The following is a 144179-nucleotide window of genomic DNA, read 5'->3' on the forward strand; positions in this document are numbered from 1 at the left end:
TCCATGCTGTTCCCTTGGGTCCTGTCGCTGTCCCCAGAGAGCAGAGCTCAGCACCTGCCCCTCCGTTCCCCTCGTGAGGGAGCTGCAGGCCACCATGAGGCCTCCCCTTGGCCTTCTCTGCTCTGGGCTGAACAAACCAATGGACCTCAGCCACTCCTCATACGTCTTGCCTTCTAGGCCCTTCACCACCTCCATAGCACTTCTTCAGGTGCTCTATAATAGTTTTATGTCCTTATACTGTGGTGCCAAAACCTGCACACAGTTCTCAAGGTAAGGCTGCACCAGTGCAGAGCACAGCAGGACAATCCCTTCCCTCAGCCAGCTAGCCATGCCCTGCCTGGTGCCCCAGGGTACGGTTGGCCCTCCTGGCTGCCAGGTCACCTTGTCTGCCATCAACCAAAACCCCCAAAACCCTTTCTGTGTGGCTGCTCTCCAGCCTCTTGTCCCCAGGTCTGCACATAAGGCTAGGGTAACCCCTTCCCAGGTGCAGAATCAGTCACCTGCTCTTGTTAAACTTCATGTTCTTGGTGACTGCCCAGCTCTATGATTTGTCAAGTTCTCTCTGCAAGGCCTCTCTACCCTCGATGGAGTCAACAGCTCCTCCCAATTTAGTGTCACCTGCAAACTTTCTCACAACACCTTCAAGTCCTACCTCCAAGTCATTTTTGCAAACATTAAAAAGAACTGGCCCTAAAATGGAGCCCTTAGGAACCCCACTAGTGATTGGAGGTCAGCCTGATGTAACCCCATTTACTATAAGCCTTTGAGCCTGACCCATCAGCCAATTGTTCAGCCATCATAGAATGCAATTGTCTAGCTTTATGCTGGAAATTTTGTCCAGAAGGATGCTGTGAGAAACCGTATTGAAAGCCTTACTGAAATGCAAAAAAAGATTACATTAACTGTCCTTCTTTGATCAACTAGATGGGTGACCTTGTTATAAAAGGAAATTAAGTTTGTTAAGCAGGACCTTCCCCTCATGAACCCATTTGGGGTATGACTAATGACCACATTGTCCTTCAGGCGTTTCTTTATAACTCCCAAAATATTTTTCTCCATATTTTTACCAGGAACTGAAGTGAGACTGACAGGCCTGTAATTATCAGGGTCCTCTTTCATGCCCTTCTTGAAAGTTGGAACAACATTTGCCAGCTTCCATTCAGCTGGGACCTCTCCGGATTCTCAAGACCGTTGAAAAATAATTTAAATTATTCAAGCTGACCTCTTGGGGCAGCGGGGGTCCCAGAGTCCATCCTTGGTGTTGAAGACAGAGGCATTAAACATGTCTGCTGTGTCTATGTCTCTATTTGTGAGGTGGACACAAATAAGTAACAGACCAGTGTTTTCTCTGGTCCTCCTTTTTCTGTTAACATAATTTAAAATAAAACAAAACAAAACAAAACAAAAAAACACTTTTTATTGTCCCCAACTGTACTAGCCACCTTCAACTCTAATTGAACTTTGGCCACATGAATTTTCTCCCTACAAAGGTGAACAGTGTCTCTGTATACTTCACCTTGTTGCCTAACTTTGTTTCCAATGGCCATGCACTTTATTTTCCATCAAAGCTCCAGAGGAAGATCCGTGCATAGCCAAGCCAACCTTCTGCCCCACCTACTTGACCTCCAACATTTTGGAATTGACTGTTCCTGTGCTCTTAAGAGGGGGTACTTAAAAACTGACTAGCACTGATGGACCCCACTTCCCAAAGTATTTTCCCAGGGGACCTTATTAACTAGTTTCCTGAGCAGCCTGAATTCTGCTTTTGCCATATCCAGGATTGAAGATTTGGTGGCAGTTTTCCTCCTATCATCAAAGATTTTGAACTTGACTACTGTCACTGTGGCCAAGACAGCTGCCAATTGCCACTTCACCCATTAGACCCTCTCTGTTCATTAGCAACAGATCTAGGAAGTCACCTTTACTAGTCGGAGCCCCTAATACCTGTACCAAGAAGCTATCATCAAGTTGTTTTATGAATCTTCTTATTGTGCTATAATTATTTTCCTACCACATTTATATACAGAAATATATATATGTATAGAAATTCAGAAATAGTGTAAAGGATATACATTTTGTTTTGTGAGTGACCTGATTTTTAAATGTAATTATGATATTCTCTATCATTTTGAAATTGTCAGGAAAGCATATTTATTGTTTCATTGGTTTTGTCATTCATACTTTGTCTTGTATGTTATCGTACATGATAAAAAATTACATGAGAAGTTTAACTTTTAAAAAGCAAAAATCATATGAAATATTTTTCCCTCCCCTCTCCAACCCAAAAATGTCAGGAAAATTAACACTTTTTTTGTGATCATTTCCATTTTGATGGAATTGCAGTTTCAAAAAGCAAATGGTTCTGTCAACGAATTTCACACCAGCTTTATTGCTAAATCAATCATTCAAAATAAAAAACTACATTATGAAGCAGCCTTCCAATATGATCACACACTAATTCTGTTTGGGTTTCTGGTTGTTGGTTGTTTTACTTTTTAACTTTTTCCCTAAGAATCCCTGCCTCTTTGAAGGTGCAAAGTGGAAACTGGCTATTTCAGATGCGTCTTCTTTCTTCATTGTTCAGGTGTATTTCTGTGCCTCATTATCTTCTTGCCTGGCTTCCAAGGCAGAACCGTTAATTACTTGCTAGCCTTTTTTTTTTTTTTTTCTTATCCATCTCCCATCTATGTTTCTCAAACATGAAAGAAGGTGCCTTATTGAAGTGTACAATGAGCTATTTTCCCATCACAGAGAAAAAGAACTAAGAGACAAAGAGGTGAAAGTAATGCTATCTACTGATTTGAAATGCCTAATTTAAGAATCAGAGTTTAAAAATTATTAATTGTTTTGGGATTTAAAGCAGAGCTTTTATTTTGTCTCAAATCATGACTTGCACAACTCTTCTGAAAATCAGATGCTGATTTACCAAATCAGGCAGCAGAAAATTAAGCTCAGAGTACTGTGAAATTTCAGTTTAAGTATTTTGATAAGCTGCAGATATTATTTCAGGAGAGGGCTCAGCAGCAAATAAAATTCCCTGCCCAAACCTCTGCTCTCTGACTCTCAGTGTAGGTGATCAGACCTCAGGACAGTCAGAGAACAGCGGAGTAAAATCATGTTCCTTGCACCACTGCTGTGGTAGTGGTTAAGAGCATTATATGAATGGCCTCAGTCATTTTTTTTGTGGTAGGCTTTCCTCACACCAAAGTACTCTGAAGTGAACACAAACATCTTGTCATTTCTTTCCTCCATATTTGATGAAAAAGTCTACACTTAATAACAATATTCAAGCTAATAGTTTCAGTATATACTTGTGTCACATCTTGTTTCCAAACTTGCTTGAATACATTTGTGGCTAAACTAAACTGGATTTTTGAAATGTCATTATGCAGTTAGTCTCATAATCCCAGAAAGTATGAAATTTTATTCTATGAGATTATTAGAATGTTAAAATACTTTTGACTCTGGATGATGGCTCTACTCTAATTATCAGATTCAAGATTTCAATTTCCATGCATTTACAAAACTCTTGTACTGATGGAATTTAATTTATATCCAGATTTACTAGGCAGCTTCAAAAATAGTTCTAACAAAAAGGCTGAGTATACTGAATAGATTATTCCCTTCAGTCAATATTCATATTTGTTATGTCACAGCTGACAGAGCAAATAAGAAATCCCGAAACTTTTAGCAACCAACATAAAAGCTATTTTAGTGCATGAATTTTAGTGGCATGAAAAAGAGAAAAAGCCCAAGCTCCTAATCAAATCATCAAAGATTAATAAGGACTAAAATAATTTCAGTACTTTTCAATAATAATTTATTTTTGTAGATCAAAAACATAAATCCAGATGGCAAATCAGTAGATGTTCTTGATGACAAAGCTGTGAAAGGATCACTCAAATAAGGTTATAGCAGAGCAGCTCAAAGAATTATTTTATTTATTTATTTATTTATTTATTTGTTGTGCTGAAGAGGATGCTGGGGAGACCACCAAACCAGATAGGTTCAAGGTCTGTTAGATCCGTTTAAATTAAAGAGAAACAAAGCAATGACCAAATCCATAAGTTCAATTTTAAGACCACTTGGACCAAACCTTAACTGAAGTGTTCAGAAGGAACATAAGTGTGCAATTGCAGAACTTTTACCAAGGTGTGCAACCTTGTCTACACAAGATATCACACCAAGAGATTTTAAGCAAATTAGCTTCCTACTAGACTGAAAGAACAATGCTTCTATAGGCTGGAAATTAGTAGAAGGTTAGGAAGCAAAGGAACATGGATGTGTAGAGGTCAGTGCTGGAGTTACCCAGAGAATGCAGTTGATACCATTTTACCCAGCATAAGTGATGTAGGGAAGTAATTGCACAGGGATATCCTCAGGTTTGCAGGTGACACTGAGCTTTTTGGGGTAGTCAGATTGTTGTTATTCAGCAAATCATACAGTGTGAAGACAAAGTGCCTTTCAATGAAACCAGTATGATATAATTGCACAAACAGGTCTATAAACAGAAGCTGAAAGTAGATGTACTTTCTAACATCCCTAATCACTTGGAAGAGGAAGTAACTGGACCATACTCTGGTTAAACATCTATTTAAATGTTTAGCATATTGCATGGCCCTGGACCAGATGGACCATTGGTCTGATACAGAAACATACTTTTAACGCTTTTTTAAGATAAGCTGTTATACTGATCTTCTGGGTTATCTGATCAACTGTATCTGTATGGACTTTTCAGTGTGGACACAAAAGCCAAGTCCCATGATTTAGCACAGCTATCTTTCATTACAGTGTCAGCTAAATTATATTGCCTCACCTATTTGGAGGGCTTAGGAGAGCAGACAGATAATTACTGCCACTCAGAGGACAACAATACCTTATTGTACTGAGACAAATTGATTGCAAGTGAATTTTAACAGAAGAGATACCATCGCTGTCTCCAGGTACATTCTGAGTGGTGAATAATAGCTCTTTCATGTTCTGGGACACCATGTTGCTGTGCATTTTGTGCATCTCAGCAGTGACAAATTCTTACTGGAGCACAGCATTGAGGTATCCTTAGATTTTTTCAAGATTAAGTGATGAGCAGTAGCTCTTTCCCAGTGCACCTTTTCAGTTCACTGAAATTTGTCCACTCATGAAAGAGATGGAACTTAGGAAGACATTTAAGGACTCCAAAAAAAAGGGAATTTTTATCCTAGCCTTAGTCATCTATCCTAGTTAGTCATTTTTAGTCTAGCTAAAATGCTGTAAATTCTTTATTTTATAGCCAATCTTTTTGTAATGACTCAGTAATTTTCTGTGTCTTTTCTGTTACAAGCAAAATACTCCAAATTTATCTGAATTAACCTCATTCTGTTTTGATTGGATTCATCCAGTTCTCTCATTTATTTATATCCTGTTGCAACTCAGTCTTGTTTTCTGTAGTTGTTAGTCATCACATTAGTTCAAGAAGTCAGCCAAAATACTTTGTTATTCTTTCTTGTAGATGACATATAAATAAAGACATGTAGTTATATACCCAGTCAATCTCAATTCTCATGCCAAATGTTCGTATGGAGAACTGAAATGTGTCTGTGAAATAATAGATTTTTCCCAGTGGAGTTTATAATGTATGAAAGATAGTAATCAAAATTTTTACAATAAGGAAATAGAATTCTTTCTTCCTCTAAATAATTTCCATGGACAATATTTGAAAAAGTTTCCTTATTTATTTTTTATTTTTTAATTCCTCCTCCAGCTCACCAGAAGTAGATTTTGAAGTGAAATAATAATTTAATAATGCATTTTTGCTGTTCTATTAATTTATTTAACAACTGAGAGACAATCCATGGCAAATCCTGATTTCCAGGTACCTAATTACAGATCAGACCTCTGATCAGATAGCACTGGAAAGATCATCCTTTTCAGAGTTAGAGTGTCTGGTACAAAGAAGTAATTCTTCCTTTCAAAACTTAAGATTTTGCCTTCTTTTCATTCAACAGGAATGGCTTTTATTCCTTTTTTAATCCAGCTTTTGTTACTAGGCATTTGATTACAGTAAACAGGTTATTCTAAGCAGAGAACATCAGATGAGAAGGATGATATAATTTTGTTTCTCTCTCCACTGAAAACTCAATGATTGTAATGAAAAGAGCTGAATTGCTTTCAGTGATGTAGGGGTTCTCTTCCATGCAAACAAGGTAAGCTTCAGTCTGACTCATGCAAGTGCACAGCAGATAGACTACAGGGAAGGAATTTCTTACTGCGTGCAAGTGAGAAGGAGTGCATGACTGTTGTAGAGCAGTCAGAATGGGAGAGGGAAGAGACAGAAATCATAAATGAGTCTAAAACCACATGATCCCTGTCTCTGAGTGAGCTGTGAGATATGTGAAAAGATTTCATCTGTCACCCAGGCAAGCATGTCATCACCTGGTTGCTCCAGTGCTGGGATGCCAGGGCCAATGGTCAGGAACTGGAGGGCAAGTAAGACAAGGACCTGGGATCCCTTCCAAAGGAAAAGGCCATTGAAAAAGTGGTTGGAAATGGGGTACAAGTCCTCAGAGTCTGAAGGGTATTCCTGTTGAGTGTTAAGGAAAAGTTGAAGATATTTTCAGTTCCTGAAGCAAGTGGACCACCATGGAAGGAGGTATCCACTACCTGAGGGATTTACCTATGCTGAAGGTGATTTATAGCAACCTGGACAACCAGAAAGTACCCAAAGATCCAGATGGAGTCCAGTGCATGCAGTCCATGTGGCAGAAATGTTTATGGAGCACAAGCTAACTTTACAGATGTTTACTAGAATTTCTCCCATGCTACAATGATGGGATGGGAAACAGGATGTTAGTAGAGGTCCTCTATTGATTGAAAAATGTCCTTCTGGCCTTCAGAATTTTTTTCCTAGAGCTCAAGAAGTACAGGAGGTAAAATGTACATCATGTATCCAGAGATTCAAGCACTGCCCAGGGTGGATTAAAGTATTTTTTAATTTCACTCCATTCACAACAGCCTTAACTGGATGTAAGAGGTAGAGGACCAGCCATAAGCTTTGCCATGGCTCTGTCCATACTAATTTACTTACTCTCTCTTCTTGTTGTATCTTATCCAACACATTCCTGGAGTGTAAGAGGGATTCTAGCAGAGATCTATAATATTAGCTCTTGTAAAGAAGTATGGGCACCCTGCATGGAAACTGTTCTCTGATGTATCTTCTTATTCCTTGATTTGAGTGGAATCCTGGGACCCTGATGAAAGGAACCTGGCAAGTGCAATATGATAAAGCCTCCCCCTTTGTACGCCTTTCATTTCAATTTTAGAGGAACAAAAGTGAAGAATTATAAAGACATAACACAAATCCCTTTCTGCTTTAGCCTGGATAAATTCACATGACAACCTGACTGCATTTGATCACCAGCCTTCTATGGAAGTAGTTGCGCTTTGAAACGACACTGTGACTTCAATCTTGATTTTCTTCATGTATAAGCAACTGTCACCAAATCCACCACTGAAAGCAAATTACCTTAGTTGCACTTCTTATGGCCTTGAGCAAGTGAATTCTCTGGAAAATTTTCAGGCATGTCCTCATGAAGGCATCAATGAGTGACCATACCTGCAAAACACTTGAACAGTCTCACTGGGAACATCAGTTATGTATTGCAAATTGTAAAATAAAATCAGGTTAAAGCAAATAAGCTAAAATAACGTAAAGAATTACCTACACCAATCTCATCAAATGTAAACTGTTGATGCTTTTGTAATCTCATTCCCCATCTTTGGTTGAGTACAGACAATGTGTTCCTGCACAGATGTTGTCTTAAAAGCAAAATCTGACTTTTATTTTAATAGAGATTTAGCTATCCTATATCCTCTTTTAATTCAGTTTTAGGCCACAACTCAAGAAAGGTGAGGCTAGACTTCTGGCTTCGGTCATGCTGTGTTGATTTGTGGCCATCGAAGATGCAGTCTTGAGTTTCTCGCATCAGAAGAGTCAAGATACTTCAGGAATTTTTGGAAAATGAGTTCTCTGTGTTAGTGTCAGATCTTCAGCTGAGTTGCACAGTACACAGTTTAGACTCCATGTTCATCCTGGGAATAGACACTGAATTTTCTGATGCAAAGAGGGCATGAAGACAGTTTGAATAACTTAAAATTTACCACAATTTGAGTAAGAAAAAAGAATATAGAAAGAGCAGTTACAAAATTAATCTTGTAATTGTCTGTTTTTTTTTTTTTTTTAAGAATTTTAGAAGTTCAAATGCCTGAATTTAAACTGTTTAAATTGCATCTCAATAAAAATTGTAACTGCCACATGTGAAAGGAGTATGTTTTCAACACCAGAATTTCCACTTTTTTTTTTTTTTTTTTTTCCCATGCAAAATGCTTAAAGGTCTGATAAAGATATCACGAAAACTCATATTTACCTTCTTTTTTCCATTTCCTTCTGTCTTCTTACTAGACCCCTTCTTGCTTCAGGGTCTAATTCTTTTGTAGTAAAATCTGCAATGATCACCTTCCTATACAGCTAGTATATGAACTGCTAAACACATCTGTCAGGACATTGTAATATGAAAGGAAATAGATTTTGTGCTGTTATAAATCATCCTAGCTCTATCAAAACAGTTAGAGCTACCTGAAAAATATTAAGTATCTGACAATCCACCCCTTCCATTTTGATATTCAGCTTTTCATCATCTGAAATAAAAGGATGAAACAATCTGTTTGTAGAAATATTAAAGAATGCTCTACAAGTGACCTATAAAATAATAATTGACCTAAATTAGCACTTGTGCGGATTAAAGTTCTCTGTGTTGGGCCTACCCAACACCGAAGGAATTTGAACAGCTGAATATATTCAACCTTCACTGGCTCAGGGCTCAGGAAGCAAGAGGTTCCTAGCAGAGCTGGCTCAAACAGCCTGCATTGCAGCACAGCTTGCTATTGCTGCACCACTGAGGTGGTTGCAACTTTATTCTCCCCCCTCCTTTCTCTGCCTCCTTCCTTCCCTCCCCCTCACTTTATTTTCAAGGTATTAATAGGAAGAAGAGAATTCATGTAAAACTTTTGCCCAAGAGAAATGAAGGAAGAAAATGCCCAAATTCCTTTTTCCAAACTGTTTTAAGATCTAATCTGAGATCATAGTTTACTGTCTGAGACAGTTTTATCTGTCTAGTATCCAGTCAGCACTTCACATCTTTGTACTTGATTTACACAGCTATGCAAGTCAATTAAATGAAGTAGGTAAACTTCCCCACCTCTCCCATTTCTCCAGAACAGATCTTTAAAAGCAGGATTTTGATTTTGTTTTGTTTCAGTTATCTTCTTCTGACACATGCAGGGTACTGTGGGATAACGGTTTTGTAGGTGGTCAAACAGCAGCAAAGAAGGAAAGAGAAGGGAAAAGGAAATAAGAAAAAAAATAGTCACTGAGGAATAGATTGCATTAATGTATGTACTTCAGTCGTTCTGGGCACATGAAACCTTACAGTGAGAAAATGCTCACTGTAATGCATCTTTTCATGTAGTAAGCAGTAAGTGAAGGATGAAGCCAGTTATAAATCTTGTAAATAAATAGCTTTCAAATGCTGCTGTCCCTAAAGCTGCTGCATTGACTAATACACTGACAAAGTGTATTAGTTAGGACAATTGTTAAGTGAAGGAACTCACATTTATTTTGCAAAGTTCATCCCCTCACAAGAGCCTTGTTGGATATAAAGATTATGAGGGTGTTTTAGAAAAGTCAAAAAGAAAAGAATTAAGTGCAGGATATGTAATGAAGGCATTTAGAATAAATGTAAGAGGACAGCTAAAAATGAAGGTGACAATTTGTGAGTTTTAAGACAAGCTGTAGTAGGGTCAACACAAGACAAGGATGTATAGTATCTGGAAAATCTGAGCACATGAGATTTGAGTTCTCCTGGATTTGCCACTGAGTATAGTGTTACACAAATCACTCCCTTTCCATAAATATTTTTCCCTACCAGTCTAGACTATAAATGGCAATTGCTCCTTTGTGTGTTCATACAACACCTTGCTCAGTGTGGCCTGTGTGAGTCTAGTACCAGTATCCTACTTGTAGCATAGGTTTGGCCCACTCAATTACAGTCGCAAAAGAAATCTTTGTTAGTTCAAGTGATTTCAATGTTTAATTCATTTCTTTGGTATCTCTGACTTTTTATTTATTTTTTTGTTGCGTTCAAAATTTGGGATTTTTTTTAAATTATTTTTATTATTAGGGTGACAGACTGCCTCTGTGGCTGGAGCTGAATGTTATAGCTTTAATTAGCTAATTAAAGGCTAATGTAGCAATGTGAAAAAATGTGAAATATATTTTGAAATTATATACCTATTTTTTTCCATTTGTTTTTAAATTTTGTGATAAAAGCCTCAACTGAAAAAGCTCTCAGTTGTTCCCTTACTTTAATTTTCATTTATTATTATTAATGCTCAGAAGTTTTCCCCACAATTCCTTTAGCCCTCTCTTTTCGCAACGATCACAGTCTGTGCCAAGGCTATTGCACTGGGAGTCTGTATATCAGAAACATAATAATCCCACCATTTGCTCTAATTAAATATCCGTCTTCTGTGGATTTGCTTCCACTCCATTCACAGATGCGACGGCCATCTGTACTGAGCTCCTCATTTTGTCTTTGACATAGCTGCCACAGTGTAAACATGACCAAAAAAGAAGTATTTAGTACAAATTGTTTAAAACCTCTCAGGTCTCTAAGTAAATCTCTGAGAAGACAGCCTTTAAAACCATGACTTCAACTCGCTTGTGTTCGCGGTCTAGAAGCCAGTTGGGTATGTCCTACTTGTACCAAATCCACAGCCTGATTTCAGTGTAGTCAGGTAAGACTAGAATTATTTTTCTATGATTATGATTAGAAGATCCAGTATCATAAAACAAAACAACTAAGGCCTGGGCTTTGGCATACAATAGCATGCAGATTCACCAGTGAGATGGTTACAGAGCTCTTACTGATGTTTTGGCACCAGACAGAGCCCCCAGAGACCCCTGAGCCATCCAGGAGAGGAGCAGTGGGGTCTCTGGTGCCAACTGCACTCATGTCAGCCACCCGTGCAGATCCTGAGCACTGCCAAGCAGCCCTGCATTGATGGGCCATGGGAAGTGAGTTAAGGACATTAGTGCTGATAGACTGGGTGTTTTGACTGACTGATTTTTCTTTTTTCCCTCAAAAAATTATATATATTTTTTTCCTTTGGATATTTCTCTCCTAAAGGAAATGGGAAGGGGATGGGATCAGAGAACCAGAGATTGTGGTTACAGTTAAACTACTTACTGCCAGTGTGGTCTTTATTTAGGTTCATGGTCAAGCTGAGTGCAGGGGATGCAATTGATCCCCTACTTGATCTTGGTATATGGGAACTCACTGGTACAACCAGCAGATAACTAGAAATCAGTCTGTTGTAATAATATTTTATGAGGTGCACAGAATATTTCATTAAAAATCTCTTCAGGGAGTTATAGTAAAACAACTATCAAATCTGTAATCGAAAACATGCTGAATGTCTCCATATGCCTGTTGAGCTCAATGCATTCACAGAAAGCTCTGTGCCTTTTGAAGTCAGCCTTCAAGTGAAGTGTCCCTTCGTGCTATTGAAACATCCCATTTTAAACCCAAATCAAACACAGAAATGCTCCTTTTTCTGATTATTAAAAGTCTTAAAAAGAAATAGGACAGTTTGAGAAGGCTTAGAGTATAGCAGAAGGCTGAGGAAAAGCTTCCTTCTCCTGCCTTTGGTTACAAAGCACTGAAAAGTGTTTGACATTGTACCTCAGAGTCAGACCCTGCCATGTTCATAAAAGGAGGAGGATGGGGAGGAGACAAGGATGAAGAAATTTAAGACATGAAAGTGCTTTGTCTCTTAGGAAGTCACTGTAGATGAGAGCTGTAGATGAGAGTTTTAAAAAAAAAAAAACAAACTCAAAATTTTCTTTTTCCTACACTTACTAGCTTCAGTCCTTTCAGTTGCTTTCTTTACACCCTCTGTAGAGCTGCAGACGACTCAGATAGTTTTGTGAGGGAGGTTAGGACACTCCATATGCAGCCACCCTCAGAAACTCTCTGACTTCACCTTGAACAAGGATCCCATATTTTAGGCAGCCTTGGCTGCTTAGATTATTCTCTACTGCACTACCCTTGAAATGGGGAAAGGATAATTTGCTGCATGCGGGTAAGATTATTGCTCCACTGAAGTCATAAGAGCTCCATCAGTTTATGCCTGCAGAAGATTTGGATCTATATCACTGGAGTACTAACTTTACAAATAATTTAGCTGTGGCTTTTTGTTTTCAATTTCATGCCTTGTATGTCATAATTCTTGTGTGTCTGAAAATTTTTTAGACTATAAGGCACAGCAGAGAGCTGGAGCACTCAGCGTAAATCGTGCTCTTTCCTTCCCCACGAGGTTATTAAACACATACACAGAGTAGTTGGAAAAGACTCATATGAGATGTTAGAACATATGAGTACTTCAGATACATATATTGCATTTTCTACACACATGAATTAAGACAGATAAGGACATTCTCTAATTATAATAAATTCTAAACATAAAATGAAGCCAAAAATGGAAGATTTTTATATGAAGTAAAAAGATGTGGAGATGGAGATGGACCTTTAGTAGAATTGCAGCTTCTGTTGTATCCTTTGGTAAAAAGTATTAAGACTCAGACACTAATTTAGGAATCCTAAATTCTCTTGGAATCAGCCTCATAGATGAAGATTACTTGAGAGAGAGAAGTATGAACAATCCCTCTTCAAATAACCATTATCTTCAGACACTTCATATTATAATATTGCTTAGACAGTTGTCTTTTCCAAACACGTACATTTGATCAACTCAGCCTGTGCAACACCTACATGTTTTGTCTTTATTGCTGGGATTTGACTGCCAACACATCTTAATTGTACATACAAACACAGTTATTTAATTCTTCACTCTGTAGAATAGTTCATATGCCCTCTCAGCCCTAGATTGACCATGAATTTCATTAGGGCCACTCCATCTTCTCAAAGACTGATGACAATATCTCACGCTACTGGATCTTGTATTAGAAATCTCCTGAAAGGTCTTGGTTTGACATTTGCTTCTGAGCTCAGCCTTGATTGGTTAGCAATTACTGTCCATGTTCCCAGTTTTAATTAGATTGCATATCTTTTCTGAGGTATTTTTATCTGATCTATAAAAAAGAAAATCACTAGAAAATTAATCCAATGGTAGAATTAAGACCAAACTCTTCTAATAAGCCCCTAAAAACTTGCAAAGGGTTTTATCAGAGATCTGTTGTGGCAAGATAGTGATTCCTGTAGAATGAGAGGAGGTATATTTCTTTTTGTTAAGGATCTTAGGTACTTTCATGTCTATCACTACTGTAAGATCTCCACATCTCACAATTCATTAATTTTGAATTTAAAGCAAGAAAATGGACTTGAGATTGAGATACCTTCTAGCCCTGTTGCACTGGGTCTGACTGGGCTGGAGTTAACTTTCCCTGCAGCAGCCCATACAGTGCTGTGCTCTGCACTTGTAGCTAGAACAGGGTTGGTATCACACCAGTGTTTTGTCTATTGCTGAGCAGTGCTGGCACAGCACCAAGACTCCCCCCAAACTCCCCCAAGAGCCCCCCACCAAGTAGGCTGGGAGTGAGCAAGAGGTGGGGAGGGAACATCACCACGGCAGCTCTAAACCAATTATTCCATACCATATGATGTCACACTCAGCGATGAAAGGAGGGAAAGGGGAAGGGGGCTGGGAGGTTCTTGTTACGGAAACATCAGTCCTCCCAAACAACTACTACATGTATTGTGGCCCTGCTTCCTGGGATGTGGCCAAACATTGCTTGTTGATGGGAAGTAGAAATATTTTTATTTTTTTTTCTCTCTCTCTGTGCTTCCATATAGCCTTTGCCAGTGATTTTTTTTTCTTTTTTCTTTTTTTTTTTCTTCCATACTTTCTTCTCCCCCTCTTCTGAGGAGAAGGGGAAGTGAAAGGACGGTTGTGGTGGAGTTCAGCTGCCCAGCAGGGTAAAACCACCACACCTATAATGTTTGATTATTCTCCCTATAGAGTAGTAAAGCAGGAAAACACTGTTTTATAGAAACAGACATCAAACACGATGTGACTATCTGTGCCTATCATATGATTTCTTTGACATCTTTGAACAAGATGTCAATGGATAGTTGAGACCAGCTGTAATCAACTAATCTACTGTAATACTGTAATCTAAGTTGTAATCTACTAAATCCTAGATTTCAATAAACTCACAGAGGAGAAGTAATCATGATGCCTATATTATCAAACTACTTTTTGTGGTATGAAGAGGGATGGAGCACAATATCACATATGCAAATGGTTGAGGAGAGCATTAAAAGCAGGTCTAAGTCAATAAATACACTTCTAAAATAACATGATGTAAAACCTGGTTAATACTGCCCAGGCTATAACCTTGAAAGTAAACCCTGCTTAGGGAAAGAGTTACAGAAAATACAGATTAGCAATATTTTCTAAATATGAGTTTGGTGGAGTGTTTGCCAAAAATATCCATCAAAGAGAAGTACATTTTTTAGAGCTACCTGCAACGTTGGTCATAGAATATTGAAAGGATGTCTTGATGAGAATATATCTCCAGACAGGGTAAGGCTTAACAATTTATTTGCTCAAAAGTACAGGTCTTGCCTGCAGACACCATAAATCCTGCTTTCCCTATGTCCCCATAACTGGTTCCAAGTATACACAAAGCAGTGAAGGGATATAAACATGGTTCATGGTTTGTATCTTCTTTGAAGTGTATTCATTTTATTAGTCTTACCTGCAAATATTCTTTGTGATTCCCTATTTTATCTTTGAATTGTTATTCAAATATGGTAAAGGTATGGTGATATTCCTTTGGAAAAACCCAGACAGAGGTCTATCTCTGTGGATAACACGCAGTGGTGTGGTCAGGATGGGCCCAAGGCAGAGATTAAACCTACTAATCTGAAAACAGCCTTCAGAGATACTATTTGGAACATGGAGCTGCTTTAATTAGTGACTCTGTCTTTGTTTTCCTCTAGAAAGTCACTGCTTTGGATGGAAGTTACCTATCCACTGATGGATGGCAAGACAGGTGATGAGAAGGGGCCCCTAGCTTATGCCAAGTCATGCAAGTTATTATAGCGGGCCCACTTTTTCCCCAACCCTTCACATTACTCATGTAATTTCATTCAGGTAACACATCCTCTGCTTTTGATCTCTCTTCTTTTATTATGTGGTAGCCACACTGGGCAGAAATTTCAAGGTTTCTAACCTTGATTTGAAACTTGAAAGCAGTCTGTGGTCTCTATCATTTCCTGTTAGAGACAGTTTCTGAGCAATCATTTCCCTTTATAGAGTGAAAGTCTCCTACCTGCTCACGCCAGTCTATCAATTAAGCCCTTCCATCAATCTAAATAGTCTCACCACTGATATTCAGTATCACAGGACTTTGGCAAACACCTGGCAATTGAGATTCCCTGTGCCAGGAGGCTAATATCATGTCTGGCATTGAAAATGGCGAAAGAGAAGTGCTGCACAGCAAGTAATAAATTATTATGCTTCAGAATAAAAGGGCAATAGGAAGATAAGTCTGCCACTAAGAAAACTAGCAGTGTGGTGGCAATGCAGTGTTTTATATGTGATCCTCGTGCAAGACCATAATCAAAATCTCTATTGAGCCTCATGCCTCCAGCTTAGTAGAGTGCAGCAATAGTGTAATAAAGAGGTGGTAAATCATGGTTCTGGAAAGAAATTCACCCTCCTGACCTGACCCCCACCTCTTGGCCTCAGTCAGGGTTAATCTGTCATAGGAGGCAGATACTCCATTAGGATCTTGTTAGAAGAGTTTGAAAGGGTCTGAGAATCAGATTCAGTTCAGATAAACACCTCTTCTAAAAACATAAAAAAGAGGCAGGACTCCAATTGCTTCCATGACTTAAATCTAAGATCTTATGAGTGCAAAATCCCCGTTATGGGATTTCTGCTCCTTCTATTTTAGACTGCTGTAAAGAGAAACGTTGAGCAGAGAAGACAGATGCATTACAGTGTTAAGGTGGCACAACTCCTGGTGAATGTACTCCACCACCATGTCATTTCTGAGGCAGAGCTGGCTCTGTCTGCATGCCTCAAAGCATAGGCAGGACAAATGCACAGCCATTTTCTTGCCATTGTCCTCACTGTCACCTGGAAGTCCAGAAGTAGCTGTCTCAGCAGTGCTGTAAACACCATTTTAATGGGATGCTGAAAGCCTGGTATTTTCCTAGGCCAGCAGCTTGCCACTCTGGATGTGTTGGTCTGCTGAGAGCTGCCTGAAGGTCTCCAGCCCACACTCCACGGCTCTGCACTTCGTTTTCCCTCTGGTGTTTTTATAAACAACCACTTCTTTTTGCTGCCTTCTGTCGGTTGTTGAAATGGGGCCAGACAGAAGCCTCCAGCTCAATTGTTATTTATGGTCTGGTGTTTAAACATGACTTCTTGTGAGTTTCTCCTTAGACTTTTAACAATCACTGTGCTCTTTTAACTGAAATAAGAGTCACTAGGGAGCTGCCTTCAAAACCAGCCCATGATGGCTCATACTGCTTCATTGCTTGCATGCTACCTGGCATGATTTGGCTTTTGTCAGTATGCTTTCTCCCAGACGGTGCCCAAACATGCTTTGCAGGATAGCATGGGCTGGAGATGTTTATTAGTAAACAATAGTACATATGAAGCAACTCTGTTTTCAAAGGAAGGATGACGAATTAGCCCTAGAAGGACATCATCATATGCCACTGGGTTTCAAGGAGAGTGAATAGGCTGGTTTATCTGAAAGCATAGACAGAGCTTCAGCCAAGTACTGCAGAGGTCTGGGAATGCTGCACTGTCATGCTTACAGCCTACTGAGTTGACTATTTCTTTCATAATCTGCTTTGAACAGCAGTGTGGTAACATGCTGTGTAGGTAATATGAGGTGAATATGCCAGAGTCACCACATCTGCAGCCATCTCAGGAGTAAGAGGGGCCTCTGGAAGAAATTTCCCCTTGCATGACAGGCTACTCATCTTTTCTGGCAGATAGGATCTTGGTTTTTCATTCTCTGTCTCTTCATCGCTAGCCTTTCCTTACCCTTGCTAGCCTGCATCATCACTCTTCTATCAGCCTGAACTCTTATTTTAGTATATATAAACAGTATATTTCAATAACCCATCGGTAATATGAATAGCTGTTTTCAAGATCAGCAATTTTACATGAATAGGGATAGAAAAAGTGATATATTCAAACTAATATAAAAAGGACATTTGAAGACAATTACTGTAATGTTATTAAAATTTGCCTGGTAATTCTTTTATTTTATTTATATATATATATATATATATATATTTTTTTTTTTCCCCAAGGACAGTTGGGAGGGAATGCAGACTAGCAGGGTACTAGCCTGAGAAGTCAGGTCTTAAAATTTAATCTCTGGTTCTAATCTATATTCTAACACTGAAGTAGTCTTTCACCACTTTCTCTGCTTTTTCTACATCTTTGGGAAGGGTCATTGCTCACTAGCTGTATATTCATTGTTCAGCACAACAAGATCCTGATTTAAATGAAACAAAAATTTAATTAATCAACCAATCAATAAATAAACAAGAACAGTTCAGATTAGACAAATTAGTCCACAGCTAAATTTTCCTATGCAGAGTCAACTATCTCAATCAGATGATCTAAAAAGATCTAACTGGAAAATAGAGAAAAGAATAACATAAAGAAATGAGTGTCTCATTAATCAGGGAGAAAGTTGACTTAACAGAGAGTGGTGGGAAAACTTTCCTCTTCCCTAGGAGGTCTGAGAACTTCACACGGTGTTATTCTGCGTTGCACTTAGCAGAAGACTGTCAAGCACTTAAATAATGTGGGGAATAACTGTGAAGCCTTGTGAGCGCAAGACAGTACCCATTTTGTGTCATGACACAATGCAGTGTAGTTATCTACATGGTATAGTGATGAAAAGTTACTGTTTTATTTATAAAATCAGTAATGAGCTCAAAAATAATGGTGTCATAATTGATGTAAAATTGCTCTATTAGAATGATTTATGCTCATTGTACTAGCTGAAATTGTTTTTAAATGAGGCATTTGGGGTTCATATTCATTGTCTTTTGTCTAATTTTAAAAGGCATTTAAAATACCTGAAAGCAGAAAATTAATTGAGTAGGTCCAAGAATACAAAAGGAGTCTTGAAATGGCAGTAAACTTTGTTTTAGCAATTTAATATATACTTCAAAAGAGATACGTGAGGAAAAAAAAAAGAACAAAATGATATTATTTATCTGCAATTGATAGTTTTAGATGCTGAAGGAAAATGGGAAAAATCTGCTTTCTTTGAAATGAAAATAGTATTTCACTGTGAATGAAAAAAAAAAAGAAGAAGAGTAATTTCTCAAGTAAAGGTGGCATTTTTGTCAAAAGAGCATGTTACATTTCAAAATAGCACAGTAGCTGCGGCACTGGTCTGAGATATGTCTGGATTGGTTGTGTGGGACTTCAGCGAGATGCTCTGAGGCACCCTGGCTGTTGGCTATTCTGAGGAAGCCCTTGTCCAAACGTCTCCTTTCTGTTTCCTGGCATGGGATTTTACAACTGCTGAACTGTTCATGAAATTAAATTATTTTTCTTATCATTTCTGAAGCAATACCATAAGAGGATTTGAAAAAGTAAATCCATCCTTCATTGCATCCTGTTCTTTACTAGAAAATCCGGGCATAATTCTGCTCTTGATTTCACCAGTGGAAATGAAATTACTCTGAATGAGAATTGGTTTAGTGGAGGTTAAAATTCAGACTGAAGCCTTTTCTACTGCTAGAAAAGATGCTAGTCTCCAAATTTCCTTTGAATGGGAGTCATGCTGCAGCTGTCTGTCAGCAAGAGATTGAACTGCCTAGAGAAAACAGAAGAACACAGTGAATACCAATGTACTCCACTGTGCTCTGTGGGATGTTTTTCTTTAGGAGGTCCAAACTGAGGTCAGCAGAAATCCATACAACAGCAGATAGCAAGAATTTTAAGACAGTCATAAGCATGTACAATTTTGAGAACCAATGAATTATCACACTAGAGATTCAATCCAAACTCGTAATTTGTGTCTATGAAAATCCACCTGTAATATAAAACACAATCAATGTTTAGGCATGGTAATGACTGTATATGAAAGTTGCACGCAAGTATTGTGAAAAACAGGGAGGCTTAAGAGCCAAACACTGCCCTGCTGTGAAGAAGATACTACTAACAATGTAATAGAACAAAACCAAAGGATGGAGTGGCTCATTGAATTACATTTTATAGCATATGTTTTAAGAGATGCTACTTCAGAAAAGAGTATATAGTTGTTCTATGTGAAGAATATACTGTAGTTAAGTATGCAAAACATGGCAAAAGGAAAAGAAAGTAAAATTTCAATAATTCCTCCCTTCCTTGAGATTTGTGGGATAATTTACTTTCAAGGAAAGCATATGCTGCAACACTTTCCAGATGTTCACTGTGAGGAAAATATCCTTGGACAGATTAAAATAAGTTCAGTGAGAATTTCTGTCAATTTTCCAAACAAGTTTCCAGCAGTAGATATTTTTAGCTGCCAAACCAACTAACAGAGGGGAAAAAAAAGAATCAAATCCAAAACAAACCTAAAATTTATGCTGACTTTGTTGCATGCTAGATCAGACTGATGATGAGCTCTGGGACCCCAGCTGCCCTGAGTGGCAGGACGGTGACTGCAGTAATGATAAACTCATAGCTAACCCTAAAATTGTGTGGAATTTGCTGCTACACCTGGGTACATTTAAGTCCATGGGGCCCAATGGGATTCATGGGAGGGTACTCGAGAGCTAGCTGATGTCATTGTGAGACCTCTCTCAAGTATTTTTCAATGGTCTTGGGAATCTGCAGAGGTCCCAGCTGAATGGAAGCTGGCAAATGTTGTTCCAAATTTCAAGAAGGGCAAGAAAGAAGACCCTCATAATTACAGGCCTGTCAGTCTCACTTCATTGCCCGGGAAAAAATATGCAGAAAATTATTCTGGGAGTTATTAAAAAATGCCTGAAGGGCAATGCGGTCACTGGTCATAGGCAACACAGGTTCATGAGGGGAAGGTCCTGCTTAACAAACTTAATTTCCTTTTATGACAAGGTTACCCGTTCAGTTGACCAAAGGAAGAGAGTCAATGCAATCTTTTTTTGGATTTCAGTAAGGCTTTCAATACGGTTTCTCACAGCATCCTTCTGGACAAAATTTCCAGCATAAAGCTAGATAAATGCATACTACGATGGGTGATTGGCATATGGGTCAGGCTCAAAGGCTTATAGTAAATGGGGTTACATCAGGCTGACCTCCAATCACTAGTGGGGTTCCTAAGGGCTCCATTTTAGGGCCAGTTCTTTTTAATGTTTGCAAAAATGACTTGGAGGTAGGACTTGAAGGTGTTGTGAGAAAGTTTGCAGGTGACACTAAATTGGGAGGAACTGTTGACTCCATCGAGGGTAGAGAGGCCTTGCAGAGAGATCTTGACAAACCATAGAGCTGGGCAGTCACCAAGAACATGAAGTTTAACAAGAGCAGGTGACTGATTCTGCACCTGGGAAGGGGTTACCCTAGCCTTATGTGCAGACCTGGGGACAAGAGGCTGGAGAGCAGCCACACAGAAGGGGTTTTGGGGGTTTTGGTTGATGGCAGATAAGGTGACCTGGCAGCCAGGAGGGCCAACCGTACCCTGGGGCACCAGGCAGGGCATGGCTAGCTGGCTGAGGGAAGGGATTGTCCTGCTGTGCTCTGCACTGGTGCAGCCTTACCTTGAGAACTGCGTGCAGATTTTGGCACCACAGTATAAGGACATAAAGCTGTTAGCGAGTGCTCAAAAGAGGGCTGTGAAGGTGGTGGAGCGGCTGAGGTCCATTGGTTTGTTCAGCCCAGAGCAGAGCAGGCCAAGGGGAGCCCTCATGGTGGCCTGCAGCTCCCTCACGAGGGGAACGGAGGGGCAGGCGCTGAGCTCTGCTCTCTGGGAACAGGGGACAGGGACAGGACCCGAGGGAACGGCATGGAGCTGGGACAGGGGAGGGTCAGGCTGGGTGTTAGGGAAAGGTTCTTCACTGAGAGGGTGGTCGGGCACTGGGACAGGCTCCCCGGGACAATGGTCATGGCACTGAGCCTGCTGGAGTTCAAGAAGTGTTTGCACAATGCTCTTAGACACATGGGCTGATTGTTGGGTGGTCCTGTGTGGAGCCAGAAGTTGGACTCATTGATCTTTGTGGGTCCCTTCCAACGCAGGATATTCTTTGATTCTGTGACCTCAATGAGACACAAGGAAGAGGTAATGACCAGTTATTTCTATTAGAGCTTTTAATTGCAAGGTAGACCCTAACCTTTCAGGGAGAGAAAAAAAAAAAAAAAAAAAAAAAGCCCCCCCTTTTTTTTCTTTAACATTTAATTAAATCTGTACTCTTTATTTATTTATTTATTTATTTTTCTATTACTGTGCCAAATAATCACAGTTTTTATGTACATGGCTTAATCATAAGGTCAGAAACTCTCAAAAATACATTTTAGAAATACCAGCAAATTGTCAAATGTAATTACCTGCATTGTATAAAATAAAACCTAGTAAGAAAACATCTTTTCTTGTCTTTTAGTTGTAAAGGAATGTGAGAAAAAGGGGATAAGATATATTATAGGTCACAGGTAATAATGACCCAATAATTGAAGATTTTTGAAGGTATAGATTCTTTATTAATAATCAGTGTGTACATGGAAAAAAAATTATCAAAACTAAGCTAGATAGCTAACCTCTATCTAATACTCAAACACAATCTGACACTCAAATACAATCTCTGGGGTCATCTCACATCGTCTCTGTCGCATGTTTTCCAGAACACAGGCTTTCCCTTTGTTCAGAGAATTCTTTTTTTGTGGAAGTTTTTCCCAGAAAAGACAGAAAATGAGGTGAGTTCATTGCTGTTCCTGGGTGCTGCAGTGCCTTTTCTTGCAAAGGAAATACAGGCTGAACCCATTGCTATCTTTTCTCTCTGTACATGCCATCATCCCTGTAGCTGTCAGAGAATTTTGTTCAAATTCCAGTTTCAAATACTATGCATCAAAGGTATTTAGCAGCAAACTGCTAGCATGTCAGAAAGTAACCCAAAGTGGGTAGCACTTTTCAGTGCTTTATAAATTTTTCTTTCATAAAGAGTATGTTACTGTTACCAAGTGGAAGATTGGTTTATTTTCATGTAGATGCTTACTGCCATCTGGACCAAAGGCACGGATACCATTGTTTTATTGAAATAACCATGTCTTCATAATTCAGGATTCAGGAGCCAATCACATCTTATTTAACTGGCATTCCCCCTTAATATATTTATTTCAACTTGAGTGTTACGTAAACTAACACACCAAAATAGCTTGTTCTTGCAAATGTAGTCCAATATCTTGGGCTATAAATATTATATATAAATAAAGTACTATAGATAACATTTAATTTGTTCTGTTCTGTCATTTCATTAGGGAAAAAATAATATAAACATAATAGCTATGAAAGATAAAATAGGACTCCTTTCAAAACTGAATCTATTCTTTGAGGCATTACCACAGCTTTGCAAATGTTTCACCAACTTCTTTTAATAGCATAAGGCTTTCTTTTTTTGGCTGATGGTTTATGATAATGAGCTACAATCTTTTGCATGACCTTTTAAAATATTGAGGTAAATACAGACTTGTAAAGTTCAGAATTTTGACTGTGAGATTTGTGGTTCAGAATATAGATTTTTTCCCTCTTTTTCTCCCTGACGTGTAACTCAGTAGAACCTTGCTTAGCGTGGTTGTTTTTTTTTTTTTTTTTTTTTTTTTGGTAAGCAGGAGACAGCCCGGTGGCTCCAGGAACAAGACTGAAGTAATTTGACTATAAAGAGAGACATTGATATGGCTGACCTTTAGTCAGAAGGAATAAAGACTATTGGGAATAACTTATTTTGAAGTTGGCAAATGTTCATGCAGTCTACATCCTATCTTCCAAATCCTTCAAGTTCTATCACGTAATAAAATCACATTTTCAGCATAATATCTATAAGTGATGGGCTTATTCCAGCACAGAACACAGAACCCTTAAAATATCGGAGTGCTTTTTATTTTTTTCTTCTTCTTTTTTTTTTTTTTTAATCTCATGCTAGGTAAGGTATCACAAAGGGTATATCAGATCCTGCAGTTCTAGTAATTCTAGCTCATTATGCACATTGTTTTTAATCTCATTTCACAATACTAATCCCAAAATGGGATTTGTGTGACTGAAGCTACAAGGATGCCTGAAGTCCTCCATGGTACCACTGGGGGATCCCAAAGGAGAAATGCGGTGGCATGGAGGGTGGCTGTCAATGATTCTAACCAGCAGTACTTTGTACTCTATAGCATAAGATTTGTGTTTTCTGGCACTGAGAGGACCAGAGTCTTCTGAGCTGGAAAAGGGACATGGCATCCCAGAGTGCCAGGTGAGGAAGCTGCATAATAGCATATGAGCATTAACTCAAGAGCTCTCAAACTTGAGTATGCTGCTATTTCATGAACATCCTTCCATATAGTCAAGTCTGATGCTTTTTAAATTGTGCTGAAAAGAGTCCTGCAGCCTAATAAGAAGGATCTGGCAGCTCTAATAAGCACAGAACTAAATACTCTCACATATCAGAAGCAATTTGGAGGATTTGGTTACACTTCTAACTTTTGGAGGTCTGAATTTAATCCGAGAAACCGCTGACGTTTGCCCATCATTCCTACGGCTACAACCCCTGGAAGAGAAAACGTCAATTGCTACACCTACTTTGCTGCTGTCGTAAACTCTGAACCAAAAATAACATGTACTTTTCTGTTCTCTAAAAGTATTCTATTTTCTGGACTCTTTAGTGCTTTATATCACTCACTCAGGGTCACATTTCTGTTCCTTGTGTGACGTTGAACAGAGCCATATTCTTCAGCCCTGAGAACTCAGGGTTGCTAAGTGTGAGTAGATGTGTCAGATCTTTCCAGGTACAGACTTGACTGACTTCTTTTGAGTCTAATTTTACAATTCTGGCATTGAAAATAGATGTGGACTTTTACCATTGCTATTAATTTCCATGGGCCTCCTTGCAAAATAGCATAGTACAGGAGTAGAAGTACAAGACCTTTGAATTTTCCATGGCACTAAATGTGGCTTTGAAACATTTAAATAAATCATGATAAAGTTAAACATCCCCTGTCATGCATAAAAGATTTTTTCTTCCATCCCTCATATTGCAGGATTATTTAATAGCTGGCTAATACATTATCATTGGATACAAAGGACAAAAATCCATCTCACCTGAGGTATCATTTGTAGGTGAGGAATGGACAGGGCTTTCACCTCATCTGGGTAGAGCAACATGCTATCTCCTTTTCTGAGCATAAATGTCATTGAAAAACTTCTCAAGATTTGTGCTTGAAATGTTGGTTAAATAAAAATAACTTTGAAATCTCTGCCTCCTTATGTAGTATAGCTTGAGGGAATGCAGTGGGAATCTCACTGGCTCATTAGGGTTGATTATAAAGCAAGAGCTATTCACAAGAGAACTACCAGCTGTTTGAAAATGTTAAGAAATTAGAGCAAAAATGCAGGTAAAACACGGGCATTTTGGAAACAACACTTAGGAGCTAAGTAGTATGTATGTTTTAGACCTTTTTCATTAACATGGACTGGAAGAAGGAATAATAGGAAGAAGTTCTGTTTTTTCTTCAGAAGTTTCCAGTTATTAGCACTGAAAACTGGGGAGGCAGATGACTCTGTGAATGATCACTACATGCCCTTGAAAAACAGATGTTTTTTAAAAAATAGAGTTAGGGGGAAAAGTACATTTAATTTTTTTTTTTTATACATAATCATTCAGGAGCAAGGTATGAATTTGTGTCAACTATGTAAGTACCTACATTCCTGGGCTACATCAAAAGAGGTGTATCCAGCAGGTTGAGGGAAGTGATTGTGCCCCTTTACTCTGTATTAATACTTAATACTTTCAATACTTAAAGGGGACTTATAAAAAGGATGGAGGTGGACTTTTTACTCTGGTAGATAATGATAGGACAAGAAGGAATGATCTTAAAACTAAATGAGGATAGATTTAGATTAGACATTAGGAGGAAATTCTTCACTGTGAGGGTAGCGAGGCACTGGAACAGGTTGCCCAGAGAAGCTGTGGATGCCCCATCCCTGGAGGTGTTCAAGGCCAGGCTGGATGGGGCCTTGGCCAACCTGATGTAGTGGGTGGCATCCCTGCCTAATAGCAGGGGGGCTGGAGTTAGATGATCTTTAAGGTCCCTTCCAACCCAAGCCATTCTGTAATTCTGTGATTGCTACTTAAGGATAATAAAAACAAGATTTTCATCATTACCAATTTTTATCAGGAGTTATACAAATTTTTTTAGTACTTTGAGTAACTTAGGACAACTGTTAAGTCAGTTATGTGCAAAGTTATATACAACATCTAAAAATCCTACCCTAGGAAGATATTCTATTCTCAACACTCCTGAATGATTGTGTTAATAGGATTACATTAGATTCTCATTAATCAAAAACTATTCAGTCTTTAAAACCATATGTCAAAATATGCTTGGAAATTTTGTGCCTCAAATCTTTCCATTCTTGCTTTGCAAATTCTGATGCTCTCTGGTCACAAAATTCACTATCTCCGTCTGCTTCCCAGCTTCACCTCTGTTTTGCAGTGTGAGGTTTGAACAGAAAGCCCACTGATGATGAATGCACTAAATCAGTTAACAGAGATCCCCACATTTCTTGCTCCTTTCTTTCAGCCTTTCAGAATTTCATTTGCCAGAAGGAAAAAGCAAATTCATAGTCTGATTCCTAGAAGGTCTCTTTGTGCATGACAAAAAGGAGCATGGCAGGCATTAAATTTATAGTGAAATAATAAAGGGTTTTGGTATAGATTCTAAACGAGTTGCGTAGGAAAGGATATACTGGGCCAACCTTCAAGTGATCCTCAAGTATTAGAGCACACATTGGGAATATAGACCTCATTGCACTCAGAAATTATTCAGAAACATGCTGAATATTGCGAGTCTTTATGTAGAATAACAGAAAGAGGATCTTCTTGTCTACTTCTCCCCAGGGCACTGGCATCTCCCCTGTGACTCTCTTTCCCTTCCTTCTTTAGCTCCATCACTCACAGAAAACAGATGTTTGACACTGGTAAATCCTTAGAGGATGAAGGTGTTCCTAAGTAGGTTTGCTGCTCATGGGACATTTCAACCAGTAGAAAAATGTTGTCATTGTTGTCAAAAACATTTTTCAAAACCTGAAAAGTAAGAGAGAGAAAAACAGGTCAATATTATTTTTCTCTCTCTCTTCTGCTCAGCTCAAATGAAAAAGAATTCAGTTGCTACAATAGTGAAACACAAAATCCATGTAGGATATTGGTTGTTATTATTTTGGGGGAAGAAGAAGTGGAAAAATATCTTTTTTTTTTGTTTTGTTTAAATAAAACTTAAATCTTGTGTTAAAAAACACAATCCAGGATGGATATTTGTGTAGAAATTTGCATCTGACAAAAAGGCCTTTTTTTTCTGTAAAAATAATAAAAAGAAAGCATTTTTAGCATTTTCTTATGCCAGATGGAAATCTTTGGTAAGCCTCATGCACAGAGGTAGGTTTACAGGAAATATGGAAAGAGATCAGCTCTACTGTGTTAAACAGAGTGCCATGAGCCACGGCAGGGAGTCAGCACAGGAGTGTGTCAAGGCAATCTACCAGTAATGGCTGAGCAAACTCAGGCAGCTGAAAGCTCAATATGATGGAAAAAAACAGCAGCTTAGGGCCAAATTCACTGAAAGTGAACCTCCATCTTTTTTGTTGTTGTTGTTGTTAGCTTTTTGGTTGGTTGGTTTTGTTGCTTTGAGGGGAAGGTGGAGCAGGAGAAAACAGAGAGAATGGAAATTAGCAGTGGGCTTTTTGAAATATCCATTATAAGATCATAAAGCTACTCTGTATTGCTGCTGATTAAATTATACCAATAAGTCTGCATTTTCTATAAAAAGGATCAGGAAAATATTTTTAAAGACTCCAGTCTAGAAAAGCAAAAGTAATTCCTAAATATTTTGTATGTGATGATAGACTTTATTACAAAAGATTCATACTCTGTGAATGTTACCAACTGTAGGATTATTGTGTTGCTCCCTATAAATATAAACAGTTTGATATTTCGCTCTGTAATTGCATGACTTGTTTTATGGCAGATTTCCTTTGGAACTATGGCTTTCTCTGCTATGTATTGGGGTTCAGTAGTGAAGTTAATTCACATTTCAGCAAATGTGACCAGGTCTGAACTGGGGACACGCTGTGACATTCTGCGAGACAGCTTGGCACAGCCTGGGGACCTCTGGGAAGGATGCTCTTCCCATGCCCCCCCTCCATCATGCTGCCTGTGGAACAGAGCCCGCCATGCACAAGCCTGCAGGCTCTTGCTGGCTGCTTCATGTGGTCTGGAAGGATCATTCCCATTCCGAAGCACTTGTCTGTGTAGCCCCAGGGGCCTCCTGATGTTACTTGTCCCAAAGGCCAAACACAGACTAATGCCCTAGGTGACTTGTCCTGCTCTTGGGGTGATGCACTAACCAGCAGTGACCCAAAAACAGTCTGCTGAGTGGCCTCACTAAAAATTGGTTCATGCGTTAGAGATGTGTGGAGGGCTGCACTGTAGTTTAACACACTGCTTTGCTCTTCTTGGGCCTTATTCCAGAACACTGAATTCATCATGATTCTTTCTATACAATTCAAAAGACCTTGGATCAGGCCTTAGAGTTATATTTTTAACATAGAGATCTTTGCTATTGTAAAGAGAAACTTTACATTTCACATTTTATTCCTTGCTATTGGTGGTGGTATTTCTGGTGAGACCTGTCAGAAATGTATTCGATTCCCCAGTTAATACATCTTCAGATCAAGGCTGCCTGGTTTAACAGAAGGGCAGATATAAACTGTGAGGGTGGAAAAGCCAGTGGCAAATTCATCTTTTGGAAAAAAAAATACAGTCTGATAAAGGAGTTCTTTCTATTCAAAAGCTTTAGGACTGAGTAGCTGAGATTAACTTGAGATTATTTTGAGATTCAGTACAAATGGGACGTAGAACTTCTATAGAGGATCCAGTGAAGAGCCACAAAGATGATTAAGGGATTGGAGCACCTGTTTTACGAGGAAAGACTAAGTGAGATGGGCCTGTTTAGCCTAGAGAAGAGGAGACTGAGAAGGGATCTTATCAACCTCTATAAATACCTGAGGGGACAATGTAAAGGGAATGGGGCTGAACTCTTCTCAGTGGTGAACAGTGATAGGACAAGGGGTAATGTGTATACATTGAACCACAGGAGGTTTCATCACCGTATGAGGAAGAACAGAGAACTACAGATCTGTGTTCAGCTCTGGGGCCATCAACATAAGAAGGACATATTTGGGCCTGCTGGAGCAAGCCCAGGGAAGGGCCACAAGGATGATCAGAAGTCTGAAATACCTATGAAGAAAGGCTGAGGGAGTTGGGATTGTTCAGCCTGGAGAAGAGAAGGCCCCAGGGAGACCTTACAGCGGCCTTCCAGTACATAAAGGGGGTTGCAGGAAAGCTGGGGAGGGACTCTTTGTCAGGGGGTGAGGGGATAAGACAAGGAGTGGTGGCTTTAAATTAAAAGAGAGGAGGTTTAGGTTAGATATGAAGAAGAAATTCTTTACAATGGGGATGCTGAGGCACTAAAACACGTTGCCAGGAGAGGCTGTGGATGCCCCATCTCTGGAAGTGTTTAAGGCCAGGCTGGATGAGGCTTTCGGCAGCTTGATCTTATGGAAGGTGTCCCTGCCCATGGCAGAGGTTTAGAACTAGGTGACCTTTAATGTCTTTTCCAACTCAAACTGTGCTATGATGATGATATAACCAGAGGCCAAACATCAAATCTGCTTTCACCACCAAATTTCTTCCTTGTGTTGTAACTTTTCTTGTTGGTCTGAGGTTTAAAAAGTGATTAACAGCAACATCTACAATTCAGTCCAACCATCCTGCCCAAAGGTTTGTTTACTGGTAGTAGGAAAGAAGGAAGAAACATATTAGATGACTGCAGCTTAGCCCCACACTGCATTTAGCCCCACAATGACTATACTAATAAATCTAAGCTACAACATACAATTGGACTTGGCTATTCCCTGGACCTGAAGACAAATGAAACACGAATCCTCAGACTTATATGGCTTAAAGTCTTTTTGAACTGGCCTCCAAAATACCTGATATAAGAGAAAAACATGCAAGGGGAGACACCTACTTTTAGAAAGTCTGGCCGAAGCCATTGTTAATGTCTATGATTTGTTCCATTTTCATTTACTGGTATAGCTACAGCTATAGTGTTGTAGGTGATATATTACTTCTCTGATTCTTTGTTGGTATTGAGGACCAAATATTCAATAGTATTTATGTATCTGCAGCCAAATATGAATAGTTTTGAAAATATTTAAGGAAAAAAGTGCCATCCACGTCAGTGGGAGTTGGACTTATAGAAAATACCACCTGACTCTTAGTTACACAGGTTGGATTTTTTAAATGGCCCAAAGCAGTAAGTACCACTTGACTTATTGAGTACCATAAGCCATCAAGGTCATGCTATTAAAAAAATCACGCAACAAGTGAAAGCAGTCTTCGGTAACTGCGTTTTCCGTTCTGCAGGTTCTCCCTCTGAGCTTAGCACAGGGAGCTCTGTAGCAAAGGGCAAGCTTTGCTGGTTTGTTTCCTGTCGATTTGTGGTGAACCTGCCATTGAAGAAAGTACATGCTTTGAAAGCTCAAACATCTCAGCACCCAAGCAATAATTCAGGTTTAATACAGTGCCACTTTTCTCATTTAAAAATGGAAAATTATATAAAATGTGAAAGCAATCTGCTCCCATCAGGATGCTAAATACAGTTTTGTAGCTGGATTAAATAAATCTTAATTAAGACAGAGTGTATATTTTCATTTATTCCCTTCCTCTCTTTCCCTCCCCTCCCTACCCACAAGGATCTGACTAGAATATAGTGAAAAATTATAAAAATTAAAAACCTGGAGAAAACACACACACAAACTAAGTGTATGCATCTTTCCAGTAAATGAAAGAGCATGTCTTTTCCTTGTAATTGTAGCACATTCCTCTATGTGTATGTGTATGCATATATATCTACGAATATATGGATATAAACACATAAAGAAGGGATGAACACATTCAAACCTATTCTTAGCTGCTTATGTGGCAGATAAATCTATAGAAAATCAAATGGCAGTCTCTTGCAATTCAATTTTTTTTGGGTAATGAAATCTAAAACCAAACAAGTATGCACATTGTTCAATTTAATATAGTCAATGAAAATGTATCTCTCTCACCTTATTTTATTCTGAATTATTTTATTACAAATGATCAGAGTACATGTGATTCAAAGGGGGAAAGGCCAGATTTCATTTTCATATAGGCTTTGGGTTGTGAATGAGGAAACTTAAGAATGAAGTTTCTCTAGCAAAGCAGTATTTTGTACAGAAGATTTCTGGAGACCTGAATCACTTAAAATAACTCTAGTGCAGTGTTGAGGGCTAATTTCCAAGTCAGAAGTATCACTCAGTATTTACACTCATATAAGAAGTGCTGTTGCTCCCAATAGTAAATGTGACATTTCAGCTACAGCAGCCAAAACCATAAGGAGACGATTGAGTTTTTAATTCAAAAGATCCAAAAATTAGCTTTTAAATATGTTGAAACTAAAAAGTGGCAATCTTCCACAAATCCTCCACACACAAGCAAAACAAAACATAAACACTGCAACCCATAGAACCAGAAGGACACCTGGAGTCCTGCATCCAGGTTTGGGGAAACCAGCGCACAAAAGTTGTGGACCTGTTAGAGCGAGTCCAGAGGAGGGTCACAAGAATGGTCAGAGGGCTGGGGCACCTCTCCTATGAAGAAAGGCTGAGAGAGCTGGGGCTGTTTAGCCTGAAGAAGAGAAGGCTCCAGGGATACCTCCTTGTGGCCTTTCAATACTTAAAGGGGACTTAAAAAAAGGATGGAGAAAGACTCTTTACTCTGGTACATAATGATAGGACAAGGGGGAATGATCTTAAACTAAAAGAAGATACATTTAGACTAGATATTAGGAGGAAATTCTTCACTGTAAGGGTGGTGAGGCACTGGAACAGCTTGCCCAGAGAGGTTGTGGATGCCCCATCCCTGGAGGTGTTCAAGGCCAGTTTGGATTGGGCCTTGGTCAACCTGATGTAGTGGGTGGCATCCCTGTCTATGGCAGGGAGGTTGGAGTTAAATATCTTTAAGGTCCCTTCCAACCTGAGCCATTCTATGATTCTGTGATTGTATGGCACTGAGGTGCATCGAGCTGACCCCAGGCAGTGCCAGGGCTGGGAATAATCATGGGCAAATCATCTTTCCCTTTTTCACCTCCAATATTTTTTGCTACTGAAGAGGGGTGATGAAATTGAACTTCCTAATGGAGAGCAGATTTGAGAACGAAGGAGGAAAAAAGCACAATTGCTTTTGTAGTAGTTTTATATCCAGTCTTTTGTGTCAGAAGAAATATCATTAATGACTGTCATTGGTAGAGGTGTTTCTCACCCTGCATACAATTGTCTGTGCTCATGTACACTTATATGCCTGCAGAGGGCAAAATTTGTATCCAAACTGCTGTTGGAAGTGAGATAAGATTACCTGTCATTGCCTGTAACAGCTATAACTCCAAAGCTGAAAAATTTGTCAGAGTAATGCACTGTTTGGCATCTCCTACAGATCCTGTGTCAAATGTGCAGCAAATGTGCAGGTCTTTTGTGGATGCGTTGGATACCCTGGGGAATGTCAAATGTGATTAGACATCCATGCATAAGAAGCTGAATCCCAACAAAATCTTCTCTGCATTTTACAGCTTAGTGAGGGACATTACAGGTGATTATGTCTACACAGCTAAATTTATATGTCATAACCTGTGAGCTAAATCCAACCAAACTGACAAAAAAAAGTGCAATATAGGATCTTCTTCCAGGTATGCTTATCTGTAACCAGAATGCATGAATTAAGTATTGACTACCTCAAATAAATATTCTTAAGGGAAAACTTGCTAAAAATGACAAAAGAGTCAAAATGAAGCAGGTATCAGAATTCATTCTGCTTTATTCTCTGTTTTGGATATGCCTAAACTTACAAATTTCAACAATCTATCATTTACCTGTTTAGCAAGCTACTTTTCTGATGTTTGTAGCATTTTACCATCTCTTTGTCTTTGTCTTCCAAAAGTGGGTGCAGACAGACCCAGACTCATGTTAACTTGGAAACAGACATGATATATTTGGGTTAATAAGCCCAAAGCAAGATGTTTAATTTTGTGACTCTCTCAGTCTAACTGTCATTAAATTCAAGCATGTCTGTATCATGATCCACCACATAATGTAAACAAACACAATATGTTTTCTTTAAGTGCTTTGAAGTAATTGATGAAAAAAGCTATCTGAAAGAACACGTTGGTTCTCTGCTGAAAAAATGGGCTACTTCATGTAAGTATAGAGTTTTCAAGGGTGTTAAAAGTGTTAACTGATGTTGCAGTGAGGATTTTTCTAAGCATACCAAGGATACAAAAATTTATTTTCTCAATTAATGGTGTCTGATGACAGCTTTTGTACCCCAGAACATTCCACATAGCCCTCCCGTACTCTCCAGAAAAATGGGCTTCTCCTATATGCTCTGTATTATGTCTGCAGCCTTGAGAAAGCATTTCACATACTCTCGTCAATGTAGCTAATTGAGAAAATAGTTATTCAGCTCCCCCTGAAGAAGAAAACTTCATTTCATTACTTGATCAGCCTCTCTACATGCCTGTATTTATTAAATTTCCACTGAGCTGCTTAGGGCACATTCAGCTGCCCACAGATAACTGCCTAGTGCCATTTTTCTTATTCTCTGGGCATCTTTTTGAATTTCAGCAGCTGTCCCAAAAAGGCAGCCTTTTTAGAGCAGCAGGTAATTAGAGGGCAACTCATGAAGCATTAGACATCCAACTTCACCAACTGAATCCCACTATGGATGAGTAACTGAGCTATGAACACTTTCACCATGGATGTAAAGCTCAATAGAAGACAGAGCTCTGCTAGACCCCCAGTGTTCAGAAGACAGGCAAACATGCAGTTTATTTTACCCTCAAAAGGAATCTTTTTAGCTAAGAAACTACCAATCTCAAAACAAAATCCTTACAGTGCTTCAGAGGATCCAGCAGAGAAGAATAGCTGAGGAGGAAATTAAATGTAACATAAAAGCTTCTAAAACTTGATAACATGTTTCAGGCTCATCAGAAATTAGTAAATAAATAAATAATTGGAGAGGGAAAAACAGATTAGAGACGTGTTTATTTTCCCCAGGGAGAACTTGAACATCCACTGGAGACCAGGGAAGATTGTTAATGAAGTAAGCAGCATCGGGGGAGCTACTTGACTTAATACAGTCTTTTATTTTATTTATGGGGAACTGATTTTTCAATCAAAGTGTCTGATGTGAGCTTTCAAAAAGCATCCATGAGGGAAAGAGCAGAAGCCTGCAGGGACTTTCACCTTATTACAGGCTTTTAACTGATCAGTTAGTGATTTTATTAGAAATGTGCATGGGAAGCTCTGTCAGGATTCAGCTCAGACTCAAGTTACAGCTTTGAATGTGAGGCTGAAAATTACACAGACCAGACTGCCTGCACTGTTTATAACATCACGGGTAGTGGTGAGTTTCTGCCTAGGACATTAGCTACTGAAATGAAAACTGAAAGGGGAAGAGAAATCCATGCCTGCAGAATCAGAGACTACATCTGTATTGGTAAGTAAAATAGTGCAAGACTTATTCTCCTTTCCTAAAGCCGAGTGTCATGGCACATCTCCTGCTCGCTGCCCTCTCCCGGGACGATGTAGCCTTGCTCTTACTGCTAGAGATAACCTCTGGCCCCTTTCGTACCTGGTCTTATCAGGCATTTCCTATAGGAATTAAGGGGTTGGAATTAAAATCCTGCCTTTGGCCCTGTGCCGCTGAAAGCTTTTGATGTAACCACACAGACTCAGGGCTCCAGAAGAGAAATTATCAAAATAGCTTAATGGTCTGTGGAGTCCTGGTGTGTGCTGTGGTCTTTCCTTCCTTGGAGCTCCTGTGGCACAAGAACAGAGCAGAGCAGAGCACTTTGGAAACTGAACAAATGAAAGCATTTTTTTTCTAAGGAAAAGAACAGATGGTCTGGAGCAAGTGGTTAGCTGGAGAGAATAGACATAGCTCTCCTCCTAATAGATAATAAAACTCTATTTTACCTTTGGGGAATAAATTCTTGAAGGAAAATACCTGTTCTGAGCTCCTAATAGAAAAGAAAATAATTCCTTTATCTATCTAGATGGTGCCACTTGGTTGTGTCAGTGAAAATAAGCTATAGCATCCCCACTGGCCTCATGTGTACTTCAAACTTGAAAAGGGCCATTTCCCAATGCTCAAAACAATTGCCAGCCTGGCAGGTTAGAAGGGAAAGTGTTATGAGCCAGCAAACACTTCAGCCAGGTGGATTCCCAATGGAAATCTCCCACGAAATCCAGCCAAAACCCCACCTTGGCTAATAAGAGATAAGAAGGAAAGAAGAGAAATATGTGAGCACGTGTGTGTGAACATCTGGATTTTATTGCATGTTTATATGTGGAGTTTAATGAAAAAGGAAAAGACAAAGTTAGCAAAAGTGAATATAAATTACAACCTTACCCATATCGGTAATGAATGAGGAAAGTTAAAAGAATTGTTTGAACATATACGACTGTAGAAAAAGCCTGTGTTACAGACCCGAACACCCTGCTTTATTAGAGGGCAAAAATAGAATGAATGGAAAAGGAAAGGCAAAACACTGAAGGCACATTTCTGTTCAGTACTTAGAGCAAAGTCAAAAGATGGTTTAAATGTGTGATAAATTGAATAGACATTTTTCTGTTGGAACTACAGAAGAGGCAAGTCGGCATAGAATAAAGCTTTATGTTTCCTGAATCAATCGTTTGAGGTAACATGTGCCCACAAGTGCTGTAAAAATAGCTGATTCAATTTAACCACTCATTTCAGAAATACATAATCCTGAAAATCCAGTGGGGGTGGAATGAGGGAGGTCAGGGAACTAGGAAGGTCAGCTCAGAGCAAAGAGAAAGGATTTCACAGTCAGAAAACAGGATATATGTAATGCTTGTCAGCATGCTGCCATGAAAAATAGGTATTGTCAAATAGTTTTTCACTGTTTGTTTAATAATGTATACTTCTAACCAGCCAACTAAGAAACACACACACACAAAACCCTGTTCTTTCCTATTCTGGGCTATAATTTATTTTCTTCAGAAAAAGAACAACATCAAAACAAAACAGAAAAAAAAAACAACACCATATTACTCAAGCACTGATGGAAAATATGGCTAGGCTGGTAGCAAAAATAAATAAATAAATCATTTTCCCTCTACTCGTATTTATTATTAAACGCTACATTGCAAATTAGACTTCTTGCCTTCCCTTCCTGAATCCATACACTTCCAGCATCTTAGTGAACATATCAGGAACTGTATGAGAAATTGCGCTTAGGTGACATTTCTTTTTAAGAATAAGCATGCTAGGTCTTCGTTGTTTCATCTCACCTGGCTGGAAATGACATTTACTCAGGCTGCTCTGCAAGTGAACCTAGGCATCCTTCCAAGTTTAAAGCTCACACACGTGATTTCTTTTCTGATATTTGAACCCATAATGAGTGTTCAGAAGACATTTCCATTCCCTTGCTGTATTTGTTTTCAAACTGAGCACAGGTTATGCAAGTGCTGATATGTGACTTTATTTTAGTCAAATATGTGGGTACTGATAGCAAAAATATTAAACAGACTTTTCTCACTCTTTATTTTTATTCATTTGTACCATATTCTAATTTAAATAAACAAGTTGGTTGCTGAAGTGAGTAAGTTCAGTGTGGGTTTGCATAGAGAAGCAGCTCTTCAAGAACTGCTCCCACAGGGCTCCGTACCACGGGGTCCATCCCCCAGGAGCAAACTGCTCCAGCACGGGTCCCCCACGGGCGGCAGCTCCCCCCATCCCCCCTGCTCCTGCGTGGGCTCCTCTCCACGGGCTGCAGCTCCGGCCCGGGGCCTGCTCCTGCGGGGGCTCTCCATGGGCCGCAGCCTCCTCCAGGCCACATCCACCTGCTCCACCGGGGGCTCCTCCACGGGCTGCAGCGTGGAGATCTGCTCCGTGTGGGACCCGTGGGCTGCAGGGGGACAGCCTGCTCCACCAGGGGCCTCTCCACAGCCCGCAGGGGAACTGCTGCTGCGTGCCTGGAGCCCCTCCTGCCCTCCTGCTGCACTGATCTTGGGGGCTGCAGGGCTGCTTCTCTCACATTTTCTCACCCCTCTCTCCCAGCCGTTGTAGCACAGCAGTTTTTTCCCCCTCTTTCTTCAATCTGCTGTCCCAGAGGCCCAACCAGCGTCATTCATAGCTTGACTCTGGCCAGCAGTGGGTCTCTTTTGGAGCTGGCTCTGCTCTGACATGGGGCAGCCACTGGGCTCTTCTCATGGAGGCCACCCTTGCAGCCTCCCTGCTACCAAACCCTTGACACATAAACCCAATGCAACCACTACTCACCTCTGTTCTAGAGGCTGCTGAGCAGGATGTAAGTGACATCCACAAGGGTTTCTTTGTACCTGCTTCCTTTCTGACCATTTTCTTCCTCAGAATGGGAAATTCTTGTCTCAGTCTCTCTAACTGACACGTTGTATGACCATGTGCTGCTTAGAAAGCGTGGTCAGGTTGAGCTGTGACTGTAATTTCCATACAGGTATTGATAAAGCTATCTGCTAAAATAGACTAAACTAAACTAAAGAAACTGAATAGACTAAAAGCCAGCAAAAAGATTATACATAAAAAATAATATGGCTGAGCATTTCAGAATGTGTCTGAGGTATCTGCATGTCCATATTCTACTAATTTCAGTTCCGTCGTGGATTTTGGATCCCAAACTAGAGATGAAGAGATGGGAAAGTGAAAGTGAGAATAGCTAACTTGAATTCCTGAAAATGGCAGAACGTGAAGTTACTAAACTTCACCCCTACCAACCCCCCCCCCCCCCCCCCCCTCCCCCGGTGGCCTAGTTTTCTGCCTGGCTAGGGAAATGCTGAAAATGCTCATTGAAGGTCAGATGGGAGCCAAAGCTGCTACAAAGGAAGTTGTAGGAGAATCAATCAAAAGGAGGGAGTGGGAAAAGGGCAGGGAAATGGGACCACAGCAGGGATCTCTTAGATCAGCTCAGCCAACTCACTGAACATGACCAGCAGTCGTTTGGCCAGGGGTACATATCACGACTTCAAATTTGCAGCAATACAAAGTATATTAAATCACAGGAAATTATTTTAACCTCAGACTTTTGCCTTTTATGAAACATTTTATTTATTACTTCTGTACAAGTTATTTAGGAAAGCAATTTTAGTGATGGCCATAAAAACAATATCTCTTTGGAGTTGCGTCAGTGTATTTTCTTCATTTTTTTCTCAACATTAACTATTACCAATTTTTCTTGTGCTTTTGCATTGCATCTCCATCTCCATTCCTAATCTCCAGTAAAATCAATCAAGGTGTGCAATAGAAGTGTGCACTAGAAGTGTGCACTGAAATAAATTGATCATCTTTCATCTGGATCACAGTCTTAAACAGATTACATCAAATACCTTTTGGAAAGTTTTATGTAAGCAAAAGTAGTTTTAACCTAACAGTTCTTTAAAAAGACTTGTTTTCCATTAAATTTAAACCAGGAATGTGAACGGTTGTAAAGAGATGTCATATCTTTTCATAAAGCTGAAAAAAAAAAAAAAAAGCTGTTGATTATGCAAGCATTTTTTTTTTTTTTTCCTGCCTGGGGACAGAAGCAAATGTCAAGCTAACTACAAGTTGGGAACAATTGTTCTTGTTTAACTTAATTAACATGCTTAGACAATTTGAGACAATTTCCCTGCTGTGGAGCAGGGAAGATATTAACAATGTGAGAGAAGCTTGTGTTGTTAGGTCCCATGGGACAGGGATTATTTAACACCTGTGCAACAGAAGGGGAATAAAATTTAGCATATAGAAATATCTACTTAGATGGCAGTGTGAGAAAAAAATAAAATCAGAGTTTGAAGTTATTCTATGGAAATTATTTTGCCATCATCAATATCTCTTTTAGTGAAAACTGGAGAAAAATAACCTCTGCCATTTATGGACCAGACCTAGATTATGTCCTTCTCTTAACTCTACCATCAAGATGAATGTTTATGTTTACATGTACATTTGGAGACCCAGTAGAAAACCTTGTTGGAAAATTCTCAAAATGGCTAGGTCTCTGATCATGAAGTCAGTTTAAGACATCTTAGGAAATGATTTAAATAAATAAATAAATAAAATGATTTGTGTAATTTGATTCTTAGAGTTTGACGCCAGTATTGTCAAATAACATGTAAAGTTGATACTGAAACTGGGTGTTGGTTTTACTTGATTCAGTTGATACTGAAACTGGGTGTTGATTTTACTACCATTGATAGGGTAGTAAACTCATGCCTAATGAGCTTCATAACTATTCCTACGCTTTTCCAGAAAAGGCAGAATCTGCAAATAGTTGCAGTAGGAGTGCTTCTTCTTTGTTTTTTAGAAAACTTGAATGAAATATTACTGACGCGCAAAAGTCTGCTTCTTATGCTTGTCCCGCCATAACATCTCATATGTAAGCAAATATGAAATGTTCATAGGTGTGATGTAATGTCCAACTAAGTCTTGTTGTGGGCTTAATTGGAGCTTGCATAACATTCTGTTTTATTAACTATATCCACTGCTCATCTATACAAAACATTTTTACCATTAATGTCTGTTCACACAGACAGAATAATTAATGCAGGACTGATGAAGATCCAAATCTAATATAGTACAACCGAGCATGGCTTAATTGAGTAATTACTTTGTAATTCTACTAAATGGCAACTTCAGTGTCTTTGGCAATATGGAAATAAGAGGTAGAAATGTAAGCTGATTTGACATAGTGAAAGTGTCGCAGTAAACTGAAATCCAGCATGGGATTTCCTTGCATACCACGAGTTTCCTATTTATCTTCTGCTAATCTGTGTGGCCAACATGCAGTTTTGTTTGTAGTGGTTTTCTTTACTTAATGGCATCATTTTAGTAACAAAAGGGTAAATTACAGAGTAAATCACCCACTTAGCTTTGATCCAGCTTTTCTTTTTCTTCCCTGAGAAAGAAAAAAAAAAAGATTAGAACCTTACTGGGAACAAAAGCGGAGTGATACAAGGGTTTTTGAAAAAAATAATATATCCTTAGAAAAACTCTGTCCACTGCGTTCTCCTTTCTCTCAACTCATTTACAAAACAAAAGTTCTCCCCAGGCACTCTGTTGATGTAGCATACAAATTTGAAACTAACAAACATACAGACATCACTAACATTGATAAGGCCTATTAAACTCCCAGAAGCTGTATTGATTAGCTGGTGGGATACTTAATCATGTTGTCAGAATTAAGTGTTGTTTTAATAGTCCCCTTTACCCATTTAATTGTTTCGCTTCTTCATTAATAGTGTATGAGACCTAATGCTAAAAATGTGCCATTTGTTTCAAAAGGGTTAGCAGTTTCTGCAGAGATTTGTCTAGTTTGTACACTCTACCACTGAGGCATTTTATCATGGTAATCAGTATTAAAATCTGCTCTTGATTTGTGCTTTCATCGAGTTCCAGTCCTTGAAAATTGGCAGGATTCATAACAGTTCTCAAGTGTAAAGTGTGATCTCATTCATTCTCAGGCTGGTTTCCACAAATGCTCAACTTCTGCTCAAATATGTTGGAGATGGCTGCCACAGTAGGCCTGCAACTCAAAATTATGTTTTCTGAGATCTTTGTTTTAGATTGGCTGTGAAATGTACTCATTTCTATTGATTCCTTTTTGTTGTTGTTATTCAAAAATATTTTTTGTGTGTGAAAAAATGAAATATTTTCTATTCAAGGAAAGGTCTAGTAAATATTTTATTAACTATCCTATTTTAGCAGGAGGGATGTTTATCAATTTCAGTGAAAATAGAAGCATCTTTATCAAATATTCAAAGGGAGCAACAGCTAAAACATACTTTACTCCCTTGGAGGTTTTAATAGGTTGTATTCTAACACATTGCTCACATTTCCTACTGGTTTTACAGCATCTATTAGCATTTTTACACAATCATTCTTCTAGATATATAGAACCAAAATCTCTTCCCTAACACCCACTTTTCAGTCTAAAGGAAAGTTATTGATACATATATCTTATTCAGAGGACAACAAGAATATCTTTGACCTCTTTCTGCCACAGGGGATGATGACGCTGAAAGGCTACTACTTTTCCCTTTTGATATTTTCATGCAGGATCTAGTCTAGGTAAATTAAATCACTTGAAGATACACTTTTTACTGCAAAGTGTCATATAGTGGCTTTTCTCTTTTAGTAACCCTATGTGAAATCTAAGTGACTGCAAATCATTAAATCTGAATATCAGAACACTTTTCATGAAGACAAAATCAAAAAAAAATAAATGACTACATTAAGTATATGAATACTTTGATATTTCTAGAGCAGATAAGTCCTTAAGTATCAGAGAAGCACACAAATTTGTTAATCCAGCTCTTACTTGGCAGAATCATTTAACAAAGACCATTCAGTGACAACAGAATGATAAAGAAAAGTGATTGAATGGATGCAGCATTATTAAAGCTTAGTCACTAGGATTAGTCAGGATCCTTGGAAGCAGCTTTGGAAGCTCTGAACAGAGAGGAGTCCATCAGTTCTCACACCTTGGATTTGGTCTCCCTTGGAGATCTAGGCATCAGCAGAGTTTGGAGGACTCCAATATGAAGACTGAGAATGAAGCAAGGAATGTTTCAAAGTAAAACTGCAAGGTGGAAACATTTTCCTTTCAAAAGCCTCTTGATTAGAATGTATAGCTGGATAGTGATCCTTGAACCATCTTCTGTGTTTTCTGCCTTATGGGTGGGAAAGAGAGGTAGTCCTTCCACATTTGGTTATGTCATAGAATCATCATAGAATGGCTTGGGTTGGAAGGGACCTTAAAGATCATTTAGTTCCAATCACCTGCCATGGGCAGGGATGCCACCCACTGTATCATATTACCCAAGGCCTCATCCAGTCTGGTCTTGAACACCTTCAGGGATGGGGCATCCACAGCTTCACCGAGCAACCTGTTCCAGTGCCTCACCACCCTCTGAGTGAAGAATTTCCTCCTCACATCTAATCCAAATCTCTCCTCTTTCATTTTAAAACCATTCTCCTTTGTCATATCATTATCTGTCCAAGTAAAAAGTGCCTCTTCTTTTTTATAAGCCCCCTTTAAGTATTGAGGTCTCCCCAGAGCCTTCTCTTACTCAGGCTGAACATCCACAGGTTTCTCAGCGTTTCTTCATAGGAGAGGTGCTCCAGCCCACTTAGAATCTGCCTATCTATGTATAAAACTTACGAGTCACACGGTATTAATTTAACATCACATCACACTCCTAAATATGCTCCAAAGTCAGTCTACGCAGGCCTAGCAACATCTTGTCGAGGGTCCTTGGACATCTACAGCCAGTCAAACTTGGTGAAAATCTTGAAATTCCACATATGTCAGACATCTGTAAAGAAAAAGGAAGTCCAAACCCCACCCTGAGCATTTTGCTCAGGGCCATGTCCAGTTGAGTTTTGAATATCTCAAATATGGGATGGAGATTCCACAGCCTCTGTGGGTATCTGTGCCACTGTTTGACCATCCTTATAGTGAAAGAATTTTCCTAGTATCTGTTTTCCTAATATCCCGTGTTCCAGCTGGCATCCATTGCCTCTCATTGTTCCACTGTGCACCACTGGCTCTGTCTTCTCTACAACGTCCCATTAGGTAGCTGTAGATGGCATTGAGATCACCTTTGAAACTTCTCTCCTCCATGCTGAACAAACATTGGTCTCAGCCTCTTAGAAGAGGAGCTCATCTGTCCTGACCTCCAGACAGCAGACTAGGCTGGTAGCTTTTTGCTGCACTCAGGCTGGTATGTCAATGTCTTCCTTGTACTGTGAGCCCCAAAAGACACATTGCCAGCCCCAAACTCCAGATGTGGTCTCATAACTGCCAGACAGAAGGAAGAGATCACTTCCCTGGAGAGCTAGCTGCAGTCTTGCTAACACAGTCCAGCATTCAGTCGGCCTTTGCTGCAAGGGAAAACTGCAGACTCTTGTTCCTCTCACTTGGGCTCCATCGGGAGCCCAAGGTCTTTTCCAATCCCCAGCCTGGATCATTGCAAGGAATTATTCTGTCCCAGATACAGGTCTTTGTATTTGTCTTTTTCAACCTCATGCGATTCCTTGTCAGCTCATTTTTCAAGCTTTTTGAAGTCATTCTGAAAATCAACCCCATCCTCCAGGATGTTGACTGCTCTCCCAGTTGTATGAGCAACACAGCAGGAACATGTTAAGTAAATAACAGTATGTCATGAACTGCAAAGGGCAATGTGCTGGACTCGGTAGGGTGCATTTGCTCTCCCTACTCTTCAGGCCTGTTGCTATATTTGGTGTGCAGCAATATCCAGATTTGGTTTAGTAGTTACCAAACTGACCCTGAGGGCAAAAGTCCTATGTGTGCTTAGAAGACAGTTGTATTCTTTGTGTACTACCACTTTTGACACATTCCGTGCTGTGTCTGTTGCTTGCACCTCCAAGCAGCGCAATTAAAGCCTTCAAACAGTTTAATTTGGGAAGTTCTGGGAAGCAAATTATTGCAGGTCTGAGAGAATATTCTGTGCAATCATCATCAGATGCTAGCCCTTCTCTAAAATTATTCTGCAGGCATCTGCTGTTGGCTGCTGCTAGAAGGAGCACATTGGATTAGGCTGATCCTTTTTCTGATGCACCACTGCTGTTCTTGTTGCCTTTTCAAGGGCTTCTTTGTTTCCAACGATGGGAAAGAGACTTCAAGACACAAAACAGTTGTTCCAAGAGGACTCAGTGTTTGCATAGATAATGTACAGCTGATGCCACTTTGACTTGACTTGGAGCAGAATTTGTCCAGCGTAGAGAGTTTCTAAAAGCCTTGTCCTGGCCTCTGACAGCTTGAGAGGCTCTCCTGCTTTCTAGAGGAACACTACTTTTACTCTACAGTGGTCTTTAGAAAAAAGAAATCTTTAAAATCAAAGAGTCTAAAAAAAGCACAGATCTGTCTGTGCAGCAAGAAAGGCTTCTGAAGCTGTGAATTTAAAATGGGGAAAAAAGAAGCAGAGAAGTTTAGTTTACCTACACACATATGTCTCTGCTATCGGCGCTGTGCATATATTAACGCATTCACAGTTAATAATTGAGATATATGCAATCCATTTAGCAAGATGAAGTGGATATCCATTATTAATTGTTAAATTAACAAACTGCAATCAGGCTCAGACCCTGGGGCACATACCACTTTGTCTGTGAAAGCCGCTTAACAGAGCTTCCAGTAGAAATCCAGCAGCATTTGTGCTCTGTTTAGCACGTATTTCTGAACTACTTCGCTGTTACGTTTGGGGAATACACTATATTACCAAAGTAATCCATAACTTTCAGTCGATTTCTTCTCTACCTACACTGCTGACACAGATATGAACCTGGACTTCTGTCACAGTTTAAATAATTTGAAAAGTTTTAACAGGTGTAGAAGAAGAAGAAGAAAAAAAAAGAATTAAAATGAATTAATGCTAAGAAATGGATCTTAAACTAGAAGACTTAGTTTTCAATTTGTTTAGCTTATAAAGGATCATCAAGGGGTGAATTGATTATAACGTATAATTAAATATCTGTATAAAAGGGAAATACTCTGAAAGGGCTTTCCCTTACATTTTTTTTTTTTCCAGATACGGCGGAGAAAGAAATTGCAATTAAAGCTTGTACACTGAAATTATAAATACAGCATAAGCTTACAAAAAAAAATCATAGAATCATAGAATATCCCGAGTTGGAAGGGACCCATAAGGATCATCAGGTCCAACTCCTGGCACCGCACAGGTCTGCCCAAAAGTTCAGACCATGTGACTAAGTGCACAGTCCTATCACTTCTTAAATTCAGTCAGGCTTCGTGCAGTGACTACTTCACTGGGGATCCTGTTCCAGTGTGCAGCCACCCTCTCGGTGAAGAACCTCTTCCTGATGTCCAGCCTAAACTTCCACCGCCTCAGCTTAACAAGATTCCCACAGGTCCTATCACTGGTGATAATGGAGAATAGGTCACCTGCCTCTCCACTCCCCCTCGCGAGGAAGTTGTAGACTGCAATGAGGTCCCCCTCAGCCTCCTCTTCTCCAGGCTGAACAGGCCCAGTGACCTCAGCTGCCCCTCATATGTCTTCCCCTCTAAGCCCGTCACCATCTTCATCGCCCTCCTCTGGACACTCTCCAACAGTTTAATGTCCTTTTTGTACTGTGGTGCCCAGAACTGCACACAGTACTCGAGGTGAGGCCGCACCAGCGCAGAGTAGAGTGGGACACTCACTCCCCTCGACCGACTAGCAATGCCGTGCTTGATGCATCCCAGGATACGGTTGGCCCTCCTGGCTGCCAGGGCACACTGCTGGCTCATATTCAACTTGCTGTCAACCACAAAAGGAACAATTTTGTAGAAGTGAGGATAATTAAAAATGCAATTTAACAACCTAACTTTCAATTTACATTTCTTAATTATTTCGAATGAAGATGGAGTGTACTTCTGACTTGTTCAGACAAATGTACAGCATTGTAAAAAAAAAAAAAAAAAAAGAAAGAAAAACACAACTATGTATGATCTGTGCGATATATGAAGTATGAGAAAAAGACAGATTAAGTGCAACAGAAATTTTCTCATAGTTTGAATTCATCAGTCTTAAAATGATTATATTAAAGCTAGCTTTTGAAGAGGTCATTTGTTAACACTCAATCATAATTTGGTCAAAAGATAAAGTATTTTTTAAAAATGTCTTTGCTTTGTAACTGAGAAAAAAAAAAGGAGATTTGATTTTGGGTAAAAAAATAGGAAATTAAAAAAAATCAGAAGATTTTATATTTTTTTCCTTTGAAGGGCAATTCCTTCATTTTTAGAATTGATAATATTATTAAAATATAGTAGAATTAAAGAAAACTTAAGCAAACAAACAAAAAACACAACCCTCTTCTTTCCTTAATGCCAAGCAAATAAACTCTCATCTGTCCCCCCAAACTATATTTTCTTCAGGGAATAAAAAATCACACCAAAATAAATAATAATTAAAAAAACAAAAAAGGAAAAAAAGGAACAACAAGATTAAATGAATGCTTCAGACTACCTGGCACTAACCCCATGTAGCCAATTAAAATGAAAAGGTTCTTCATAAAAATTAAATTTACATAAGATCATTTCCAGAAAATCCTGATGAAGAAAATGGCTTTTTCTATAACCTTTCATCACAGCCAAAGAAAGGATTTTCTAACTGAGGTGCTGGTCTGATCCACAGGACATCAAAATGCTGCTGGAGACTCTGCATGAAAAGTGTAGGCACTAAATTTCTTTTTCCTAGACCCCCATCTAAAATGGAGGTAATGATATTTCTTTTCTCCCCCTCATTACCTTCATTACCTTTCTTGGCTGATTAAATACTGATTCAAGAGCTCTTAACCAGATGCCTTTTTGTAATACAGCCCTGTGCTGATATTTAAGCCAAAGTATTGTTCTATAATATACCACTGTTTTACTCAGCAGAATGGGGGAGTAATGAGAAAGACCCTTATTGTTTCCAGGGCTTTTCAGACAACAAGAACATAAAACAAAGGATTACAAGAACAGGTAAGGCAGTGGCTTACCTATGTATTTTTCAGTGTTTGAGAACAGTTGTAATGGTTGTCAGAAATTATTGGGAAACTTGTACAATTATTTTTCAAACCTCATATGAATATGCTTTCTTTGTCATTCCCCAGAACAAAGCAATTTACTAATGCTTAGCTGTATTTCAAACACTATTTTGTGAACATTTGTGTGTGTGTATGTGTGAAATACGACATAAAAATTAAGTACAGAAGGAGAAAATTGAAGTTCTTTATGGGACTGATGATAAAAGAAAGACACCCTGCACTTGAGGTACTTGCCTGCTCAGTCACCTGTTACGTTGGCTTGCCAAAACACACAGCACACACTTTGAATGTGGGTATGTAGAATATGATAAAAAGTGAAAACAGAAGGAGATACAATATGAAAAATGTGTGAGACAGGAAAGCATTGCAGATGAGTTGCTTTATGTGACATCCTTATGCACAAGGTAGGGATGAGTAATAAGTTTTCTATTCCACTTTGAATTTTCTTTGGGCTGGACACTGAAATCCTTAATTTTGACAGAAGCACGAGAAAGGTGTTGAATTCGTTTCCAGTTAAGTGGTTGTAGAAGATGTTACCACATTTGAAAACTTTTAGATGTAGATACTCCCACATCAAAAGATGCAAAAGATGCTTACAATGAAATATCACCTTTTTTTTTTTTTTTTTCCTAAGCAGAAACGCTTTGAGACATATCTTTTCATTCTACATGAATGGTTGACAGTTGTCAAACTGTAATAGTATCTTCACGATAGCCTTTTGGTTCTAGAATGGAACATACAAATTTGTAGTTTTGTAGTGATAGTTTTATTCTTATTCTTATTCTTATTCTTATTCTTATTCTTTATTATTATTATTATTTTATTTTAAAAGCTTGAAATAAAAATTAAAAGTTGTTATAATGAAGATACATGTGTGCAGTTTAATGCAGAGCAAGAAGTCTGTTTTCCACAAACCTGAGCACATCTACTCAGGTTGTACAAAGCAGGAAAGAAAAAAAATAGAGAAGTTAATGAAGAATCTCAGATATCTGCCTCTGGCTTTGTAGATGTAACCAAAGTATGGATAACTTATTATCTTGTACTTCATTCCACTGTATTTATTTGGACATACAATGGGCAAAATTGGGCATAAAATGCTTACTGCAACCAGTTGAAATACTAACAAACAAGATTTTTTATCCATGTTATGCTCTTTGAAAGGGCACTGATGAAGAGTTCTTAACACACTGAGTAAATCGTGTGTAGCAGGACAAACAGCATGGGAATGAGTGGGCATTATGGTGGGATGCCCACACCATAACAACAACTCCTCAGATTATGTATCTTGAGGCCAGGTGGGCCAGTCCTCCCACAATCCTCAACATTGCAGCTACATCTGAGGATCCAAATTCCCCCATAAATGTGCAAATTTGCTTTGGTATTGCTGCATCAAACTGAGCTATGATTGAAAAAATTTGCACGAGTGCAGAAAATAGTGGCACTTTCTTCCTCTCAGTAACTGAATTTGACTGCTTGTCTATCTCACATATACATGTTTTACAGCCATTTTAAAGAAAATGGAATCAATTTCTTGCCCCTTTCCTATATCATTTTTCAGAAAGTCAAGAACATGGTTTCAAAGTAACCATTAGCACAGGTTGTTAAGTTTGGTAGATGGTAGTTTTGAACCTGAGTCTCTTGTAAGAGACTGAGAGCTGCTATAACAATTTATGGAAAAATAAAATAATATGCACTCTGGAAATTTTTAAAGGAAGCTTGGACTATTTCCATCAGAAGCAGTGATAGTTATGGCAATAGAAATAAAACGCAAACTTAATGGATTAAGTTTTAGAACAGCTTCTAAAACCTGTCAGATATTTGAATTTTTCTTCACCTTGTTACACATTTTTACATTATAACACTTGTAAGAAATGTCTTTCCCTCTTAATTGTTAAAAATAGCTTGAATAGATCATTAGGGACATAAAGCATTAAGGCCACAAAGCCAAACACAAAAATCAGGTTATGCCATGATTGAAATTGAAGAGACTTGGTCACACTACTTTACTGAATATTTTAATTACTGCCCTGCCCTCCATCTGTACTTAAGGAGTTTTATGAAGGCAGGAACTATCTGATAAAAACTTGGATAAAATTATACCAGATTTGCTATAACAGACATATTTTGCAGACTGATGGTATGTAGTATAAACAAGCAGATTTGCAGGATGTAGCAATATCATGTGTTAGATGCACTGATATATTTGCATAACGAAACAGGCAGACTTCCCTACACACATATGAAGAAGGGCTGGCCTGTCTGAACACTTGTCTGTTTTTCCCAGACATGAACATATATAATAAGAGAAATTAATTATGTCCCTTTGCAAACTCTGAATGGCTGATATGGGATTAACCTCTGCTCTCCCTGCTCCTCTTGCAGCTTGTCGTCTCCAGCTGCCACTAGGACATAAAAAAAGGACACACGATTGTCTAAAATGTGTTGTCTAAAATGTGGTTATCAAAGAGTTAAATGTTCCCTTAGGGTACTCTTCCTGAGTCCCCTTATCTCAAAGAGGGGTACATTCATATATTGATTCAATTAATTTAAAACAAATCAGATGATTTAGCCTTGAGAGCCTCTCTCACTGCTCCTGTGTCTCCACCAGCTATGGATGGAGGCCAGATAACTTGTCTTCCAGAGGCACCAGCTGGATAAATAAATCCCATTCCTAGAAGGACATAGATGATTTAAGTAAATTACCTAGGTGAAAATGATCTTCTAGAGAGAGGAAAGAGGATCTAACAGCATAAGAAAACACATTTGTAAGCAGTCATGCACTCTCTGCAGACATTTTCATCATTAGGGGCTTGGGGGTCAGTTTTCTGCTAATGGAACAACTCTGATTCATAGTATCAACACCCACCCTAGTTAGATATAAAGAAATTAAAATGTCTTGCACTGATGCATATAATCCTTAGCTGACTGGCTAAAGTAATGCAAACGCAATACATAGCAAAATTGAAATATAGGCAGGTTAGACAGATGGGAAAATTAAAAATGGTCTTTACTATCTTGTTTTCATGAGTGTATGGAGGTAAGCTGTGGCTGTGATGTTTACCGTGTCAAATCTTGAGCAAATGTTCAGCAAAATTTTAAAGCTATAGAACTTTTCCTGATAGGATGGGCTAAAAAATCTGCCCTGCAAAACAAGAGCAACGGAAAGACATTCTTGGAAGACTTGCATGTGGATGTTGCTTTATAGTTCGGGACTTGTAAACTGTGCATGATATCAATGACATAGTTTCCACTATCGTGCATTAAATGGGGAAATTGGTGGAAATTGTGCATTTGAGGACAAATCTACAAGATTTTCTATGGTTTAGCTGGTTGTTGGAGATTCTTACAGAATCCAGGCTCCCTGACCCATTTAATGGAAATTTGTATAAAATATATAATTTTGTTCCTCTTAGTCACATTGTGTAAACACATACCTTATTTTTCTGTACATGCTGCTATTTTTTTTTTATTTTTAAAAAAACATTAATTTCGAAGAGAGTCTAGGAAAGAAAAAAATCCAGAGTGATTATGTTGCTTCACCTACTTTTTAGGTCAAAATGATATTGTGGAAAATAAAAACTACATGATAGTTGTACAGTGTGAAACCTCTTAAGTTTGTATATTAGAAGCACATCAGTAGAAGCCTCTGTTATCAGCTCCTTGAGGTTTAATGAATTTTACCTTCAGTGTACATATTGATTTAAAAGAACTGCCCCCCCCCCCCGAAAAACAAAACAAAACAAACAAAAAAAAAAAAACAGGCTCTGGCTTTAACAAAACTAGAGCTCTGGGATTTTGTAATTACTTTATGTGTAATGAAAAGTGCTGGATCCATGCTGATCCACTCTGTGCATCTCCAAAGCAATTTATCATTTTTCAGTCACTTAATAAACTACCGTGGAATTTGAGCGGTCAGAACTCACGTACTTCTGCTGTTGTCAAGGGCTACATTTCATGAGATTTCACTCCTTTCCTCACATTTCTTGCTGCCACTGCTTTAACAGCAGTTCCCCCAGTAGTAGCCAGCATGACCAGATGGTCATCAGTCTCATCACTGCTGGCTGAGGGCAAGTCTAGAAGACATCCTGAGCACAGCAGCAGCTTGTTCCGGTTGAAAAGACATTTTGCTCTGAGATTTTATTTTGTGTCTTAGGGAATTCAGTCATAAAATGGTTTGGGTTGGAAGGGACCTTAAAGATCACCTAATTCCAACCCCTCTGCCATGGACAGAGACAGCTTCCACTGGACCAGGTTGCTCAAAGGTTCTTAGTCTACCTCTTTGGTCTCTTGGTCTGATCATCAGGTTTTAGCCTTTGCAAAGGCTAAATTTTGCAGGACAAATAAGATATCTCAAGAGCCAGACTGTCAGAAGAGCCTAATTTGTGATTTTGAAAGGTACAGAAGATCTTACCAGAAAAAAAAAAAATAATAATGTAGGCATTTCTCTAATACAAGACTCTTTAAAGACCAAGATGACCCTCAAAATACTGATATTAAAAATAGAGAAATTGTGGGATCTCCATCATTGGAGAAAACAACTCTTTTCCTTATACATTGAAATAAAAGCTTTCGGAGTTAGGTCTTCACTTATTAAAACAGTGAGACAGTGGCAGAGGTAGATCACCAGGGAGACATGGAATACATTCAGGCAAACTTACTACACACTCTGCTAGATAAAAACTTGTCATTCAGTGAGGTATAGCAATTTTGAGCATGCACAAGATGTTAATATGAGCTCTGCAATTATTAGTAAGAATAAAAGGACTTCATCAGCAGATCTCAATGAGTGTGCTACAAAGAACTGGAATAATTTGTAAAAAAGGAAACTGGGATATATAGCTGTGGCGTGACTGACAGCATCCACAAGGCTAGTGTCAGCCCTGGGAACAGAACCAAGGACATTTTAATCCCTGAACAGAAATACTCCAAGTTATCACTTTTTTCTTCCCAAACGTGGTTCTGTCAACGAGTCATTATCTTGATCTAGGAACATTGTTTTTCAGGTCTTTGTGCCTATTCATTTCTTGGTGTCCCTGTGAAACAGATGATTTTTATCCCCCTGTGATTTCTGTCATGAGAACATCTGTGCAGGGGGACAGACAAAAAAGTCCCAAGTGTACTGATCCTATTATCTAGCTACCAGAACGTGTAATGTTCTGCTCTCAGCAAAACACAATGGATTTGATTCAACAACATAAATATAGAAACCATCAATTCCCCAAATAGCTAATTATTTTTGAAAGGGATACATTATTACTGCTACTTTTTAGAAGGGCAAATACTCATGAAACATCTGTTTTGAACCCATGAAACTTCAGAAATGTTCAGGGTCTAGATGTCCTTTACTCGTTTAAGACACATAGCTACTCTTCTACACCAAGACCAGAGCAATAAAGAATGGTTTTAGAAATACTTCAAATTCTAACAGGTCATAGAAACTGTTTGGGAGACAGTTTGTATTCAAAGGGTAAGGGCACTTCAGCTAATCTGGGCCACCTCCGATACCAAAATCCCAGAAGGCATGAATGAGTAGTGAATTATACAGGAACCATTCTTCTTTTCAGCTGTGTAGTTCCTTGACTAAAACTTATTTCCTTTGCTCTTTGCAACCTTCTTTGCTGAACTAAAAGTGTAAAACACAATGAGATGGTGATGTCTAGCCAAAATCCATTTATTTTTCTAAGAGGTTGATCTTTAACCTGTGAACTGGTGAAATCTTGTTTCCTAGGGAACTATTTCACAATTCTTAAGACCACCTGTTTGAAACAAACAAACAAATAAATAAATAAATAAATTCTTTATTTCCTAATTCACACCTTGAGAAATCCCCTATAAACAAAACACAGAGAATCAAAGAATCATTCAGGTCAAGAGGGACTTCAGCACATTTTCTAGCCATATCCCCGTAGCATCAGCTAGGACAGCATCACATCCAGTTGCATTTTGAATACCTCTGAGACTGGAAATTCCACAACCTCTCTAGACAAACTTAGACTTTAAATCACCTTCACCGAAAAAAAATTGTTTTATATGTTTCAACATCACTGCTTCTATTTAGATTTGTGTGCATTCCTACTTGTCCTTTCACTGAGCTCCACTGAGAAAAGACTGGGTCTCTGGTCTTTACCCCACCATCAGGACTTTGTGCATATTGATAAAACCCACCCTTGTCTTCTCCAGGCTGAATAGCTTTGGTGCTCTGAGCAGCAAGGATTCAAATGACATATGACACATACACTGAGCCCTTCATCTTTGTGGCTATTCACTGGATTTGATTCAGTAAGTCCCTGCCCAGAACAGGACCCAGCACTCCTGTTGTGTCCCACCCCTGCTGAACACCCTGCTGTCAGCACTCCCCTTAATGCAGCCCAGGAGGCTGTTAGCAACTGCTGGTGGTCATGTTGTTGTTCACCTGGAACGCAAGGGCATTTTATGCTCTCTAGCTTCTTTGTTTTCAATTTTCTTTCATAACCCTACCATAGTACTTCATCTCCCTTCCATGCTTCTTAGTACCAGCTAGGCAGAAGACAGCAGCACTGCCAGTACTTCCAAGCTCTTCTGGTACACGTTGTACAGCCACCATGAGCAAGCTGACTACATCCTCTAGCTTTTACTTCAATATATATTCCTCCCTTCCACCCAGCCACTGATTTTTACAGCTTTGTTCTAAATTCATCTTCTTTATAACATCTTGGCTTTGATCTACTTTGGTAGAAAGTGATAGGCAAGTAGGCAAACCACTTAAACCTTGTTTCTTTAAGAAAGTTTGCTGATTTATTTATTTTCTTTAAGAAAAACAAAAAATCTACAAACAAACAAACAAAAAACTGCCAATAGAATTATAGGCTTGAGTCTAATAAAAATGCTGGATAATTACCATTGCACACTTACAGCTTTGTCAGATTTCAGAATCATGCTGCCTTCTCTTCTTCCTGTTTTTTTCCTCACTTTTCCTTTCAGATAAATTAATTTTCAGTTTTAAAGGTGCTTGTGAATTTTAGAAGCCATCAGCTTCAGATATTAAATAAAAAATAGGAAAAGAATAGCTGCTCTGATAGTTGAAGGTGCAGATTGATGTGTTTACAGGGCTTTAATTATTTACTTTTCTGTTAGAGGGAAACTGCAGCAAAACATGCATCAAAGCTCTGTCTGCAGAACTCAAGCAGCCTGCCACTGTATGAGCCAGAAACTAAAAAAAAAAAACATTGCCAAAGGCACAAACCAACACAGCAGTTTGCCCACAGACATCACTTGGGATGTATCTTATTAGTAAGAAAAAGAGCAAGGAGTATTCACCCTGCAGAGCACATCCAGAAGTAAGGATGTTAATCAACCTTTACACAAAGTTGATTAAGGGGTACCACCTCTGCACAGACTTTCACAAAAGCTCTTCTGTGGGAGGATGGAGGGAGTTGGATAGTTTACAAGAACAAACTTGAAAAGTGTGAACCATATCTCCATTGAATTCAGCAATACATTTATTTCTGGAATTAGGAGAATGCTCACCAGGTCCAACCCACAACATAACACAGGTTTCCTCAGCATGGCATCAACTAGGACTTAACAGTAACAGGTCAATATTACCTACCTTGTCAATGTATGAATTCTCCTTCCTTTGTGAAGACTACCAGGAACTGGAAACAAACTGGAAACAGGGACTTTTTTATTTAGAAACTAGTGACTGAATCTTCATGTGGAGTAGGAAGTTATATAATTGAAATTACACCATTCAGTGAAAGAATGCTGTTCGTGATGGGGGATGCCATTTGTCCTTAGAGAACCCATGCAATTCTCAAGCCTGAAAATGAGGGGAAGTAAGTGGAATTGTTAATTAATTGTAATTCCATATCAAAGCAGCTCATAAAATAGAGTCAAGACATAAGGTTATCATCAGCTATCATTATTTAGAGGAGCAACAAGAGAAGGTTTCATGCATTACATCAGTATATATTTTTTTTTGTGCATATCATGGAAAACCACCAAAAATTAACCAAAGAGATTCCAACTTCAAACAGAGAGATAATATATAAAAAACTTAGCTCCCACAATAACCTCTGTCAAAAATAAAATTAAAGTAAAAGTGATAACTCATAGAAAATACATTCATGTTTTATTGTGCAAAGAATAGTTTATCAGTGTATCTAAAACTGGTATTTCTAAAATCGAGTTTTCAGAATGCTAGAATTAAAATCTGAAGTTTGTTTATCTGAATATTAAGAGAACATTCAATTTCAGGGAAATAGCCCTGAATTCATCAGAAAACGATGAACAATGTTACTGTCTAGCAAATTATTCACTGTTAATTGAATAAAAGTTATTCTTTTGCACTTGAAATAATCTGAAAGTCAAGCATTACTAATTCTATTCAGAAAGCACGCTTAAAGTAGCACAACATAGCAAAATATAACGATTCACTGTGTCACAAAACACCATTATTTGCCTTAGTTTTCAGATATTTCTTGCTTAAAAGAAAAAGTGCAATAATGAAAAATAATTTTCTGTTAGATAAAACTGTATATGAAATAAATAAATAAATGGATAAAGTTTGCCCAGAAATGTTAGTAAACTGTTGATATAAACAGAAGGAAAAAATAATAATATCTGAGGCCACATGGCAAGAACTGAAAATAAGCAAGTGTTCTGGGTACAGTTCTAAGAAAGCACTCAAAACCACAGAATGAAAAACAATCAGAGAGGGGAACATGGTTTAGAAAAGCTGAGCTGAATGCAAAGGTGAAGTTATGCTGTGAATGTGCACAGAACAAATCAATCATTGGCACTAAAGAGACAGATCAATACACTGTAAACCCTGGCAAAGCTGAAATAGAGGATCAAGATATATTAGCCAGAATCACTGCAACGTAGGTAATGTCTCCTCTTCCACCTAAATTAGCTTCTTTGGAGCTCCTGTGTATATGTTTGTACAGTATTGTGCTGTGTCCTCTGAACAAACCCTGCCTGGTCTGTACCAACGCTTTGTGTAACACCATCATGGGTATATAACTACTGGCAAAGACTTGGCCCATACAGCAAAACTGATATAAAATCTGAGTAAATATGCTGCTAAACCCCAAGTTTTTTCAGAGACTATGGTGGAGAGTACTTTTATTGGGATCATCTTCGAAGTAACAGTCATGACAGCACCTAGCTTGGCTGAGTTTGTTGGCCTGAAGAGGGCTGTATTCAGCTAATATTCAGTGCTGGCGGGCAGAGAAAGAGAAAAGGGAGTGAAAGAAATGAAGATGCTCCCACGTTTTTATTCATCCTCATAAATCTATACCTGTTTGGAATTATTCGTTAAGTTTCTTAGGCTTACAAACAAAGATCTAGGCTTGGACAACTTGACTAATGATTCATCTTTCACTTTCTCTGCCTGATTCGTGACTTCCATACATTCTGTTTGCTAATGATACAGTTATTTAATAGAAGACTCTTGAAAACTACCACTGAAAGTTCTCTGAATGGCCTAAGTGATAGAGCAACATGTCTAAATCATACGCTTTACATGGCAAAGATCACCTCATAAAGAAATTATTCCATTTGCAGGCCATCTTCCAAATAGGATGGTAAAGTCTTTTTTTTTTTTTTTTAAGGATAATATTTTTTTCTTCTGGCTCCTGCATATGAACAATAATGTTCATAAGCACATATCATCAGTTTGTTTGAGATTACTTCTGTAAGAGAGTAAACACCACAGAGTGAAATGCTTATGCAACCATTCTCTAGGAACATTTTTGGTAGTTCAAAAAATGTTATGTCATTTATGTAGATTGCAGCTTTTAATTTCTTTTGGAGAGGATAAGAATAAGAAACATCAGTATTATATGCTATATACAGTTTACTTTTTCACCAGTGAAACATACTTTCATTTTTAACTCTTGAAACACAGATGATAGAACATCTGTTCTTGGAATATGACATATAGACTGAGTGAAACACAAATATATGCAAAACCTGAGCAATATGAATCTATAGCAATATGAACCAGGATCATATTGGTGGTGAATGTTTCTTATTGATTAACAACACGATAAAATGTTTTGCATTGTTTATCAACATGATAAAATGTGTTGTCTGCTAACAGAAGGCTTGTTTAGGGAAGAAAATCAATGAGACATTCTATTCCTTACTGTTATTTATTGTAGGACTGATCCAGTTTAAACAGAAGTTGAGATGGCTTCCCTGGATCTGACTCTTTAGTACTGTTTCATACATAAATAATCTTTTTCTTCTTATAGTTTGCTTTCAGATAAAACTCTTGAGACAGCATATTTAGCTATGGCTTGTAGAAGCATCTGGATGATCTATCAGTCTCTTCTTCACCTTGATTTATGTGAATCTAACACAGATCAGGGACATTACACATCCTACAGTTAGCAGGTTTTAAAAGGTCAAAAAAGAGCTCCCGTACCAGTCAATATCATAAACACAAAGCAGCTTGTAGAAACAAATCTTGGCTGTTCTGGTTAGTTAGGAAGGAAATGAGAAAGGGCAGCTAAACAGGAAGAAATACCCAGAGATGAAAGTTTTCCTTAAGGCCTTCCAGAAGGTCTATGAAATAAATATTTTCTATGAGCAGAATTTTTATTGTTAGCTGTGGCTTAGGTTGGTCCCAGGAGACAATGGATCAATATTTCTGGAATAGTATGGCAAACAGGTTGAACAGCTACTGCTTTTCCAAAATGGGATAAAAACCAGTGGGTTCTGCATTTCTTCCAAATTATGAACATTGATGTGTATTTTGGCATAGAGAGGGTATAGGATGGGCTGGAGAACATTGTCTTATGAAGGTTTCACTTAGCAATCAGCAATTCGACTAACTGGTCCAAGAAACTGAGAAGATATAGTATGCTTCCCTCCTGGTTGCTGGTGTCCAGCCATGGGCAAGGAAATGAACCAAAGCAATCCCTTTCAAGCTGAAAATGCTCTATGTTCTTTCCATTTCCAGAATTTCTCAACTTTGCAACCCATCGTAGGATGTAAAAGTGCAGTCATACACCACACAGCTGATGCATGGTATGACTGCACATCAGACAATCAATTTGAAGCTTCAAAGGCTTTAGAATAACACTTAGCGTTTAATAAAATTTGCTGTTACTGTTTCCCAGACCAACATATGGAGACTTACATTTGACAACACTAAAGCAACTTGGTTAAATAAATGTCATCGTAATGGTCTTGATCCTTTTTGGCACTGAAAATACTTGTTATTTCAATCATGAGTTTTTATTTTTTTAATTCTCTGATAAGTACATAAATGTGATAGGAGCATAAGTACTGGAGGAGAACACCATAACACAGCTTTGTCTCCTGTTATTTCTGTGATATTCTGATTAGAGGAAATTCAAGACATATGTTAATCACTTTGAATAATTTCAAAGAAAAAGGAACAGCTTGAATTGTTTATTTTTTTCTCCAACACCTTGTGTTTGTTCTTTTTTTTTTCAAGAAATAGTTTCCTTTTTTTTCTTTTAGAATTATCTAATTACATTACTTTATTTAAATGTATATGTAGAAAACAAGAAACAAACCATAAAAACCTGTTTTTAACTAAGAACACCATCTTAAAATTCAATTGTAATTTTATAAAACCGTAGAAATTTCCAAGGCATTTTCAGTGCTGTTAAGAAGTCATTTCGTTCATAAGTAAAGCAGAAAGTAAACCATAATACATTTTCTTTGACTTTTGTCAGCAATTTTTCTACCTATATTTCATGTGTTTACTGTTAGACCAAATACTGACATAGATTTTAAGACTCTAGTTTATAGAGTACAAGTGGAGAAAGCAATCTGTTATCTATCAAGTCCTGCCCTATGGTTCTGAATGTTCTTAAATAAGGGAGCTTTTAGAGATAAAGTTTCCGTCTGTTAAACAGAAAGGGTGCCTGATCCCAATGGTCTGTGCAAATGTCATTGCTTGAATACTTGCAGAATGTTTCCAAGTACTTATTGAGTGCTGGGGAGGAGTTGTACAGAGTACAACTCTGAACTCTGTACTTTTCCATCACCTAGGGTGAAGGCTATGATAATTTCTGACAATTTGTCAGTTCGGTTGAGTTTTTTTTTTTTTTTTTTTCTTTTTTTCTGGTATATTTAACTTAACACGAGAGTCAGTGGAAAACTTTGCTTCCAGCTTGTGAATTTCACTTGTAGTAACATGGTGATACTATCTTTAGGGGAACATCTGAGAAAGTTTCTCATTCCCTGTTCCAGTCACAAACCAAGATTAGGAAAGCCAATTCTCCATCCTTGGAGTTGAAAATGGAGATAACTTCTGTGTAACCAAAGATGGGATTCTCTAAGGGGACGGAGGGGTTTATCCTCCTGAGATGTTAGATATTGCTAGCAGTAGCAATGAGTGGGTAAAAAACATATTTCAGTATAGCTGGGAAAATATAAGATCAAACTTTGTGCTGGATCCTGGTTACCCAGCTGGCCAACAGGTTATTCCGTGAACTGGCTGGAAAATAAAAAGCTAGTAGATACAATGTAAGTCATGTCAATTCTTCACAGAGAATTTCTTACACATACTTCTGTGTTAATTTAGTGCACAGAATTGGTTTGGGATCAACCCCAAATTGGCCTCCTTCTTCCCCATAGACTATAATATGGGGAACAGGTTACTCAAGAATGCCTGTATAATTTTAAAGAACATTCTGGATCTGGAAGCAATATCAAATCAGATGAAAAAAAGTGTTATACACCCCTTTCTGTTAAATTCTTTTCTTAGATAGGCAGGATTGCAGTACATTTTCATATATCTTCATATTTCATATATGTGATTTCTCCCTGTTCTTTCTCCCCATCCTGATCAGCCTTACCACACTATAAATGAAAGCTCAGCTGTTATATATGGACCAAAATGTGAATATGCAGATCCAAATGGGAATTCTGATGCCCACATCCTTAATCACTTTTTCATTTAAAATCAAAAAAGACTTTGTTGGGAATTTGGTTTGTCCAACACTTAGGCTGTCAGATCTTTTTTTTTTTTTTTTTTTTTTCCTCTTGATACACCAATGATCACAGTGTAATCATAGGCTATGAATGAGAAAGTCTTCCTTTAGCTGAATGGAAATGACATAGAGCCATATTCTGTGATAGTAAAAATAAGAAACATAATGTTGAATAGAAATTGTCAAATCTGAAAAATTATGAGTGTTTTAAATTTGGTTAATAATGTTATAGTAAAGCGTTATTATTATTACTATCAATACAAGACCACATTACCAAATAAATGTAGTGAATATATATTCTAATCATGATAAATCTCTTTTCCCTGAATGACAAATTATTTGTTTGGAAAATTTTGGGTTTTCACCAGTGTTTTTTAAAAGCCTTTAGGAGAAGAAATAAGAAAGGAATAAAAAGGGGAAATGGATTTTTCCGGGTTAAATGTGGTACATTAAAAAGATATCCATTTACTTTTTCCAGTTGTAAAAAATGAGAGTATGTTTGTGCCTGGAAAGAAAATGCAAGGCAAACCCCACTGTGTTCACAAATAGCAATCAAAAGACAAAGATCCATATGATGATTGTTGCACCAACAAACAGGGGCCCCATTTTTGGTTCTGCTTGCACAGTCTTTGGGACATGCCCTTGAGCATGTTCTGCTGGTTGCTCACTGTCCTGCCTCAACAAATCTCCACAGATGGCTTGGAGACTGAGCTGCCATGTGTGGGGTTGGCTGTACCCAGCAATATATCGTCTACCTCTAGCTGTGATTTTAGAGGACTAAGTGTCGAGATGTATACAAGCCAATGGCATTTCATGTGCTCATGAGGTTGGCACCTAACAGATTTAATGGCTGCACAGCCATCCAGCATAATCTAGAGTGAAAAGAAAGTCTAGGCATATTTAAAGTTGCTGTAGCTTTCCTTTTACTGAAGTGAACAGTATAACTCCTGTTGGCTCCAAGAAAATAGCGTTACTCTGAGGTTACAAATTTTAGAAGACTTCCCTGAGAAAGTCTTTTCGTTTCGTATGAAGGAGGCTTGGTTTTCTGCCTTTAATATATGGACTCAAACGTTAAGTTAAGAATATGGCCAGAGTAATATGTGCAGTCACGTGGCAGGGAGAAAATGTACCCTAAATGTGTAAGAATTGTAGCTAAAGACATTTTCATGTGCCATATTTCATTAAAAAAGCAATCTGATCTTGTGTGTCAGAGAAAATTGAATGCATTAGAAAATTCTAAAATCATTTGTTTAAGTGGTTTACTGCTGTAATACAGCGGTAATTTTCTTTAATTCAATCAGAAAGCCATTTCCTTATTCTTGCTAACCTCAGTGATATAGCACTTGTGCAGCAGAAAGGTCAGAAAAGCTCCATTTTAAGGTGTTTGAGCTAATCAGTTTATTAATAATGACTTGTTTTCTTTCTTTCCTCTGGAAAATAAACATTTTTTTTTCACTCCCTTTACTGGATTCTTCTATTTTTCATCTGTTTTTCAAAAACAGCAAACCAATCTACTTACCAAGCCACCATCCTGCAATTTCATATCTAAAAGGTTTTTTAATTATCACGAGGCCAGTCATGTTAGATATTTTCAGCATTTCCTTTTCTTGCAAGTAATAAATAACTGATAAAAAATACAGATTGTTACCGCAGGTGTGATTTAAACAAACAAACAAACAACAACAACAACAAAAAACTTTCAAGTATTACAACATACCATATTTAACTTTTAAAATATTAACACGTTTACATATATTTCCCAAAGGTACTATATCAAAAGTTACCGTCTAAAATGGATATAATTTAAATCCTTTTGATATTCTCGCTCAAGGGGATTACATCTGAATTTTAATGTCTGTTTTTGCTTTCAAAGTGAGTTTTCAGGTGGTCTGTTTATAATGTACTCCACGAGAAGATTGACAGCTACAATTAGGAGGCTGGATGAGATGATCATTTCAGTACCTTCTGGCTTTGTGAGCGGATTGGCTAGCTTCTCTATATAACCAGCTGATACCACTGTGACTTTGCTGATTTAATACAAATAAAACACAGAGACAGTTTTTATACTAGTATATGTGAAGAGTGAATATATGAAGATAGTAGCTGTCAGTGGTGAAAGAAGAAATCTTTCCTCTGTACATACACGTGGATGGCAGGCTGGGATCCCATGTTGCAAGGGCGGAGAAATAAGCCTTCTGACAGCACAAGCTCCATGGATATTGTACAACAGTTTTGTAAAGTTCTGTTGTGAAAAGGAACACCTGTGTTTAGACTTCCAGAGATTTAAGTCCAGATGGATTTTCTAGTTCACATTTCTAATTTTAAATGTGCTTTTAAACCAATGTAATATCTCCTTCTTGATTTTCTTCCACTGGCTGTACATTACAGCTGTATTTGTTTCTGTCTTAAATATAATCCTTCAATTACCAGCACTGTCATGCCCCTGTGACTCACAGAGAATTTTGCAAAAAACATTGCTGAATATCTTGTAAACCTGGGACACGTGAATGTGTCTAGAAAAGATTGCAGAGAGGAAAAAATAAACAGTTCCAGCCTAAGACACCAGAGAAGCAAAGGATCAGGGAGCGGTACATCATGGCCTTTACTGATAAAGAAACCCTTTAAAATTATTGCTGTAGCTCCACTATTATAGTTTTCCCCTTATGAGCTGTAATGCTGGTGCCACAAGAGGGAGCAGGGACATGAATGATTTTGCACTTTGCTTTATGACTGTCCCAAAAACAAAGCGAGAGCTCTGCAGATCTGAATCCAGAGGCTACAAAAATGCCTGATGGGACAAAGCCACTTCATATCCACAAATAGACTTGGCTGATGCAAAAGTCATGAAATTGATAGAGCACCAGTTGCTGAGCTTTAAGAGTTAACTTTTTTTTTTTTTTTAATTGTGAAGAAGGTCTTAATATCCTAAAACTCTTGTACCATCCTCTTCCATTCAGAGAAAGACTTCATCTTTCATAGTTACACCAACAATTAGAGAGATCTTGGAGATGATTAAAAAGCACAACAAATTTGTATCTTTAGACATATTCAAAATTTGGGCAGCTATTGAGTGGGTTTAGCTACAACAGTTTCATGTAAGTTTCTTGTCCTCTATACTCATTTATAGAGGATGTGGATACGTGTGTAAACTGGCATCATATATTAAATTTTTATTTAACTTTACAAGAAACAGATAACCTAAATCCATTACATTTCAATTTAGCTTGCTTATTCATCTGTTTAAGATGCACAGAGAGGACATACAGAGATTGTTAAGATTAATGGGTGGCTGACTAGTAGTTGAATTCACATATGGAAACAAAGCACCTGAAATAATTGCAGTAGGAAACTCCTAAAATTTATTTTAATTTGTATGTGGCATTTGTGTTTGCTTGTGTAAGGGCCAGATTGCTCACAAATCCATTTCCCTTGTACCACTCAAATAATACATGGAAATGACCTTAATCTAACAGACCATGGTAGACACAGAAGTCAATAGTAATTCTGATAACTTTTTCACTTGCTATTAGAAATGCAAAGCCTTTTTTTGGGGAAAGCATATAAGCATGAGCTCAGTTTTAAGTATATACTTATCTTTGCTACCCTGAATTTTGGCCAGAAAGAGATGTAAACACATCAGCAGTTAAGTGGCATAGATATTTTGCATTTTATGTGAATAAATATCATGTTATAAATAAAAGCAAAGTACAACTTATTTAAATTAATGGATATCATTGAAATTTCACAAAATGGATACAAACTCACCAGAGAATTGCATTAAGCTGGAGAACAGAAGAGAGTTTCCAAATGTCAGATGAAATGAGACTGTTACAAAGCCTGCTAGTGGAAATAATGAACTGAAAAATATAATCCTTATCTGAAGACGGGACATGAGAAACTGATGAATGGCTCTGTATGACACAGTTACTTGCGACACCAGCAAACTGGGCTCACTGTCCTAAAAGATATTTTCCAGCCTGTTGTTTCCCGAGGGCCTTGAAAAGTGGGCCAGTGCCTTAAACACTCTGACACCATCCATGTTTGACCTGGCTGGTTTCCAGGGTAGATTATTTTGGGGTACACCACTTACCAATTTTCTCCCACGTACCATTTGCATCTTAATCTGTCAATGCTCCTGTTGATTCGTGTGGCTCTGTTCAACAAGAAGATCTAGGATTGACATAAATTCTGCAGTTATGGTGATTTATGTGTGTAAAAGAGAATGTCAGAGAGAAAGCAACCTTTTATCCTGATAATTTTTTAAAAATATTCCTAAAAGCATTGCTGGCAGACACAGCCTGCCAGTGCCGGGCCAATTCTGAATCCACTCAGCTTGTGGATTATTTCTCACCTGTAGCACGTTGTTGTTTGGGAACTGTGTTAACAGAGGTGCCCGGACTGCACAGTGCAAAAAGTAGCAAATAGCTTGCTGAAAACCTGGGATAAGGGTTGTGTGTTTGTGTATTCTTCCTTTTAATTCTTCTTGGCCCTCACAGTGAAATTTGATTCATCAGCCCATGGTAGTTTGTTGAGGCCCCAGGATAGACTTAATCACTTTGCACTATAGCGAATCACACTTTTAGGTGGAACACAGCAAACTGTTTACCAAAGTAGTTTGACTTAATCTAACCGTAATAAAAACTTGTGTTCTCCTCTCCTCTCCTCTCCTCTCCTCTCCTCTCCTCTCCTCTCCTCTCCTCTCCTCTCCTCTCCTCTCCTCTCCTCTCCTCTCCTCTCCTCTCCTCTCCTCTCCTCTCCTCTCCTCTCCTCTCCTCTCCTCTCCTCTCCTCTCCTCTCCTCTCCTCTCCTCTCCTCTCCTCTCCTCTCCTCTCCTCTCCTCTCCTCTCCTCTCCTCTCCTCTCCTCTCCTCTCTTTTTTTCTTCTTGTTCACTTCATTTCTCTGTTCAAATACTTCTACTTTGTCTTTTGCTAGCACAGTGACAATTTTCTTAGGTAGTTTGATGGACACGCAATTTATTAAAACAGAATTCTCCAAAAATTTTCCCTCATTTCTGCACTAAGCCAACAACCACATCTTGTTTTGCTTCATAGAGGTGTTACCTCCATAATTGTTATTCCAGCCTAATTGGCATGTATCCCCCTTGTCCTTGGGTTAGTTTGACGACATTCCAATGGAGTAAGTGGCCTGTTCTGGGAGAAATTTTATTTGTACTCATAGCCAGGCAGGGTTTCTAGCCTTTACAGAGTGATGTCTTATCATTATTAATGCTGACTTACTGTCTTGAAAGAAAAGGGAGTAATTTAATATTTAAAAAATCACATGGACTGGTGAATAAAGAAGACATTGATGAGCAAAGAAATAAAGCTATTTTCTCCCTTATTTCTTTTAATGGACTTTGTTAAGTCAGCTGGTGAATGTTTCAAATGTGGACGATATTACCCACTTATAAAGAACTGTCACTGTTAAGATACTGCAATTTCTGTAATATTAAATCTTAACCCTACATGCTGCATAAGTTGTGTCCATTAGCTGGTGCCTTGCCAGACTTTAGCCATAATTTTTTCTTTGCAAATTTTTCTGACAATTCAGAGCCATAAGGAGCACTTATCAGAAGAAGTGAAGGAAGCCATATTTATACAGTTAGAGGGCACTGTATAAACACACCCCAAACACCTTAATTATCACTAGCAATTTATCCAGACTGCTATTTATCCAGGATGTTTTGATATCAACATGTACTCTGATGGCCTTTGTAATTTCTTGATCACTATGCAAATCAAATTAGCAACAATAAAGGATGTGAGAGGACATGTCTCATTTTGAAAGAATCAGCTATCTTCAGGCTAATCCTTTAAGTGGTAAAAGTCAATATTGATAAAGACCCTAAATAAGGAGAAGGTCATTTTCTGTGTGTAGGTGACAGCATGGCAAAAAGTTAATCATAGGTAAATGAAGTCAAGCTTAGTCTGCTGAGCCAGAAACACAGAAAGAAACAATAAGAGATGATGACTAATAACGGAAAAAAGAAAGTGCAACCTTAAGTTCTTTCAGAATTGTTACAGGAAAGCGTAGGACAAAAATTTATCTCTTTCTCTCACTCTCATATATGCTTGGTTAATATATTATTTATGACTCTTCGTGGAGCAAAGGTTATTCAGTGTATTGGTTTTCTGGATATTTGTTATACCCTAGCTGGGAATAGGAGTGCTGTAAAATACAGGGTATCAGTTTCATTTTACATAAAGTCATGGAGAACTGGGAATTTTATGTCATCACAAGGTACTTAAGACAGAAATAGCTCCAAGTGAAAGCATGTAAATAGGGCAAAGAGAAGCTGTGTCTTCAGTGGAAGATGCTGTACTTGGGAGTGAGGGCAGAGCTGAATTTACACTACCAGTCTCCCTTTTTTCACGGTACCTATACTTACAAGTCATGAAACCCATGATGAGCACTGTTTTTTTTTTTTTTTTCAGAAGCAAAAGAAAAAAATGCCCATTGGGATGATAAATGTGGTGTGTGTGTGTGTGTGTGAGGAAGTCATCAGAGAAAGAAAAGCTAAATTTGATTAGTTTGCGATACCCTTTTCAATGTACTGACCAGAAATGTTGTAAGTGCTTCATGGCTGGATTATATAGAGGGAAAATTGGACTGTGAGGCTGTTTGGAAAGCTACGCGGTCTGTGCCAAGGATGAAAGCTGATTTGTAGGCTATATCTGAAATAGGATTGATACAAACTGTATGGATTTATAGTTAGAATGGGAAGCTGGTTCTTTGAGAGCACTAAAAAACACTGAAGGTTTGTCTAGGGGGAGATGAACCTGATGCCACGAGTAAGAATTTTGAGACAACACAGAGTGTTAGGAGGCCATAGATATACAGCTGGAACAAAAAAATGGGGTCCAGTTTTTAATAGATTTTTTTCATCAGCAGTGTCTATTGCTCTTTTTATTTTTATTTTTATTTTTTTTCCTGAAGAATTATGATAATAGTAGATTTAGGATTTTCTGCCTTTTATAGGGCAATCGAAGGCACTTACTCTTAATGGAGGCATAATTGTATTATATATTGCTGTAAGTACTGTAGCACTCCTGGGTGAACCTTACTGGAACACAACTATTTTGTTTATCAAAGACTAAAGGATTTAGAATGATTTCCATCCTACTTGTAACTATATTGGAAAGATTGGTTTCCAGATGAAATCTAATCTTCTGTTGTTGTTGTTGTTGTTATTGTTGTTTTTTCTTTCTAAAACTTTTTTTATAGAATTATAGAATCATACATTGTTTTAGGTTGAAAAAGATATTAAAGATCATCTGGTTCCAACATATATTGGACCAAGATGCCCAAACCCCAGCCAATTTAGCCTTGAACACTTCCAGGGATGCGTCATCCACAATATCTCTTGGCAATTTCTTCCAGTGCCTCACCACCCTCTAAGTACAGAATTTCCTCCTCATATCTAACCTAAACCTCTTTTAGCTTAAGTCCATTACCCCTTGACATATCTCTACAACCCCAGACAAAGTGTCCCTCCCCAGCCTTTCTGTAGGCCCCCTTTAGGTAATGGAAGGCCACTGTGAGGTCTCCTGGAGCCTTCTCTTCTCCAGGCTGGCCAACCCCAGGTCTCTCAGCCTATCTTCACAGGACAGGTGCTCCAGTTTTTTCCATAGAAGCATAGATTGCAATTTGATGTTGGATCTGGTAGTGGAAATGATGCGTGAAAATCATTAGTCACATTTACTGATATTTACTGATAACTTTGTATCTAGCACAATATCCATTGCCATGAAAAGGTTGTGACACATTGGAAGCTTCCTTTATATCTCTTCCCCTGAAAATTTCATGAAAGCTAACGGAGGCCAGTGAAACGTTATTTTTGACAGACCAACATGGTTTGCTGAAAATGTTATGGACAATTCTACTCCCAGGCTGGTGAAAAGAAATATCAAAAAAAGGCAATTATCATAATACTTTTCAATGTATTGTTTTTTGAAACTGCTATAGCTCTTCCATGGAGGGCTCTCTGAATTGTGGTGATCATTTTAGCTCTCTGAAATAATGAACAGCATAATGGAAACTAAGCTGTTCACAGTTTAACTGAAAGGGATTGGGTGATTGTTTCCTAGGAAACAGGAAAGAAAGGGTTTGAGTGTCTCTTAAAATATAAAATATACACATACAGAGTGGGTTGTAGTCACGTGGTAAAAAGACGTACCATAGATAGCATAATTACAATCAGAAATGCCAAACAATGTCATGCAGATTTTCTGGAAAATCTCAAAATCCTTCTCATTTCAGAACAAGTTGGCTACAATTTCTTCAGAAAATTAAAATTCACACTAGACTGGAATTAAAGTCTCAGGGAAGGAAAATATTGGCCTTCCAATATTTAGTCCAATATTGGACATTTCAGCCAGGTTAGTGTAGCTGTACCCACACTGAATTTATTTTTCAGTGAGCTGAAGTATAACAGAAGAGAAAATCATCCTTTCCTTCAAAGCCAGCTGAAGGCTACCGTGCGGTTTTGTGGCAGGAAGAGAAAAGTGGGAGAAAACATCAAAAGAGGAGAGAAGCAAAAGAAGGAAAAGCTTTGAGGAATCAGGCTTGTGCCTGGTTGTTGGAAGAGTTTTGAAAACAGAGATTTCTTGATGGAGCATCTCTGCATCAAAGGACTTCTCAACCTATTATAACTTCTGTCTCAGGTTCAGGGACATCAACAACAGCTGTCAGGAAGAAACTCCAGGGCACTGGCTTAAGAAAAGTAACTTGCAGAGTCTTAGCTCTTTCACTGCCCACAGCAGTGGTCTGCTTTGAATGTACTTCAAGCTAGATTTAGGCTTTATCATTTCCCTTCAAGTACCTTGTGAGATTCCACTCCAGATGGGTTTTGGCTTTTCTAACCCTATCCCTACACATTCAGTGTCTCTATATTCTTCCCAAGTCACCTGGTCTAGCTTCTACCTCTTGTACATCTCCCTTTTTATGTCTGAGTTTTGTCAGGAGCTCCTTATTCATCTGTACAGGCCTCCTGCCACCTTCACTTGATTTCCTGCTCATCAGAATGGACAGTTCTTGAGCTTGAAGGTGATCCTTGAAAATCATCCAGATCTCCTCTACCCTTCTTTGTCTCCAGTAGTCTTATTCCATGGGATTATTCTAAGAAGATCTCTGAAGAGGCCAGTGTCTGGTCTTCTGGAGATCATGGTTATGATCCTGCTTTTTGCCTTGCTCCTCATGTTAACTCCACCATCACACACACACTACAACAAATGCTGCCCCTGACATTCACATCCCCAGTCGGTTCTCCCTTGTTTGTAAGTGTCAGGTCCTGCAAAGCTTCTCCCTCTTTGTTTCCTTGGTCATCTATGTCAAGAAGTGTTCCTCTATGCACTCAAGAAACCTCCTGGCCTGCCTGTGCTCTGGTCTGTTCTCCCTCCAGCAGATATCAGGGTGATTGAGTGCCCCATGAAGACCAGGGTCTGCAAATGTGAGGCTTTTCCACTTGTGTGATCAGGTGGTCTGTAGAAGACACCCTGTCTAATCCTGACTATGCGTCATCATCTCCCTCTGTGGTCATTCATAGTTCAAGGGTCTCCACAAGAGGTTGGCCATCCTGTTGGCAAAGACTTTTTTGCACCACTTATGTTGGTGCTGTCTCTTTCCAGAAATTTTTTCCCTGGGCAGGGGGAGCTTCTCCACCCACCCCAGCCTGCCCTGTTCCCTGTCCCTGTCCCATCAGCCTCCATGGGTAGCCCCCATCACTCCCAGCCCCCAGGGAGCCACTGGCCCTGCTTTGTCCTGATGCCAGTCCAGGCGTGAATCTAGTTCTGTCACGCAGTAGGAAATGAAAACAGTTTGTAAATAAGCATTATAGGTACATTTGAGTGTTTCTGAATACTACTTGATTAATCTTGGATAATCATTTTGTAAGTGAGAAAATGGAAGAAACTGATGAATAAAGGCTTGGTCTTCCTGTCACAGCAGTGCATTATCAGAGGGGCAACGATAACCTCTCACTCCACACTTTCAGCTACTGCAAATGTGAGATAACTGGACTTAGCTTACCCCCAAACTGAAATCAGTCCCACCACCTTATGTATGAAGGGCTGAGAATGGACAGGGTATAGGTAGCTCCTGCAGCTCTCATTGTCTGCTATAACCTGATAAAGCACTGTTGCTTATGAAATTGAGCTCTAAGTACTATGAAAACCTAGGCAACATTTACTTAAACGGATTTGTCTTGAAAAAAGAAAATCAATGAATAGGAGGAATTAGAAATCTAATTTAAATCTCAGTATACCTCACCATTTACTTTGGTATTCTCATGAGGAATTCTTGTTCTCACTAATACCATATTTAATAGGAGGAGCTCTTAATGTCTCCAGTTATAAAAGGATTTTAATATCCTAGAGAAAACAATAAAAACAATAATTTAATCCTTTTTTTTTTTATTTTTGTGCTTTATAACATCCTCTCTGTTGAGATTGCACTGAGCTGGTCTCAGTGGTGCTGTCATATTGAGTGCTGAATGAACACTGAACTAACAGCCATTTCTTATTAATATTGTTTCGAGCATCTTTTGGCCTTTGCTCCTCTTCTTTGCTATCTGCCAGTTGCTTGCTGGAGTGAAGAGGATGAACTATGCTGAGGGCTATGAAGCTGAAGAACCGTGGAAAGCAGGAGGTGCTATAAGCCCTTTCCCTGGAGAGGGAAACAACACAATTCTTGCATATTCAGGTGAGTCTGAGATCAGCAGGTTTTGTCGTTATGTTAGTTCAATACATTCATGGCATGCAGCTCCTGAGAAAATGCAGGCTCACACTGAGAAAGGCCCTGCTTCTTTTTGGTTCTAGATACTCTCCTCCTGCATAATTGTATTTTATTTTATTTTAATTATTTTATTTTATTTTTATTTATTTTATTTTAATTATTTTATTTCATTTTATTTTATTTTTATTTATTTTATTTTATTTTATTATTTTATTTTATTTTATTTTATTTTATTTTATTTTATTTGTTCTATGTTTCTTTATTTGCTTTGTGCCACTTGTCCCCTGCAGGATGAGCAGAAGAAATAAAAATTCTTTTCCTCAATGTTAAGACTTTTTTTTTTTTTTTGTCTAAAATATGCTGTGCTTTTGCACCAGCATTGATGAAAATTTGAGAATTTCTCCTCCCTAGGCTCGTACTTATCCTGTCTTTCTTTGACTTTGTGATAAGTCATTCTGGAGACATTTTAGAGTTGGATATCTAGCTTCTCTGTTAAGCCAGGTTAATTTTGAGATAGATGTTTATTTTTTTGTTGTTGTGAGTTTAATAGAAGCTGACATTCAAGTTCAAATAAGTTCAAATACTCTAACCTTTTATTTAATACATATTTCAGTATTTTAAAATGAGCCTCTTTAAACTTAAGCAGCCATTCAAGAAGTCATTTTCTTACCCTCCCCCCTTGTTAAAAAAAAAAATAATCAGCATTTGCAGAAGTAGTTTTTGATTTTGACTTTAGCAAGGATGTTTCTGGATAATTTTATTAACTGTTTCATGTCCAACTGATTTCTTATACTAGCAATCAAGCTGTCAAAATTTTGGGGTGTTTTCTATGTGCATGAATCATTGCACAGTTTATATATCACGTTTTATGGTACACATATAAAAGTATGGTGTATATATATAAATACACATTTAAATATGTATTTAAATGTATGCATATAAATGTCATAATATATGTATGAGCACATTTATGTATGCATGTGTATGTTCATGTGTATGTGCATAAAACTCAAGCGCTTATGAACAGACATAAAGAAAATGAATGGGTAGCTTCTATTTGGAAATATATAAAATTTTGAGTTACTTAATTTCTTGCACCTTATTAATGTAAAATTATTTGTAGCCATCTCTTACAAAATTGGTGACAATGAAAGAAATTTTCTCATGACATAACAACATAAGGTGTTGCAATAGTCTTGGTTTTGGCTATATGCAGAGCACCTTGTACTGTCTGCAGTCTCATATAGGACTCAGCATCAGCAATACCACACAAATCACTCAAAGATAAATCAAGGGTCCAGTCTTTATAATGTTGTATATTAATACTGGATTGGGTCATCTCCAACAATCATATGCAATATCAGTGATTCACTGATGGCTGCTTTATGTCTGTAGTCTCAGTTAGCTGATAAAAGTCTTCCTCCCCAGGTGAAGCCATGGCTTATAAGAGAAACCAGCTGTGTATGAATGTGGAGGTGCAAGAAGAAACGAATAATGACTATTCTTGTCTTAAGATTAGTTGCACAGCAGAACCAGTGTGTGAACCAGATAGAAAGGCAAGAAAGACACCAGGAGGACTATTCATGTTTGCTACACATGAAATTTACTCTCTCTGACATGGAGCTGCCAGCTATAACTGTCAACCTGGCCACGTCATTTCATGCAAACCAGTCCCATGTCAGAAAGAGATTTCACACTCAGCAATATCTGGCCCATGACTGATACACGGTTTTGCTGGCATAAAACTGGCTGCTTTCTTTTCTGGCAACAGCACAGGTTCCACAGGTGGCTGGGTGTCTGCCCATGGACATGGTTCTTTCAGATGTCACTTTTTTTCTCTTCACCTCACGATACCACAAATTGGATCCAGTTATATGTAAATAAGATTTCACATAGATGCCATATTAGTTTCTTCTACTCTTCGCAGATCTGATATGCCCCTCTTTTTCACACATGAAAAAAAGCATTTTGATAAAGAAAGGGCAGACTAACTTCTAAAGAATTCAAGTGAAAACTGATCTACTTCTCCAGACTCTGCTTTAAATCTTAAAGTCTGTATACAATATTATGCCAACCAACTTGGGACTGAGTTGAGCTAGACACAGTCCCTTAAGAAAAGATAAATTCCAAGAAGAGATGTAGATTTCCTACTGCTATTATAAATCTGTGGTGTTCTTTTCATACATTTCTATGAATATATTAATATATTTTAATTATTAAATAATACTCGTGTTTATTTCTTACTACTTGTTTTGCAATGAATTTCATGCTGCCTCTAGTGAGCTGTACACTCTTCTTTGCTGTAGACAGAAATGGTATGGTGTGGAAGTGAACCCATTTTTGTGAAATGACAATGACTATCAAAAGCCAGAGATCCAAGAATTAAATTTAGGAACTACAATCCCTATAAAGTCACCATGTTAGCCTGCCTCACCCAGTAACAGAAAATATCAAGAAAAGCTGACCAGGCATTTTCTGTCATTTTTTGTTGAAACTTTCAGATGAAACATTAACAAATAGATCATTAAAACTGGATACACTTTTTTTTTTTTTTTTTTGTCAGATCCAATACAAGCTACATACAAAATAAGATAGCACGAGTCAAAGATCTGCAATGTAAACGTCTGCAATAGGTCTACCAAAACAGGAGGACAGCACTGAATATCAGCACAGTAAATTTGCATACAAGTATCAGAGTAAATCTCTGCAATTAACTAGCATGTACTTACTGAGTTATAAGGATGTTCAGAAATCAAAATAACACTGAAACTTTGCTATAACAATAACAGTATTTCAAGCTAATTTTAGTTCTGTGAAAGAATGCTGATAGATATTAATAGTAGTAACTTTTAGAGTCATCAGCTTGAAATTTGAATGACAGCATCAAGTCTCAGTGTCTTTTACATAAAGAAATATGGCCTTGTTGTTTAACTCTTTTATATATGAAATAAATAGAGATTGGTATGATTGTCTTAATGGTTGAAGTGACTTTATTCTACAAAACGATTGTAATCAAATATTTCCAGACAACAGGCATATTTTGTGTTCCTTCTTCTTTTTTGCCATTGCCAGACACTTTCTCAGTCAAACAAATCAATATTCACCATTCTACCATCCACCTTTAAGAGTTATAAAGCTAATGAAAATGATACTAACTGAAACGAAGTCTATGCATCCCTTCTTTCTTTTCTGTTCTTCAGGAATGTATTTTAAAAACCATCTGCAGTTGCTAATGTGGGGTGGGACATCCTTTAATGAGCTCTGCAGAAGATTAATGACTTCCTGAGAATCTTTGATTTCAAGCCAAACAAAACCTCTTATACCTCCCCTTCAGTCAGAAATATTTTGTCTTATCTTTTAGTGGATAGGTCTCCTTCTCAGCTGCCTTCTTTTGAAATTAATTCATCCCCGTAGTTTAAATCTCAGAAGAAGGGAGCTGAATTCCCTGTCTTGTCACAGTCCTCCAAAATAAACTTAGATTTTTCTGTGACTCATATCCTTGTCTATAAACTGGGAACTTTACAGTTAAAGTGGAGGATAGGAGTCTAAGGAAAAATGAAAGAGAATTCATCTTGTTGTGGTTTAACCCAGCAGGCAGCTAAAACCACACAGCAGTTCACTCACTCTCCTCACCCCCACAGGAGGATGGGGGAGAGAATTGAAAAGAAAAATGCGAGAACTTTTGGGTTGAGATAAGGACAGTTTAACAAGACAGAAAAAAAAAAAAAAAAAAAAAAGAACAATAACAACTAAAAGAAGAAACAAAGCAAGTGATGCACAATGCAATTGCTCACCACCCACTGGCTGATGCCCAGCCTGTCCCTGAGCGGTGGCAGCTCCACCCTGGCCAACTCCCCACAGATTTATTGTTCTGCATGACACCACATGGTATGGGACATCCCTTTGGCCAGTTTGGGTCAGCTGTCCTGGTTCTGTCCCCTTCCAGTTCCTTGGGCACCCCCAGCCTCTTTGCTGGCAGGGCAGTGTGAGAAGCTGAAAAGTGCTTGGCTCTGTGTAAGCACTGCCCTGCAACAACTAAAACATGGGATGTTTTATTCTCAGCATTATTCTCATCCTAAATCCAAAACACAGCACCATATCAGCTAGTAGGAAGTAAATTAACTCTATCCCAGCTGAATCCAGGACAATCTAAACCAACATATTAACTAAGAACCACTGTGAAGTCGGACAGTATTTTTCAGACATGGTACAACAGGAAGCGGTGAGGTACATAAGAACCTGCTTTAAGATCTTCAGAAAAAAATCTGTTTTACCCAGAACAATTAATAATGGCTTTAAATATTACCTAGATGATCCAAAGAGTTGTTTGTTTATTTATTTATTTATTTATTTTTAACTGTTACAGTATTGACTTCTAGGATATACTAAAATTCATAAAGAAACTGTAAAGACATAGAATGAGTCTGTATTTCAACAGTTACTTTAAAAGTTTTTCTATTGTTTTGGAAACAGCTTATAGTCAGAGTGAAAGCAGCCAGAGTTAAATTAGTATGTTGTAGACTGAAATTGCCTCCACTATCCAGTGATAAATGGTCATTTATTAGAAATGGCCTTTCAGATAAGCTGAGGGCAGTGTCAGTAGGGTGAGCAGTGGATTATCTGCTAGGCAAGAGCACAGTCCTGCTGAAGGTCGTGTGTCAAATTTTGTACTTTATAAACTGAAATATTCATATGCTTATCAGTATCAAAGTAGGTCACATGGTATGTTTCTGGATGATGTGAGACAGAATTACTTTAAAAAAATACCTAACTGAGGGGAAAAAATTCTACTAGTAGCAATGGAACCTCCTGGGTTACTCAGGTTCAGTGCCCAAAATTATTTCGACAACTAACATCATTGAAATCAAAGGGACGTAGAATCATAGAACAGTTTGGGTTGGAAGTGACTTTAACGATCATCTAGTTTCAACCCTCTTGCCATGGGCAGAGACACCTCCCAACAAACCACATTGTTCAAAGCCCTGTCCAACCTGGTCTTGGACACCTCCTGGGATGGGGCATGCACAGTTTCTCTGAGTAACCTGTTCTAGTGCCTCACTACTCTCTGAGTGAAGAATTTCCTCCTAACATCTAATCTAAATCTCCCCTCTTTTAGTTTAAAACCATTCCCGTTTGTCCTATAATTATCTACCCATAGAAAAAGTTGCCTTCTATCTTTTTTATAAACCTCCTTTAAGTATTGAAAGGTTTCAGACATGACATCTCTATATCTTTGAGGACTTTTCTTTTTTGGCTGTGAAATTCTGCATGTGAGCTAAAATTTAATTATTACTATTTTGTAGTGGCATTGGTTTTAATCACACCATTATCATACTAAGACTGATCTGTAAAGTTACACTGTGGCCAGTCTTGCAAAGTGAAAATGTAGTTTTTGTTGCTTTTATTGCTATTTCTTTAAATAAATACAAATGGTGGAAAAAATATGTAAAATGATATTTTAGAGAAAAGAACTAATCAATATCTTTATTAGCCCCACTATTCCCACTGAGATAGTAATCCTTTTCACAACATACATCTCTTTGAGACATGGCAACCTTCTGAGTGATTTCCTGCGCTGTTGCAATGGGAATGGTTCAGTAATTCCAAAAGAGTTCCTTTATTTAAAATCACTTGGAATTAAGGAATCTGTGGAGTGCTGGATTCATCAAAACCCTCCTGTCTGATGTAGTTGTGTACACAGGGAATCTTGCAAAGAGTAAAGGGTGTAAGTGATACTTGTTCCTGAGGGTTTGGTGTTGACAGAAGATAACAACATCTCACCACACCTTGAATATTATGTTCTGTTTTGGGCCCCTCTCTACAAAAAGTATGTTGAGTTGCTGGAACCTGTGCAGAGAAGAGCAATTAAGCTGGTGAAGGGACTAGGAAACAAGACATGAGGACCAGCTGAGGGAATTGGGGTTGTTTAGGCTGGAGAAGAGGAGGCTCAGGGGAGATGTTATTTCTCTCTATAACTACCTGAACGGAGGTTGATACAAGGAGGATGTTGGTCTCTTTTCTCACGTAAAAAGTAATAGGATGTAAGGAAACGGTCTCCAGTTATGTCAGGAGTATGTTAGACTAGATGTCAGGAAGAATTTCTTCAGAGAAATGGTGGCTAGGCATTGCCCAGGAAAGTGGTGAAGTTGCCATCCCTGGAGATGTTAAGAGAGGTGTGGATGTGGCTTAGGAACAGGGTACAGTGGTAGACTTAGTAGTGTTCGGTGATGACTGGCCTAGATGATCTTATAGGTCTTTTCAAACCTAAATGATTCTATGATTCTACGATACTATACTCTTTAACTATTTCTATTTTGCTTTCCATAAGCACAATTTTTGTAGCACTGGAAGGTTCAAACAATATTTGTGAAGGAATCCGCTGAAAGTGCAAAACATTTTATGAAACCTTGTTTATTTTCAAAACTGTTGGATTCAAGGTGGGGATGAGCTGATGTTCCAGAAGGAAACTATGCATATATAGAATGTATGAATTTCTTCTTATTTGATGCAGTAGCATCACTGACATCTCTTGTCTCTGAGGTAGCTGTTTGCAAAAATTTAGTCTTGAATCTGATTGAAAACCTGCTAAATCAAGGAAAATGCATTGGCTTGTGGTTATGTTACGCCTTTAGTTGAAGAAATGTTTAGGGAATGAGAGGCTCCCCATAGAGTTTATGAAATTGAAAGTGGAAGCAGTCAAATTCAGATTAGACAGGCACCTGTTAGCATGGTGAAAAAGACAGTGACATCAATTCCAATTTAATGCATAGGATGGAGCAGATGACATGCAAACCTGACTCCAGCTGAAATGGGTCTATATTTCTACACTTTGTTGTGAGCAAATGTACAAGTGTTTTATTGTATGTTTTCCTTTAACATTATGTGTGACAAATTTGCATTTCTTTAACATTTTTTTTTTTCTTTTTCATTTATGTTTCTTTTGCTTTTACTGTCTCTTTTCTTCTTCATGAAGAAAGAATTTTTTTCTTACTTGGGAGAATTCTGAAGGCAACACACTGCTTAGACTATTATTAGCACAAATCCTTAACCCTACATTTTGGATGATCATGGAACACAACAGGAAACAGCATAGTAGGAATCATAGCATAATGGGAATCATAGAATCACAGAATCATAGAATCACAGAATCACAGAGTCATAGAATAGCTTGGGTTGGAAGGGGTCTAAAAAGAAACTTAACACAATGTTAGATAGTTGTTTTTAAAGCATGAATGCAGAAGAGGAAACATACTTTGTCCCACTGAAAGCAATAACAGATATTTTCATGACTAGGAAGAGCAGCTGCAGTAACACTAACTGCACTGAAAAAATTACAAGGGTTGTCAATTCTCATATTTAAGAAAATTACCTGAACACCAGATGAGGTCAGTTAGTAACTTCCCCCCATGCCCCTATGGTGTGTTATTGTCCAATTAGATGTATGACTTTTTTTTTTTTTTTTAATGCCCTCTTGAAGCATTCAGTGTTGGTTAGTATTGGGATTATGAGGATGCATTGGATGGACCATTGGTCTGTTCTGAAACAGCAATTCTATGTTATTATGTTTAAAAGAGGGAAATCATGGGTAATGTTCAATGAGCCAGAAGGAAAGAATTTGTGCCCTTGAAAATTACTTGTTCAGGGTCATGCTTTTCTACTTTCTGTTCACCTCTATCCTGCCTGAAATTCTCAATTATTGGCTTCTGGTAAAGCAAAGTAAGGTCTTGTTACATTCAGGAAAGACGGAGGGAAGAGCCACTGTATGTTAAAGTCAGGCCACAACAAAAAAGCCCATCTGTTTCAGAGGGGACAATCTCCATTCTAGTAAGAGAGACATCAGAAGAGTGACAAGACCACTTATCATAAAAGGATAATACTAAACCTTTTTCTGTCTTTCATTACTAGATATAGGAAAAGCTGGTGAGGGGTCTGGAGAACAAGTCTTACAAGGAGCGGCTGAGGGAGCTGGGATTGTTCAGCCTGGAGAAGAGGAGGCTCAGGGGCGACCTTATTGCTCTCTACAGGTACATTAAAGGAGGCTGTAGCGAGGTAGGGGTTGGTCTATATCTCCCACGTGCCTGGTGACAGGACGAGGGGGAATGGGCTAAAGTTGCACCAGGGGAGGTTTAGGTTGGATATTAGGAAGAACTTCTTTACTGAAAGGGTTGTTAAGCATTGGAATAGGCTGCCCAGGGAAGTGGTTGAGTCACCATCCCTGGAGGTCTTTAAGAGACGTTTAGATGTTGAACTTAGTGATATGGTTTAGTGGAGGACTTGTTAGTGTTAGGGCTGAGGTTGGACTAGGTGATCTTGGAGGTCTCTTCCAACCTAGACTATTCTGCGATTCTGTGATTCTGTGATTCTGTGAAAGGGATGATTAGATAGCTGAAACACAAAATGTGGGAACATGTCAGTGTAGCAAGTGCCCTTCCATTCTCTTGGCTGAATGACTAATGAAGTGAATAGTCTGACTGATCTGGAAGAGCAAAACATGAGACTCATGATGCTGGTCAAGTCTGCATTCCCTTAAACTGCTCCCTGGTGTTTACAAACCTTTCTTTGACATAGCGATATCAAAGTTTGCAGATATAGCAGGCCATATCTGTTCCAGTGAATTCAAAGAACATACATATATGCTAATTTATGGTGGTTTCACACCGAAGGTCAACTAAATTCTATCTCACCACTTTCTTACTCCCCCTACTGAAAGGAAGAGGGGGAGAAAATAAAAAGGCTCATGGGTTGTTTCTCTCTGTATTTTCTCACTCTTCTCTCCCCACTACTGTCGTGAAGAAGTTTTTTCTCTTTTTTCTCTCCCAGAGACCCAACCAGCATCACTCATGGCTCAGTGCTGGCCAGTGGTGGGACACTTCTGGAGCAGCTGGAGCTGGTTCTGCTCTGACATGGGGGAGCTGCTGGGCTCTCCTCAGAGAGGCCACCCCTGCAGCCCTGCCACTACCAAACTTCCTAATCTCCAACCTAAACCTCCCCTGGTGCAACTTTAGCCCATTCCCCCTCGTCCTGTCACCAGGCACGTGGGAGATATAGACCAACCCCTACCTCGCTACAGCCTCCTTTAAGGTACCTATAGAGAGCGATAGGGTCGCCCCTGAGCCTCCTCTTCTCCAGGCTGAACAATCCCAGCTCCCTCAGCCACTCCTCGTAAGACGTGTTCTCCAGACCCTTCACCAGCTTCTCTGCCCTTCTCTGGACTCTCTCGAGCACCTCCATGTCCTTCTTGTAGTGAGGGGCCCAAAACTGAACACAGTACTCAAGGAGTACTCAAGTCATGATGGCATTGCTGTTGTTTCTTTGTTGCATCTGGGAAGGTGGTGACCACCTCTCAGAAAAGAAGGGGTCTCCTCAGATAATCCTGTATTCAGTATTCAATTTTCTGCATTTTCACAGTTGTCTAGAGCTTCCTTGACTTATCATCCAAACCACCTAGATGTGAGCCAGCTCTGAAACAGCTCAATAGTTAGCGCAGTGCAGAGCCGAAGCCTACAGGACATGGAGAGAGGCATTCATGTTCGACACTGCATGCGCAGTGCATTTTGCCTTAATTTTCACTATTCCTGCTTTCCTGCACCCCCACCAATCTAGAACCTGTGGAGATCTCATAGTATCAGATTCTGCAGTGTGGAATTGGGCTATGCTCCCTTCCTTTCTCTGTAACCAAGAGTGCTGCTCACCACCCTCAACTACATTCTGAGATACATCAAATTTGCTGTATATGTGAGATAATGTATCCTGGGAGATGAAATCAGTGAATAAAATGTGCTGCTGAAGGGGACTGAAGAGTAAAAAAGTTGACCAGTAACCTCAATGCCACCTTCTTATACAGCTTGTATTGTAGGAGTGAAGCTTAAAGTTAAAACAAACAAACAAACAAACAAAAACCCTTAAAATTAGTTGGAGAGCAGAAATTAGTGAGAGCAGAGAACACTTCTCATAAACCAAAAGCTCTCTGAAATTTCACTGATCCTTTTTCAGGAAAGTTCAGCAGAATTAAATTACTTATCAGTATCATGAAACTACTTTTGATTTGAAAAAATCTAGTAACATCTCTCTGAAGTGTTTATCCCATGGCAACCAGTGTTTTGTAGGTGCAACCTAGAGCTGATCATCTCAGTTTGCATTAAACTCCTCATCTGCTTGGTGAAACTAAGCAGGACATACATTAGTTAAAAAAGGTTACTTAGAAATCGAGAGTTGCTCTGAGACTTTTGATTTCTGAAGACCATTGTTCAATCATTGGAAGGATTTTGATGAGTGTCTAAACAAAGAAACAAACCAAGAAGAGATGGTATGTTTTTTCCTCAGTAAACTTGAGTCCTTACTGAGGGTACAAACAAGAGATTGTGCCATGATCATCTCTGGAATTGAGATATAGTTTGAAGACAGTTCTCGTATACAAAAAATGTCAACACTGTGCAGAAAGACTGCAACATTTTGAGAAAAAAGAAACTTTGCAATTCAAATTGGTTTGGGGGTGAGGTCATTTTCTTGGTTTTATCAGGGAGCAGAAGAACCTCAAACAGTGACAACTAGCTTGCTAAATTAGTTCTGAAAATTAGCAGTAGATTTGTTTGGTTCTTTCCAGAAGTACTAATTTCACTGCATTATAGCACAACCCCAAATATCTGCATCAGGTGGTTCAGAAAAAGACAAACCTCTTCAAAAATGTTTGTAATCCATATTTGCATAAAAACTAGGGGAAGCAGGAGCATTTCCCAGCAACTTTGTCTGAGTGTCTTCAGATGGAAAATCTCCTTACACGCCTGTATCTTAGCCTCTACAAGAAGAAATCACAGAAAAGAAATAAAAGGCTGTATTACAAGGGGGCTACATCATGACTCTCAATTCTGAGCCCATCATCAGCCAGATCGCCTGGGGGATCTCCAAATTTTAGGCACTTGGAACTAAAGTAATTTCACCTAAAAAGAAACATATGATCTTACACCTTGTTTGGTGTTAGTATGGGCTACTGGACTACACCAAAAATAATAGTTTTATTTATTTATTACCTATGGCTGGACTATTTCACAGCTGTATGGTTGCTTTGCTTCTATGGGACCTTGTGATGGAGCAGTCTGTCCATTTGCTTGTATGGGACTTTGTGATGGAGCAAACCTAGCTGTCACAGTGCTGCAGACTGCATTACATTGAGTACTTCAGTAAGTCCATATGATCAAGGGGAAATAACTATATTTTAGAGGGAGTCTTAGTTTTCTAGCGAACCAATTTGCTGAACTGAGGCTGTATGACCCTTAGGGTCACTGCAAGGGAGACAACTGAGACAGCTAGGAGAGAGACTCAAGGACTCCTTTTTAACTGCAACCTGAAATTGTACCATATTAGGAATTTAGGCAACATGGTCAGCTACAGATATCTATACTGTACACCTCTGTAATAAATTAAGATTAACCTCCCCTGCTTCTCTGGATTAGGTGCCTTGGATCACAGGCACTAAGCATCCATTTCGTGGACTAAGCACCTTAAATTCAGTTATGTCTAAAGGCTATTTCAAATCTGCAGCAAGCCTTGTTATCTTGTGATTACATACTAGTCTAATTGTTGCAAAATTGGAAAATCATCCTGGTTTTATTGTTAATTTCATTGTATGGTTTTTGCATGTTTCGTTCATGAGGAGAAAAAATTTCCTTTATCAGTACAGGTTTGGGGGTTATATAGTTTTGTGCCCAGTTACTGGGCATTATAGTATTTTATTTGTACCTTTTAGATAAAAAAGATATGGAAACTGACCATTGGAAAAAAATATATAGATTAATAAACAGTGTTTTAATCTTATGTAAATTCATACAGATCACTGTACTGCTATGCAAAGGCATTGGCTCCTTTTCTTGTTGATGTTTGTTTCAGTCAGAATTGTTGGGTATTGCAGTAACTTAAAGTTCAAGGTAATTTAATAAGGCCTAGGTAGTTTTCTGTCTGTTAGCAAATACTAACTTGAATTTACTGATGTGTGCACTTCCTTTATTCCAGCAATTTGTCTGTAATTGCTTAAGAATATTCAACTGGCACAGATCTTGAAGGTATCTTCTTAAAGAAGAAACAAACAAACAAACAAAAACAGAAAAAAAAAACATAGAAGAGATATAGAAAAAGAGCCTCATAGAAATTTTTGTTTAATAAAAACAAGTGTTCTCACTCTGGTTTATTTAATTCAGATACATTCTCTGTTTCATAGTCATAAGAGTATATTACAAAGATGAATGGATGTACTGGTAGTTCTTTATAATAGAAGAATAAAAAGTCTAGGATGCAAATGGGACATCTTAGTTTTTATAATAACTTAGGCAGTCTTGTATCATCTGGCATTAGTCAGTTCAGCTTGTCTGGCCAGAGGAATTTGTGGATTGATTGTACAAGTCCTCTGGCTTGAAAAACAACAACAACAACAAAAACACACACACACACACAAAAAAAAACGAACAAAAAAACAAACAGCTGCAATATCCAGAGGTTCCTCACTGATTACTGTATTAATGTTTGAAATAGTACCCCACAGAGGTTTTCTAAACACTGGTGTTTGATAGACAAGTCTGGAAGAAGCACAAGGAAAATCATTAAAGGTCCATTTCTGTAACCACTACTTTATCATGGTTTCAGTGATGATAGGGAAAAATTAAAAAGCTTCCAGAGTATATGTTGTATACTCTTTATTTATTTATTTATTTATTTTAGGCTTTCCTCTTATACCTTTAGATTCTGTAGGATCAAGTCATTAGTTCTCCACTGTCTCATCAAAAGGATCAGGCTGCCGAGAGAAGCTGTGGATGCCCCATCCCTGGAAGCATTCAAGGCCAGGCTGGATGGGGCTTTGGACAGCCTGGGCTGGTGAGAGGTATCTGTGCTCATGGAAGGGGTGTGGAATTAGATGATTTTTAAGGTCCCTTACAACCCAAAGAATTCTATGATTCTATGAGTATCTCCTGTTCTTTATGCCATCAATTCTAACAACAAAAACGCATCCCCACTGCTCCAAGCTGAAGAGATATGAAGAGAAATAGCCAAATGGCAATGTAACCTTGTCTCACACTTTTTAACTTTCCTTTTCTTGCTATGAAATGAATTATTTGATTGTAATATTTTACTTACCGTCAGTAAATTAAACTATACCTGCAAATTCTATTTATTTTCCCTGTTAAATTGCATGCATTTTATGTGGCTCTTCACTCAACTGTTTATAAGGTAAATATTAGCAATAACTGTTATATTCCCCAAAGGAGAGTGCTGCATATTATTTGTTTGCAGAAGTGTCTACATCCCATGTAAGGCAATTTCCAAAGAACTGAGAGAGGCAGATCCGTCTAGTGGTTCTCAGGAATCTTCTGAATCTGAAGACAGAAAAAGTATCATTTTTCACTTTATATTTCCACTAAAGTGAAGTGTGATAAAGAGACATTTGAACTGGTCTTTCACAATCCTCTGCTTTCATGCATAGTACACCAAAATACCATGCAGAAGTAGCAGCTCCATACTAAACGCACTGTACATGCATGCCAACATAACTGACCCAGCTAAGACATCATGGATTATTTATTTATTTATTTATTTTTGTCTTTGTAACTACTTTTCTAAGTAGTTCAGTCTGATATAAGAACACCCCTTCAGTGTCTCTTCACCAGACTACATGAGCCCAGCTCTCCCAGCCTCTCTAGGTAGGTGAAATGCCCAAGACCCCTCACCATCTGTTTGAATTTCTCCCTTCACACATCTCTTGAATTTAGGAACCCCAAATACCTGTTATATCAAGTACAGCTTCACCAGCACCAGTAGAGATAAACACTACCCCTGATCTGAAGGCCTTACTCATAATGTAGAACAGGGCACAGTTTACCTTATTCACAATGAGAGTGCACTGCAAAACTGAATGATGAGAGCTCTGTAACATGGAAATTTAAATTTAAAATTCTGTGTACACCAGCATACTTTTTTCCTGCAAATCTTTGTGGCACTTCACCTGGGCAACCTTGCCAAGGTAAGGTTTATGGTGCACTTACAAAAGTGATTTGCAGACTTGCTGCCTGTCTGGTATATGTAATATTTATTTATTATTGCTTTGATTTATAATACTTATATAAGAAAGTACATCTCCTGAGCTCTATAAGATTTTGCTGTAAATTAAAAATAGAGTCACATAGAAATAGGCAAGTTTTTGCTCCTCCCAGAAAAAAAAAAAAAAAAAAAAGGCACCCAAAATTAAAAGAAAGTTTGATCACTGTGTCTCACTATGTAAAACAATTAGGATGGTCAGTATCTCCCACAGTTATGCAGAAATAGATGAGATATTCTGCAAGATGCTCTGAATACTACAAAACTGAGGTTGCACTGGATCATGAGAATAGATCAAATTTTGATGTCTTTTCTATGCAGGGGCAAAGGTTTACCTGGTGTTGCTGAATAAAACTATGGCACTGAGGTACAGGGGCAGTGAGCAGGTCCAAAGACATCTTTGAATTTCCGACTTACACCACCAGTTCCTGGCACGGATGCAGGCCTCATCAATCAAGTGTTTGGTTGGGTTGCTGCTAAAGCTACAATCCTGGCTTCTTGACAGAAAGACATAAACTACAACTGCTGTGGCTTGAAAGTCACAGGTTGTTAACACAGGTTTCTGCAGTCAATTTGTAAGCCACTATGTGTGCGGTGCTCCATGTGGGCAGAAAGTTAGGAACATGGGCTGAATGTCAAAGGGAAGAGGAATATAAGCAAAGGCCCTTGGAAGTGTAGAGAAGCTGACTGATTCTTCATGTGGTGTAAATAAGCTGTAGAAATCTCTGTCTCAAAAGTCTATCATTGTATCTAGAAATGATTGGACAATGTAATGGAAGAAAATTACTGAAAGGATTTTTTTATAATTAGTTTTATAATTAAATAAAGAACATCAGTTGCCTAGGATGTCCCTAAAAGGAATGCTACCGAAGGTTAAGAGCGTGTTTTGCAGAAATAGTCTTATACAAGCATTTTGTTAATTTTTGCCTAGGCATTTGCTATGGATCACTGCTGTACATTGTGATGGACAGACCTTGTTCTGATCCAGCTTGCATTTTCCTGTTTCCCATCTCTTCCCATGCTTCCTCTGGAGATGAGGCAGAGAGGGGAGCCCTTCTGGCATGGGATCTAGTGCAAGTCTGTGAATTACCCTTTAGAGGAGTTTTTGGAGACTCGGCACCAAAAGCCAAGGGGGTGTAAGACTCCATAAAGAAATGTTTGTGAAGCTTGCCTTATATATTGAATGCTGATGGTACTGTTACAACCACCAGATCTCACCACAAAACCAAGTAGATCACACAGTCTTGATTTCTAAATTCTGGCTTTTTAATGCACTCAGGTACTCAAGATGACAGCTGACTTTTAAAAGTCAGCAGCTCAAGTACTTCAATGGTGCTTTTCTATGCAATTTATTAGTTTGGTTTTTACAGGAACTTCAGATTGATGTAAAAGTGCTCACAGACAGAAATGAATCAAAAGAAGGGAAAAAGTCAAAAAAGGTAACCCAAAAGTTTCACTTCAGCTTTATAAGTTCTAGGATAAGAAACAACATCGAGCCTATTCTGGAAGAAGGAAGCTTTAAAAATTTCTCTATGCAAATGTTTTTTTTTTTTTTTTTAATCCCCATCAATTTTGCAGATACAGGTCTTCAAAACAAATTCTAATGACATTTTTTAGGCAGGAAAGAATTCTCTTTCAGTAGCTTTTGATCAAGGAGAGAGAAATAATTTTGTTTGCTCAAAAATTATATGGAGAAAAACAAAGATTAAACAGCAGAGATTAAACGTGGAAAAAAATGGAAAGTTTCAGAAAGATCCTGGTGACATTAACCTAGAGATTATTATAGAGAACTTTATCATTTTTTAATGACTGCACATCACAAGCCATAATCTCAGTGGGTTGAACACATTCTCTAGAGCTCAGGGAACAGGTTCAAGTAATGCCTTGTTTAAAATGCCTTAGGAAACTATAAGCAAATAAAGATGTGCCAGATACATACGGAAGTGTCATTCTTGGTAAATTCTATCAGTAAGATAACACAAAAGAGAGGCTAAAAAATGGAAAAGGTTCAAGAAAGAAGGGCAGAATTTGAAATATCACCAAGAATTGAGAGTCTATATGGTTGTCTTTTTTTTTTTTCTTCTTTTAGTTTATTAAACTCAACTTATATACCATTTAAGAGAAGATAAAGAAATAATAAAGTCACAGTCTACCCGTGACTTCAACAGAAAGAGGGATTTTTAATCTAACAAAAGCAACCAGCACACAGAATAATCCAGTCAGAGCATTCAGTAGTTGGAAGCAAAAGCTAAACAGATTTATCTTAGAAATAAGGGGCAAAAGTTAAATGGAGAAAATAATTAACCATGGAAATAGTTTGCCTTGACACATGGTAAAATTTTTAAATGAGAACAGGATGATTTTCTAAAGAAGTGTGATTATTATTTTATTAATTATATTATATTATATTATATTACATTATATTATAACATTACATTATATTATATTATATTTATTATATTTTATATTATATATATTTTTTTTCTAGGTGAGGCAAACAAGAGTCTAGAAAACAGGTTACAGTGGGCATTCACTGATGCCTCCTGGGGATTTACTCACCCTTGGCTCATCAGGCAGCTCAGTGGTTATAAACCAAGGCTAACCTGAGGTGAGACAGTAATATGACTGCTGGTTATTACCAAAGATTTGAGAAGGCTTGACAGGAAAACAAAAATGAAAATAAATTCCCGAGAATGTGATGGCTTTAATTATCACTAAAAGTACAAAGAAAAGAAATTCATGGTATCAAATGCTGGCTGGCTATGAGTGATATAACACATGATGAGCATAAAACTGACCCATTTACACAATTTGGTATGTGTGTCTGTGTCCTTAGGAGTCTTCCAAGTATAAGGCTTGAATCAAGATAGTATGACAAACATGTGATTAAAAAGTACCACCAGCTATGGGGTGCTGAATAAATGCATGATGAAAACCAAATGATGAACAAAACCGAGCCATAAGACCAGATTTATTGTTTATAAGGCAAATCATTAGTCAGTGAAGACTGTGGGGTGCACAAGGTGGAGTCTTATGGAGCTGGATCAACAGACCAATATTTTATCTGTTGCTTTCTCTGCTTCCAAGGATGTGAGTATTTGAGTTACTTGAGTGAGGCTGGCTGGAGATGATTGTAACTGCAGGGGAAGCAGTTGACATGAGTCTGCTCAGGACCACAGAGCAGGGCAGCCAAAACGCGCAGAGTTGGGAATGCTCCCTCTGACTTTAAGGGTTATTAATTTATGAGGAAACTGTGAAGACTTTCTCTATTAGTTACCACAGAACTTGAATTTCACAGAGGCAGGAGAGAAGCAACACTAGTTGAAATCTGTCCAGGATTAAATTAAGCCATAACATTAATGATAATAAAATACTAATTACACCTGGAGCAGCATTTTAATAATGATAATTCAGATTATGTTAATGTACTGTTCTCTTTAAACATGCTAACTACCTGTTTGAATTGTAGTAGGTCAATGCAATGCGTGGCTGGCTCTCATTATTTTTTTCTTATATGCTGGAATTTTTCACTGTCTTGGCTGCAGTCCATTTTCCTTTTTCAATCAGCAGTTTACATTTTAAATTCCTTCATTAGGTAATAAAAAATCTTTAATTAAAAAAGTAATTTATTCTTAATAGCTTCAGGTTCTATAAACTGGCAAAAAGGGTTGCTTTAACCCATTTATTAAAGTCTGAGTGATGTGTTATCTCTCAGTAATGCTGAAGACAATATGATTGTTATCGGTTTTGTTTACTCAGCACATGAAGAGGACTCGTGGCTGTGTGGTGATGCTGGTGTCTTTTATTACTTAAACACTGATTAAAAGGTCAGCTTGGTAATCAGATGGATTAACAGTAGGCTAGATATTGGTTTGATTAACACATTTCCTCAGCTTTGTAAAGAAATGGCCAAGGTAAGAGCTAAGGACTTCTTCTGTGGCATTAGCTGAGTTTCAAGATGTTGTTTGAAAGAAGCTGAGAGAAAGGGTAGAGGAACAAAATGTGCTTTGGTTACACAGGTCTGTCTTTTGTGTGATCTAAAGGAAGAATGAATTGCTGTGAAAGATGGACTGTAAGTGTACTAAAATTAGCTGAATTTTTATATAGTATGGTATTGTCTTATTCCTTTCATATCTAGGGTTAATGCTCTCAGTGACAAGTGGATAAAGCCCTATTCCTGCAAAGCAGGGTGGGAAGGAAATGGGGAAGGAAAAAGAGGAAATAAATTTGGCTTGAGGCCATATTGTCCCCCTGGTCTCAATCCAAAGATCAGTCAATGGGAGATGTTCTGTGAGCTTGACAGGACATATCAGTGAGCCCTATATAATCCTGGGATACCAAGTTTTGTGAAATACAGCATGGATATTATGTGGATTCAACTGAATTAGGCTTTATTTCTACTTAAGTAAGCAACAAACTAGGCAGAGTCACAATTTCTAATTTCAGAAAATGAATTATTCTACTATTTTCACAGGATTGGAAAGAAGAAAGTAAAGAGAGAAGCCCTACACATGCCTTTGTCCATCTCTATGGTCTACAAGAGGTAATATGTATTTTGAGACTGTCTTGCAAGTGAAATGAACCAGGTGTGTATATATGTATGTATATAAATATATACGTATAGAATCTGTATTCAGAAAAAGGAAGGAAGGAAGGAAGGAAGGAAGGAAGGAAGGAAGGAAGGAAGGAAGGAAGGAAGGAAGGAAGGAAGGAAGGAAGGAAGGAAGGAAGGAAGGAAGGAAGGAAGGAAGGAAGAAGCTTAACTGGCCAATCTTGGAAGAAAATAAGTATTTGAACGTCTGATACTTGTGCAGTAGGTAGACAAGAACCCCTTCCTCAGTACTCTTGTCTAAAAGCACAATCAAGCCAAAATGAGTATATTTGTAGAAATTCTCTGAATATGGAAAAATTGCTTATATTTAATGGCTGCTGTTGATTTTAGATTTCCACTCTTTTAAAGTATGTTTTGTCTATTCTCAATTTCAGAAAAAGGATTCCAGTGACACTCACAGAAGTTCAACATTTATAGAAAATCAGTCTGTATGTAGATCACATCACAAGTGAATACTTAGGAAACAGCAGTTCATGATGAATATAAAAAGAATCAGAGATTAGCTCTAGAACTACTCATCTGAATTCAAAAGTAAAATGTTGTAAATAACCATTACAACTGTCATGCATTTATCAAAGCTCCAACAATTATCTGTTTCATGAATTAGGCCTTGTCAGCATTTAGGAGGAAAAGAGATGGGTAAAGAGGGAGAGAGAGAGAGAGTGCAGTAGTGATTTTCTGGGAATTTTTCTTCATAGACAGACAGTAGAAAAATATAGATAAAATTATGACCTAGCATAATGATAATTTCTGGTGCCATAAAATCAGTTTCATTGTCTGGACTGTTTTGAAGATAAAGATTTTGCACTGTCTGTCCAGATTGTCCTGGCTGAAATACTTTACAAAGTTCTGAGGCTGGTGTATTTCAAGTGAAGGTTTGGAAACTAGAAACATGTTAACAAGGTGTCCTGTGCAATTATCTAATTTCTGTTGAAGCTGCTTTATGAATTTAAATTGTCCTTTTCACTACAAAGTTTGCTCAGTAGTCTCACTTTGAAGGAATATTTACAGAACCTCACTCAGAGTAAGGCTTTCCAAGGATTTTTCTGAAATTGTTCTTTGTATCAAATAAAGCTGACTCTCAAGAGATGATCAAAAAAGAGTAGGCAATAAGAGAAGAACAGATAATTTTATAATATATTTTAACTTTATCTTCATTGCTTTTCATGTCTTTTGTAAATTAAATTTACATATAAAAGAAGTCCATTTCCTTAGTATACGAGACATGTAAATGTACTGCCTTATTTTTAATAGACCCAACCCAAAAACACTCAGTTCAAAAAAGGGACAATTAGCTCAGCTTAAAACTGGAAACAGAAGCTATTTCTGGAACAGTGCATGTCTGATCTTCCATAATATCCCTCCCACTCTTATCTTAATCTCATGTTTTCTTTAACAGCACCTGAGGATGCAGCTGTATCTGTCTCTTTGCCAGTTGGCCCTGACACCTCAGTTCATCTTTCTATTTTTTATAAAAGCCATTTTTTTCCAGTTCTTGTCCCACTTTTTCTTCCCTCTTACCTATTTCAAAGCTGCAGTGGTATGACTGTTTTTTCTAGTTTTGATGGCTGTGTTACCAAAGATACCATTGATTTTACTGAAGTTATTCAAAACGTTATTTATTTATTTATTTATTTATTTTAAATTTCTGGACCAAAATATCAAAATAGTTTATTGCTTTCCTACCAAGAGCTGATAATGTGACTTTAAGTTGCTATGGAAACCAGTTTACCAAAAAGTGAAGTGACTTACCGATTAAATTTTCAATTTGCAGTCTTATGATGTCAATGTATGCCTTCAAAGTTTGAAACATTGGATAACACACCTAATGCCCAGTGACTGCAAAACAGAATTAATGCATACGTACATATTTGCTTGCAAGAGTCAACTGTCAATGAGGTCTATAAAGATAAAAATCTGGCATTGTCATTTGAAATTAAAAAAAATAATGGTCTCTCCTTTGCAAAAGCATAATGCCCTATGTGCAGTCTCTGAAATTGTTATCTTTAGCAGGTATCATCAGTTCATAAACTAAATACAATCCTAACGGTAACAAAATGTATTCTGCTAACAAAATACATTTTTGAATTTTGTAAACAATATGATTAGCAAAAATTTTCTATGTAATTCCCAAAGATATCAGATAGTAACTTTTGATATATTAGTAAAAAAAAAAAAAAAAAAGAGAGTTTTTCACTTTCTTGTCTGTTAGTGTTTGAAATCCATTTTACATGAACATTATAGAATATTGTCTTAGATGAACAGTAAATGCTTTTGCAATCATACCTTTTTAGAAGACATATATTTTGAACTGGCCATCCAACCAAAAGAAACTATCACAGCAGAAATATATATATATATATATAATAATCAGATACTGGAAAAGTGATGTCTGTTTTTTTTTGTTTTGTTTTGTTTTGTTTTGTTTTGTTTTTTGTAACTCAAATACTGAGAAATGCTAAATGTAGTTGTATAAAGTAGCATTACAAAAATTTCCATAGGCATGTATTAGCTAACATGTTAGCTAATACAAAGTGACGGAGTTCAGTAGCTCTGTATCTCTTCAGAGATTTGTACCGAGTTACTGGACCAAAGACTCTGAGGACCATTTAGAAATAAAAATACTGTATATACAGGTACCTTAGATGACAAGGAAATTTTCCACACACATCTCTAGGATTGTGCCAGTCTGCATGAGTTCAGTGCAGCAATTTACACACATCTTTTGGACTGGACACAATGACTTTCTACTTCTGCATATCAACCAGGGAAAACAGCTAATTATGCTTAAGGATACATCTGTGTTTGTCTACCTATGTCCAGTTAAATTATGTTGAATTATGTTTTTTTTTTTTTTTTTTTTTTTTTAAGTGTGCAAATCAGTCAAAGCTTGTTGACAGGAGAAGGAGGCAAGACATAAACCCCTTAGCAAAGTGATAGATCAGAAAAACATGAGCTACTGTTCTCCTTTGAATTTGCAAATTCTGTTGACATGAGCATGGTTTCATGGAGATAAATGTCAGAAATATTCTGATTATTTGTTACATACATGTGAACTTTTGCTATTTAGAGGCTGAATGTTTAGACTATGCCAGTCATCAAACACTAGTTAATTGAGACAAAAACCTGCAGAGATTGATTTATCCTAACCCTAAAATAATGTCCAAGATAAGTGTGATAAATCATGTCCTGATTAGCTCTCTACATTAAATGCAGAGGGAACCCGGAAAATAACTTGAATTAGATGTTTAACTTTTAGGCGTATATATTTGCTGACATGACTTGCAACTCTTGTGGGAGACAAATCCCACCTAAACTCAAGCAAGCAGAGAAAATAGCACCCTGGAAATTGTGGGATGTGCAGAAAACTTGTGCTTTCACAGCTGCCAGGTACCCAAAATACACAAAAAAATACAGTGAAACAACAGAGACACCTAAGTATACATATGAATGCCCTAGGACACTTCAGGAAAGGGGACACGCATGTTCAAGTCAGTTAGAGGCAAGAGGTCATTTGGGGAAGATGATGCTCCGTTGTTCCTTTTGATTCCTGTGCTTGAGCACGTAGCAAGCACAGGAAGATTTACCATCTCTCAGACCATGCTGTGTACCAGGCTGAACACTAAGCAGTGGCATACATGCTACCTAGTTTATAACCAGTGGGAGTGCCTTTACACAGCAGTGCACTCTGCAGGGTAGGTGTACTCAGTAGCACTCCATGCATTAATGTTCTTCAAGGAAACACGATCATCAGACTTCCCTGCAGAGGAGCAATCAGGCATACAACAGTCAAGGTGGGACCAAAAGGGAGAATATGTAAGATCTGCAGCTATTTCACTGGTTGAATCTAGCAATGCACCTCTTATGTATCCCACAGGAGGTAAAATAGCAATGTTTTGCTGGTGTATGGAAATAATATACATATATATATTTCAGAGCTGGATTTATTTATTTATTTTTTTGGTTATCAGAAATTCTATTCAGGTTTACAGAGTGATGGACCTTGAATCCTTGTTCACTCACTCCTTTTCTTAAACTTAGTGGCACTGAGTCTTTCTATAGGATATGTTCTCTAGTGTGATGTGTGTGTCCTACTGGTTCAAACCAGATAAATCTAGGGAGATTTTTGACCCACCAAAATTAAGCTTCTGCTTCTTCTTTACCTATCACAACTTTGTTTTTGTCTATTTCTTCCCACAGCATTTATCTCCTAACATCATGGCCTGTTCTGTGTTTTCCTTTTTTAACGTTTCATCTTCCTTCTCTTAGTGGATGTGGGTGGATTTTGTGCCCATCACATGCAAAGACCAGGTTCTGCCTTGACACGAGATAAGAAGTAAAGCAAGCACTGAATCATACAAAAGGTAAATTACCAAATACCAGATTCACAGGTGTATTTATGACAAATTCTGAATAATTATCAAGGGCCTTGCAGTTAATTTCTTCATGTCTCCACATGAAGCTGGTTAATAATGCATTTTTTTCCAGTACTAGAGAGATACGGATTCGTATTAGAGGCTGTCATGAAGTTTTGTAGGCACCTGAAATTTTCACACAGATGTTTCTATGGCTGGCTGATTATTTCAGTAAAAAATGCCTTCTTCATCACCAATATATTGTTTAATACAAACATTAACAAAATCTTTCTCAACAGTGGAAAACTATCTAGCACATATTTGTTGCAATTCCATATCGCAACTATATTATTGCTGTGTAATAATATACCTTGGATATAGTCTTAGAAATCCAGCTGATATGATCACACACTAATTCCCTTTGTTAGCATTAAAAAGGAACTGAAGGAGGGACATGGGTGTGTCAGGCATGGTTTTGAAGATGCTTGGTGACCATATATTAGGTATGCAGCACGTAGACCATTCTCCATTCAAACACAGTACTGCAGTGTAAATAGTAGGCTCAGGTAATCAATGGCTGAGAAAAAGAACATGAGTTGGAGCTAAATAGTTGAAGGAGTGGAGGTGGTAAGAAGTGTGAAGAATTTTTGTTCTTCGAGAGTGCTAGAGTCAGTAAATAAATAGAGAGACTGTATATACAAGTTACAATGGAGATATTTGGCATTTCTACATTCTGGGCTCTCTTTTCTTTCTCTTCTGGTAATATTTTCCAAATAAAAGATGATAACATACTGCAACTACCAATCCCTGCATTAGCATTGTATTATGTTTACATGTCAATGAGAAAATTGCTACCAGCTAAGTCATGAATTCATTCTCTTATTTCCTGATAAAAATCAAGGCAGTTTGATCCATGATTCAGGGTCAGAATTGACAATGCACTTCTAGAGGGCACAGTCATTGATCACTGGAGGATGTTTTTTGTAAACAAACCTTAGTGGATCAAGTCAATATCTACTTCAGCCTTTTCACACACTAATGTTGTTTTTGTCAAGTAGAACTAAGTTAAAAAAAAAGGCTCCTTTCTAGTTTGTTGTAGAAGAAAGCTGTTCGTTTTTTTTTCCTGTATCTTTCCAAAGCAAGCCCAGAAATTAAGCATAGTTGCATTGTTGTAATTGTTTTTCTGTGTTCACTTTAAAAAAACAACAAACAAACAAAAACCCAACAGCTTTCTCCTATTTATATTTACCTAATTTTGATGAGTTGTCTACCTAAACTGTCTGCTCAATGCCCACCAAAAGGGAGAAAAACAGGCATCACCAGGGCATGATTCAGCCTGACTTAAATCAGAGTCTTTCTCTACAGTGACCAGACTTTAATGACTGTATAAAGAGCATGATTTGTACAGCACTTCTGTGGAGCAAGGATTCTTTTAGTTTTAAAGATTGGCATTTCGGAAGTAAAGATCATATTGTTCCTTTCTGCTGTCAAGAAAATTATCTGTTAACTGGAAATGGAAACCCACAGCTGGTATTTGATAGAACAGACAGTGCAAAAGACAAAGTCTGAGAGGATGTGGGTGAGTCTCTAGATTCATGTTTTAAAACTGATTTCTCTCTACCTTCAACTTCCCAAGTGTAACTCTCTTATATACAGACTTTTTTTTTTTTTTTTTCTCCACAGGTTTTGTATTTCACAGATGACTGGTTGCCTTCTTAATCTAAAAGAAATGTTACTGTCTTTTAGTTAAAATAAGGTTTTGGTTATATTTTAAAATAAAATTGATTGTATTTTATCTGGTTGCATAATAGTATGGGAAGTAATGGCAGATAACAGGATTTCTGGTGTGGCCAGATGAGCTACCACAACCACATGTCAAACATGTTCTATTTTTGTGCTGATGTAGCACAGATTTCAGTTTCAGTCACCTGCTCATATTGCATGTGGGAGTAGCTGGAACACAAATAAACCCTTCGTATAGCTGCACTTATATGAAGACACAACCTGATGCCCTTATGTTTAGGCTCCAATTAATTCCTGGCTCTAGAGTCCATACTTAGCTGTCCCAGGCAGGTGCAGTTAAAACTTGGCTTTTGTTTTCTCTCAGCAACATTAGTCACAGATTTACCAGATAGGGCCACAGGGCTGTACTCCTCCTCCTCTCCTGTTACATGTCAGGGAAGGAACTATAGTACCTTATTATCACTGTGTTTGCATCCAAGCACAGACAGTTGAACTGTAAAACACATGTTGTTATTTGGCAGTTGGGGAAATCTGATGCTGAGCTTGTTTTGTAGTAATTAGTCTGGGAATGGCGGTCATTGAAAGTCAGGAGGTGTGTTCATCTATACTGAATGTTTCACAGATTTTTAAGCACAACCAGCACTTGATTAAATCTGTGTTCAAGATGACTATGTTCAAAAGGATTTCCATGATAATATCTAGTCTCCCAACCAAAAAAAATTTCTACTGGTTTGTTGGTCAGCAAAAAGAAACATGGTATGAAGTGAAAATACCCTTAGAATACGTAAATGAAAAGCAAAAGAAAACATGTTTAAAATCCCAATGCAACAGCTGAAAAATATATATGCTTGTTAATCATCCAAATTATTCAATGGATTTGTATAAACCACTCATGTATTTAAAGATATTCAGGATCAGTTCAGAAAAGGATGAAATAGAATTAACCAATTTAAACATAAATGACATTCAAAAGAAATGTTTTGACTAGTCAATTCAGTGCAGAAATGACTAAGCAGCCTAATGTATTGGGGTTGAAGCTTTTAAGGTCTAACTTCTGAGAAAATAATTGTTTGTCATGTTACTACTCTTTCTTTTACATTGGGTTTACAACAGTCTGATGAAGTAGAGTTATTTCTTGTTTACACTGCTGTACTAAAACAGAATCATGACATGAGCTGATGCTACATCTATGTGTTATGCTCTGTAAATCTGTATTTAAAATGTGAACAAAACAATGTATGCATAATTTAGAGTGAACATTGTCAAAACAACTCTGTTTGTACTCTCTCACACAGCTGTATTTAATCTGAATGACAGAAGATCACATGACCAATTGCAGGATTTGACCTGGAGGATACAAAAGAATTAAAAAGAAAAAGAAAAGTTTAAATTACATATAACAAGACTACTAGCCCTGAGACAGAAATACAGAATATCTGCTGTTTTTTTAAAGGCCATAAAAGTAAAACAATCAGGCAGGTTGAAGACCTTTTCTGAGATTGTATACACTCTGTGTCCTTAGTGATGCATGATAGCAGCTGATTATAAGGCAGAAGGGGGGAACTATTGGAAAGAAGCAAGGTTTTTGTCAAGAGAAGTCTATCTGAAGTCAAAAGGGCAGTTTCAGCAGCTGCCCACTACCAAATTTTAAACTGAACCCTGGTCTGGGCACTTGAAGATGGCCCAGGATGCAAAATCTAGTCAGTAACAGATTTATTGATGCCATAATTGGGCTGAAGAGAATGAATTAATCAATCATGACTCCTCTGACTCATTGCAGTGCACAAACAGGATCAGAAGTGGGTTTTGGTATGTGAAAATAGCCCTTCAGATGTAAGGTAAAGGATGAGTATATAGACAGACAAGGAATTAGGCTGTGAGACAATACATGCTAACCATGATGACAGTATACTCCCAACCTATCAGTTGCCTCCCCTTTCTAGAAGTTTTCTTCTGTTTTCACTAAATGGTAAAGAACTTCTCAAACAGTGCTGCACTCAGTAGTGAACACAAGTAAACAGCCTTGACTTACTGTTGGTATGTTCTGTAAGAATTTCTCCCACTTGCCACTACTGAACCTTACTAGGACACAACGTAAGCAGACTTAGCCTTTTTCTGGTTATCGAGCAGACATATTTATCCACTATTTTTATCTATTCATTTTTACATCACTGATTTTAAGGAAGGGTTTGAAGGAGGATAATGAAATTATTCTTCTATTTCCTCCTATTGTTGATTCCAGGAAGTTCCTCTTAAGCATGAGTGGGCAGCTGGGCTAGTTTTTCAGAAGAGGTTGGCATTTGCTATGAATGACCAACATGAACAAGCTCTTTGGAAAATGTGATTACTTATTTTTCAGTTCTAAAAGTAAACACTTTTGAAAATCTGTTCTGATTGCAAATGTCAAAAACTTGTTAATGAATACAAGTGTTTTCTTTGTGGGGAGGAAGGAGAAAAGCGGAAGGGAATTTGCTATGCGTATTCACAGGGATGAATTTCACCCTGAATGGCAAATAAGGATGGGTTTACTAAGTTTGATTGTTATTACTATATTTCTGACTCTTATTAGAGAAATATGCTTAGGAACAATGGAAAATGAATTTTCTATGTTTGATTTCTGTACCATCAATCATCCATCCATCCATCCATCCATCCATCCATCCATCCATCCATTTAATGAGAGCCACTGAAGTTTTCCTCAGGAGAAGGGAAAAAAAATTACATCCTGCAATTAATTCAGGCATTGCAAAATGTCCATTTATTTTTGCTGGGTGCATTAAATCAATTCTATGCATTATTCAGTGCATTGAAAGAAGCTGGACGACAAAAACTTCATCTGTTATTAACCCTCAGTTCAAATGAAGACAATGTTTTTATAGAATCATAGAATGCTTTGGGTTGGAAAGGACCTTAAAGATCCAATGCCAACCGCCCTGCCATGGGCAGGGACACCTTCCACTAGACCAGGTTATTCAAAACCCCACCCAACCTGGCCTTAAACACTTCCAGGGATGGGACATCCACAACTTTTGGGGCAGTGCCATGAATTTATGTTATGAATTGTCCTCTGCTGCTAAACCTAAAAGTCAGTGGGCTAGTGGAATTGCTGATTCCTTTCAAAATACAGTGCCTATATTCCTTTTTGTTGAATGCAACCGAAACCTAATAAAAACTCCAACTTCCAGTATTTATTGTGCTTTACTTCATTCAAGAAAAAACAAAACAAACTCACACACACAAAAATATATAAAAAAAATAAACAACTCCTGGCCTTGCTCCAGGTGAAACTCAATGTTTAAAGTCTCTCCAGAAAAATGCACTGTCTTCAGGTAATAAGTTCGTAGATACAATCTACATTAACAAAGTTAACAAATTTAATTTTTATTCACAGCAGATGACAACATCTGCACTCATCAAAATCTTTTTAAACACAATCTTTCTTTGCCCTCCTTTGGTTTCTTTCTAAGTTACATTTCCTAATACTGTTTGCTGACTTTTTGCTTTGTTTTTCCATATCAGTCACCACTTCATAACTTTAATATAGCAGTTAGTTGTCAGGATAAAATCAAAACATTTACATATATAAAAATGTAACAGTGCATTATCAACATTTCTTACATATTAATGATCAGTCACATAACTAGACAAATTGGGATTCAAAATTATTTTGTGACCCAAAGACAGCTCCAGCTCAAATTTCTAAAATATAAATATTTAATTTATCTGAACTAGTTAATTTTAGGCTCCTTCTACAGTTAATGGAAGGGAACAAATAACTTCAGAGGGCAGTTTATAATGCTAAGATAGATCAAACTTTTCTCCATTGACTGTAGGATGAACATAGAATATCTAGATATTTAACTCTGAAATACCTAAAATTAAGTGAGATGAATTCCAACCAAAATGTCAATGTTACATCTTTTTAAAGGAATAGCATTTTTTTTGCATATTTAGTTAGTGTGATATTAGAAAAGTGGCATGCTAAAAAAGTGCAATTTTATATATTCAGTATTAAAGTTGGGAAGGGAAACATAAGGAAAACTGTTAGCATCATTTAAATTGGTTAATATTAAAGGATCACCTTCTCCAAGCTTGGGAGTGATTTCCACTTTGGTGGAAAAGGATCAGGTCAGGGAATACTGGATATTTCTAAGTCCGTTGGCCCAGATGGGATGGGCCAATGAGTGCTCATGGGCCATGGGATCATCCATGAATGCTGAGAGAGCTGGCAAATGTGATTAAGAGACCACTCTACAATCTTTGCTTGATCGTGGCAAATGGAAGAAGTGTCTGAAGAATGGAGGAAATGAAATGTTACTCTGATCTCCAAGAGAGGCAAGAAGGAGAACCTGGGGAAATACAGACTGGTCAACCACACCTCATTCCCTGGGATGGTGAAGGAACAGCAAATCCTGGAAACCATTTCCAGGCACATGAATGAGAAGAAAATCATCAGGAATAATCAGCATGGATTCACCAAAGCAAATGACCAACCTGATAAGCTTCTATAGTGAACTGTAGCCTGATGGATGAGGGGGAAGAAGTGGATATTGAGGGTGAGGAGTGTGTGTGTGTGTGTGTGTGGTCCTGGGCAACCTGCTCTATGTGACCCTGTTTGAGCAGGCAGTTTGGACCAAATGACTTCCAGAGATCCCTTCTAACCTAAATCATTCTGTGATTTTGTGATCATTTTTAACATAGTGAATATGTACACGACTTTATATGCCTTCATATTTTCTTTATGCTTTAAATGCAGCAGAAGCTGATCAAAAATGTACAAAACCCACTACTTAACATATTTCCTGTTAGATTTCTTAGTGAAAAATGTTAATGCTTTTATATCATCAGTAACGGAGCATGATTTAGCCCAGCTGACTTGTTTTCAGATCTGGCATATAGTAAAGAAAACCTGTGTTTTCTGGAAACGTATATGAATGTAAATTTGCAAATCTGTCAGTGAACATAGTCTGTTTTGTGTTTGTAATAAAATCTGAAAGCAAGTTAACGTATATGGCATCATATATATGACGTTTCTCAGGAAAACACTCTTAGACTCCCCCATCTTGCTTTTGTCTCCTTTGACGTTTCTGCTGCTCAGCATAGTTTCTGTGCTGTAGAGTTGGAAGCAGGGTCTTTTATCTTAATACAAGAAACAGCAGTTTACTTTGTTCTGCAGCCACAAAGTGGGATTAAGAAATGTAAGGTCACTGGAAATACAGTGGAGAAACAATGAGTTGGCATCTGTGCTTTTAAACAGGAATGATTTTTTCCCTTTTCAAAAAAAAAAAAAAAAGGGATTGAAAATCAGAGTGTGTGGTTCAGCTGCCTAAACACAAGTGTGTACTACTGTCACAGATGTCATAAATTAACTTTCTGGTCTCCAGGTGTACTCCAAAAGTACGTGAATCTTCCTTAAACCCTCTGTCATATCTGTCAGCCCTTTCAGCATATATTATATGCCCTGTGAAGTATTAGTTAACCATAGTTCCCTGAGTTTACAGGACTGACTGTTATTGATGATGGAAAAACAGCATCATACAAAAACAGCATCTTTTTGTCTAAGTTCTATATATTTAACTGAAACAGAGAGAGCTGCTGAAATCTGTTGCTTGACCTAGTATGCAAATACTTCCTTGGATGATGAAGGGCTATTGGGATTTCTCACAGTGTGACTAGCTATACACAGCCTTCAAAAAGAGGTCTTAGTTGTTAAACATGATCAAAAAAGTTGTATGAGCAACTCAGAAAGGTTTTGTGTTACCTTTAGGGAAAGTGTTGGAAAAGTAGGTCAACCAAGCAAAGCCAGGGGAGGGAGGAAATTATAACTGTTATCAACCCAGACGAACTTTGGAGCTTGTTACAAGGTAGGACACTCAAGTCTTTGAAGTGTTTGTAATTGTTTATGGTTTTCAATTTTTAGACAGATGGAATGGGCCTTATTTTACATTGGCATAAACTGGATCTCTTTGATTTAATCTACACCGGGTTTGATCTCCAGGACACAGAAAAGTGTGGGTATAGTAGGTGGATAGCAGAGTGGTCCACTTGGCAGAAGACAGGCCTGACTGACAGGTGTTCTTGTTCTCTTTCATTGACTTCTGAGAGGGTTAACTCCTGGGGCAGGCAAAATAGACAGCTGTATGCTACAGTAGGCAGTTGGAGGCAAGAAAACAATAAGGCTATCCTGCCTGACTTGCCTTTGGGATTGCCTTGGAAAAAAAAAAAAAGACACTCTTTTGCCACTGTGAATGAGCTAATGGCAGGTATGATTGCAGCAACTCATATTTAGCGCTGCATATACTTGCAGCCCACCTGATCTGGCTATTTTGGTGCCAGTTCTAAAGAAAAAGACAGGACAAAGTCCTCAGCAAACTGTTCTCGTTGACCCTCCTTTGAGCAGGGCTGACTTTTAGTTGGAGTGGATGATTTCCAGCAGTCCCTTCAGCTTCAACTAGTCCTTGATTCTGTAGAAATCAATCTCACAACTATTTACAGTCCAGGAAATTGTCTTCATTATGTAAATATACCTATTTTTTTGACTGAAACTAAGAAAAAAAAAACCAGAAAAAAACAAACAAGGACCTCAGAAAGCTTCAAAGTTGTTTTGCCAGCAGATATGTTTAAAGATATAAGATGTTGATGAAGGAGGTGCTAGGTCTGTGAAGTTTGTTTGCGTGTCTTTTATCGTTTATTATTTATTTATTTTTTTAAAGTTACCAGTGGTGTGGACAGAATTAGAGGTTGCTTCTTGAATTAAGATATTTCTGTCACCACCCACATCTTTCAACAATTAAAAATTTATTTCAGAACTGTACCAAGAGATAATTGTGTTTTCCAGGGCTGGACTCATGGAATGAGTCAATACCAGGTGTGGTTAAGCATGCCCAAAACCAAAACCAAAAGATATTGCTCATTTATGGTACCATTAATTAGAAATTTAATCAGTGGGCTTTAAAAAAATCTTTCTTATTACTGGGTTAGCACTTATACATGCCTTCATTTCTGAAAGACCTTGATTTCTGAATAAGGAAATCACTTAAACAACAACAACAACAAAAACCCACACAATTAGGACTTTTAAATTATAGGTGTGGCCTAAAGGGAGACATCAAAAGCTCTGTTTCCTTCTGAATATGTCAGTATTTTAGATGGACAGCTTGCTCTTTTCCTAAAGGTTAATTTAGAAGCTATTAATTTTCCAAATATACTGTGGCCAATCAGTAATCAAAAGCCATGAGGGAGAACAGATAAGCGTGGAAGTGCTAAAAGTTGAAAATGTGCTTCTTTGTAGTTGTTTCTAGGGAGACATTGCAGGTAGAATATCTGTTTCACTTACTGTGATTGAGTGCCAGAGCTGATGAATTGGTTTAATGTAGTCCTTATTAACAACTTGCAGAGACCAGCAAACTTCGCAACCTTCTAACAGGAAAACATTTTGAAAATTTGCGAGAATACTAAAGACAGCAAAAATGTCATTTGAAATAAATGGGAAGATTTTTTTTTTTTCTCCACCTTCAGAAAACATAAAAGTCAGACTGCTGTGTTTGAACAACAGACTAACTACAGACTCTTCAAGCTACTATGCAAGTTATCAAATATCCTAGTGAGGACTAGAGGAACACGACGAACACTTTTCAGGTTTGTCTTTTATAGATCCTAAAAAGGGAATACAGGACAGAAACAGAAATAATCTGATATGATATATTAGAATGTGTGACTACGCTGAAAATGTTCAAAATAATCCACTGTTGTTCAGTAATTCACTGTTGCTGAGTAATAGAGATTTCAATAATATCTTTTTTCAGCCTCTTCCTTTTCTTTCATCCTTTCCCCAACTATTTTGTTAGAAGCGATAGCTTCAAATGCTGTTTTTTTGGCAGAAATCACATAGCTTTCAGCCAAATTCTGACTTTGTTTGCACAGCCCAAACCTGCAGCCAGTTAACATGCTTTCACTCAATATTCCCCCATTGCTGGGTGGTCCTTACATCATGCCAGCTCTTAGGTTTTTCAGTACAGTATCAATCTTTAAATGCTTTGCATGGGTGATCCTTTTGTCCTGAAAAGTGAGGGGGTACGCCATTACTCACACTAGAGTTTTTTTGTTTGTTTGTTTTTATCTTAATAATAACAGCTGTTATATTACCCTCTTTGCAAGTCTTCTTTCACAGAATTATAGAGTATCTTGAGTTGGAAGGGACCCATAAGTATCATCGAGTCCAACTTGATGTGGTGTGCACCACACAGGTCTACCCAAAAATTCAGCCCATATGACTAAGTGCACAATTCAATTTCAATTGCAAATCTGAGTGAGCAGCTGGTGAAGTTTGCTTGATATAGGTTTCCATCAAACATCCTTCATTTGCTAATGATCTGCTTAGGAGTACTCTGAAGATATCTTTCAGCCTTAGATGTTTTCCTTCCACCATCAGTACGTCAATCAGGTGATCAAACAGTGAATTATATAATATTGCATCAGATATTTATCTACATTTTAAGATCCAGATTATTAAACAGCACTAATGCGTGCTCATAGTCTGAGTTTGCTCTGCTCTACTGAGATAGTGTTTACCTTTCTGATAAGGGAAACAACTTGATCATATCAGTTATAACAGCTGGACTGGTTGATTGCACGGTAGCAAAGTAATACCTATGTGCAGATATTTAAGAGGCAAAAGGAAGCCAGACGCAGATCTCTTGAAGGAGACCTTGTACGTGAACTGCTTTTTTTACGTGGTTCTACTCCTCACTTGTACAGCAATGAAAGTGGTAATGGCTAAAATGGGTTTCAAGGTTTTCTGAAATTTCCCTCCAAAAAAGGACCAAAATGATACCTGAGCACTAATAAAGAATTCTGAAATAAGGCTTCAATAATTAAAAAGCCCTTGTGAGAGTGAATAAGCATGGGCAAAGTAGTAAGTTTCAATTTATGCAAGCTTTTTGTTTATTGGTTGTCTTCAAGTCAACAAAATCTAAGAAAAAATGTAATGGAAGGCAGAAAAGAAAAGAGAGAGAGAAAAGAGAGAGAGAGAGAAAAGAGAGAGAGAGAGAGAAAAGAGAGAGAGAGAGAAAAGAGAGAGAGAGAGAAAAGAGAGAGAGAGAGAAAAGAGAGAGAGAGAGAAAAGAGAGAGAGAGAGAAAAGAGAGAGAGAGAGAAAAGAAGAAAAGAATCATCCCAGCAAAAATATAGGCAATGAAAGATATCAGATCTCTCCTTTAGTTCATTTGGAAGAATTTATGCATGTTCTGAAATTACCTACATTTCAGTATGCAAGCAAACAGTGACAAAAAATCTAGCCAATATTAAATTGAATCTCACATGGACATAAATAAACATTAAATCTCTACCACCATGCTATCAATCAGGTTGGTCTACAGATGTTGTATTTATGCCCAAAGGAATTACTGTTGCTTTTCAGTGACTTTCCTTTATAAATCACTCACTGGAGGGAAGCTGAAGAAAATGAAGCAAGAAACCAAGAAAGTAATCAGTACCTTGCATTTGATTTTGGTACAAATACATACAATATTTGATCTTATTTATATTTAAGTAAATAGATCTATAAGAAATTGTGGGATGCAAATTCCCCCTGGGACCACACAGACAGACATTTTATTGAAGCTCCTTCCCAAAGGGAACTTAACTGAACTATTACTCTTTTAGAGTCTTCGATGGTGCATGTCAGCTTCCCCAGGTGCCAGGTTGGACCTATGGTTTTGGCACCATGTCATCACCACTTTTTTCCAGCTTTCCTGTTTAGGAACAACTCTGAATGTCACCAGCTCTATCTTTTGTTTATTACTTATCAGAGAGTTTGTAATTTCTAAACATCTGTGTCTTGCAATTGTAAAACTACTCTACAAACAAATGAAGATAGATCTGGGATGAAGCTCAATATTTAAAACATACTATTAATTCAAAAGTCTTGGCAGACTACAGAGACTAACAGATTTAGGAAAGTTTAATTTCTGTAGCCAACAGAAGACAAGATAATTATGTTGATAGCACCTTACAAAACACATCTAACTCCCTTATATACGGGTGTATGGATAAGAAACATATTTGTGACAAAAGTTTATTACAAGGTTCTGACTAACATGCTGTTACAAATTTTCTCAATGACTCTGTTCCTCCTCCAGCTCCATCCTGTCCCCATTTTTACAGTTCTATAACAATAAGCTAATAATTACACCATCCTTTTTCATGTAGCTCATCACATACAAGAGAAAATTTTCCCTTAATGAATGTAAATATGGTCCCTTTAATATAAATTAGAGAAATATAGTAATATGGACACATTAAGGTTCTATTAGCAATAAATGTTTTCCTTCTCTGTTGGCAGGCAATATATTCCCCTGCTTCCAAATGAATATGTATAGTCTGCACTAACTGAAGAAAAAAAGCTCAGAATATAAAATATTTTTGTTTTGCTTTCTAAACCTTTTCAGCTCTATCAGTCTCAGGAAACAATCGCTGCATTTTTAGACAATCCTGTAACTGCACATAGGGGAAATAAATTAGTACAAAATACCTTTTCAGTAATCATCTGTTGGATGTGAAATATCAACAAGACAAAGGTAGAAAAATAAATAAGGATGTGAATATTAATCATTCAACAGCTGAAAGATAGATATCTTTGTAGAGGCCCAACTTCTCAGCTGGTATAAATCAACAGAGATCTGTCAGAGCTGTGTTGATTTATGTCAGCTGGGGATTCAGCTTCATGTTTCTCCTAAAGCAGGAGACAAGATGTCTGTTCAAGTCTACTCAGATCACTAATGGAGGTATTTTAAAGAACAAGAGGACAATCTAGAACACATTCCCATTGACGTTCAATGGCAATTTAATGCCTAATTCCCATTACTGGCTTTGTAAAATCTCTCTGTAAAGCTTCTGTTTTACATTACCATATTTATGTGTTCCTAAGGATTGATATGTTTCCTGGAATCTGCTTCCAGTTAAACAATCATCAGATTTTCCTTGGGAAAAATAAATTCTAATTACTCATGTAAAAAAACACTGGTTTTAAATACTCTCCTTTTCCTTTTCATTTCTTTTGTCCTGTGAAACATAAAGGTGTCCTGCTTTTGTTTGACGAGTGACAGTAGATTTAGTTATGGACCTGTAAGAACAATGTTGAGAGTGAGAAACTCGTCATCATGATAATTTGATGCAACACAGGAAGACTGCAGTAAAATACACTATTCCTAACTGTTAATTAGTCTTCCACATACGTAACAAGGTAGTATGGAAATGCTGGCCAAGAAAAAAAAGTAACTGTACATTACAAACAAAAACTGCAAATATAAACTAAAAAAAAAAAAAAAGGGTCTGAGAAGGTACCTGTTATTCCCTTTTATTCATAAGCTCAATTGCTTTCTATTAATAACATGTAGGTAACCATCTATCTAAGCCCTGATGACGCATGAGTTACTTGTGCTTTAAGGCACACGGATGAATGCATGTCTGTAGGAAGGAGTCACCCTTTAGGGATTTTCCCTGTGCCCATGAGAATACAATTCCACCAGGGGATTGTATTGCCAACAGGCTTTGTATAGAAAATGTTATCATTTTCTATACCCAAGCAAACCCAAGGAGGTAAACAAAACTGTTCTCTAAGGAAACAGTAAAGTCTTGGCTTCAAATTTTTGGTAGCCTTTGGCTGGCAGGGAGAACCAGACACAGCAAATATGACGAAAAGAAAGTTGGTTGTATCTGCAGAAGTCATGTGCAAGGCAACCGGATATAACTGGGCAACATGGACGTAGTGAGGTTGTGATGAAAGTTTGTGATGTGAGGAGACAGACACCCTCCCTTCCCTTATTTAAGAGTTTACTGTTTATGATTACACTTTTTAAAAACATAGGGAATAAAAGATATTTTATCACTGTCTCTAGTTCAACTTTCTTTTCTAAGATCAAAGCTAAGGCCTGTTTATGAGGAAATTATCCAGTGGAGTTCTTAAAACCATCAAGGAGGGAGATGGGCCCACGTCTCTGGGCCTGTGTTTCATTAGTAGCACTGTACATAATTTTTCCTTTTAACAAGCAGAATATTTCTTTTAGCAACTTGTATGTGTCTTCTCTTTTAACCATACATATCTGAGAAGAGCCTGCTTTTGTTGTCCTGAGGGCACAGCGCTGGCTCAGGTATGACTTGTTTTCCTCCCTGACCCCAGGTGGTTTTCTAGGAGGCTGTGTCACCTGCTCTGTCATTTCCCAGCCTGTACTGACTCACAAGGTTTTACCATCTAGGATGCACGACTTCACATTTAGCTTTTACATTTATATATTTTAAATTATTTCTATTTTTAATATATATACATAATGGGAAGAGATGAATTATTGATACTTTTTTTTTTTTGGTAATTTCTTGTATGACATGTTAAAACAGACTGCCCAGGAGGATTTTAATGGAATAATGGAAGAGTTCAGGACAAGAGGAATGCGCTTGCTGAATTTTTATTGTGATATATTTGTCAAGGGCTGGATTAGAACATAGACTTAAACCTTAATCTTTCATAGACTGGCATTGTAATTAGAGACAATATTGCAACAGCAGAGTTGCAAGTTACAGGACTTTCTGGGTAAAGAATTTTTTGTTTGTCCAGCTGGTAGTGCAATGTGACTCCAAGGATACTACAGCATTGCAAATAGATGCATGATTATTCTTATTGTTAATGAAATTGTTGTTTTATCACTAAGAGCAGAGGGAAAATGTTGTCACTCATTCCATCTGGTAAACGCTATTTGTTTTGTCTTAACTCAGATCAAGATAGTGAGCTTACTGCAAACATGAGAATCTGTCTTCATTTCTAGTTTAAAATGTCCTACAAGTACTTTAAATCAATGCATCGCATTGTAGAAAGAAGCGCCTGAAAAAGGGATTCCCATCATCTAGGAAATTTTATTTCCTATCTCATTCTTTCCCAAAATAAGAGTAAAAAGCCAAAATGTCATTGCCCAATAACAATTTATTTTCACTCCTTATGCTACCTGTAAGCTAATATCAAGACTTCCATTTATTTCAGTGGTATGAGAACTTTTCATTCTTACAAAAGGCAGCTAAGCACCACACAGCCATTTGTTCCCTCCCTCTACTCCTGAGATGGGATGGGGGGGAGAATTAAAAAAAAAAAAAAAAAAAAAAGTAAAAACTCACAGTTTAAGATAAAGACAATAATAACAATAATAAATAATAATAAATAATAACAATAATAATAATAATTATGATAAAAGAACATATAAAGCAAGTGATGTACAACACAATTGCTCACCACCTGCTGACCGAACTAGTGGCTGCCCACCACCCTGCATGATGCTATATGGTATGGAATATCCTCAGGCCTATCTGGGTCAGCTCTCCTGGTTCTGTCCTCTCCCAGCTTCTTGGGCACCCCCAGTTTCCTCACTGTCAGGGCAGCACAAGAAGCTGGAAAGTCCTTGACTAAGTATAAGAACTGCTCAGCAGTAACTAAAACATTGGTGTGTTATCAGCATTATTCTTGTCCTAAACCAAAACACAGCATCACTTCAAGTACTAGGAAGAAAATTATCCCAGCCAAAAATAGGACAAGTACCCAAAACTAGAATCCTTGGGGTGTGATTATTTTTATTAACTGAAGTTCTCCATTTAGTCCAACAGAAAAAATCCTAACATTGACTCGATATTGCTACACAATTCTTCCTCTAAATTTTGTAACTGACTTTGTTTTCTTTCATAGCTCCATGGACCTTGTGGTTCACTTTTTTCCAGACCCAAATTTGTGATTTTTTTTTTAAGATATATATATATATTTAAAAAATCCACCATAGAATTTGGTTTGATTGAACTCCCCAAACTAATTTATATTATCTAAAGGTAAATAAATCTGTTGCATAAAATGCATAAAAGTTACGAAGTGTCCACATGGAGCTTTCTACCCGTCAAAGAGGTAATCAGCATTTTGCTTAGCAACCAATCTTTGATTATGCTAGTTAATATTGAAGGTGGAAACAGAAGTGGAAGATTTGATGCTTAACTAGAATTGATTGGTTACATAAATTGTCCTTGAATAAAAGGTGAGAATTAACCTAAACTTTGGAAGATATCATACAAATAAAGTACACTTTAAATGATTTTTTCATCTTGAAGGTGCTTGATTGATCACTTATAAGTACATTGTCAGCAAGATGTTTCAGTTTTTTAATAGTTTTGATACTCTTTTCAAAGGAAGCAATTGATGGGGAGGAAATAAAAAGGTTGTTGTTACTTCAGGTAAAGAAAAGGCATAATTTCAAATATGAGAAACAGCAATACTATAAACACGCCAAGCTATTAACCAACCACTCTTCTTAGTTAAATTTGTTTTTCTAAAAATATACAGGCTTGGTGATTACTATGATATTCAGAACAAATCTGGGGAGGGAATTGTTGTGGTTTAATTCAGCAGGCAGCTAAGCACCACATGCCATTGGCTTACTCCACCTGCCCTCCCTCTCCCCTCTCCCCCAAGTGGGATGGGGGAGAGAGTTGACAAAAAAGGTAGAAAACTCCTGGGTTGAGATAAAGACAGTTTAATAGTACAGAAAATGAATAGAGGATAATAGTAGAAGTAGTAGCAGTAGTAGTAGTAGTAATAATAATAATAGAATATACAGAACATGTGATGCAAAATGCAATTGCTCAGCACCCACTGGCTGATGCCCAGCCTCTCCCCAAGCAATGGCAGCCCCACCCTGGCTCCCAGTTTTATTGTTCCACCCAGTTAGTTTTATTGTTCCACATGATGTCACATGATATGGGACATCCCTTTGGCCAGTCTGGGTCAGCTGTCCTGGTCGTGTCCCCTACCAGCTCCAGAAGGCACCCCCAGCCTTCTCACTGGCAGGGCAGTGTGAGAAGCTGAAAAGTCCTTGACTAAGTGTAAGCACTCCTCAGCAATAACTAAAACATTGGTGTGTTATCAGCATTATTCTCATCCTAAATCCAAAACACAGCATCATGCTAGCTACTAGGAAGAAAATTAACTCTATCCCAGTTGAAACCAGAGTATTATCACAAACCAATGGAGCAATTCATTCTCCTACTACAATTAGTGGTAACAGAGAGGTGCTTTCAGAGAGCAAGTCATCTCATCCCCAGAAGATGTTTAACATAAGGAGGCTGAATGACCTGTCCAACTGTCTTCTTTATTTATAGATGGAAAAGAGGAATGGGTTTCATCTCATGAAATGAGGATATCTACATTCTACCATATGATTACCACAACCTGAAATAGTCTAGTCCTTCAACTGACTTTACGAACTTTGTCTGACTCTATATCTCAACTGTCAACACCACACAGAGTGAGATTATTCACAGCATTGCTGTTTTAGATGTGGTCAACCTGATTGCTATTTCCATGAAATTGCACTAGAGCTTCTAATAAAAAAAGGTAATGACAAACTTTATTGAGTCTTTGGAATTCATATGAGAACAATTGTCATAATCATAATAAAGAAAAAAAATTAATACATCATCTTCTAAAAATCATTCCCCTGTATTTGAAGCAATGAAAACTATGAAGACAAACTTTACGTATAATGACATGGTAATGGCTTTCATTTTCACATTTTCTACTGTTTTAATAGGAAATGTATGTATTAAAAACTGCTGCAAATATTTGAGTTATAAGAACTCAGGAAATTCCTAGTGACATTGATGGCCTCTTTTACAGACAAGAAAAGAATAACATGTTAGTGAAAAAGTTCAGTCAAAGCTAATGAAAACATTAAATTTTAAGTGAGCAATGTCTGTGACAGTTTGGTCCATTATGGACTCCTAAAAAGAGCTGGAAGAAGATATCACTGGAAACAGTGAAGAAGTATGGCACTAATCTAAAATTTGTCAAAATCAGATTCAGCTCCTTACTGTAAAGACTTTTTTTCCAAAGAATGTTATGTTACAGTTTCAGCATTGGGGCCTATTTGTGATAAGCCTACATTCAAATCCGTATGCTGTATGTGCACAATGTGGCTTGTTCCTAGTGACCAGACCTCTGGTCTGCTATGCAAAATGGCCCTACATTTCTATTAAGAGACTGCCTGCTTAGACACCTCCAAAGTATGCTTCATTTCTCACCTTTTCAGATGAATCCTGAACAGATTTAAAGACCTGTTCTTACTGCCTGGTATAGGTTACTTTCTGTCTAGCTTATTTATTTCCTTACTGTTTTCCTCTATGCATTGGATAAGAAATAGGAGGACATTTATTTAAATGAGAATTGAAGTGTTTGGTAAAGCCCCAAGAAACATAGCAATACCTGAACTATCTGGTATTTTGGATAAAATTAAATTTGTATCCAAAATCATTTTTGGATTAAATTTTAAATGATTTACCATCATCACACAAGAATTTGGAGTGCTATGTGGTAGCAAAACCACTCTTTCAAAATGCCAGGCTAACTCACATGATCCTAAATAATTTTTTTCTCTCTGATGCATGTTGCTCAAAGGTGAAATCTACTCAAGCCAGGTAGCTGATGCCATACTTCAGTCAAAGTAGAGTTTGTTTTGAGGGTTTAGGTTTACCTGACCTCCTCATAGATGTTAACAATTGTCTTTGCTGGAAAGCCTTTGTTCTTCTTCTTCTTCTTCTTCTTCTTCTTCTTCTTAATTATTATTAGTATTATTAAAATCTGAGGTAATTTCTTTTGATCTTTTCCTCTCATGTTCTAATGGTTTTGATACCTGGCAATATTTTACTTCTTTAGGTGACTATAACTGTCAGGCAGCACTTGAACTCTAGAAATGACAGAATATAGGAGAAAAGTCAAACAGGCTGTCTTCTACTGACTTTATGCTGAACATCCAGAAGTTAAGCCTTTTTTTAATTTTCAAAGATCTGATTCTCATGCATTTGACTGGAAGAAACAATATGATACCAAAATCATCTTCAACCACGCAGCTTGTAATCTTACAGTAGCTAAGTGTCATGAAAGCCAATTTAATAATTAACTCAGGTGTTTAGGACATCCATTGTATGTCTCTCTGATGCTATCCACAGGCAAGTTTATCATTCAAGAGTCTCTTTTGGTCTGATATTTATCTCATTCTTAAGAACTCTGATCCAGGACCTCCTCAACTGATAGGAAATCTGCATACCAACAGTAAAATCATATTAAGTGTGAAATATAGCTTCCCCATTTCTGATCCAAGAAAAATAATCATAATTCTCTTATCCCTTGCTGAAACTTAACAGTCTGCCAGGTGGCAACCACAATTTCAGAGACATATGCTTGAAAGGCAAAATGTCTATCCAGTCATCCTGAGACAATAGCCTTCAAAAATGTGATTCCAATGATAACTATATTGGATTTGGAGCTGCACAACAAAATAGAACTCGTGGTCTCAGAGGCTTTTAAAAAACATTTGGCTTGATGCTAGAATCACTGTGCTAGCAAATAGTTTATTTTCTCTCTCTCTCTCTCTTTTTTTTTTTTCTTTCTCTTTTTTGCTCATTTAAAGTGTCCCCAGAGTAGATGGGGCATTGTTTCTTGTTTTTTGAAGACGCAATTAGAAGCAAAGTAAGTAAAGATTCAGACATCTGGACTAGCTCTGAGCCAAAATTCCTGATGTCTTTTCTAACACACTGCTTATCCTGCACATCTGCTGTAGGGTAAAAAGTAAGGAAAAGCAAACCAAGCAGTCCATCCCTATCTCCTCCAGATACATAGAATCATAGAATCATAGAATCATAGAATATCCTGAGTTGGAAGGGACCCATAAGGATCATCTAGTCCAACTCTTGGCACCGCACAGGTCTGCCCCAAGTTTAGACCATGTGACTAAGTGCACAGTCCAATTGCTTTTTAAATTCAGACAGGCTTGGTGCAGTGACTACGTCCCTGGGGATCCTGTTCCAGTGTGCAACCACCCTCTCGGTGAAGAACCTCTTCCTGATATCCAGCCTAAACTTCCACCGCCTCAGCTTAACATGTACATGGAAACTTACATCTACAGGACCTACTGTTCCTGTTGGCCTTCTGGACATGACACCAGGCAGTGAGAAAGGTCTCCTGGACTTCACTGTGATTTCATTCAGACACAATGTATTGATCCTTCCAAACTCCTTATGTAATATACAAAGAATTATCTGGATAAGCTTAATAAATACAAGTGACAGATAAAAATATGACAGTGGCCATTGTATGCTTCATGATCTTCAGTCAGTGAGTAGCCCCTACATAACTGTAGATCTGTGGTAGCCAAGAGTGACCTTGCAAGCCCTGGGGTGGGAAGCTTTGGGAATTTGTATAGTCCTACAAAGCACACATTCACACTTTGCTCCCAAGAACTGAGTATCCATGTCTGTAACAGAATCATTTTTTTCCCCCCTGAAATCTCTCTCTGAGTGGGTCTGTAATGTTTCAGCCATAACAAATTTCAACCGTCCCTTGGATTAATGTTTTGCTTAGTTCAGGTGAAGACAAGTTCGGAGTCCAGCGTCTGGAAATTATCTTCTAGCCTCGTACACGTTACCAGTAGCCAAAGAGACTGATGTGTTTCCCATTCAAAAAAAGCACAAAAAATACGAAGATCTTGAAAGGAGTACTCAAAGGAAGACTGCAAAAGCAGAAAATATTCAGAGCTTTCACTTTACAGATTCTTTAGACTGAGATTTTACATCACTAGCAACCCACATTTTTGTTCAGTGCACAGGAAGGTTAGCTGATTTTATTTGGTTTGCTTTCTCCAAGCTAGTCACCTACCGTTTTTCAAGACTGAGCCTATCACTGATTTTCGAGGTCTTTTCCAACCTATGTGATTCTATAATTCTATATCTAGCTTTCTTGGGCTAATTAAGTGTACATAGATGATCTCTTCTCTTGTCAATAACTTGAGTAATCCACAAGTTTCAGGAAAGGAAGTGAAAATATTTACTCGTAAAACAGACAGAATTAATGGAAAATGATTGTTCTTGCCATCAGTCATACAATATTGTCTTATTTTCATGACATGCAGCATTCTTTGCAGTTAAAAATCAGACCTCTTCATTGCAAGTGATGCGTTTAGTAGTGAAGTTTATTCACTGTAGATTTAAAAGAAAAAAAAAAAAAAAAGGAGATAAAAAGTGAGAGCAGGTGCTCCTGACTCCAACTGGTATTCCCAGCAGAGGTATTTCATATTTCTGATGCATCCATCTGTGTGGCCTTACCTCAGGTGATTAGTGAGTTTAAAAGATGTGACATTTGCAGCTTACTGATGTTACATACTGGCCAGCACCATATCAATCACTGCTGCTAGACACAAATGCAGCCTGTCATCAGAAGACATCTCTTTTCCCAAAGCAGTTTTATGTCAAGATGAGAGCAGTGTGCTCCTGCCTGAGCTAAGACAGATCAGCTCTGCTGAAGTCCATGGAATTATGCAGAAGTTAAACTAGGTTACATTGACCTATATGTGGTAAATCCTCCTTTCATCTATTCCCTTGTAAACTCAGTGTGAATACAGTGATCTTAGTGATGCTACTGCAGTATTATACTACTGCACTGGGAGTGTGCATATGAACTTAGCTTCATGTGTTAGTACTTGAACTAACTGGATTTTTTTTCCATGGACTCTTGTTACAATTGGGAAGCATTGATTATAGGAATGTAATAATTTAAACAGCTTCTACATCAGATTTCCCTAAAATATAAGCTGAAAGATTTGTGCTGTTAAGAAGTCTCCCATTTCATTTAAACCTTTGATATCCATTTGATAAAGGTTTTGACCTCCTTGGGAAGTTGGTTAACCTTCCTGGAAATTTTAGTGTCATTAGCTCCTAGATACCTGAATTTTTGGACTGTCCCATGACTGAATTAGGACACCTAAACTTCTGCATTTCTTCCATTGTGCACTAGAAATATTAATATCTATGGTGGGTTAACCTTGACTGGCTGCCAGTTGCCCATCAAGCTGTTCTGTCACTCTTCCTCCTCAACAGGACAGGAAGACAAAATAAGATGAAAAACTCATGGCTCAAAGTAGAGATAAGGAGATCATTTACCAACTACTGTCATGGGCAAGACACTCTATTTGGGGGAGATTAATTTAATTTACTGCCAATTTTAAAAATAGAGTAGGACAGGGAGAAACAAAGATAAAACTAAAAGCTCCTCCCCTTTACCCCCGCCCCCCCACTGCCCCTTCTTCCCAGTCTCAACTTCATTCCCAATTCTTCTACCTCTCCACAAATCTAGTCACTGAAGTTTTGAGGTATTATTTCTGCTTGATGGTTATTTGCTGACAGTCATGTCCCAGTAGGTACCTCAGGCCCAGAGTCATGCTAAAATGATGTTTTCCAGGTGTTAGTTTTCTCAGGCCAGGGTGCACCCTGATGCACCCCTAAGTTAATTCATCTCACCTGTCCCAGAGTTTGATTTCTGTTTTATGAGGACAAGAAGGGCCTGCAGAGCACTTGGATCAGCATACTGATCTGGAAAAGAGGGAATCCAAAACAATTCAGGAACATTGGTGTGCATCAACAATACAACATGGAAGACTCCTTAACTCTATAATCTCCCTTCATACTCAGTGGAGAAATACCACCACCACCAGTTATGGTTGGTGATCTAATCAGACAAAAACTGAGTGATTCCTTGGGAATGCATTAATGGAGAAGGAACCTAGGGTGACTGGTCATCTTAATTAGGAAATTCAATGTCTGAATTTCTGGAAGATGAATGTTATCACTTTGCTAAATGTTAATGTTAGAGCAAATTCTCAACTGTTTAAGTGGGTATATTCTTACCACAGTGTTTTATCAACCATGAACACAATTAGTCCTATTAATTTCTGTAGGGGTCTTTACAGTAGCTCATTGGATACTTCTCCAGAGAAACGGTGTTTGTTCATAAATTGCATGCATTTCTCCTAGAGTTTTAAAGCTTTCTAGTCTTGCAGCTCTCAAATATTTATAGCTGCTTGTAATCACTGAAATGCTTTTTTTTTGGGGGGGGGGGGGGGGGGAAATCATTCAAGCTGTTGTTTTAAACATGTATAACTATGGCTTGTTTTAACAGTTATTTCTCAATTTAGATTCAAAATATCTCTTTCTTCCACTACTTGCTCACTCACTCAACCTTAGGGTTAGGAGTGGGAAACAGAAGAGAGAGATCCTAGGCATGACACTTCGTCAATTTGCCTTTAAGACTAGTAATACTGAGGCAGTGATTACAGCTCATTTATTTGTTAGCAGTAAGAGATTGGAAGAGGATTCACTGGATTAGACTTTTTTTTTTTTTTTTTTCTGGTTGCATTTTGCAGTATATAAAGCTCTCCTTGCAGCCGAAAGTGCCTATCCTTCTGTCTGCTCACACTCTTTCTGGCTCCATCAATCTGAAGTACTCTGTCAGTTAAAACACTACAGAAGAGGATGGTGGGAAAAGAGAATGCTGAAATAATTATTGATTGGCTGTTTTGACATAACTGGCAATCTTCCTAGTCTTGCATCTTAGTTTCAGTTCATTTCCAGGGGACATATCAATATAAAATATATGTAATAATAATAATGAGAGAAAATTATAACAGTTTTATGAAAATGATGATGATGATGACAGTATCAATAATATCACATTGTAGTTAGCAATGTTATAGTTTACCGCAGTTTATATAAAAGTCACTATTATTATCTCTGTTGCTTTTTAAATGGATAGTGAAACCAAGAAATAAAGAAAATAGTGTGTTCAAGGTCACTCCACAAAGCAACGGAAAAGCTATGAACAGAAATCAGGTTTCCTGAGTCCCAGGCCAACTTTTTAATGTATGGCAAGAATGCTTCTAGATAACAGGCACCTAAGAGAATGAAAAACAAGTGCATTAGATTCAAAGCATCACATTAAAAATGTTTGTTTTTCAGATTTTATAGACTATTCACTTTTATGAAATCCAGAAATTTACATTTATTTCCAAGACACAAAGGAAAAAGAAATGATACTCCATGACTGTTACTATTCATAAACTTTTCTGGCAGTATGTTTTTTTTGAATAAAAAGCATTGGGATACTCTTGCAAGTTGGATGCATAATACATAATACACAATATACATTATACATTATAATTACTAGAGGTATTACTGTATTCATATGAATTGAAGATGTGGCTATATATGCATAGACTGGCTAGTGGACCTAACTACTGGCTGCTTGCCTGCCTCTGTCAGAAACTAAACCATTATGTGAGGTAAAATCTCAGCTTCTTGTACCTCGATATGATCTGAGGCCATCTCGCTCTTCCACTGAGGGAGACAGGTATCACATAACACCACAAACTATTCATCACTAAAGGGTCAGCAGTTGCATTTTAGCAGCATTAGAGTTTCTGAAAGTATCTCATAATCTAGCTTTGTGCATTGGTTTGCTAGGTATCACTGTGATCTTGCATGAAGATCTGAAAACAAACAAACCAAACCAAACCAAATCAAACGAAACAAAAAGCTCCTTATCTGATGGCCTCAAAAGTTAAATAAATGCTAATTTGTATGCAACGTCCTTTGTCTAGAGGTGATCCCAGTTTGCCAATTATTAACATTACTTTTGATTAGTTCAGCAAATCTCAAAGGAGATATGTTGCATTAATAATGAGCTGTAGGCATTAACAATACATGTGAAGATCTTGCTGTACTCTCTGTGCGTAGTCCCACTGAGAATATTTGTAGAAAAGCAGTGTAAATAAGGAAAATTTTTAAATGCCCTAGATTCTAATGACTTGGAGAATTTGGGGCACTTACATTCTTTAAGATCTTTATATTTTTTTCTAGGATGGTGAAAAGAAGTGGAATTAAAGCTGTTTAGAAAGGCCAAAAATAATGAGATTATCTTTGCAATTTCCCATTAAAATGATCTAATTTTTGAAGCTAACTTTGCAAATAAACAGTGGGTCATATTTTCTACTGGTGTCAATTTTTCCAGGAAACACAGATTTTTCTCGGAGACTTAAACCATATTGCTACAGGATTTCATGAAGGACCATGGATCACTCCAGTAGAGAAGTACCATGGATCACTTCAGCTGGCAGTTCTGCCCAGCTGTTAATTACTTGTACACTATGAAATGTTCATGGTTAGACTGCATGAATAATTGAACTATGTAGCCAAACAGTCTGAAATAGACAGACTGCATGAAGGTGAAAAACCTAAATGTGTGTGTGATGTGTGAAAAAAATATTCCATTCAAGGGAAGATGATTTTATAATTTACTTATCAGTGTATTTAAGAATATGAAGAATATAAGATGAATGAGATTTACAAATGAAAATAAACTTTTTTTTTTTTTTTTTTGTAGAGCACATTTCAAAAAGTTTTTAATTTTCTCTTTTTCATTTTTAGATTTTTTTTCCCTTTTGTGCTTGTGTATCCTCACTTGGGTCATAGAGTGGGCATAGGAGTAGTTCACAGATAAATGGCGTTCAGGGATACAACTGAACAGAGGACATAGAAAGACTGAACACAATATGTTTTCCATGGATAAATAAATAAATAAATAAATAAATAAAAGTGAGGGATATTTTAAATAATTTCAAATGTTACCCTTCCCTTCCCTTCCCTTCCCTTCCCTTCCCTTCCCTTCCCATTGTTGTCTGTTGTGAAAAAACATGCATGCTAATTAAGACCTGAAAATATCTTCCAAATTATTTTCTTCCAAATTTAATCATATCAAAAATATGTTTTTTTTTTTTTTTGTATTTTTAAAACAAGTTGGCAAGGTTTGGGCTGTGACAGTTACTTTCCTTTGTATAAGCTTACATGATGCTATGTTTTGCATTTTTGATGAAAATAGTGGTGATAACACACTGTTATTTTTTGAGTTGTTGCAGACAGCTCACAGAGAGCCAAGGACTTTTCAGCTTCTTGTGCTGCCCTGCCAGCGAGGAGGCTAGGGGTGTACATGGAGTTGGGAGGGGACAGAGCCAGGACAGCTGACCCAGACTGACCAAAGGGATATCCCATACCATGTGACAACATGCTCAGCAATAAAGGATGGTGTAAGGAAGGAGGAAGAGGGGGACATTTGGAGTTTTGGTATATGGCTTCCCAAGAAACCATTGCATGTAATGAACCCTGTTTTCCTGGAAATGGCTGAACACCTTCCTGCTGACGGAAAGTAGCAAATGACTTCCTTGTTTTGCTTTGCTCGTAAGCAAGGCTTTTGCTTTACCTAGTGAACTGTCTTTTTCTCAACCCATGAGTTCTCACATTTCCACCTTTCTGCTTCTCTCCCCCATCCCACCTGGAGAGAGTGAGTGAGAGTCTGTGTGGTGCTCAGCTGCCTGCTGGGGTTAAACCACAACACAGGTTAGTAAGAGGAAGGTTTCATGTGAAAACTAAAAAGTCAAGGTAGAAATTAGATATTTTTTAGCCAAAAGCTAAATGAAATTTCCTATGCCAAAAGACTGAACAAGACCTTCAGCAGTTTGAAGAATGATTCCTGGGGAAAGGAGTAATTATATAAGAAGATTAGATGTGATTTTTCCAGTTTATAGTAAGCAGCATAATTTTATCTAGTTCATTGTTTTTCTTCTCATTCAATTTAGGATTAAATTAGGTTCTTCATTTCACCAATATGTATCTGAATTAAATAAAAAGGTTTGGACTTCCCTATATACTAAATTTTCTATTATATGAGCTAATGCAGAGATACAAAACACCAGTCAGGATCTGGGAAATGAGCTAATACTTTTAAAGGTGAAGAGGCTGATTGTTTTCTCACTGTTCAACATCTGTAAGTCCCAAAGTTTAAAATACAACAGTAGAATAATAGTTTAGTATGTGTGTGGATCTTGTGTGGTCTGCCATGCTGACCTAACTGTTTTATTAAAAAACACACACAATAATTTACTAATTAAACATAGAAAAAAAAAAAAGGCTACTAAAAACAGTGTAAGCAGTTTTGAATCAGAATATTGTTAGAAAATGTTCTTATAAATTTATGCCTTTAACTTACAACAAAATAACATTTATTTCCTTTAACCATTGGATCTACTTTAATGTCATAGGAATGGATGGATGAATAAATGAATTGATGAGAATCCAAATATCCCATTATACTTCCATTCACAGAATAAAATATACTAATTTCAACCAAGCATGTATATTCTAGAAGTACATTGTATGGTACATTATAATAAAGCAACAACAATAAATCTAGGGCTGTGATTATTTTGGTCAGTATAATTTGTCATTTTCTGTGCTCATTCTCCAAAGACTATAAGATTCTCATTGCCTCTTCTGCACATAAATCAAAGTATATGCTTTTCCATAGTTTTATATTTTGTTTCTTTAAAAAAGCTAATGTAGACTTTGTGTTATAAATCAAATAAAAAATATATAGTTGGTGCCCCTCACCTGGGAAATAGATTGAATTTTTAAGGAACAGGCCAGGGTCTGTTAACAACAATTTGGTTGGAGTGGCTAGTCTTGCAAGGTACAGGTCTGCTACTGCAACTGAACCTCAAACCTTGAATCTTATTTTCAAAAAGAAGTGTTACATCAAAAATTTTCACTGCCATACATAAGCATGTGAGAGAGATTTTAAAATCAATTGAAAAAAAACCAACAGCTCAGAGAAAGGTAAATTCCTACTCATAGATCACCTAATATGGTATAGACTCCCACAAATCCTATCATAGTAAATTCCAGGATCACCTGCATGATTCTTAGTTTGTGTTTGCTCAAGTGAAAAGGCAGAATTAAGGATTTTTATATGTTGGGACTTTCAAAAGCTTTTCTGTGCCTAACTTCCAATTAAATTGCTCTGCATTTTTAACCACCTAAATATATTCAGACATCTGCTTCAAAATCCTTTGTCTTTGTGCCCATTGCTTATAATCTCCTTAAATATAATAGCTGAACACTTTGCAGTCACTAATAGATTTTATCCCTGTAAGAGAGGGAAGTACTCTCACAGCTCCAATAGTCTGAGAATAGAGTATGTAATAGATTTAGAGACTTTTCCCAGGGTCACACAGAGAGTCTGGGATGAAGCCAAAAGTGAACTCATGCTCTTCAAATTCAATCTACTGCTTTAGCTGTAAAACCACCACACTGGTCACCCCTTCTTTGTTTCGGAAAGAACGAGTGTGAGCAGACAGGATGATGGTTTAAACATACTTTTGTCTCCTTTTCATTATTGTCTGACTTCTTCCTTAATTATTTCACTCCTTGTGCTAATACGCAACAGATTGTCTTGAACATGATATGGTCGACTAGAATCTCACTCCACTGCAACTTCATTACTTGGCAATTGTAATTGTAATGCTTCGTTTGTCTTTGATGTAACTTCATAAGTGACAATTTTGAGACTATGGAGAATAGCCTAATGTTTCTGCAGTGCCTAATGTATCACATAGTATTACTGCACTTAACAGAGTTGCTGCTCATGCATTTTTTCACAATGCTTTACAGTGAGTTGAAAGCTAAGTAAACAAGTATCCCTCTGGACTAGGATTCAGGCACTGACTTGGGACTTGCTGTGGGAAAAAGTTCACATGAGGCAAGATGAGATTAAGACAATTAAAAAAACATTGAAAATAACTAAAACTAAAAGAGATTTATTGTTCTTTGGGAAATCTCAAGGCCATGGCTTTCTGTTCTTACTTAACACTACACTTTTGTATTTTCAGAAAGAATCCAGGGGTATGCAGGGAAAGAGAGTCATCATGGTGGGTAACCTGCACAACTAAGTTTAAAAATATGTGGAAGTGTTCTTATTGTCAGCTTTTGAATCACAGGTGTGTACAATAATCAAATTTAATATGAGAAAAAAATATTTTTAAAAGAGTTCTTCCCATGAAAAGCATTTTAAAGCTTTTATGATTATTTTGATGTTTCTTGTGGATTTCTTTGTATGTGGATGCACATACAGTATCCCACAGACACATTACCACCTCTCCCAGTACTTGCTGGTTTAAAGCACAGGCTTTTGTCTTACTTAGGAGCTCCATATTCCTGCTGCTTCTCCATCATCTGAAGTAATGTTTGGGTTTGTGACATCTCAGTTATAAGAATGGCAATGGAGAGAATTATGACTTCAGGTGAGGTAGAAGAAGTAGGAATAGATGAGATGTTCAGGAGTGAGTCTCATGTTTCTGCAGAAACACTTGTGAGCACAAATTTGCAATCTAGAGAAAAAAAAAGTCAGAAAAACATACAAAGTATTACATGGCTGCAAATTTCTCCGATGGATTGTTATGCAGATTTTCAGGAAGCATCTGAGACTGAGGAGGTAAATACAATTAAATTTGATTTACCAAAATGCAGGAGAGGAAAATTTAAAACAGAACAGCAGCATAAAAATTTGAGTTAATCTTTTTTTCCTCTTTATCTTCCCTTAACTTTCATATATGGCTTCCATCACAATAAAGTTTAAGAGTGTAGGCAAACCTACAGCAATGTAGACTGGTACAGCTCTTCAGTGAAACTTCATTTATTTATAGTGCTGACAACATGACCTTACTAACATTGTTGGAATTTGATGCTTACTACAGATTCAGAAAATAGCTTTGAAAGACGTGACTGATTGTGTTACATTTCCTTCTTATAAAGAAAGTGGATATTTCTCTCTGGAACTATTAATTCCCTTTGACAGTTCAAGTGTAACATGTATAATCAGAATCAGGATCAAACCCATAGGATCAAGAAATGAAAAAGAGTAATTACATTATCAGATTAGAGGAAAAATTAACACAGTCTTAAAAGAATTACACTGATTTAATTGGTATGTGAAAAGTGTTTCATTTTTGAGATAAAGGCGATACTAATATGTACTTTTTTTGTAACATTTTTTGTTGTGTTCTGTGGGATGTGAACACATAAGGCAGTTATGACATGCAGATGTCTTTAGATTTTTGAGCAAGGTAGGTAACAGTGAGTATTCTTGATCTGAGGATGAGGGAGTTTAGGTGCAAGCAGAAGAATTGTGGTAGAAGGAATATTACATATTTACTCAGCTTCTGATTGTTTTCTAATACAGATATGTATCCTTGGAACTCTCTACAAGTAAATTAGAACCACGAGAATGATTAAGGGGGTGGAGTATCTCCCTTGCAAGGAAAGGCTGAGGGAGCTGGGTCTCTAACTTGGAGAAGAGGAGATTGAGGGGTGACCTTATTAATATTTATAAATATGTAAAGGGTGAGCGTCAGGATGTCAGAGCCAGGCTCTGCTTGGTGACATCTAATGATACGACAGGGGCAATGGATGTAAGCTGAAACATAGGAGGTTCTACTTAAGTATGAGATGAAACCTTTTCACAATGAGGGTGACAGAACACTGGAACAGGCTGCCGGGGGGGGGTGTGGAGTCTCCTTCTCTGGAGACGTTCAAAACCCATCTGGACATGCTCCTATGCAACCTGATCTAGGTGTTCCTGCTCTGGCAGGGGATTGGGCTAGATGATCTTTCAAGGTCCTTTCCAATCCCTAACATTTTGTGATTCTGTGATTCTGTGAAATTTATTGGTATAATACAAAATATAGTAACATGATTTGTCACTTTGGACTATAAACTCAAGATGCCAGAAAATTTGCTGTTTATTTGAAGAAGCTAGTAGAATTGAAATGTCAATACCATTTTTATTATTCTGTTAAAATTAATTACAAAAAAAAAAAAAATATACAAATCTGATCACTTGCCATAACCTCTAGATTTATTTTGCCAACCCATTTCATAATCTCTATCATCTGAACTGGACTGTTGTTTTTTCTGGAAGCTCTTCTGTCATTATGTTGTTTTTTAGTTGTTGTTTGTTTGTTTGTTTTTGGTTTGGATATGTATATATATATATATATTGGTTTTGTTTCTGCTTCTGTTTCTTAATGGGAACACAGGGAAAGAGTGCAGATTATTTAACTCTGAACGGACTTGACAGTTTTTGCCTACCTAATCTTGAAACCCAGCAGATAAGTTCAACTACCTATGTATTTTATTTTATTTTTTTTGACAATATATTTCAAAGTATTTCAGAACATTTGTTTTTCACAACTTAACGTGGTATACAAAAATATAACTCTTACATCCATATGTGTATTTCAGAAATTTTAGTTCCCATTTCCACGTCTCACTTCATTTATGAGTTGGTCTTGGAAACATTTTAAATTCATAAATATGTAGTATGCTTTCAGTATAATCAGAAAACTTTAAATTGATGATGTTCTTATGACAGGAAAATCTATGTTTTTAAAAATTTAAATATTTAAATATGCAATTCAATATCATAAACTACCCATTGAGTCTCACCACAGTTGGGATTCTATTTCAAATAAATCCAAACAACTCTGATTTTTAAAAAATGTCTTCCAGGCTTCGTGATGGACTTTTAAAATCTTAATTAAGTCTTATAATCTTTAAATATGGTCATAAAATAAATTGTTTTTCTTTCCCCTTCACAAAGTTTGAAAATCTTGGAAATAGGAGGGGCATAAAGACCATTTAAACAAGACAAAAATCTCAAGACATGTATTTCAGAGTAAGCATGAACACATATCTATTTTCACATCTAAGTGTTTTTAAAATTTCAGACTTGACCATTATGTCAGAAATTAGAAAATTATTGATGTGCTTTTATTTGAAATAGATAATTTTAAATGAAATAAAGAATCAAAATTATAAACACTGCTACTCTGTTTCCAAGTATGAACAACAAAAAAATTATAATATTCTCTGAAAATTTATAAAAAGCTCAAACAAGTTTCTAATGACCTAATAAAATGAGGATCAATTTTAGCAGTTCTAGCAATGGTCACATTTCAGTAATACTATTTTTTGGGGGAGTTAAAGTGTTTAATAATAATTATACCTGTATTTGTGTAGGCCTGTAATACAGAATTGATATGCTATGATTGATATGCCATGTCTCCGTGGGGTTTACAAACAGTTGTCCTAGGAAAGGTTAGATACGTAAGAATGAGATATTTAATGACAAAGAGATGAGGCCTGTGATGACAGCAGACTTTGAGTAGTGGAGACACAGAATGTGGTTTAGAGGATTTCAGAGATGGGGTGATAAAAGATGAGGCACAGACTCACTGGAGATTCCGTGGCTATCAGCAACTTTTCAGTGATCAGTTAAAGAAATGTAGACCTGGATTTACACAAAAGCAGTTTTAGTGGCAGCAAAAGGAACAAAAGATATAGTATCTGACATGTAATAAGCACTCTGAATATTTGAAGGTTGTATGCAAACTGGAGCATCAGATCAATGATGAAAAAAAGTGGTGTACATGCATGTTAGCAAGCTTATAAGAATGACCCCCAATGGAGGCTCAGTTCAGGAAAAACACCAACGCAAACCATCATGTGTGCCACCAAGAGATTCCAGATATGCTGACTGAGTGTAACACCCCTCCACCACCCAAACCAGGTTGGAAACATCAGTCATCAGACCCAGTGGAACAGTAGAAGGCTGAGAATAACTCCAAGAGAAGAATTAGAAACTAAGTGTATAATTTTAACTCTATTATTATTATTACTGTGACTTTTTCTCTTAATGAGTACCCAACCTGTACTACTATTCTTTCTTTTTCTCTAATAACCCAGCATTTAGAATGCTTATGCAATCTAGGAGACTTTAGGGTTCTATTAAAATCAGTAAAATAGGAAACTAAGAAAATTAAAAAGTGTTATAAATGTAATGTTTGATTTTTCATTAGCTCAAATCAAAGACAAATTGCAACTGAGTTCAATACTGCAAGAAATGCACTCTGTTTTCTTGAAAGTTAGAAGAAAATAACTTCCTAAACCCTTAAAATGGGTATCAGTGTATGAAATGAATTAGAGTGAAAAACACTAAGTTCAGATTTTTAAAGAAAAATAAAACACACAAGTTAGGATTCAATTTCCATTTGAAGTCATCTTAATACTACTGTTTTCAACTGTTTTCGTCTAGAGGTCTACTCTTGAGATTAGACTAAATTATTATTATTTTTTTTTTTTTTTACTTTTCCTCCAAAGTGATTCAGTTGCTCATACACATACACAGATGTCAAAAGCCATGTGCCATGCTCTGGGGTGGGGACAACTTGGCTAGCCCCAGCCAAGTGTTTTAGAAGGACGTAGGTCTCAAGTGGTGTGTCATCTTCGTAAGTCCAATACAGACATCTCAGAATACCCAGGGCATCTAAACCAGCCTGAAACATTTATGTTTAGGCAACTGAATCCTTATCCCACATTTAATCAGATGAATCCAAGAGTAGACAGTTGCAATGGGCCTCATGGTAAGCACCAATAGTTGGCATCTCAATTACATAAACTTATTATTATAATTAGGCAGTGGGTTAATATGGTTATGTGGTCCTATGTGAGGAAAAGTTTTGATTTAAACGTTTTCTGAAGAAAACAAGGTGGGGAGAAATGTTGACTTGGACCATTTTAGGTTAATTTAAGAAATTTTGTTTTCTTCATCTGGAGACAGTATACTAGTAAAGGTGGCAGCAAAAATTTGTCCTATAACTCTTTGGTATTTCATCTTCCCCAAGAAAGAGGAAAAAATAGAAATAAGATTAGAACAAGTGCTCAAGTATAGCTGTTGGATCAAGAATGTCCAAGGAGTGCATGGAAGTGGTAAGACTGGAAAAATCTTTGGTGCTGTAGCCAGATTATACAGACAGAAGACTGCCTAGCATAGTCAGAAATCTCTGCCTTGTTACACTGTGAGGTATCCAATATACATCTGTATAAACAGTTTTTCTCTGAGAAAAACTCACTTAGGGAAAACAACAATTTATACATCTCCCTCTCTCATTTAAACATAAACCAGAAAATCTATGTGGTTGAAGAATGGATTACTGCCAGGGAAATATCAACAATAAAAGGGGGAAAAAAATCAACGTGATATACCCGTTTTGCATTTTTACTGCTAACACAATTGTTGACATTGTAAATTGACTCTTAACATCATAAATGGCTTCCTACACATTGTAAAGTAAACCCCGTAGACTTTTATTGGTGTCATAAATGGCTTCTTAACATGTAAATGGCCTCCCTCCCACGGCAATGTAAATCCTGTAGGCTTTTATTGACAACATAAGTCATATAGTGGATTGCATTTTGCTATCATTTGTTGGTTTTCATTTAAAAACTAAATAAAAGTTTGAGGAAATAAAACAGAGGGATATGCACATTTCCAATTGTGGACACCCTTGTTTTTCTGCTCCTTTGAGGAATGTATAATGTCAAAGATACTTGATAGTCTTTATTTTGTTTAACTCCCATTTGCAAAATAGAATGGCTGAACAAGAGTTCCCCAGACTAGGCATTTCAGCAGGAGCCGACCAAGTTGATAAAATGGATGTAAGAAACTGTAAACTGGTAACTACAGTCACTCACATTTACAAGAAAGATACAAGGAAACATTTTGCTTATTAAAATTATGATATAGCCCAAATCCTTGACTGTAAAAACATCCGCCATGTTGCTTGGATTGATCAAAACAAGTCTGCCTTCCTAATGGTGAAGAGCAGCGGCAGTTTAATAGCACCCAGTAAAACTCTAGTATGTTTTCAAAGATAAAGAATAAACCCTAATATTTTGTATGTCTGTATGACCCTGTGGGCCATGCCGTAATGATTTAAATAATTATTTTCTTACAGTGAGATTGAAGGCAATGATTTGTCTGTGTGTGCCAACACATAAGTGCAAGCAATTAAGAGTCCACAATTTAACTAGGTACTACTCAGAACCTACCTGAATTGGATAATATAATGGTTTCTGTGCACCTTCATAGCACACTGTACATAGAAAACAAACTATGATTTTTTAAAAAAAGTCTCTAATAAGATGGACATTTATGATTATCTGTTTGGAACTAAAATGCAGAACTAAGTAGAGTTCAACAAGAGCTTAAAATGCATGACAATCACTGCATGTCAGCAAATTTATCCCACCCATTTTAGGATTTTTGGACGTGAAACAGATGAAGAAGTACATAGTATATGAGCTCACAAAACATTTGATGCACTGTCAGAATAGAACACAGATCACATTTCATTGGATACCCTGGAGGACTTCACCCAAATTATTTCAACTTGAGTAATACATATCTACAGATGCATCTCCTTCTTCTATAAGACGGCTAAAAGAATTAGCTTTCATATTTGTATCTATCCATCTATATTTAATTTATATATATATATATATATAATAATTAAAGCATTGGAACCTTCACTGAGAGTACAGTATATTTGAATTATTTGTCCCATCTTGCTGTAAGAATATTGCATGTGAGAGGAATCTGAGATTTACTTGTTTGGATGTCTACACTTCAGGTGAGGACAACTGTGTTCTAATCACCATTATGGGAACTGCTCATGTATTTTAACCAGAGAAAGTTTAATGCATAGTACTATAAACCAATGACTGTTTAACACAATAGGTTCAGATTTCTCAGGGAGAGTAGGTGTTGGAAAGTTTTCAGGAGCTACATCTAAGTGTCAAAATGCACTTTTGAAAATGGCATTATAAACCCCAAATCAAACACGATTGACCCCCTCTTATCTGTCCATTTTGAGATCAAACTACACAAGCTCAGCTAACCTTATGATCCTGGTTAGTAAGAAATTTGATATTTTAACGTATTCTGGTAGGATAGCAACTTTGGCAGCACTTATGAGTAGTGCAGTTCCTTCCATGTTGGTTTGATCTTTGCATTATGTCTTAATGGCAAGGTCAATAATGTTGTTTTTAAAAAATAAACACCACGATGTTCTCCTTTTTATCAGTTAAAAAGTGAACAAACCAAAATTTCATCAGTTACAGATCAGGTCAAATAAAGTTAATAACACCACAACTCTTTTTACCAAAACAGAGTTTTCCCAGTATGTAATTACACTACCAAGCAAATTATATTTCTGTTCCCATAATGTAATGAACAACTATACCTTATTTTTTAAAATTTAAGACTAAAAAGCAATTGCTAAACACATTCAGACATCACCAGCTTCAGTAGGCTGCTTAGCTATTTAAATATTTAAGAGTTTCTTTAAAAATTGCCTTAAATGGGAAAGGATTATATTATGGAGTTTGTCTGACTTTCAAAGTCAGGTCATTAATCATAGTTAATGCTCCTTGTTATAGCAGATAGTAATCTGTACTTCTTATAAACTGACACTGCCCACAGCATGAAAATATTTCTGATCCATCTAATAAAAATTTATAGTGTCATTCCGTTCTAAGGCTGGTGTCATATCCCTTGTAACAGGTATCTATGATGTTGGGAAGTTTCAAAATATACTTGAAATTTTATATGTATTTATATATATTTTATATATTAACATGTATATATATTACTATACATATGTGAACATTGGGTTTTTAGTATTTTGTCTAGACAAGTTTTGAGAACTTGCAAGGATGGAGATTCATACAAATATCTTGTCCTCTGTTCTCATGTTTAACCAATCTTATAGTAAAGAATTTTCCTGATACATGAAATCAAGACCTTGGGACTGGATACTCAATGCCACCTTGTTCCTAGTTATTTATGTTTCAAAGCAACTGAAGTAATTCCCTATTTTTAAAGGTCTGGACTCAGAGGATGTAAATACCTAAATACCATTTCTGAAAACTCTTAGGAGTTGACAGGATGTTTGTAATGAAGTGGAATTTAAGTCTTTCTTGCTTAATAACAAGCACAGAATTTATGGCAAGTTAACCAAGCATTTGGTTTATATAGCCTCCTTATGATTATGCATAAGTGATCTTTCCATTGCAGTGAGGCTGCACATAACACTCTATGAGACTGAAAGGTGTATTGTGCTTCAGTTTACCCCAATTGTTGTTTCAGTTCAGCATTTTGCTTTCTTACCTTGGCAGTTTATAATGCCTATTCTAAACTTCTTGCTTAAAAGCATTGACTAGAAAATTGTATTCAAGTCAGTACACTTAAAGGTATCTCTAAGATGCCTTCTACCATGTATCCTTTTTACAATGTAATTCACAGTCTGAAAGTCATTGGTCATTGCTACTGTATCTACCTGAATAAACAGCCTGACTTATCATGCCTAAACTTATAAACACACTCCTGGGTTTGTAGACAACATCCTGTACAAATTTAGTGTTAGTCTGCTTGTAAACCAAGAAGACTTATGCTTCCTGTGGAACTTCTCTAGGTGATGGATGCACTTTTCTGCCTCCCATCTCTGGAAAAGTGTGGAAGCATCTTTGTGTATGTCTTGATTTGTGAAGAGCTTATATAAAAGCTAGAGAATGAACGTTCCCTTTTCTCCTTCTTTATCACTGTGTCTGCCTGAAAAGTCTGTGAGTCATGAGAACCATCTGGTAGCAAATGGTGGCTCCTTATCTGAAGAAATAATGGTCTGCTGTACATCAAGCAGAGCACTTGTGTACCTGAAAGCCTAAGCGAAAAGAATGATTCAGAAAAAATCGGGCTAACATCTAAGACATCACTGACATTTAAGCTAACATCTAAGACACTGTTAACACCTATATTTTTGGGTGAAATTTCTTGGATTTCCTAACTTGCCACTCTTGCTAAACTGGATACATATGTATCTTTTATCCTTCTAATTTGTCAGTGATGGAAAAAGACACATTTCTGTTTGCCTAAGTATCCCAAGTACGCCTAATGTGCTGGAAAGGTATAGACCATGCCTAATTCACTTGCAGTAAATAATGTTGAGTTAAAAAAACTGCTTCTGGAAGTCTCTTTCATAAGAAACTAGTGACTGGAACATTGGCTCTAATCCGAAATTGAGAAGGTAATCTTTATGGGAACACTTCACATTCCTCCTGCTAAGTTTGGGAGTAAATAGGAATAGTCACTGAATAGCCTGGTGTTCAGACTAAGGAATTCAGAACAACACACAAGAGGGAGACAGTTTCAAATGTGGCAATGCCAGCAATTAGCTGCAGATGAGGGGACTGGAAATCTGGTTCTTAGATTGCTTCTATTTTTTAGCTAATGAATAAATTAATATAAACTGTTTTAAAAGCTGAGAAGCTGAGGGAACAGGATCTGGGACTCATATTTCAAGAAAAGTTCCTTTTTGCACTTGGATTTGTGGTCAAGTCCCTTCTAACTTTTTTTTTTCTCTCCAGTTTTTCGTTTCTTGGTGCATAGCCTCAGCAGAAAAGAAAACTGGAATAGTTGATAGTATGGTCAGTGGAGAGGCTTCTTTGGTTGTGAGAACATTTAGTTAACTTCTGTTCATCTGAAATATTTAAATACATTATGCATTTTCAGGTTCCTAGTCTCTGTATTATATAAATCATTGGCTATAGAGAGTTTGTAGTCCTGCAAACTACATTACATAGTTACATATCTAAGTTTTAGGGATTGTTGTACTGATCATAATATCTAAGGACATAGATAATATCTTAGGACAACTGAAAGATTGTCCTCTTGCTTTGAGGCTTATAATCATGGCTCAGTCCTAATGAGGTCAGACAAAAAGATGACTCTCATAGTGGCAAAAACAAGCAGACCAGCACTGGAAACTTTTCAGCTACTAAGACCTCAAGGTCAAATTTTTATATCTTAAATGCCTCATTGGTTTTGTGCACCACCATTTGCTGTGTTCTGAGGATTGCTCCTCACAATCCATGCTGACAAGATGTCTCTTAGAATATTTTTTTTGGAATAGATAAAGGGCACTATCACAGCATAAGTGTTGAGGAGAATGACTCCCACAAGCTCTCACTTAGTTATGCTCCCAGGAAAAGAAAAACTCTTCCTGGGTATTATGTGCTGTTTCTGAATGGCCCTGACAGTGTCATATCAGCCATTTGTTTCCCAGATGAAGACCGTGTCACATTCGTTTGTTGATTGCAGTGAATTGCTCTCCACTGCAGCATACGACCAGTGGATTACATCTTTTTTATGAGCATTTGTCCTTTTGCCTTAAATAGTATAATGCAACTTTTATTTTCCTAGGAGATCATATAATGTTGGCTAAACAGGGTCACCAACAGGAGTTTGACCATTGAGTTCAAAGAGAACCTGAGCATACTTGAATTTCTGATGCTGTAGATGATGCAGTGAAATGGATAGCTGACTAACACTGGTTTCCAGAGTAATAGTCCTGGGCTGCTCAGAAGAATAAACAAACAGCAGAATCAGCATCAACATTTTTGGAGGTTATTATTGTACTGATGATAAATAAATTAGTTTTCCGAGAGTTTATTGTAATATATTGAATTACATAAAACACTTTTTTTTTAAGAAGAGATGACTTGCTTTTCTCCATATATCTTTTTGTCTCAATTGGCTGTGGAAGGAGTCAAGATTCACAGGTAATACAAGTTAATTAAAATAAATTCCTCTAAGCAATAATTATGTGCATTTTTCTGCCCCTTCATGGAAGCTGAGATCACAGCACAAGAACTATACCTTGGGTGAAAGATCTAAAAAAATGACTGATATAAAAAGAATCACAGAGTGATTTAAATAGATACCTTCTAAAACCTAGTCAAAAGAATTGAACTTCCTGGCTTATTTCACTTTCAGGAAAAGTACTTCCTTACAATCATCTTCCATGTTTTTAACAATTAGTGTGATGATAGCCTCCATTGAGACAATGGTATCTCAGTGGGTTGTTAGATTGTACTTCATGAATTGTGTCTGCAATGTTGTAGAAAAACAAACAAACAAAAACCGTTTAAAGAGATTTTTTTTTTTTCCCATCAGAATGTAGAGAAAATATACTATTAATGGTTGTTTGATTGGCTGTTTTTACTTTTTTTTTTTTTTTTTCCCCTCTTTAAATTTACAGGATCAAAGAATCCCCATGCAATCTTCCAAAAGAAGGTGAAAGTATTCTAACACAAAACTGATCATCCTCAAATTTTGGACCTTAGAAGATCAGAATTCTCAGAGGAACTGCTTTTTCTGTAAGTGATTATAAAATAGATTAAGCTCAAATGCTGGATTGAATTTGGAATCTGACAGCTTCATATTTTGGTTCCAAAATTTAAAGGTAGAACTTGTATTATAGATGAACAAAAATATAAACACATTTGAAGGTTTAACATCCAGAATTCAATCTAAAATTTTGTGTGATGATCATATTCACCCAGAACTCACACACAACAGCAAAAATTTTGATTACATGCATGTTTTTTACTGATTTCTGCAGAACAACTGAGAACAAAACACAGGAAAAAATGTATTGGGATTCAAAGGTCAAAACTTCTATAGCAAATTATATTTCTGTGTAAAATGATGAATTACTTTTTTTTTTCTTCTTTGATCTAATGAAAGTTTTATAAAAAATAAAGCCTGAGACTTCTCTATCTTATTAGACCATAAATGAAGAGTAACCCCTTTGATCTAAATTAATGTAAGCTATAATCTAATCCTCCCTTTTCTTTAGGAGTTTATTATCCGAAGGTTGTTGGCATTCTGCCGCATTTAATAGAACATTATATTATCTGTTGTCAGTTTTCCTCCCTGAAACCAGCACATCATTTATTTTAAATGTGCTTTAGGAGTGTAGAGAGTTTAGAGCAAGGTCTCTTTCTTTATGTGAACTTTGCACTTTCATAAACTCATAGCTCTACATCTTCCTTAGCTAAGTGGAGGATATCTTTTCTTGGCTTTGAGAAGAAATCATTGACTTTAACTATAGTAAGATATGTAATTTTCTCCTCACCTTCACCTTGCTACAACCCCAATGGATGGTTATAAACAGATGGAATGAACATGAAGTAGATCATATTTGCAAATCTTAAGAAAAACACAGACAACAGAGATGCAGAACTAGCTGATGTGTTGTTGGCTGAGCCTTTTTTCCTTTCAAATTGACTATTTCTTTGAGTAAAATGAGCAACAGAAGAAGGCACTAGCTTTCCCAAAGAAGTTTCAGGTTCTTTTCTTTACACCAAAAGTAGACCTAACACCATAAGAAACAGTATACTACAATCATTTTTTTCCAATGTAATGCTAGTAGAAAATAGGGATTACAAATTGGGAAGGGTTTCTTTTTTTCCCTTTTAACATTTTTTTTCTCTTCTTTTTACTAATCTAATGAAAGCAATTGATAGCCCAAGACATTTTTGAGCAAGCTTCTATTCTTTTTTTTTTTTTTTTAACAGAAAATAATTGTGTCAGAACAAAACAAACAAACAAACAAACAAATAACAACAACAACAAAAACTAGTCCCTAGCTTATCACTCAACTTCTGGGAAGAGGCACAAGAGAAAAAAGTTTCATTTGAACCATAACATGTAGTGAAATTATTTGCATTTTATAGTACAGCAGACTCTGAAGAGAACACTTGGATCACTGCTAGGCTTGAAATAAATAGATCTTGGATAGATACTTTTCCTTTCACAAAAATAAGGGCCTGATAGAGTCTGAGGTGCTCAACCTGATTTCCTAGGGTCACCAGGAAGTATGGCAAACAATTATGGTCGAAGGAGTAAATGAAAGCATCACTGACACTATAATACCATTAACATAACAGCGCCAGAAAGATGCAGTGCTTAAAAAACATCAGGTCTGGAACCAACATGCTATACTAATACTGGAAATGGTTACATCCTCTCTCTCTTTTTTTTTTTTTTTCCTTTCAAAAGTCAGAACGATAGGTTGCATGCTCTCATATTCTTATTTTTCATTATAGGTTAGATAAATTAGTTTCCTTTTTTATCTATAAATAAGTTTGGATCAACAGTGAGAAAGTTTATGATGTGACAACTCATGCCATGAGCTCAAACCAGTACTATCTCTTAGAAAATCCAGAAGCTGTGCAAATATACTTAGTAAATAGCACAAACACCCTTTCCTGACAACAGGATTCAAAACTTCATACAATTTTGGACCGAGACAGATGTTTGTATAAATGAAAAGTATTATATTACTTGTTTAAATGATGATAAAATTATCACTTGCTAAAATGTAATCTATAAAACCAAACAACAGAATTTAAGATGAACTTACATCTCTATCTGATACTTTAAGCCAGATTGAGATGAAAAGCTTATTTGAAGTGAATTAGAGCTGCAATTGAAAAAGGGAACAGTGTTAAGTCTGGCTGCAGCATCTATAATTTCCCAGGGATGAAAATGTCTTAGAGGATAGTAGCCTCATTCTATCACGTCCTGGTCCAATACATAGTTTGTCTATATGACGGGGGGGGACAGTCTATATCACTGTCTTCTCTTTTTTCAAATGATAACCACATATGCACCCCTATCTGAAATTCATATATGAAATGCAGAAAATTGCCTTAAGACTTGAGATTGAAGTTTTCCAGAATCCACCTCAGAAATTTTTGCTTTTGCACAGTTCAGATCAAAATGGTTCAACTGGTCCAATGGTGAAAACAGAGATAATGAATTGTATTTACACCAATAAAGTCATGATTTTATTTTTTTTTCTTTTTTTCTTGCAATAAGAAATGAAAATTCATCTGAGCTGTCTCCTTTTCCTTGTAAATTTTACTCTACTCTACAATAATATAGAAGCACTAGTTAAACTTCTAAATGCACATGGGAAAAATATCTTTTCTTTTTTTCTCTCTCCTTGTTATCCCAAATCTTCTTTGTAACCATATCATTAATATCCTCCCTGAAAATTATTGATGCTGAATGCTTGACACATAATATTTACATATCTGTCATTATTAACCATGGTAATTATGGGGTAAGATCAAAACCACATTGTGTGAAAAAGGAATAAAATCCTGATAGCTTTTATCCCAAAGCACACACCACTCAAATGGATTATATCTGCGAACACAAATACTTTATCTGAAGTCCTACCCTTGTCCAAATTTTTTACATGAGAAAATATAAGTATATCATATAAATCATGATCAGGTTCAATGTGAATGAAAACAGAATATAAATGTGAGCTGTACAACAAACCTAAATTTGATTAACTATCTTCTGTTTCTTTGACTATTCAAGGTTCTTTGCTCAGACAGTTCTTGCTAAGTATGTAATCTGCAAAAATGACTGCTTTTCTTCATCACCGAGTCACAAGATATCTGAAAGGCCAAGGATATGGTAACTGTACAAAAAATATTCTTCTTGATTTCCTTGTTGTTCTCTGTCACAAACAGTGAAAGTCTCTGCAAGAGTATACCCAAAAATCCAAGTCCAAACCAACAACTTAAAACTTCTTAGTGATACAGTTAATATCCTGGATACTAGGAAGATCACAAGGTATCAAAGTGAAAATTTGGTTTATTATATGCTTCCAGTGATATTCAAACATACATTTCTCTTGTGGCTTCTCAGAAACAAGTTTATCACCGACACTGTTAGGTTCTCAGGAATGCCATGCACATAATCACACTCTCCATCCCCGATTCCCAAATCCAAAGTTGTTAGGAGAAGTGACAATAAAAAGTGAAAAAGAAAACAAAACACAGACAATACAAAATGGCATAAACTTCCTTCTGTTTTGTTCCTCTTCCTCGGTTTAGGGGAAAAATAGTATTCAAAGATGGCTTAGCATACGTCCAGCCCCATTATTTTCATATTAGTGAACTAGGTCCTAGTGAAGATGGGAGTAATTTTTATTTTTATTTTTATTTTTTTATCTTTACGACATTTAAAAAAATTAAAATTTTCATCAACAAACTTTTGGCTGTTTGTGTAGGTTATCTTCACTTCAGCTATATGATTCTCTTTAAGATGTTATGTCTTCCCACACACTACTCTGATTATATTTTGTACTTTGTTTGAGCTCTTGTGGGACATTTTTTTTTTTCCTTCATAGATGCCAGTCCAAATTGCATCGACTGATTGTGTATCACCACTGGGGCTGACAAACGGTGACTTAAATGGGACAGCGTCAATTTTTCTCAGACAGGGAAAGGTCATTTCAAATTCAGAAGTCTGTACTGAAATGATCCATAGAATCAGAGTTATTTGTTTGAAGGTTAACATTTCAGTGATGTATGCTGTCATTAATAAGATTAATATTTGCTTTGTGATTGTCCAGTAATAACTGTAAAAACAATGAGACTGAAGAGACTGAAGCTGGTTGTTTTTTTCTAAGCCTATTAAAAAAAAAAAAAAAAGTGGCTTTGAAAATAATTGTGAAATGTGCCTGTCCTAGAGCCAGAGTGTCCCCACTCAGGGGAAAAGAATTTGAGAAAGACACTTGACATTAAATGTAAAAATAGGTTTCTGTCCCTGATGGCCTTCATTATGACAATTCCTTTTGACTTCAGTGGGGGTAGTTTTGCTCGTCTAACCTTATAAATCAGGATTTTTGAGTTATTTTCTTTAGGATGAGAATATCTTCTGCAAAAAGATATGTGTGGAAGGCATTGTCTCTATAAACAAACATGGTTACACCACCAGGTCAAGAATTTATGAGAGGTGGATACTGGTGTTTTCATCATTCACACGGCAAAAAATTTAACTCTTTCCTGGACATTCTTACAGCATAAACCAGAACAAATTGTGCAGGTAGTTCTGAAGGTTATTCATCCCAAGAACCACCAGGGTCAAGACTGCACTAAGTGCAGCTACTTACGATCTAGGCAGTCTAACATTATCCCACTCACTTAAGCAAATATGCTGCATGCCCTCTTTCCATCCCAAGGTACACTGTGCATATTCTCAGTTTAACAGCATAAAAATGGAATTTTGATAGGCTGAAATTGAATCATTTATATTACCTCAGAAATCACTTCTTATTAGAAAAAAGAAAAAAGTATGAAAAAAGTATGAAGATGTAATTTTCTAGAATTGTTATTAAGATAATAGAGTATTAAGTCTCATTTCAAGAGATCACCCTGACATCTGGATGACATGTCATGTTTTTACAGTACTAATACAGGAACTTGGATTCCAAAATTTGTTTTAACCTATGATTTGTACAGATTGAAAGAAATGATGACTGTCCTAAACCTCATGAAATAGGAGTGACTGACTAATCTGAGAGATTTAAAATCATCAGTCTCCTATGATCTAATGATGCTGATTTTCTATCACTGTTATAATTTTTCAGACCTTTATCAACTTGATGACCTCTGCAGAGCATATTGTGCTTCTCTGCTGATGTTGCTTACGGTCAGTCAGAAACCGATCTCTCCTACCAAGTAAGAGGATCGTGTGTGATGGCACTTCTCCAGTCCAATTTTAAGATCAGTTTCTGTTAATATACTTCTGTAGTTACTGAAAAATTGCATTTTGCAGAGGTAAGAAATACATAGCTATATATTTTGTAATAAACTTTGACCAAAAATATTTTCTGTTTTTCTTATTACACTTGTTCTAATTTCTATATTATTATTAGTTTTGGATTGCAAGCTGGATTCAAATTTTAATTCCTGTCTGAAAGTTATTTTGAATTTTCATGGCTTGAAAGCAATCTTAGTCTTTGACATATCAGATACCTACTACTAGTTCCTGAATGAGGCAACTCTTCACTGTTTCATGTGCCCAGTTTTACACTCAAATCATTTTCACCTGTTTTACTTTTGCAGTAATTTTGCTTACACTTTGGGGTTATAGCCTAATGATTGCTTCATTCTAGAAGAGAGAGACTACTTTTTGCCACTGTCTCCTATTAACTTCATTACTTTCCAGAAAGACATTAAGAGGATTTGATTACCTATTCTTGTAAATTCTCAAGGCAGTATAAGAAAATCTGTCATCTTGAAACCTCTACATTTTCATACGGAAAGTGACTACCTGTTCCACTTTTATTCCAGTCCTGCATAAACTGCTAACTACTTAATTGTTGTCCTTTAATGTATAGTTTACCTGAATGCGTTTCCAAAAGAGCAGCAGGTAGGTACTCTATTCCAAACAAATACATATGCATTGATCATTGGAAGCCATCCTTGATCATTGGAAGCCATCCTTGAATCCATAAAGTTTTATTTTTGAACAATAAAGCTGAAACAACTGAAAACAAACAAACAAACAAACAAACAAACAAAAACAGCAACAACAAAGAGGAATGAATTACATTTATAAATGAAAATGACTTAAACATAGTAATATGCATGTATCTAATAACACATCTTTCGGCTACAGAAAAATGATCAGTGAATAAATCATAGTAGATTATAGAATATCAGAAATACAGCCTTCAATTTGTGGTCATTGTGTAGAGCTATATGTTCAAAATAATTCTGTGAATTCTTCTCTAAGATCATAAATAAATCCACAGAATATTCTAGTTCCACTTAAAAGAGTATTCATAAATATAGATAGAAAATAAAGAATACCTTTCTTGAATACTGCTTCTAAATCTGAAAATCATCTGATTTGATGTTCTGACCTAACAAAAAGAGGTCACTTTTTTTTTTAAATTTTCTAACCAGAGCATGAAAGTTTAGACTTAACACACTAAAAAAAATGTACAAAATCATACCAGTTTCTTCTTGAATGAGGAAATGGTGCATTGGTGACTTTTCCATGTGGTCATCCTTAAATGCTTATCAATTTTTAGCAGTAACTTGAGAAAGTCGTTTCACTGTTAGTTAATTAGTTATTGCTAGAATCTTTATTCAGTACAATGCCATAACTAGATTTCTTTGCTATAGGCAAGTGAATTAATTTTTAATGGACTATATTTCAGAATCTAATAATGAGACAATATTATTTAATTTTCTGCAGCAAACACTGAAACAATTTCAGGGTAGCATACTGTACTTAAGAAAAACTAGCAATTTATCCTTCTAGAGACTACAGATCTTTCTCCACTGTGTAAATATCAAGTAGTGCCTCTGAAGGCCTGTCTTATCTCTTTGTAGCTTAGGTTTCATTGCACCTCTTCACTTGATGTGTTGTCTGTAACATACACACACACAAAGAATATACTGAAAATAAACAGCTGACAATGAAAATGTCTTAGCTGGTTTTCTAAACCAATAAAAAATTGGTTTGGTAGATACACCATGCCTTGATGATATATTACATAGAAAATAAATAAATAAATAAATAAAGACCTCTCATCAGTGTTCATTTTTTCTCAGTCTTATAAGTACAAAAGTGCTATAATACACAGATGAAGCATACTTTTATGTTCATTTCTAGGCTTCAGTCTCATATTGGAGGGATGTACCTACATTTTCAGTGACTTTGTCTACATTGGAAATGGTAGAAAGATGTAATCTGATTTTGTTAGCACTCCAAAATGGTGAGACTAGAGGTGACATCAGTCCAAAAGCTGTGTGGATTTTTTAGATTTATATTGAGTCTGAAATGTGGCTTATATTTCCTGAGTATGTACGCTTCCTTAATCTGAGCTTGGTGTTTTACCCATCTGCTCACATAGTTTTAATTGCTCAGAAAGCCAGTACGCATGCATCTACTCACAATACAATAAGTAGACGCTGACATGACTGCATGAGTATTGACTCCCACAGTGGAGAGAACATCTGTATCAATGTTTACACTAACAACTGCACCATCAAATTCACATCTGGAAGATCCCAAACCTGTTTTGAAGCAGTGTTTTTAACTTTTTAGCATTATTTGGTGTATTTGAGCTGGAAAAAAAATAAAATAAGAAGACCAGGACCCTATGCTCATTATTAGTATATTTGTATTCTGAAGGTACTATCACTAAGACAATTATTTATTGTGGTGTTTGGATTGATTATAGAGAAAAAAAATATATATTAGCAGGTTTAGCTGAATAGCTAATTGATCTTTTATCCAATAAAATGCTTTTGCATTGAAGTTATTTAATATAATCTCAAAAATACACTTTGTGCAAAATAAATTGATATTATTGCATATAAAATTAATTCTTGAAGATTTTTGCCAGACTGTGAAAACAGCTGCAAATATTAACATTTTGATAAGGGTTTTTGTGTGTCTGTGGTTGTGTTTCCACAAGGTAACAGCTAAAATTGTGGACTTCAGATTACTCTGATTTGCTTGGCAACTTTCCCTGTATGTTCTTTTTTTTTTTTTTTTTTTCTCCTATTTTTAATATTTTAATTACACCTTTTAGATTTCATAACTGCTAGCAATCTGTTAGTTTCTCTTAGTTTCTGTACACCTTAAAGGTTTTGTTACAGTGTGAGAAAAGTAGTCCTTCATTATTTTTTTTCATAAATGTGATTACAAATTTAAAACATTCTACTAGCAGATTCACAGAAGAAAAACTGCTTTGCTATTAACACTAAGACTATTAATAATATTTCAATAATACCATTACTCTTAAAACTATCATATATATGTCTGTAATTTTACTTTAAAAAGAGTTTATATAATTCTACATACAGTATTTCATAGAGTAGTTGTACAGTAGCGGATATCCACCAATACTGATATTTTACAAATAACAGAGTTGTAGTGCCAAAAATCAGGAGTCCCCAAGAGCTGTAACTGAAGATATCTGTGTAATTAATTCAACTTCTGAAGCTCCTTCATACTATTTTTCATAGTTTTTGAGCTTCTGCATTTCTTACTTTACTTCAGTAGATGTTGTGAATATTCTACAGTCACCAAAAACAGTCTACAAGCATCTCAAATAATTCACCTAGACAAATGAATATAGTGAATGTTTGTTAGGAAAAGCAACTGTTTTTTAACCTGCTTTTCCCAGAAAATCTAGAAAATCCAAAATTAAAATTGAATTGGTAAACATCAAAGGGAAAATGTATTCATGTTATGAATTCTCATCACTTCTTTTCCATTTAATTACTTACACCACACATCCCAATTTTGTTCTCTATGTGTGCCTTTGAAAAGTGCTAACTATGATGAGGTTACTTATATGTGCAAAGATAAGGATCTGTTTTTCAGAAACATAATTTAAAAGTACAAGCTAGCTAATGTCTTTTCCTATGAGAGTCAAAGATACTACTCCCTTTTATCTAATAGCTCAAAATTTTACAAGACAAAGATCAATACAAGCTTCCAGAAAATCCTTCAGAGACACCTAGCGCTACGTCTGCAAAGCCAACAGAAATTTAGGCATAGGTTTAGAATCTAACCCTATGGGTCTTTAGACTCCTCCAACCTCTTCGTTTCTCTTTGGACTGGAGTTGCATTCAGTCCTATGGGGAGCAATGTGTTACCCAGGTGTTTAAAAATTCTGTGAGCAATCAAAAGCAGCAACTGTTTAAACCTATGCGTAAATCCTTAACCCCCCTACAAACTCATTAAAGGGTTCCACTCTAATCTCTTTTTATTTTCTTTTTCATATAATTTTCATAGAACTACATGTGTAATGGTGTCCCATTGTTATGTCTCTACATGTAATGTATTTCAACTTTATTTTCCCCCTTGAGATGAAGATATATAAATTTGCTCCTTAAATAATATTAATTTAGTAAAAATTAGAAAAGTAGTTAAACTATTTGCTTTCGTCTTCATTTCACAAATGTTATTAAGCAGTAATTACATAAATACTTCATGAATGGTAGCAAGAAAAACAATAATTTCTAATTTAACAAAATCCTTTATACGATAATCCAGTGCTGAGACACCTAGGAAGTTAATTTGAGGAAAGCTATAATCCGCTTGTTATTACACATCATTGTGTGAAAAGAAATGCAAGGTTAATCTGTGAGTAACAGAAGCCATTAATCTCTAGTTTACAAAATAAAATATTATCAAAGTGATACAGAGTAAGTTCTGACTTCTGCTAGCTGTTTTTCTAAATCTATTTTTTAAAATCTATTTAAGAAAAAAAAAATGTACAAGTGATAATAGGAACAGAATTTACTCCTTGCTTTCCTCTTCTTCACTTCCCAGTGTGTACCCTCTCCGGTCATACGCTGTGCGATGTGCCTTTTCTCTCTGCCCCTCCTTCTTCGCAAAGATCCAAAACCTTCCCAAAGCTGCTTTGAGACTTTCATACTCTTTCCTGTATAAGAGCATACCAGCAAGAGAAAGTCTTCCCGTAGCCTGCTCTTTCTTTAGAATACGACAGGTTTGAATGACCTCTGGTTGCCTAAAAACTCATTCTGCCTTTTAAGGAAACAGTAGTCTTCTGCAGAAGAATTTCATCATCATTTTCCTTGGCAATATCTGAGAAGGAAAATAATGAATCATCTTAAGTTCTCTGATGGAACAACAAAAGGAAAAGGTATCTGCCACCCACAAAGGGAGACTTTGAACCTGAAAGGAGTAGACATTCATTATCTTCCATCTACCAAGCTCATACACAGAACTCTTAGTATTTTCTTGTGGCTCATCTTTCAGCATACATTTTTTCCACCTCTGTCACTTTTATTTTCTCTTTTGAGAGAAACTGGAATGCCTTATACCAAGCTGTCCTGTTTTGGTGTTTTAGATGGAGGCTCTGAGCACAGATATTCTTCCCTGCCTTGCTTATTATGACTCATCATCCTCTTTTCCTTTCTCCAAAGATTACTGACCCATAAGATGTGCCAGCATCACATGTGTGAGTTACACATGTAGTAACTCTCTACACTGGTTAGATGAAAGACAAATTAGAAAACTTCTGTATTGAAAGAATATACACTTTTGTGATTACGTGGCTTGAACCCGCCTAGGGAGACTTCTCAGAAATTGTTATGCTGGAAGACTGGAAGGGATGGAATGTTCATTCCTGGGACAGTAAAAGCAGCTGGGGATAAAGTAGTAACTTCTTCACCTAATTCAACTACAGCTAGAAAGTGACACATGACTGCGCTGTGAAACCTTTAATCTCACGAATCTTGCTCATATTTTTTTTTTCCATGGGCAAAACAGTTGTGTGTGAATGGATATTTTCAATTTATGAAGACTACAGAATGAGGAAACAGTTTTCTGCAAGCTGAAAAAGTAAGTTATCTAACTACCCAGAGACACACAGAAATGAAATTCTTGATTGTCCTTCCAGTGCCACTATGAATAGATCAAAATAGGGAAAAGTAATGAAAATACAGGGAGCAATCAGCCACTATTGTGAACATGACTTTAATAATCCTCCAGAAATATTATATGCAACATAATTTTAGTCAGAATAGCATTTCTCATTCTTTTTCTGTCCAGGAAATAATCTTCCAAAGTGTCTGACCAAGAGTGCCGGCTGAAAGAGGGAAGGGAAATGGATTCAAAATGAATTTAGTTAATATGTTTGTGTTGTTCCCTTTGGAAGAAATTCAGTGTTAATGATATTATTCACTCTGAGAAATTGAATAAAATGAATCACGACAACAGTGAAATCCAAAGGCATCAGTGAATGCAGTACTAATATAGTCATCACCCTTAAATCCTTACCAGCTGCTTATGGTCTCAAAACTGCTAAAAGTATTCTATATGCTCCATCAGCAAATTGTTGGCCTATGCATCTGCTGCAAATATTTTCCATATCCAATGAAATATTTTAGCTTTTGACATCTAGGTAATGTCAGTTCAGCATATACCATATTTGCTAAACATTCTGGAAAAAAAAAAAAAAACATAAATAGATCAGCTATTTCTTTCTCTTTCTGTTCACAAAGAAAAGGTTAGGGCAGAACAAAGGGAAAACTGATGGAGAAGGGCTAGCCAAAAGTATTGTCAATGAGGCATACACTTTGTGGTGCCACCACTTTTATAACCTGATCTTCTTGATTGTCTTTTTTTTAGAGATGAGTTTCCCTAGTCTACATTTTAAAATACATATGAAAAGGACTTCTTATCTGTAATCTTCCCATTAAAAACAAACAAACAAACAAACAAACAAACCTTTTTTTTCTGTGTCAGAAAGTCAGCCGTGTTAGGAATACAGGAATCTAGGGTTCACAGAGATGTCCAAAGAAAGACAAAAATATTACATTTAATATATATTTGATTTGCTGCAATTATATTACTGTATGCTGAGTCTCAGGCAGAGAATTTCAATTA

The 144179-nt window shown here is 37.1% G+C and overlaps 2 long non-coding RNA genes across 2 annotated transcripts; one reads left to right on the forward strand and one right to left on the reverse strand.

Annotated features, from left to right (window-relative positions):
* Positions 1 to 33179: 33179 nt before the first annotated feature.
* Positions 33180 to 88328, forward strand: LOC310899460. Its single transcript, XR_014584294.1, has 3 exons — positions 33180 to 33893; positions 69515 to 69638; positions 88225 to 88328. It is a non-coding gene; the product is annotated as an uncharacterized lncRNA (long non-coding RNA).
* A 6715-nt stretch (positions 88329 to 95043) lies between these two features.
* LOC310898676 lies at positions 95044 to 105040 on the reverse strand. The gene is made up of 3 exons (XR_014583528.1): positions 104991 to 105040; positions 101797 to 101879; positions 95044 to 101005 (listed from the first exon to the last, which is right to left on the reverse strand). It is a non-coding gene; the product is annotated as an uncharacterized lncRNA (long non-coding RNA).
* Between the last annotated feature and the right edge of the window lie 39139 nt (positions 105041 to 144179).

The sequence above is a fragment of the Anser anser genome (genome assembly GCF_964211835.1).
Source record: "Anser anser genome assembly, chromosome: 4".
Lineage (NCBI taxonomy): Eukaryota > Metazoa > Chordata > Aves > Anseriformes > Anatidae > Anser > Anser anser.